This window comes from Lissotriton helveticus, chromosome 7 (genome assembly GCF_964261635.1).
Source record: "Lissotriton helveticus chromosome 7, aLisHel1.1, whole genome shotgun sequence".
Lineage (NCBI taxonomy): Eukaryota > Metazoa > Chordata > Amphibia > Caudata > Salamandridae > Lissotriton > Lissotriton helveticus.
The window spans coordinates 1,616,335,575-1,616,479,753 of record NC_136068.1 but is presented as its reverse complement, the minus strand read 5'-3'; the positions used below and the strand labels follow the sequence as shown (position 1 = coordinate 1,616,479,753).

Genomic DNA, 144,179 nt, shown 5'->3' with positions numbered 1-144,179 from the left:
CGGGTCTAGCAATCAGCCAGCCTATCACTATTTGCCATTTAGCTACTATAAGCCCCAACATCACAAAGTGCCTACTTCGTTTTTAGGTCTCGCCTGGCATTGCAGCGCAAAGCGCTGCTCGCGAGATTTTGTAGGATAGTAGATTTGAGATGGGGACTTGAAGCCCCGCCCCTAATTTTCATTGGTTGGCGTCACCGTTTATGCTAAACGGTGGCCTGCCATTGGAAATGAGGGGTTTTTGATGATGCCCTTTTGCCTCCAATCCGGACTGGGTCGCCTGCTTTGCTGCGTTCACAAAGCACTTTCTTATCTTTATGGGGTTAAGTGTTCCTAATTAGAGTGGAGGACCGCACTGCCCCGACCTGTCAAAGGAAAAAAAATCTTGGTTTCGTCAAGATTTTTTTTCCTTTGAGAGGTTGGGGGCACTGCGTGCCTCCATGCTAGTTAGAAACACATGGCCCCATAAAGCTAAGAGATCGAGACTTGTTATTAGGGGCTCGCTCAGAGCACGGTTTCCATTAGATGGTGGTGTGTGCACATGCAGGCCGGACTAATCGGCGCAGGGTTTGATTGCAGAGCTCTGATCCTCGGTTTCCTCACCTGGGATGAGGTTACACTGTTTTCCAGGCACACACGCAGACTGTCGAGCTGCCATATTCGCACATGTGCGCGAGGGTAGTGCAGAGGAGCCAGAGCGGTGTTGAGGCATATGTTGCTTTGTGTTTGATGTTAAAACGTCCGCAGGGTGTTTTATTGTAGTGTACTTTACTATTTTTAGTACGTATTGCCAACACTTCTTAAACACTTCTTACGTTCTTAAACACTTGTAATCAGAGAGTTACATTACATGCACTCAAAGCTAAGACCTTCACATTACACTCGGACCTCCCAGTGGCATCTGCATTAACCCGTCGGCCTTCCATATTGCAATTTGAGCTGCATGTCGCTTTGATTTTCCCTCGGTGTATTACTCCACTGTACTACCATAACCGTAGAACTGGAGCCGCTAACCTCGGGTCGCTGCCCCAGGTGCATAACCCCACTGATCTAGCTTCCCTGGAGTCGAGCCTGTGACCCGCTGGCTGCACATGGATCTCCGCCGCAGGGGCCCGAACCCCCTGAAGATGCTGCCCGGCTCCATCCAAATCTCCGGGGAGAGCCTGTCCAGCGCCACGGTGAAGGACATGGTCGAGATCCTGCAGGAGAACTTGTTGCGCCTTTAGGGCGCGTCTCCTGGGGCCTGGCTGAGTCCCACTCCCTGGCCCAGCTCAAACTCAACCTGGGGGTGATGGGCAGCCTGAAGTGGGTGCGGCTGCAGGCTAAGGCCCTGCAGACCAACCGCTCGGTGCGTACTTGTGAGTATGAATGACTCTCTGATTTAAACTACAACAGATGTGTGTGTGTAGGCCTAGTGCCACCAGCCGCATTCATTATAACAGGTTTGTAGATTGTGCCAACCAACCGCTCGGTGCAGTCCCTCTTGTGAGCGTGACTCTCTGCTACTACTGACTATAACTGTAATGACAACATGTGTGTATGTATGTATAGCGCCTAGTGCCGCAGACTGCACTATGTAAAGCAGGTTTGTACATATGTGCAGACCAACCACTCGTGCAGTCCCTCTTGTGAGTATCACTCTCGGATTACAACCGCTTTATTTTCATTTAAAAAATATATTTTTTCTTCATTCGCGCAATGGCGACATCTTGGTTTTTATATTGAAAGGAGTAGGAGCATTGTGTGGCGGGCCCAGGGGCTGCAGCCGAGTTTCAGTGTGGAGGCTGCTCCCTTCGAAGCTCCATGGCCTAATTATTATCACAAATGTCGATCTTGATGGTCCTTAAAGCCTTTGTGTAATTATGTATAATCCGTATCCACGTATCTGATGTTATTAAATAATTGCAATGACGTGAGGGTCAGGCAGTAACCAGGCACGTGTGCCTGTGTCACCCATCGTGGAGGCCGAAGGAGTTACTTTACACCAGCCCTGGCCAGGGCCGGACTGGCCATAGCGGGCACCGGGCAATCCCCGGTGCACCGCACAGGTGGGGGACGGTTTTGGGCCCCTGGGGGACGGTTTTGGGCCCCTGGGGGGCGTTTTTGTCACAGGGCCGTGCAAAATCGGCCCAGCGTCAAAAACGGCCGAAAAACGGCCCCGGCAAAGCGCTCGGCGGCACCTCCAACCCCCCCCCCTCCCCCCCCCCCCCCCAGTGGGGAGGGGGTTGGGCAGGCCGAGCACTTTGCCAGGGCCGGTTGTGGTTCCCAGTCCGGCCCTGGCCTTTCGGGATCAGGGGTCTTCGGGGTCCACCCCATATGATGCACAAGGCAACCTGAGCGTTTTCATCAACAGCGGGGTAACGCCTCGGGCTGCTACTCACACATTGCTGCCTCCCACCCTTTCCTAAATCATCCCAGGGTGGGCGGGGGGGGGCTTAATTTACTAAAGGGTGGGATTGAATGGGGTGCACAGAGCGAGGCTTCCTATTTAGAAGCGGTGGGCAAGTGTGAGCAAGTGATCCGATGGAGGCGAAGCTGAAACAAAAACCTGTTAGTCTCTAAGTAACAAAGCTTCACCCTTGAAGCTAGGAAATCCCTTCCGAGAGACTCTTAGAAGCAAACAGGCCATCCATGTCGAACGAGGAAGAGGATGCAGGTTTTGCAGCAGGGGGATTTAGTTTTGAATCTCGGCGCCGGCTCAACAGCCTGTGATTCTGGGCAAATCACTTAATCTCCCTTTGCCTACATATAACAAATGTTGATGGTCTTGTTTAATGTAACTGGCGCTCACGTAAAGCGCTACAATACCGTTCGGTCGAGTTCACACTATGTAAAACTACATTTTTTTTTTGTTTTTATTCAGCGTTTTCAAAATCAAATACCTGCACGGAAAACACGTTCATGTTACAGGTGCTAAGGCAAAAACAACAGGTGATGGACTGAATGCAGAACAATGTCACACATTCACCCCAGTACAGAGATCTGGGCCTAAATCCATCGTTTTTTTGCTCACCATGCCTTTCCAGTTTGAACCCAGCCATATGCAAATCAGTCTTGACCCTGTGCCCCATGGGAACAGTTCAGCCCGAACTGCCAAGCCAGGACCTCCCTGGACCAGAAACAAGCATCCAAGGACCGGTTTCGGGCCCTCAGCCCTCATCAGCCTGGATAGCTCGACTCCAGTGGCATGGAGAGCACGGGACTCAGGTCTGAGCATACCCGTCCCCCTCGGGGTGACAAATGCAAAAACAACAGGTGATGGACAGAATGCAGAACAATGACACACATTCACCCCAGTACAGAGATCTGGGCCTAAATCCATCGTTTTTTTGCTCACCATGCCTTCCCAGTTTGAACCCAGCCATATGCAAATCAGTCTTGACCCTGTGCCCCATGGGAACAGTCCAGCCCGAACTGCCAAGCCAGGTCCTCCCTGGACCGGAAGCAAGCATCCAAGGACCGGTTTCGGCCCTCAGCCCTCATCAGCCTGGATAGCTCGACTCCAGTTGGATGGAGAGCACGGGACTCACGTCTGAGCATACCCGTCCCACTCGGGGTGACAAATGCAAAAACAACAGGTGATGGACAGAATGCAGAACAATGTCACACATTCACCCCAGTACAGAGATCTGGGCCTAAATCCATCGTTTTTTTGCTCACCGTGTCATTCCATTTTGTGCTAAGGCAGCATCCGGGCGGGATTTCTCCGGATTGTTGCCAGAATTAACAAGCATTAATAATGCAATATGTCTCGCCTTTCAATAAGTTAAAGCCATTTGCTTTGCTATACAATACCATTAGCAAAGCAAATGGCTTTAACTTAATCGAAGGCAAGACCTATTGCATTTTCAATGCTTGTTCTCTGGGTTATCTGGGAGCAGTCCCAGCACGCACTGCTTGATTGTGCACTGCACCTCCCAGCCCATGGCATGTTTTAACACCTTGAACGCTATGGGGATTTTTCCCCTGTGCTGGAAAAGCAGCAGATGCACTTTACATGACGAGCTGGGCTCGTCATGAGCGTAGCAGGAGGCTACTGCATGACGAGCCCAGCTCGTCATGAGCGTCGAAGGGGTTAAATGATGCAGTATTGCCCTCCAATATATCGCAATATCCAGGCAGTGCTGCACCACATGCAGGAATTCTACCGCAGTTGCACTGCACCTGGCACAACTCTGGGACATGTTGCGATACTATATATATATATCCCAAACGCACCGCTCCGATTCCTGGAGAAGTAAGAGGCCACATGGGGGTCCGGTTGGAAGCCTTTATTGGGACACCACAGGCATAATGCATTTCGGCGCTCCAGCGCCTTCCTCAGATGCCTCTGGAAACATGACTCTATTCCACCCACACTTTAAAATTGCCTCCTGCTGTGCTCCCATTGGTTAAGGAGCCTCACCCCCCAGTCACCTGTTACCACGCCCACTGTAGTTCGTCGCCACATACTACAGCTCCCAGAGTACATCGGGATGGGCCGTGTTGGGGGAGGAAAAAATGAGGAACGGCTGAAATAGTCTGGATAATAGGGGCAAAGTGTGCGATATCCAGGTGGGAGGCTGTGTTTTGTAAAAAGTGTCCAAATGCCTCCTTAGGACCCCACTGACGTTCTAGCCCCTTGTGGAGACTGCAGGCGGGCCACAGGACAGGATACAATGATTCCTGCCACCTCGTGAAGTCACGAGCTGCTCCTTGCAGAAGCCCAGCACTTATATAGTATGTAAATGTAGCCTCTTAGGGGAGAGATACGCCATGTGCACCAATAGTGACGTGTATTTATAGTGCTGCGAGGTCCAGCGTGTAACAGTGAATAAGCAAGTTAATATTTAAAAATGAAATATACAAGGTATAATGCTGCTGCATAATGATTTGGTGTTTAAGATAAAAACAAGTGCTTTCAAAGTATATATTTTAGTAATAGTTAATCAGACTGTGCTTAGTTCCAAGAACTCATCTGCTAACCGGTTACATTTCATTTAAAAAAGAACACATCTTAATCCCTATGAAGCCTCAAATGACTCCCATCAACAAAAACCTATATTGGCTGTGAAGCAGACTTTACATTTGGTGATTAATCAGTTTAACACATTTACATTTCATTTTGGTAGTAGGCACCTGGGTAAGAAGGCCTATTTGTTCTTTAGCTCTCTGTCCCTCCCTATACTTTACAGCACAAGAGAATCCACCCACTCATCAAGCCCCTCCCCCATGTTTTCAAAACAAAAAATATGGGAACTGTTTTTGTAAGATAAAAAAGCATGGGCATGTCGGTCTACCTCTGGTTACATGCAGATGTCCTAAAATATTATATAAAGGGTACTCCCAAATATCCTTGTTAGGTCTAGAGGGGGAGAAATGAACCGCAAATACATATAAGAAACCTCTATACTGACCTATAATTCTTTCAAAGTAGAATTTATCTAGACATTTCTCAGAGATGCAACTTTGATTAGAAATATTCAAATAAACATATTGTTCTTTAGTTTTTCATTTATTTTCATTTTCATGATTTGCAAGAGAAAGACATTTTTTAACATTTTATAGTTTTTTTATAAATATCATAAAGTAAGAAAAAATAATTTGATTGAATAATGAATAGACAATATTTACAATGACAAATACATTTTTGAACCCCACATTAAAACTTCACAGTATTGACAATCTTTCTATCATTCACTCTACATCACTCATTCTAACTAGCAGATTTCCACACATACTCTTACCAGTGACAAAATACAATAAAAAACAACAACAAAAGACATCAATACATCTGAGAGTCCAATTTGTTCTATTATGAGTGAATTCCCATGATTTTTCACTCTGTTGGATTCTATCTTGTATATTATTTCTTCTGTATTTCTTTGTCCGGGTGTCCCAGATGTATAGGGCCTACGTACGTTTCGGTGAATTATCTAGTTTGCATCACCTTCATCAGGGCCAAACAGATACGTAACACACATATATTAAAATAAGGGGGTTCTTTAAATCTGAAAAGAGAAATATAATATACCGCATATTAATTTGTCAGTATATGTTGCATCTTGATTCTCTGAAGCCAGACTATGTGCTTATACTTAGTTTATACGTGCTGTAGGCCCATAATATGATGCCTCTATCAGATACAGATTCATTACAGTGACCAAAGAGATGAGAGACCCAAGAGATTTATAGCTTGTGGCAGATTTTAGAAAAGTTGCGATGGTTATATACTCAGAAGAGTAGTGAAAAAGTCTGAGAGTGAAGACAGCTGAAAGAGGTATCTCACCAGTGTATCTAAGTTCTGAAAGATACATTGTAGTGTCAAAACCTTCACCTAGTAAGATCATATTTAGAAGTACCTACTATTAAGGAGAGGAAAAGAAAACCGCTTGGTAGAACTGCAGTTACTGATATACTTTCAGGTATTGATCTCTAATACTGAAAGAGGGAGAAAATATTTACAGAGGTTAGACTGACGTTTCTCTTTATTAAATTCTAAGAGAGTATCTTGTTACTTAAAAAAGAGATTCTACCTTGTAGCCATTGTCGGGCACAAACAATATGTATATCTAGCAGATTTCAGAAGTTTATTCGGATATAGATGACAGTCTTGGTGGATCTTATGTCCTTCTTTTGTCTTTTTGGGGGCTGAGTCCTATTAAAGGAGACAAATGCATCTACTGTGAGGGTAAATATATCTACTAGTATTTAAAGTGTGTCATCCGCTCTACGCATGAGAGTCAAAATTGGGCGAAATGTCTATCTTACCTTATATATCTAACCACCCATTATCGGCATGAGTGCTTTTTCTTCATTTAATGCTGGTACGTCTTGGACCGGCTCTTTTTAACTTGTGTATTCCTGTTTGAAGAAACCAAGGAGGGATATTGATGGTGTTACCCATGGGTAACGCCATCAATATCCCTCCTGAAGAATATCCCTGAAGAAACCAACGAGGGATATTGATGGCGTTACCCATGGGTAACGCCATCAATATCCATCCTGAAGAATATCCCTGAAGAAACCAACGAGGGATATTCATTAGTTCAGCAGGTGCAGTGGCCAGGGTTGTGAGGGGTCACTGCACCCCAGGTTTGGCAGTCTTATTAGCTAAGGGGGTGTGGGAGCCTTTTTCTTTGCTGGCTTTAGAGCTGAGATCACACTTGTGCACAGGGAACAGGGCAAGCAACAGTGGACTTTTCCCCCCATTTTTAAAAATTTTATTTTTACGTAAAGAGGGGCTCAGGCCTAGGTGTGATGGCCCAGTGAAGTGGGCAGGAGACAGTGTGATTTACAAGGCTGGAGGTATCATTAATGCTGCAGGTACAGTGGTGCCGAGGCCTGGGGAGTAAAAGGCCAACTAAATCCCAACTATGGCTGTTTTATTATATTTCCTTGCATGTATTAGGGCCCAGTACTGCCTTGCTGTGCCAGGTTTGCTTTGGGCATTGAACTAATGGCCCAAGGGATGGGGAAATTGAAGCAGAGGAGATATTTTAGCAGGGCCTCAGCGAATTGGCAGAGAGGTAAAGTGGCTAGATAGGGGGGTTCCATGTTTTTGACAGGGCTGAAGTGAATGCCCACTTCGCAAGGCAGTTGCTATCATTAGTGAAGCCTGTGCCTGTGTGAAGGCAGTGGGGCCCAGGACTGTGAGGGCCCCACTGCATCACAGATAGGCCTGTCAGCTTGTCGTGGGGTCTAATTTTTTTCCTTGCTAGTGTTAGGGCAGAGAGCAGCCTTGCTGCAAAGAGTGGGCAAAAGAGGGGAGCTCATTTTCTTCTGAAAATGACAAAGTATGTTTCAAGATAGAAATGAAGGCCAGGTATGGTGGAGAAGGGGTGGAAGAGGCCGAGGAGTTAGCCTGCTACTCAGAGTCTCAACAAACATTAGTGCAGCAGGTGCAGTTGCATTGTGACCTCGGAGCTTGAGGGGAACACAACAACCCAATTATGAGCATAGTGTTTTTTGGTCAAATGAGTGTTGTATTGTTACTTTAAGTGTTGCTAGGTAACTAGCAATGTTCCATATTAGAATTGTTATGATGTGAAGAGGAATGTACTGTTCACTAGAAGTGACCAGTGCAGAGGAGTTGGAAGGACATCTATTAGCTCCAGGCAATAAACTAGTACAAAAACTTCTGGCCTCTGTAAATTTGTACTTAACAAATTGGCGACAATTTGTCTGGAGTAGAATCCACACGATTACTGGATCCACATGATTACTGTCAAGAATTTTTTTTTCTGATTTTTACTGGAATTTTTGAGAAGTTCTTTCTACTTCTTCTTCTACTAATTGAACTTCCCGCTACCCTTCCACATTCGGATGGACTGCCTGGTCGCGCAAAGGTTGGTAACCAAAGAAAACATTGTTTTTCCATACGTCGTTCCTTCAAGGCATCTCATCTACATGCTGTCAGTCTTGCCACTACGATATCTACGATATTAAGTTGTGCTGATTATCATGGTTTAAGTGACGGTAAGATGAGAAATATCCCTTGAGAACAAAAAATCATCGAGTGGTGTTTACCTTTGAACAACGTAGACTTCAACCGCCGCTGCTGTTGCTGCTCGAGCCCTCGAAGCGCGCGTCTTGGAAACCTTCGTGACTCTTTGCTGGAACTTCCATTGAGGAGTTATTTGACGCTCATAAACATTGTTTGACCTTTGCCCAGAGGTCGTGTTTTCCTGCCCCTGTCTTCTGCCCTGCTGCTGTGCCTTACGAGTCCTCCCGCTGCCGCTTTTGCTCTTCTTGCGGTCGCCGAGCGGAGGACTCGCATTCCCACCACCCCCAGCGGCGGCGCAGCCAGGAAATCGTCATTCATGCGCCTGGAGGCGCTACAAATGCAGTGAGACCCCGGCAGAGCGTGTGACGCTCATAAACATTGTTTGACCTTTGCCCAGAGGTCGTGTTTTCCTGCCCCTGTCTTCTGCCCTGCTGCTGTGCCTTACGAGTCCTCCCGCTGCCGCTTTTGCTCTTCTTGCGGCCGCCGAGCGGAGGACACGCATTCCCACCACCCCCAGCGGCGGCGCAGCCAGAAAATCGTCATTCATGCGCCTGGAGGCGCTACAAATGCAGTGAGACCCTCGCCTCGCGTGAGCGAGCGCGGAGCGAGCCGGGCCCTCTGTGGCCCTCGGTGACTGAGGTAGGCTGGGCTGGGCCCGGTTATTTACATTTTTTCAAATACCATCATACTGGTGGATAACGAAGTGTCAGTTGAGAAGGTAAAGCAAACTTCTATGTTCCCATAGACATTGTCTTGAGGTTAACTGATCTCGCCTCTCCACTTTCTACACCATTTTACGGTTCATTTATCATTTTTATACTATTATAACATCAGTGGAGATACCCTCTTTTTACGGCGACAACCCTTTGGAAAACTGAGAGGATGACTAAGAAACTCCGCTCTGGGAGATTAGTGGGGGGAAGGACTTGTGCAAAAACAAAATCTAACCCCTTAAGAAATAAATCAGTGAATAACTACTCGCTAAAGGGACAATGTCAGCTCTTCGACCTGTGGGAAAAACCAGTGGATAAGAAATTATCGGTGCATGCAAATGATGGTTTTCTATCTATCGCACAGGTTGGTCCATCTCAAGCGGTTGATAATATGGTCTCTCCTCCAACATTGACAGACCCATCTCAAATTGAAATCACTGCAGGGATTAGCCCTGCACATGTCATTGGTAATGGTCCCACTGGGTCCTATGTTCACTCTATGGAAGGAAAACAAATTAAAAACTCTCCGGCGCCACAGGTTTTTACTGAGTGTGTTAGGTCAGGCGGAGATCTTTCTCTGTCATCCATTGACCTCGAACTATGTGGCCGATATGTGAGCGCAGGAAGTCCGAAATCCTCAGAAGTCCCTAAGCCATCAGTGGGTGCTACTCCATCCGGCCTATTGTTATATAGCAGTACTCCTTCCATAAATGCGCAGGATATGTCCGCGTTGTTAAATGTTTCGATGACCCCTGAGCTCAATCTATCTGGAATCTGTCCTCCTGTTGCTACTGGCGAAAAACCTATATCGGAGTCTTTGATTGCCCTTGAACATTTGCTCGCTTCTATACTCTGTCTTTTGGGCAAATTTGTGGGCAGTTCGGACTGTATCTTGGATTCAGTTACTAAAATATTGAATGCAATGCTGCACAAGGTGCCTGAAGTGAGGAGTGCTTCTTTGAGCGTGACTGATACCAACCAGGTAACGGGGAATACAAATGCGCCTTCAGAGAAGCTTGATATAAAGCCGTCAGCTATGGTTCTAGAAAATAACGTCACGGCCCCGTCAGTTTCAGCAGCATCTAATTGTGTAAAAAGTGCTTCTTTGAGCGTGACTGATTCCAACCAGGTAACGGGGAATACAAATGCGCCTTCAGAGAAGCTTGATATAAAGCCGTCAGCTATGGTTCTAGAAAATAACATCACGGCCCCGTCAGTTTCAGCAGCATCTAATTGTGTAAAAAACTCTGATCTTGAAATAGACGAAGAAATGCAGTCTGGTTTACTATGTTCAGCAGAACAGGAATTATTCCCGATCTTTAATATCGGAAAAATAGGGCAACAAGAAGATGATGATCAGGAAATAACCAAAAAAAGCCGGAAACATAGAAACGACAAAGGGAAAAAAAGGAAACCTTTGCGCAAATACAGGAAGAAAAGACAAAGGCGGATAATTTTTCAAGACTCTATTGTTTTAATTGATAATGAGGAGAATGCCATTGATTCTAACTTGGTGATCACTAAAATGGCAAGTGAATCCTGCCATGTTCATTATGGTCCAGAGTCTAACGGTAATACTCTGCCTGTGTCTTTGGAAGATTTGCCTCAGAGGGGCGGTCATGGTCCGACTGCCCCGCATATGGTTGAGACAGGGAGCATCACCCCGGTTGCACTGGGGGACCTTAATCCTTCGGCTCCTTCTTTTGCCCCAACGGTTGGGGCCGGTAAAGGCCCACTTCGATCTCCCCAGGCAAAAAAATCAATGATTTATGTGGACACTTTTGTTTTGGACTTTGTTCCTTTATTTGATGTAAATCTGCCCCTAAATAGATCATGGTTGCTTAAATGTCTCAGTGATCAGGAAAGTCTTCACCTTATTCAATCTAGGGATATTGAGTTAGTTTCCCTGTTAGGTGTAGATAGTGTAACCAGTATAAGAGTAAAATTCTATTCCAAATTCATTGTAAATTTGATATTACAGCAAGTGGAGAGTTTTCAATGCAGAGGTATTGATGTTCTGCCTATTTTCGGTTCTGATAGGACCTCTTCTCCCCACGGGATGACCCAAAAGGGTGATAAGTTAGATGGGGCCTCCTCTTCGTTTGAGGATCTAAAGATCTGGGTCTCTAAGGGGAAACGGTCAGTCTCTAAGGCACTGCTCCTTCCACCAATCCAGAACTCCGCGCCATTAGATGAGAATCACCGGTGGAATTGGCTGCATAGTGCCCTTGCAACTAAGAGCACAGATAATTCCAAATTATTCCATCATCTTTAATAATCAATTAAAAATTATCTCTTGGAATGCAGCCGGGATACATAGTAGTCCTGAGAAGCTTGATTTTTTTATTCTCGCTAGGAGCAAATGTGATCTGCATCCAAGAAACATGGTGCATCGATAATATTTATGGAGGGAAGGAATACTATGTGTTGGAAGCACCTGCCGCCCCATCAAGGAAAGGTCATGCTAAAGGGGGAATAGTTTGCTTGTTAACTAATAAACTGTGCTGGAGATTCTCGCATTACATTGATCCTAGTAATCTCTTTCAAGCTATTAGAATTTCGAATCTCCCCAGCTTTCCAAATAAATCGGGTGTCGTAATTATTAATGTGTATATCCCCCCTGAAGAGCGTTATATTATTTTATTAAAGCGAGTATTTCAGTATATTGGACAGATCAAGAATGTTTCTTCTCCACCTGATATTATTTTAGTTGGAGATTTGAATTGTAAAATCTCTAATGCTAGCTTAAATTTATTTAGAAATATACCCAAAGAAGAGGCTCATTTTATCCCACAATCGCTTTTCCCTGACAAAATAATAACAAATAAAAGAGGGAAGATTCTCCTGGAGGAACTATCCGCTGTTGAGGGGCTCATTTTAAATGGGAGATTTCCCTCTGATGTGCCTGCGAAGTTTACTCACAAGTCTCCTTTCAGTGCCTCTATCCTTGACTATGTGATCTCTGACTTTGATATTTTCCCATATGTTCAGGACCTAATGATAGCCCCTACCTCTTTTAGTGATCACAGCATAATTACCATAACTCTCTCTTTTAAACCTCCTTCCACTGAGTCTTGGTCTCTTGGTAACAAAGACGTCTCCTTCCAGGGATCTTCGGGTAGGTGTTGTTGGAACAGCACTACTATAAGAGGTCTGCATGATATTTTATGCAAAACTATATTAGAACTAAATGGCTGGTATGGTTCTGAAATTGCTAATTTTGAAAAATTTATGAGAAAGATCACCCTAGATGTAAAAAAGGTCAGTGGTTTGGGGAAAAAGCCATTTGTTCCTAGTGCATTGCGCATCCTGAATAAGGAAATAAATAAATTAGTGTGAATGCAATATCTTGGCAGATCAAGTGAACTAGCTAAAGAAATATCGAGGTTAAAAAGAAGGAGAACCAGACTAAAAGCGAGTCTAAAAAAGGAGAAGGAAGACTTAGTATGGATTAGCCTGCGGGAGGCAGTTGCGCATGGCAAAACTAGAGAATTTTGGTCCATAGTCGGGAGGGGATGCGGCACTAGAAGCAGTCCTCTTCCCATACCCATCTCTGAAGAGGTATGGTCCTCTTATGTTAGGAAGTTGTATGCAGGGAACGAAGCCACGACTTTAGATAGTGTCCCTGAACTCACATCTGAGGATCCGATCGACTATCCAACAGAGAAATCAATAGAATTGGCCATAAAGAACATGCGTTTGTCTGGCGCAATGGGACCTGATGAACTCCCCATGACGGTCTTAAAGCAGGAACCTTTACTCTGGAGTAAGATTCTTTACCCATTGTTCAAATCCTGCTTTGATACTAAAACTGTCCCAGCCTCTTGGAAGGGAAGTATATTGGTCCCTATTTTTAAGAAGGGATCTAGGGATTGCCCCATGAACTACCGTTTGATCGCTCTCCTCGACTCAGTTGGAAAGGTTTTTGCTAAATGTATTTTAAGTTTGCTTGAAAATTGGGTCGAGGAGAATAATATTTTACCATGTGAACAAACTGGTTTCCGTAGGGGACACGGTACATTGGACAATCTTACCACCCTTCATGTGATCTCTGATAAATATTCACGTGTAAGAGGAGGAGTGGTGTTCGCGGCGTTTATTGATTTCTCCACGGCGTTCGATAAAGTCGATCGTCGAACGCTGTGGAGAAAATTAGCTGCCCTTGGTTTACCACTATATCTACTGGAGCTGTTACGAGCTCTTCATTCAGAAACGTGGTGTAGTGTTCTCCAGGGGGGTGAGAGGGGACTTTCGCATAAGATTCCCTCCCAGAACGGCCTTAAACAAGGCTGTCTTCTGGCACCACTATTGTTCTCACTATACACCGCAGATCTTCCTGCCTCTTTGTCAGCTTGTGTGGGTATAGCCCCGGTGGTAGGTGGGACCCCTATCTCGTGTCTCATGTACGCTGATGATATTCTTGTTTTAGATTTAACCCCCAAAGGTCTCGCTAATAGGCTGCAAGCTTTACACGTTTTTGCTGATGCACATTGTATGAAGATTAATATATCTAAAAGCAAAATTATGTGCATCGCTGGAAAAAAGAAATGCCGTTCTGTAAATTTTGGATGGTCTATTGGTGGTCAAAAACTAGAAGTTGTTAAAACCTATACCTTTTTGGGTAAAATTATTGCGGCCAATTTGAGTGAGAGGCCCCATATCGAGCATAGCTCACGCAAAGCACTTGCGCATGGCAAAGGCTTAAATTCCCTTTATTCTGCTACTGGAAAGAGACACTTTGCTTGTCTCCTTGAAGTGTTTAGGGCTAAGATTCCCCCTACGTTACTATACGGCATAGAACTTATAGAGTTGAAGCATTGGGATTTTTGTAACAAAATCGAGGGGAAACTCTTAAGATCCCTATCCACCCTTAATACCTCGTGCTCTTTGGCAGCATGTAGGCTTGACTTTGGCCTTAGGAGCAGCTGGGTTCAGGGACTATGTGCCCTGGTAAGATGGGTGGCCTGCTTGGCTAGAGCCGAATTAGGGTCGATGAGGGCCCTCCTTAAAAAGGAATTGCTGGGCAACTTTAAAGAGTTCTCACGATTAGTAAGGAATTTCAGAAGAGCTGTGTCACTTTTAAAGTTAGATGAAAGTGTGTTATTCTTATATTCATCGTCACAGCTAAAACTTGTGCTAAAACAGGCATCGTGGGAGCTATGCTATCAAATAGATAAGAATACAATACAAGAAAAAGGGGGTTGTGATCTTCTCCTTAATTCTTATACTATGAAGTTGGCCCAACCCTATGCCACATGGAATATACCCCATGGTATTCGTAGATTATGGTTTCTTTTAAGATATGATTTACTGCCCTTAAATTCACTTCTTTCTAAATGGTATGGAACCTCTCCCATGTGCAACTTCTGTAACTTGAGTATTCAGGATCGTATCCATGTTATGTTGATTTGTCCTGCACTCCGTCCATTGCGTTCTAAATGGTTAAAATCGATATGTCTCCAATTGGGTATTTTTGATGTGAATACTTTTCTACGATCTTTACACTGTCCTCCAAATGAAATGTTTTGCTTCTATATTTTTAATTTTTTTAAAGGCTTTTTAGCTATTTATTAATGAAATCTGGAGAGGTCTGATATTGCTTTCTCATGTCGATGATTCTATGGATGTAATCAGTTTTGTATGTATGATGCAGTGTATTCATTTATTTTTTGTCTTTTTTGTCTGTACTTGTTTCTTGAATTTTATGCGGCCCTTACCGAGAGCCAAACATAATAAATAAATTGATTGATTGATTGAGGAGTTATTTGAGCGTCTTGTCAAGAGTTGCACATCACTTCGCGCTACGCAAGGTCAGAGGAGCATGACCTTACATGACGCGTACGTGCATCCATTTTGTGTTACCTTGCCAACGTCGCTGAGAACTCTCCCGTCAGCTATTCATTGTAATCGCATTTGCGGGTGGATTTGTGATTTTTATTTTGCAGCCTACGGTCGCAATAACGCTGCAGCAACGTTCATTATTTAGGAACTTATTAGCAGTATTTAAGGTACTTTGACTCGTGTTATTACAACAATTTCTTTTCCTTCTTTCAATTGCAGGACAAACGATTTTTCTCTTCTTCTTGTACCTTGTATTCTGTATTTTTTTTCAGAAGTGTAAAACTCTACAGTACCTCAGTCATATACAGAACCTTATCATCAAATGGCTACTCAGAATGTTTCAATTTCTACTCCCCATGCATTTTGGCCCTCTGGTGCGGAACCCACCCTTAAGTGGAGTGAGGGGAAAGATTATTTTTTAAATTACATAGAGGCTATTGATGAATCTAGAAAAATGCACCCAGCCCAAAAGAAACGTATTTTATTACACTCACTTGGTCCTTATGGGTTAAAAGTCTATAACTAAATGTCTAAGACAACTGTTGTTGGTGATACTAATGTTTTTCTTGCAGCTTTGAAAGACCGTGATACTTATTTCGCTCCGAAGGTATGCATTGGAATTATTAGGTATACGTTTTTTCAACGCAAACAATTGTCTGGGGAGACTATTGATCAATATGTTTCTGAGTTAAAAAAACTGGCCATGGATTGTAACTTTGGCAACCATTTTGACGATTTTATTCGCGATCAGATCGTCATGCATTCAAATAACCAATCTATCCAAGATCGCTTATGGATTAATGGGGACTCTCCCCTGGATGCTATTATTAATATTGCTCGCAAGGGTGAGATGTCTGGCAGGTGTGCTAAAGAATTAATGGATAAAAGTAATAACCCAACCATTGTGGCCAAGATCAACAGTAAAACTTTTCAAAAGTCTCAAAGGCAGTATAAACCACAAAATAAAACCAATATTGTTAGTAAATGTAGGTGTTTTTAGATGTGACAGCAGGGACTATTTAGCTCACAGCAAGTCCTGTCCTGCCTTAAAAAACAAATGTTCTAACTGTGGTATTGTAGGCCATTATACAAAAGTTTGTAACAAGAAAAAAGTTGGTGTTAAATGTGTTCTAGAGGAAAACCTGCCAGACGAGTATGACAGAGCGTCAGATGACAATGATATTGGCAATGTCTTAAATCTATCTGATAAATTGGTTCTCAACATTGATGCTAATGTGATCATGAACAAACCAGAGTGTTTACTTTACATAGGTGGTGTTGAGACAAAAATGTTGCTGATTCAGGATCACCATACACTATTATTAACGAAGATTTGTGGAATAACAAATTTGTACATAGAGTTGGTGATACCTTACTTGAATCTGATATTCACCCTCAAGGGTATTCTGGCGAGAAAATTGATGTTATAGGTGGGTCACATTCAAATTTAAAAAAAGATCAGCCACCAGTACTTGGGTGGTTAGACCAAGGCAAACTACATATTGTATTGGATCCTAATAGTGAGGATCAGGTCAAAGTAATTGATGATGGAACTAGAGTAGCTGATACTATGTCAACATTGTTTCCAGAAGTCTTTAGCAATGTGTTAGGCAAATTAAAACATTTTGAACATTGCATTGTTTTAAAGGAGAATTCTACTCCTAATATTCACAAGTGTAGAAACATTCCCATCTTACTTAGGGAACAAGTAACCAATGAGCTAAATAAATTGGTGGCAGCTGATGTCATTGAACCTATTAATGGTTCTGAATGGATTGCTTCCTTAGAAGTTGCACGACGTAGCAACGGTAAAATTAGTTTGGGTGTCGATCTTCGCTATCTTAATGAGAACATTGTAATCAATCGCTTTCCCTTACCAACGATCAATGAGATGGTAAGCAGTTTAAAGAGTGCTAAGGTTTTTTCAACCATCGATTTAATGTCTGCTTATCACCAGATTCCCTTAGCACCAGAGTCTAGGAAACTTACTGCTTTTATTACCCCTATTGCCTGTTTTCAATTTAAAAGAATGTCTTTTGGGTTAGCATCTGGGGCCACGGTCTTTCAAAGACTAATGTTTAATTTATTCAACAAGACCGTAGGCACCAGATTCTTCCAAGACAACATTCTTGTCTTTGGGGAAAATAGAACTTACCATCATGAGACACTTAGAAATATCATGAACACCTTAAAAGTTAACAGGCTCACTGTGGAGTTGTCCAAATGCAAATTTACAGAAGGGAAGGTTTCCTATTTAGGACATGAAATCGGTATTGATGGTGTCAAACCCAAAGCTACTCTAGGTAATGCTATTAAAGAAGCTCCTGTTCCGAGAAATAAGGATGAGTTAAGGTCCTTTTTTAGGATTGGTTGAATATTGCTCAAAGTTCATTCCTCATTTGGCCTCAAAATGTTTTAATATAAGACAGTTATTAAAATGTAAAGTTAAGTTTGTATGATCACAGGAATGTCAGGAAGAATTTTAATCCCTAACATCAACCATTGACAACGTTCATGCGCTGGATGGTTTTGACCCGAATTTGGACAGTTACATTTCCACAGATGCCAGTGGAAACGGACTTGGAGCGGTTTTGTTTCAAAAGGATATTAATGGCAAATAATTCATTATTTAATTTGCAACAAGAGCTTTAACACCTGCTGAGACCAGATATCCTGCAATAGAGAGAGAAGCTTTAGCCTGTGCTTGGGCTCTCAATCACTTCAGAGCATTTGTTTGGGGGAAAACCTGTTACCATATTTTGTGACCATAAACCCCTTGTCAAACTTTTGACAACTGAAGGTACAGTGAGTGCATCAGCTAGGATTGCTAGATTGTCTATGCATATAAAAGATTTCATTCACAAAGTAGTGTATATTCCTGGCAAAGACAATCTATTGGCCGACTGCTTATCTAGATTGCCGGTCAAATTATGATAATTTTCAGGTGTCTTTTGTTCATGATGAAGGTGGTTGTGCGGTGACAAAGAGGAATGGTTGTCTGAATGCAGAAAGGATGTAATTCTCAAACGAGTGATTGAGTGCATTCATAATAATTGGTCTGATTATTCAAAGAGTGATAGGACATTAAGACCATTTTGGGAAATAAGGTCTCAATTGAGCATGGAAAATGATACCGTTTTCAGAGGTGAGAGGATTGTTGCACCTTGAGGATTACATAAGGTAATCATACAGTTATGAAGAAAAACCAAAGGAAATGATAGACGGCGCGTTGACAATACAAGCACTCACCCCCAGTCAACTGATCTGGGTGTAATCCATCACCGTTCTTTAGCCCACTCTGCCACCCCAGTTCAGACATGGCCATATGCAAATCAGTCTGACCCTGTGCCTCATGGGAACAGTCCAGCCCGAACTGCCAAGCCATGCCTTCCCTGGACCGGAAACAAGCTACCGAGGACCGGTTTCTGGCATTTCAGCCTTCTTCAGCCCGGCTTGCTTGAATCCAGTGGCAAAGTGAGCAAGGGACTCACGTCTGAGCATACCCTGCCAACTAAAGCGAACAAAGAAAAACCAAAGGAAATGATGGACGGAGCGTTGACAATACAAGCACTCACCCCCAGTCAACTGATCTGGGTTTAATCCCTTACCGTTCTTTAGCCCACTCTGCCATCCCAGTTCAGACATGGCCATATGCAAATCAGTCTGACCCTGTGCCTCATGGGAACAGTCCAGCCCGAACTGCCAAGCCATGCCTTCCCTGGACCGGAAACAAGCTACCGAGGACCGGTTTCTGGCATTTCAGCCTTCTTCAGCTTGGCTTGCTTGAATCCAGTGGCAAAGTGAGCAAGGGACTCACGTCTGAGCATACGCTGCCAACTTATGGCGAACAAAGAAAACCCAAAGGAAATGATGGACGGAGCGTTGACAATACAAGCACTCACCCCCAGTCAACTGATCTGGGTGTAATCCATCACCGTTCTTTAGCCCACTCTGCCACCCCAGTTCAGACATGGCCATATGCAAATCAGTCTGACCCTGTGCCTCATGGAAACAGTCCAGCCCGAACTGCCAAGCCATGCCTTCCCTGGACCGGAAACAAGCTACCGAGGACCGGTTTCTGGCATTTCAGGCTTCTTCAGCCCGGCTTGCTTGAATCCAGTGGCAAAATGAGCAAGGGACTCACGTCTGAGCATACCCTGCCAACTTATGGCAGTTCGGGCTGGACTGTTCCCATGAGGCACAGGGTCAGACTGATTTGCATATGGCCATGTCTGAACTGGGGTGGCAGAGTGGGCTAAAGAATGGTGATGGATTAAACCCAGATCAGTTGACTGGGGCTGAGTGCTTGTATTGTCAACGCTCCGTCCATCATTTCCTTTGCTTTTTCTTTGTTCGCCATAAGTTGGCAGGGTATGCTCAGACGTGAGTCCCTTGCTCACTTTGCCACTGGATTCAAGCAAGCCAGGCTGAAGAAGGCTGAAATGCCAGAAACCGGTCCTCAGTAGCTTGTTTCCGGTCCAGGGAAGGCATGGCTTGGCAGTTCGGGCTGGACTGTTCCCATGAGGCACAGGGTCAGACTGATTTGCATATGGCTATGTCTGAACTGGGGTGGCAGAGTGGGATAAAGAATGGTGATGGATTAAACCCAGATCAGTTGACTGGGGGCGAGTGCTTGTATTGTCAACGCTCCGTCCATCATTTCCTTTGGTTTTTCTTTGTTCGCCATAAGTTGGCAGGGTATGCCCAGACGTGAGTCCCTTGCTCACTTTGCCACTGGATTCAAGCAAGCCGGGCTGAAGAAGGCTGAAATGCCAGAAACCGGTCCTCGGTAGCTTGTTTCCGGTCCAGGGAAGGCATGGCTTGGCAGTTCGGGCTGGACTGTTCCCATGAGGCACAGGGTCAGACTGATTTGCATATGGCCATGTCTGAACTGGGGTGGCAGAGAGGGCTAAAGAACGGTGATGGATTAAACCCAGATCAGTTGACATGGGGTTAGTGCTTGTATGGTCAACGCTCCGTCCATCATTTCCTTTGGTTTTTCTTTGTTCGCCCCAAGTTGGCAGGGTATGCTCAGATGTGAGTCCCTTGCTCATTTTGCCACTGGATTCAAGCAAGCCGGGCTGAAGAAGCCTGAAATGCCAGAAACCGGTCCTCGGTAGCTTGTTTCCGGTCCAGGGAAGGCATGGCTTGGCAGTTCGGGCTGGACTGTTCCCATGAGGCACAGGGTCAGACTGATTTGCATATGGCCATGTCTGAACTGGGGTGGCAGAGTGGGCTAAAGAATGGTGATGGATTAAACCCAGATCAGTTGACTGGGGGCGAGTGCTTGTATTGTCAATGCTCCGTCCATCATTTCCTTTGGTTTTTCTTTGTTCACCATAAGTTGGCAGGGTATGCTCAGACGTGAGTCCCTTGCTCACTTTGCCACTGGATTCAAGCAAGCCGGGCTGAAGAAGGCTGAAATGCCAGAAACCGGTCCTTGGTAGCTTGTTTCCGGTCCAGGGAAGGCATGGCTTGGCAGTTCGGGCTGGACTGTTTCCATGAGGCACAGGGTCAGACTGATTTGCATATGGCCATGTCTGAACTGGGGTGGCAGAGAGGGCTAAAGAACGGTGATGGATTAAACCCAGATCAGTTGACATGGGGTTAGTGCTTGTATTGTCAACGCTCCGTCCATCATTTCCTTTGGTTTTTCTTTGTTCGCCATAAGTTGGCAGGGTATGCTCAGACGTGAGTCCCTTGCTCACTTTGCCACTGGATTCAAGCAAGCCGGGCTGAAGAAGGCTGAAATGCCAGAAACCGGTCCTCGGTAGATTGTTTCCGGTCCAGGGAAGGCATGGATTGGCAGTTCGGGCTGGACTGTTCCCATGAGGCACAGGGTCAGACTGATTTGCAAATGGCCATGTCTGAACTGGGGTGGCAGAGTGGGCTAAAGAATGGTGATGGATTAAACTCAGATCAGTTGACTGGGGGTGAGTGCTTGTATTGTCAACGCTCCGTCCATCATTTCCTTTGGTTTTTCTTTGTTCGCCATAAGTTGGCAGGGTATGCTCAGACGTGAGTCCCTTGCTCACTTTGCCACTGGATTCAAGCAAGCCGGGCAGAAGAAGGCTGAAATGCCAGAAACCTGTCCTCGGTAGCTTGTTTCCGGTCCAGGGAAGGCATGGCTTGGCAGTTCGGGCTGGACTGTTCCCATGAGGCACAGGGTCAGACTGATTTGCATATGGCTATGTCTGAACTGGGGTGGCAGAGTGGGATAAAGAATGGGATGGATTAAACCCAGATCAGTTGACTGGGGGTGAGTGCTTGTATTGTCAACGCTCCGTCCATCATTTCCTTTGGGTTTTTTGTTCGCCATGAGTTGGAAGGGTATGCTCAGACGTGAGTCCCTTGCTCACTTTGCCACTGGATTCATGCAAGCTGGGCTGAAGAAGGCTGAAATGCCAGAAACCAGTCCTCTGTAGCTTGTTTCCGGTCCAGGGAAGGCATGGCTTGGCAGTTCGGGCTGGACTGTTCCCATGAGGCACCGGGTCAGACTGATTTGCATATGGCCATGTCTGAACTGGGGTGGCAGAGTGGGCTAAATAATGGTGATGGATTAAACCCAGATCAGTTGACTGGGGGTGAGTGCTTGTATTGTCAACGCTCCATCCATCATTTCCTTTGGTTTTTCTTTGTTCGCCATAAGTTGGCAGGGTATGCTCAGACGTGAGTCCCTTGCTCACTTTGCCACTGGATTCAAGCAAGCCGGGCTGAAGAAGGCTGAAATGCCAGAAAGCGGTGCTCGGTAGCTTGTTTCCGGTCCAGGGAAGGCATGGCTTGGCAGTTCGGGCTGGACTGTTCCCATGAGGCACAGGGTCAGACTGATTTGCATATGGCCATGTCTGAACTGGGGTGGCAGAGTGGGTTAAAGAATGGTGATGGATTAAACCCAGATCAGTTGACTGGGGGTGAGTGCTTGTATTGTCAACGCTCCGTCCATCATTTCCTTTGGTTTTTCTTTGTTAATCATAGAGTTATGTTATGATGGCCATTTTGGCATTGTACGAACTAAAAGTGTGGTGAGATTTGTTTTGGTGGCCCGGAGTAGACAAGGTGGTGGAAAAGTATGTGAGGAATTGTATTAATTGTTCTTCAGCTGATAAAACCCTGCAAACCTTATGCCCTCCTATGTTGGAATATGTACTACCTCTATGTCCTTGGGACTCCGTTGCTATTGATTTATTTGGACCTGTGGGTAATGATCAAAAGTATGTTATTGTTTTACTTGATCTTTTTTCAAAATGGCCAGTTGTGGAAGTGGTTGAAACAATTTATACCTCTGTGATTTTAACGTGTTTGGATAAAACATTCATATCTGAAGTATTATCTAGAACGATTTTAAGTGATAATGGCGTTCAGTTTTTATCTAATGCGGCCAAGAATTATTTTGAGAAGGTTGCTGTTTTTCATAAAACTACTTCGTTATACAATCCAAGTAGAATTGCGCTGTAGATAAATGTAATCGTGTGATCAAGGGTGTTGTTCAGTCGGCGTGTAATGCTAGGATTGATTGGGAAACTCAATTATTCAAAGCAGTGTGGGCTTACAGAGTGACAAAAAATGAGTGCACTGGTCTTTCGCCATTTGTGATGATGAGAGCATGTAAACCAAGGTCCAAGTGCAATCCTATTTGGTGTTATGATTCAACAGTGTGCCATTGGTCTCCTTCTGTAGTTTGTGATAAATTAGTGTGAAGAAGTGTGGCTCACTAGTTAGAAGCGGCCGACCCTGAAGCAGAGATCGGCCCGGGACCAGGGTTCAATTCCCGACGCGGCAGGGTCTTGGGTCAATGTCCGCGGACTCGATAATTCTCGCCGAGGTGCCTACGCTAACCATGGGTCCCACTCTGCAACTCTGGGCAATAGCTTGCTTAATCTCCACAACGGCCCCATCAACGCCGGGGATGCCTGGCTTCACCTTGGAGGTGCCCTGGAGGGACCATCTCACAGGGAAAGCTAGGACGGGTTCCCCAGCGGTATACAGCGCCAGGACACCCCGAGATGGGGTAACAGTGCGCTTTACAAGTATACTTACCTAGTAGAACGTCACGAGAAGGTTAAGGCGTAGAGTGATAACAAATGTGGAGCCAAACCTGTACGTGTAAATATTGGTGATTGGGTCTGTATTAAAAAACCTTGGAAGGCAAGAAAAAGGGTGAGAGCCAATTCTTTGAGCCAATAGAAGTGGTGGAAGTACTTAACAATGCTGTGGGAGTTAGGAGTGGAAAGGTGTGGAACATGCACAGCATTGCCTTAACTTCCAAGTTGTTTGCAGATGTAATGTCACAAACCAAAATTCCTGGCAATTTTCATTGGTTGGATGATGACCTGGATTATAGTAATGTGGGTATGGATGGTGCCATCATGAATACTCCCGGTGATGAAGTAGTGGAATATTCTAGAGTTCCTTCTCAGTTAGATGGTCATGATAGTTCTGTGAATGTGGATGGTGCAATTGCTTCTTCGTCTGCAGATTCACTGCTAGACAGAGTAGTGAATTGTGAAGAATCTAACCCTTCAACATCTGAGGTTATTGACCACAAGATTGGAAGATCCAGTAGACCTCCTATATGGTTGGAAGATTATGTAGTGGAAGGAGTCAAGGCTCAGGAACCACAATGACTGTGTAATGCAATGTAATTACTCCTGATTGTTTTTTTTAAAGGTAATTAATGTATTTTTCTTTATTCTTTATTAATATTTATTGTTATTTTATTATAAGATCGGGGATGTGTTGTATTGTTACTTCAAGTATAGCTAGGTAACTCGCAATGTTCCATATTAGAATTGTTATGATGTGAAGAGGAATGTACTGTTCACTTGATGAAGTGACTGATGCAGAGGAGTTGGAAGGACATCTATTAGCTCCAGACAATAAACTAGTACAAATACTTCTTGCCTCAGTGAATTTGTATTTAACAGTGAGCCATAGAAACGTACCCAAGAAGGGGGGCGGAGCTTGCCAGCGGCAATGGCGCACGTGTGATCTCTCGGCTCCGCGTCGCTGCCCCAAAAACTATCCTCAAAACATCCTGAATCGGCCCGCACCTGGCCCCCACAGTGTCATTGCTGCTTCCTGCTGCACCCTTGCCGCTAGCGGTGATCTGCGTGGCGCTCGCGCGCCCCGACCTGGGACTCGGAGACGGGGAGGAGTCCGGCGGCGGAGAGGGCCGCAAGCCGCGGCCTCGCGTACCTTGCTGGCCGGACGGCGTGCTGCTACGTGCGGCCTTGGGGGAGCGCCAGAGGTCGGCGGAGGTCGCGCCCCGATCGCGGGGAGCGCCGAGCCCTGGACACTGCGAGGGGGAGGCTTATACCATCCAACCTCCCTCCACACGAGCCTTTACATCTGGTTGGCTGCTGAGAGCGGTGGGCGCTGCCCTCTCAGGCCCGGTCTTGCAGCCTGCTGGGACACAGAACATTTTGGCCTCGGCGGCCGGACGACTCGAGGGGGACCCACAGGAGTAGGACTGGGAGCCGGGAAGTCCTCGCATGACGGCGGGGGCACAGCTGTGATACTGGTGGTGAAGGCCTCTGGATTTCCGGGGGAGACGGTGCGCTCCCCCCCTCCCCTCGCGGACCTGGTGGCACAACACGCCTAGACTAAACAGACTTGTTGTCTTCGTCTACGCGGCCAGACCGCCCTGGGACCCCTCTGCAACTTTGTGCTGGTGTACCGGCACGCCAGACGCCCGTGGCACCGGGTAAAGCTCAAAGCAAACTCCCATTTGAGCAGCGGCGCACTAAACCCACGGACCCCCAGGAGACTGACACAGCTGGCCTAGCGAGCGGAACGGGGCCTACAGACTATTCAGACATCAAAAACATGCTACTGGCTATGGAAAAAGGCCTACAAGACAGCATGGCGTCGATTGGCTCCAAAATAGACTCACTCACCTACCGGATGGACCGCATGGCGGAGCTTGTAGACAAGCACGGGGAGCGCCTGGACATGTCCGAACGTCGCCTCACGGAAGTCGAGAAGGTGCAAACTGAACTGGACTCCGACCACAAGAAAATTGGGAAACTCATGCAAACGCTCCAAGAGAAAGCGGAAGATTTGGAAGCGCGCCTGAGACGGTCCAACATACGCATCACAGGAGTGCCCGAAACGACGCAAACTGGTGTCATGGAAAAATTTGTGGAAAAGCTCCTCGTCACACTGTTGGGTGAGAACATTTTTTCTCCTACGTTCATAGTGGAACGTGCGCATCGCTTCCTTGGCCCACGACCCCGTCCTGGGGCTCCGCCGCGATGATTATCGCCAAACTCCTTAATTACAGGGACAGGGACGCTGCGCTCCGGACGGCTAGGGACAAGAAGACACTACAGTTTGAGGGCTCGGAAATCTCCCTATATCCGGACTTCACTGCGAGAGTGCAGGAGGCACGCAAACACTTTGCCCCATACAAGAAACAACTTCGGGAACTGGGGCTGGATTACGCCATGCTATACCCGGCAAAGCTGCGAGTTAACCGGCAGGGGCATTCCCACTTCTTCACGGACCCTAAAGGGCTTCAACAGGCGGTAAAAGGATGGTCCAGGGCCCGTCGTGCGGACCCCAACGGTCAGGCGGATTGCGAGGACCGACACAGCCAGCTAGATGAGCAAGAATAGGACACCCTTTTTTTTTTTCTTTTATATTTTATTGAACAAAAGCAGAGTAGTATCAAGCAGTCAGTCATAAAGTACATATTTGACATAGAATACGTATGTTACAGCAATGTATCGCCAGCACGATTGCGAGGGGAACCAGGTGTAGCCAGTGCCATTTCAGTTGAGGGGGAAGTGCACAGTTCACCTCTATAAACGTTCCATTGCCCCCATTTCTTATCCCAAACACCAGGGCATCCCCTGACCTTGTAGACCGTCTTTTCAGACAACATACACATATCCATAGCAGCAACCCACCTTATCAAAAGCGGTTTAGATGGTGAGCCCCATTGCATTGCTATTTCCCTTTTCAGTAAGAGGAAGCCCAGACCGCCCACTGTTGCTCCGGGGCAGTTAGGTCTGTGGGATCCCATATATTGAGGAGTTCGCACTTGGGAGTCAGAGGGACGGGCTTCCCTAGAGCATCAGTCATTTTGCGAACAGCCCACTCCCATAGGTCTTGAATCACCGGGCATTCCCAGAGAATGTGGTACAAGGTACCAATCAGACCGCAGTTACGGAGACAGAGGTCAGATGTGCGTCTACCAATCCTGGCCAGTAGGGGAGCGGACATGTATGTTCTGCGTAGTATCTTTAATTGTATGAGTCGAAATCTATGGTTAATAGCTGATTCGCGGGGACATCAACGCCGCCTGCCATTCTGCCTCATCGAAGTCTCCGATGTCGCTTTGCCATTTGTCTCGTAAAAGTTGGAAGGCATTGGGCATGTTATTACATAGTTTGCGGTAGGTGTATGATATTGCTTTGGTCTGGAGGGGTTCTGACAAGAGTCTATCCTCAAGGGGCGAGGATTGTGGAAGAGAAGAAAGATGAGGGACGTTGGCGAGTATGGCGTGTTTGATTTGGAGATAGCAGAAAGCCTCAGATTGGGCTAAGTCATGTGTCTTCTGGAGCTCCTCGAACGTCAGTAGTTTGCCCTTGTGAAGCATGTCACCTAAGGTAGAGATGCCAATTGTGTCCCATTTGTCAAAGCCCTGATAGTGGCAGAGAGAGCCTAGTTTATGTGAGGTCCAAAGTGGGGTGGATAGCGTAAGAGTGTTAGCCCACCCGAGTCGTTTGTTAGCGCGGTGCCAGACTGTGATTGTGTGGGACATCGGGCCTATATATTGGGCTCGAGAGTGTTTACCATACAAGGCCTCAAGATAGCCCCCGCGGCCCGTCTGGTATCGTTCTAGGTGAAAAGCCGGGTTCGTGGGTGAACCATAGATCCATGTGTTAGTGGCAGTTAGTTGGGTAGCCCAATAGTAGAGTCGGATGTTCGGTAGGGCAATACCTCCATCGTACCACCCCTGTGTAAGTGAAAGGAGAGCAATGCGGGGAGAACCGCCATCCCATAGGAGGAGTCGGAGGTCTCCTTCAAGCGTGTTGAAATAAGAATCGGCTATGGGAAATGGACAATTCTGCAAGGCATATAAGAATCGAGGGAGTGCGAGCATTTTAAAGAGAGCTGCTCTGCCAGGGAGGGAGAGAGGGAGTGATCTCCAATGAGAGATGTCATCATGAAGTCTTTGTAGTGGGCCTTTAAGGTTGCGTTCGTAAAATATTTTTGGGTCCGGAGTGACAATTTCCCGAGGTATTTGAATCCATCCTGGACAACTTCAATTGAGTATCCTCGTGGGAGGGGAGGTGGTGGGCCGTGTAATACGTGTAGTATCGATTTGGACCAATTAATGGAAAAACCTGAGTATTTGCCAAAGTTAGTGATGACGTGCAGTAGACTATTGAGAGAGGATTTGGGGGAGGAGACGTAGACGAGGATGTCGTCCGCGTAGAGCGAGATCTTGTCAATCGTGTTGTCATTCCGGAGGCCACGGATGGAATTGTCAGTCCTGACCCAGTGAGCCAAAGGTTCAAGAGTGAGTGCGAACAACAGAGGGGACAGAGGGCACCCCTGTCTCGTGCCTCTGTGTAGGGGAAATCGCCTAGATGTATGTCAATTAACATAGACTTGACTCCAGAGATCAGTGTAGAGCAGTCTGATCCACTGGATGAATTTGGGACCAAAACCATAGCGCAGTAGGACCTCGAAAAGGTATGACCATTCTATAGAATCAAAGGCAAGTGAAGCGTCTAGGGAGAGGATAGCTGCGTCTTCCTGAAGATATGGTATCCTACTCATTACGTTATGAACCCGTCGGAGGTTGAGCGCTGTATTCCGGCCTGGCAGGAAGCCCGACTGATCTTCATGGATCAAGGCGGGGAGGACTGTCATGAGTCTGGTAGCGAGGAGCTTCGCCAGGATCTTCGCCTCAGAGTTGATGAGGGAGATTGGTCGGTAGGAGCCGCAATCATTAGTTGGTTTAATAGGTTTACGAATGACCACTATTGACGCCAACCATTGGTCTAGCGGCAGGCATCCAACCTCTCGGCTCTCTTCAAACATTGCCTTAAGGTGCGGGAGGATCTCGCCCGCCATGCCCTTTAGGAACTCAATAGGGACACCGTTGGGGCCCATAGCTTTACCTGATTGAACGGCAAACAAGGCATTTCCAACCTCCTCTGTGGTGAGGTCTGCCTCTAATTCCTGCACATCAGAGTCGGAGAGGGTGGGAAGTCTCATCTCGTCCAGGAGCAGTTTAGAGTCTTCGGCGCTATATAGTGCCTTGACCGTGTAGGTTCTCTCAAAGGGGGCGGCCAAGGCCTCTGCTATTTCACCTGGGTCTGTTATAGGGGATTGGTCTACTATGGTCAACTCTGGGATCCATCGGGATCCCTGGTCGCGTTTTTCTAGCCATGTCAGCAGTTTACCTGCCCTGTCCCCCAGTTCGTAGACACGATGGCGAGTCTTCAGGAGCTTGGCCTGCGCTTTCTCAGAGGCAAGCGCTTTATATTCCATTAGTTTCGCGCGGATACGAGCCGCCGTTTCGTCCGTGGGATTTGCGTTGTGGAGTGATTCTAGGTGGGTAAGGTCTGTTTCCACCTGAGTCAGGTGCTCGCTTTTTTGAGAGATACTGCCTTACCCTTAAGTACCGCCTTGTAGGCCTCCCATATAGTTATAGCCGATTTCACAGAGCCGACATTTTCCGCGAAGTAGTATTCTGTGTGTTCTAGTAGGTTGTCTTTCATGTCAGGGATTTTTAGGATCCAGGTTGTTATGATTATAGGGCCGCGGGGTCTCTGGTAGTGATGCGTGACTTCCACTGTGAGCGGGGAATGATCCGAGATTCCCCTGGGAAGCCCTTTCGGGTTACGAAAAAACTCTAGGTCAGTGGTAGGAGAGAACAGATAGTCTATGCGAGAGCTGCTGTTGTGGGCATTGGAATAGTGTGTGAAATAAGAAGTAGTCGGGTGAGATGAACGCCATAGGTCCTCAAGCCCCATTGTCTGTGCCAAGTCAAATAGATCAGAGCCCAGTCGGTGTGACAGGCGCTGGCGGTGCCGGTCCTGGGCATCATTCGTTGTCATGTTGAAGTCGCCCCCAATAATTAGGGGTCCATGTGGGAGGTCTAACATAATGCGTTGTAGGGCCTGCAGTGCAGCTGTGCCTAGGGCTGGAGGGATGTAGACTGAGATGACATTGAGTGGTTTGCCTTCCCAGGTAGCCTCTATTACTGCGAAACGACCCAGAGGGTCAGCCCACGTCTTTGTACATGTCAGTGCAACATTTTTCCGAACCAAAATCCCAGTCCCTCTAGATCCAGAGGTGAAGCCTGCGTGTACGAGTAGTTTATAGCCTCTCCGGTGTAATGCTTGGCAGGCATTGCCCATCAAGTGTGTTTCTTGGAGGAGAACCAAGTCTGGAGCGTGGCGTTTAAGATATTGCAGGACTATCCCTCTTTTAATTCTATTGCCTAGGCAGTTGACATTCCACGTCATGAGTGAGAAAGACGTCGGTGATGGGGGTGTCATGGTGGCTCAAGGGACGGAGGGTGTGCGCGGATTAATGGTTTTGGGGGCACCAATTGCACCCCGTTGAAAATGACGGTCCCGGATAGGCCCATAGCGGATTTAGGGAGAGACCTTGTATGGCCGACTACTGGGTATTGGGCACTTTGTAAATGCGTTGAGTGTTGTGTAGGTAGGCCCGTGCCTGAGATATCAGTGTGGCGAGGAAACAGGAAATGAGTCAGAAATAACGGCAACGTCAGAGCTAGTTTCTCAGACATTCCTCTCCCTCTGAGGAGGGAGCCGGTATTGTCTGATAGTGAGTGTGGATTGTGTCGTGAAGGCGTGTATCGCTGTGTAGTACGTTCCATGTTCATAAATTCTCTGGCAGTGCGTAAACGAAAACAAAGCCAAAAACCATAGCAATGTCGTGTCAAACTTCCCAACAACCCCTGTCTCCCCCCGACCCTCCCCCCTTCTCTTTCCCCCCCACTCCGCCCCCCTCCCTGCCCCCCTGCCCGTGGACTTGAAACTATCCACTCCCCAACTAGGCAGAGTGCCTGTCGCCCTCCCGAACATTGATGGGGTGCGTGGAGAGCCGTGAGTGCCCCCGCTAGCTATTGAACGGATGATATCGTCTGGCGCGATTAAAACATCTTAGAACAGTAATAGCATTCACATAGTAGAAATTATTAACAGTATAGGCCCAGGTCGGCCCACGTCAGAGGCCTCTCCCATTTCAGTGTAGGCAATCTGACAGCGTCCAGATGCGCTTCCCTGTGTATACAAACAGTATGCAACTACCAATAGGATGAGGAAGGTCCGAGTCTGTAGCGTTGCTTCCCGCAATTAGGCATGGTGTTCATCTCCCTCCGACTCTTTAATAATGCACCCATGGGGCCAACAGTTGCCTTTACTCAGGAGTGCTAGGTGAGTTAGTTTGTCATGTCCCAAGGTAACCCGCTAAGTAAATATCGTTCACCGGGCCACTGAGAAACAGTCAGATCAAAATGTAAAGATACATTAGGACCAGTAAAAGGATATGTGTGGATCCGGATGGGCTGCAGACTGCAGGATGGAGTCTTCTCCGGAGAAGAGGATCACCGAGTCACGAGGTTGGGTTCATATCGGTGACCTGGAGGAACATCCGGAGGCTTGAGGTTTGAAAGAGATCACGTCTGTGAGGTTTAGATATAGTAGTGAAGTGTGGCCCTGATCAGTGCAGACATCTTCAGCGGTGTAGGCATTGGGGTGGACCAATGCGTGGGCGGAGCTCCCTTCAATGGGCCAGCATGGGGTCTCGGGACAATTAGGAGCAACACAACTGGCGTTGGTTGCGAATGCAGACGGTTAAGAACAAGAGTGCTCCATCTGTTCGTGAAGTACTACTCTTATAGGTCACTGTTCACCCTGCGTGTTATCTACAAACAGGTCTTGACTTCCAGGTTGCACCTCTGCGTCGGAGCGATCTGCAGATTTCCTGCGACGATTCTGGGTGGTCGCGGACTGACGCCACCCCTCAAGCCAGTCCCATACTTCAGCAGGGGATTCAAAGAACAAGGTCTTGCCTTCCGATTCAATCCGCAGTTTCGCTGGATACAGCATGGAGTACTTGATGGACTGCGCACGGAGTGTCTTCTTCACTTCCAGGAAGCTGCGTCAACGAGCTTGCACTTTCACGGTGAAATCCGGGAAGAACATGATCTGTGCGTTGTCGATACGCAGTGGTGGTCCCGCTCGTGCCGTCTGGAGGATGACATCCCGGTCACGAAAATTAAACACCCGGGCAACGATAGGGCCGGGGGGAGCCCCAGGTTTCGGCCTGCCCCCGGGAACCCTATGTGCCCTTTCTATGGAGAAATAATTGGAGAGTTGTTTTGGCTGGAGGTGTTGGAGCACCAGTTTCTCCACAAAGAGGTCGGCGGCCGGCTCCTCAAGGCGCTCCGGAACACCTAGGATGTGGAGATTGTTGCGTCTTGCGCGCCCTTCATAATCATCGAGGAGTGTCTCCATTTGTTGTTGTTGCTTCTGAAGTTGGGTGACTTGCTGTTGTAACGTGGAGGTGTCGTCGACGAGCGCCAGGGTCTTGATTTCTATATTTTTTACTTTGGTATCCATTTTGCGAAGATCCGCGCGCAGCAGCGTCACCTCTATATTCACTGAGTCAATGCGGGTCTCCAATGAGGAGCGGACTCCAGCGATCGCCTCCTTGACATCGTCGAGAGTGGGGGGCCTCGTTGGCGGAGGGGGAGACGCTGTCTTGGGTAGTGCATCAGGGGGAGTGTCTTTAGACTCTCCCTTGGAGCCCCACGATAGTTTGTTAATTTGTCTTTGGGTGGGGGGCCGATTTCCCCTGTCAGAGGCCATCGTGGAGTGCAGGTCTATTAGGAGGTTGTAGTGGCACAGATCTGAGAGGCGCACTGTTTCGAGGGGGAGTCCCTCGCCGACCGCAGAAGGGGGGGAAGTGATCCCCGCGTCGTTCGAGATCTGCGTCTCAGGAGAGATCGTGGGTCCACTGGGCTTCAGGAGGCGAGGACAAGCAGTTGCATATGGATAGAAAATGGGGATCAGGAACACTTCTTGCAGCACTGTCAGCCTCACCTTCAAGTAGGACTCAGGGTAATGTGTGGTCCGCCTCTGGTTGGATCCCCGGTGCAGCACTAGCAATTCTGGAAGGGCTGGGCACCTCTGTGTGAGAGCTTATCGCCGTCCAGGCGACACCTGCAGTCTGGGTGGGCTTCAGGACCAGGACCAGGACCAGCATGCCCAAACCACTCCGTGGGTCTCTTCAAAGCCCTGCCACTCCCTGAGCGACAGTCACATACTAGGGGCACAGGCAGGCTTACAGGGTCCCAGGTGTACAGCGAGGAACAATGTGAGCCACCAGGGCAGCAGAGTAACGAAGGAGGTGCCAGTCACGACACCTCACACCAGGGGGAAACCTCTGGGGAGCGCCGTGATGGGGTCCGGATAGCCCAGGAATTGGTACTAGAGGCAGTGGTGTTTATGCCATTCGGCGCATCCAGTAGGGAGTAACGGAGAGAGTATGTCCACACAGGTTTCCGGAGCCAGGGTGGGAGAAGTGTCTTGCACTCACCAAAGGCCGGTGGTCCGTAGGTCATAATCTTTTAGCCTCTGCCTGCAAGTTGGCGACGCTCCCCACCGTGAGGGCCAGAGGAGTGTCCTTGTAGATCTTTGATGGCGCCACCCACAGCCCCCAGGGGGAGGCTCCAGCAGGAGCGGGGGCCGTATGTTCAGCCGCCGCGTCGCCAAGCGGAGGAAAGGCGAGTGTCACCGACAGTTAGGAGGCGGTCCCCAGCAGTAGGCCCAAGCCGGGGACTCGCGTAGGCGTTGACGCCGAGCGGCTGGGGGGGGGCCCGCTAGTCGTCGCACCGCTTGTCACCTGGAGGGGCCAGCAAGGCGTGGGTGGGTGGCGAAAACAGGGGTTCGCCTCCGGAAGGCTCGGCTAGGCTGTCCGCCTGGAATTAGGGTCCTACAGCGTCTGGAGCTTGCTCCGGTCTCGGAGGCAGCACATCAAGGGTTCGCGGCCGCCATCTTGGGCCGCGAGAAGGTCATTCTCCGGAATCAAGCGCCATCGCTCAAGGGGACTCAGCGGGTGTTAGAGCTCGAGCGGGTGTTAGAGCTCGAGCGAGGGCACCTAGAGGATTCACCGTCGATCGTCTGGCAAACCTGGGCAGTTTGGGAGCACCAGTGCAGGATTATTGGGCAGTTAGGCAGCGAGGGCTGAGGAGCCGCTTCAGTGTGCGGCTATTCCCCTCGGCTGCAAGCCACGCCCCCAAGATAGGACACCCTTGAACCCGGAGTGCGGAGATACCGGTCTCGGCGAGACCGCACGACTGCGCGCTCTGAGCCTGCCTCGAAGGGGACATTGAACCTGACCGCTGCCCCCTCCTGGAGGCGCGGAGCCGGCTGGACGCTCCTGATGGAGCCTAGACACTTTGAAGGCCCTGCTTACTGGTGAGATCCGACTGAACTGCGAGTCTGGCAGCGAAGTGCCCAGTGGGGCACTCATTTGTTAGCTTGCCTGGACGAGCGCTGGAGGCGCGCAGTGGGCGCGAGGCGGCTGCTATGGGGCGACCCAAGGCTGCGACATAGACATGTTATAATCAATGTTGATAATTGAGTGTGGGCTGATGTTATGGCATGGTGCAGCGGCGACTTAGAGCTGGGTGGTTTGCGGGCACTGACATCGCCATACTAGATAACTGCCTAGCAACCTTGGCCCCCGCGCGTAATGCACCTAGAATGCCCGCAAGGGGATTCTACAGTTGAGAACCTAGTTGGGGATAGGGGGGAGGGGGATATTCATGCAAGGCCTTGTTGGAGTTGGTCTGCTGTGGGAGGGGGGATGTGGGATTCTTGGGTAAGGGAAGTTCGGGGTATGCTGGGGGGCACGGTTTCTGACACTGGACAAATCAAAGACTTCGGGCATAGGAGCGACAAACACTCGTAACATGTACTTACACTACCTAAATGACTGACACGGCCAACGCGAGCAACAATGCGCACGCACCCAAGCTCAAAACCCTAACTTGGAATGTGCGAGGTCTGAATGACCACCGCAAGGTCAGGAAGGTCCTCAGCTGTCTCCAGCGCCAGCACATTGACGTCGCTTTACTGCAGGAGACCCACCTTCCCATGGCGGGCAAAATGCTACATTGCAGAGGGTTTAAAGATAATATAACGGCGGCTGGTTTCACGTCGCAAGCCAGGGGGGTGCTCACCTGGGTAAACCCGAAGTCTGGCCTCACTTTACACTTGTTGAGAGCAGACATGGAGGGAAGATTTGTCATCTCCAGATGCACGGGACCCAACATAGACGTGGTGATTATCAACTCCTATGGCCCTAACTATGATTCCCCCGACTTTTTCCAAACCTTGGCTGCCGTCGCCAAACAATATGACACTGACCGTATTCTGTGGGGTGTGGACTTCAACCTGGTCCTTGACCCCACGCTCGACAGATCGGCGGGCCCTCCCCGCCGTCCCTCGATGGCAGCCCTAACCTTGAGAAGCATCAACACGAGTCTAGGTCTTGAGGACGTGTGGCAGTGTAGACACCTGGAGAGAGGAGGGTATACCCACTACTCTGCATACCACGACATTCACACCAGAATAGATTACTGGCTGGTTTCAGCCTCCATGTTAGAGCGGGTTAGGGACTGCAGGACTCTTCCCAGGACCCTGTCAGATCACTCACCAGTGCTTTTAGTGCTGGATATCCCAGGTAAAGCCATCCCGCCCTTCACATGGAGATTCCCTCCCTACTCTCTCCTGGACCCGGTCTTTAGGGGGGAATTGGCAGAGGCTATTGACGTGTTCTTTGACACTAATGTGGGTTCTGTAGATAGCTTCCAGGTAGTCTGGGAAACGTTCAAAGTATACATCAGAGGCATAGCAATGTCCAAGCACTCAGGAGTGCTTAAGTCCATTAGACAGAGACTGACGGACCTTTAGCGACAGCTAGCCGCTCTAGAAGATGGACAGAGTAGACTGACTCACAGCACGGTAGGGGAGGAGATCAAGACACTCCTTGCAGGGTACCATGAGGAAGCGGACAGGGAAGTGAAGCACATGGGAAAGTACGCAACAGCGAGAACGTATGGGGAAGGTGAGAGACCCAGTTCGGTCCTGGCCAGGATTATTGGTGGGAAAAGGGAGAGGCAACATATCTCAGAGATTAAATCGGAAACCAGAGAGGTACTGACGGAGGAAGTAGAAATAGCACGAACCTTTAAGGCCTTTTATGCAACAAAAAAAAAAAAACGTACCCAAGAAATTATTTTATAAGTGTTCAGTCCTCCCCTATTCTTGACATACGTTTTTTTTTGAAGGGGTGACTTCAAATAATTTTACTTAGGAAGGCAGAGCACTTTATAATGTACATACAACTAAATATTATACTCAATATTATAAATATTAACAGGATTTAAGATGGAATTACGAAATGAGGACCTCCCTTGTTAAAGGCTTCACAGATCCAATAAGTGGCAAGTCACATACCCCAAAGAAATATCACTAGGGGAGGCTAACCACCTAAATATAGACTTATCAGCGAGGTAGCTTGTGGCAATTTGTGCACTGGCAGGTTTTAATCTAAAAAACTAGCAATGCTCCTATATGGGCCTTTTGGAAAATGTTAGTCTTTTCATCTTCAAAAACGGTTACGCCTATAGAAATTATCTGGTCTGCAAAATGTAGAAGGAGAGGGCAACTACTTTTGTCACCACATTTAATAATCAATAAAACATGAAAATAAATAAACATGACCATGTGGTCTCTGCTTTAGATAGACCTATCAAACATTTAGGAGAGACTCAAAGAATACATTGACATGAACATGAACCTTAAATCTGCGTTAGAGATATCAATCATTTTCTGGTGCTAGATCAAGAAAAGAGACAGATGTTATAATTAAGCCTTTCATGGTGCATTTGTCAGAGAGTTCACAATGTAAAATAATTTCCTACAGCAGTTCTCAGAAACCTCACATTATAAACCCCCTTTCTATTTTATTTGTGATAGTTGATATGCCCTCTTCATTGTATGTACCAGAGTACACAATTTAAAAACCTTTCTTGGCTGTATTTGTTACAGAATTCAGAACAAAAATCTCCTTCCTATGAAAAGGCAATAGGCAATATAGATGGCGAGGGCTTTGGAGGCATTGGTGGTATTATTAAAAATACCGGACACAAGCTCTGATCGGGACTCGGACGCACCGGCACTAGATGGGTCTCCTTGAAGATGGGCCCCATTCTGGGGAGGTGGGCACTCTAGTATTTTATTTGGGGGCTACCTCTCGCAGACGAAAACTGAGTCATTGCTTGATGCTATATTTTTTATTAATGTCCATGCGGCTGACTCATGTAATCACGAATAAGTGACTGTAGTTACGCCAATAGGGTGGGGGGAGGGATACAGAGGAGTTTGCATTTGAGCAATACCAGGTTCATGACAGGAGGGCGCATATATTTCCCTTTTGACAAGAGATATTATTGTGATTAAATCGACATGATGAGCGGCAGGGACATGTAGATAGCTGTTTCTGGGGATGGCGAGCTATAGCGATACGAACATTTAACTGCTGTTCGTAATTGTCCTAGTTCATGCTACGCCTCGTTGCATGCTAACCTGATCGCATAATTATTTGCATATTGTATATGTATGTGTTGTTTGTATTAAAACAATAAAAATATATTTTAAAAAAAATAAATCTCCTTCCTAAGGTGTTTGACAAGGAGTTCAAAGCGTCAAATCTCTTCCTTTTGTATTTATCGGAGAGTTCACTATGCAAAACCCCTTATTATTATATCTGGTTTGATGTGCCAGAGCAGTCAGTTGTTATTAGTTCCAATTGTGTCACGGGGGTCTTTCTCCTTTGGGGTTTATACTTAGTCCCTCAAACAAAGTATCCATTTTAGCATTTGAATCAAAGGATAATGTTGCAAAGCTGTCCAAGGCTGATGCAGGAAGGAGAAGTGGCTGGAAAAATCAAAACTTAGCAATGCACAAAAAAATAAAATACATTTTCAGGCAAACATTCTTTAACAAAGTATTGAAATGAACACACAACTACATAAAAGCCCACAGAGTAAAGTCCCTTACTATGGTGTTGGCAAGGGGATTTCAATGCAAACTCCCTTCCTATTGTATTTGTTAGAGTGCACAATGTAAAAAGCATTTGAAATGCAATAGGTCTCACATTAGGAAAGTTTGAGCTATTGGTATTGTAAATGAGAAATGTTGGTTTTGATAATAGCGAAATTAATAGCTTTGTCATTTACAATGCCAATAGTTATAACTTTCGCAAATGTGACACCTATAGTATTTGAGATGCAATATGCATTGTATTTACGTGACTTAGATTTATTGATATTACAAATAACAATGGCTTTTAATTTTTTTAAATAATTAATACTTAAATAAAAGTTATTGTAATTTATAATGGCAATAGCTTAAACTTTTGTAAATAACTTTTGTGAAGATTATGTTCAGTGTATTTTATTGTGACGAAAATCCAAGAACAGAAGTGAAATATTAACATCTTTTTGTGACATTTGTAATAAAGCTTGAAACATTGATAGAACATATTTGAACTAGTTGTTGTGGAATGGTTTCACAGATTGATGCTGTGGTGGCGCTGAGTGATGTGGTGGCGATGAGTGATGTGGTGGCGACGAGTGATGCTGTGGCGGCGACGAGTGATGCTGTGGCGTTCAGTGATGCTGTGGTAGCGCATAGTGATGTTGTGGTGCCCCTGAGTGATGCTATGGTGGTGCCGAGTGATGCTGTGTTGGTGCTGAGTGATGCTATGGTGGTGCGATAGATAGATAGAGTGAGTGCGATAGATGGATAGAGTGAGGGCGATAGATAGAGGGAGGGCGATAGATGGAGGGCGATAGATAGATAGAGTGAGTGCGATAGATGGATAGAGTGAGGGCGATAGATAGAGGGAGGGCGATAGATAGAGGGAGGGCGATAGATAGATAGAGTGAGGGCGATAGATAGACAGATAGAGTGAGGGCGATAGATAGAGTGAGGGCGATAGATAGAGTGAGGGCGATAGATAGAGTGAGGGCGATAGATAGACAGATAGAGGGCGATAGAGTGAGGGCGATAGAGTGAGGGTTATAGATAGATAGATAGAGTGAGGGCGATAGATAGATAGAGTGAGGGTTCTAGACAGATAGAGTGAGGGCGGTGTGTTTGTGGAGTTGCGGCGCTCCTCGGGGGGCGTTAGTGTGCCGGCGTGTCATCTTGCCGTGCTGTTGGGTGCCGGGACTGTTGCGGTGCCTTCCGAACGGGCTGCTGTTTTTGGTGCGGTTCCCCGCTTCGGCTCTCCTGCTGTGTTTGGGGGCGTGGCCTGAGTCCTGTGGAGTGCTACGGCGGACCGGCTGGCTCGCGGCAGTATCAGCGCGTTTGCTGCTCATCCTAGCTTCAGCGCTGCTGTCAATCTGGAGCTGCGGGCTTGCTCTGGGTGCGGGGAAGAGCGTGGTCCCGGAGTGTCTAATGGCAGGAGCGCTCTGAGGGACATTTGGAGCGGACTTTGCGGCATCATAGGGTGCTGATAATAGCATTTGGCCCTGACATGTTGATATTAGTGCCAGAAGTGGACTGGTCCTGCCATTAAGTAATGAGCACTGCCTTAAGGCCATTGAGGGTAATCGTGGTTGCTGTGGATGTTGAGGCTGCTGAAGCTGCTGAAGGGAGGCCTCTGAATTTCTGCAGCTGACCTGTTACGTGGCATTGGTACAGTGATATTCTTACATCACTATGACAACCATACCCCCAGTAGAGCACTTCCTGTTGGATGGTCCTCCGTCTGTCCAGGTGGCCCGCTAGAGGGAGTGGGTGGACCGTTTGGAGAATTATTTTGTGGCCATTGATCTGGTGGAGGAACGGAGGCGTCCGATGTTGTTGCATCTTGGAGGTGCAGCGAGTCATCGTTTGGGACGGTCAGTGGTGGAAGATACTCCTCATACCTATGACACCTTGAAACACGCCCTGACTGCCCATTTTGAGCCTCTAGCAAACCCCGATTATGAAAGGTTCCTATTACGCCAGGCTAGGCAGTTACCAGATGAATCCGTGGACATTTTCTTTGCTCGTCTACGCACTTTGGCCAGTACTTGTCGTTTGCCTGATGCCGCAGACGAAATTAGGGCCCAATTTATACAAGGCTGTCATTCTAGTAAACCTCGTGAAGCAATACTCCAGGTGCCGAATATGCACATGGCTGACATGTTGACTCGTGGAAGATCCAAGAAGCTTTAGAAGGTTAGAGCGGCTCATATGGATGCTGCCCTTCAACATGCCGTGAAGACGGAGCCGGTGAATGTTGTTTCAGTCAAACAGAAGATCTTGCAACGTGGTAAAGTAGAACGACCCCGGACTTGTTATGGTTGTGGGGGTTTGTTTCCTCATAAAGGGCCTTGTCCTGCAGTCGGGAAACGGTGCTCTAATTGCAATAAAGTAAATCACTTTGCAAAGGTGTGCCGATCTGCTCTTGCCCGAGGCTCTGTTCCTTCATCATCCTTCATCAGTTGGCGGAGGGAGATATGGATGACGATGAGGAGACTATACATGTTCTACATGCCTTGCAACCTGGGGGTGCTGTGCGGAGATGTCTACCCAAATGCTGTGTACTGGTGAATGGCCATTCGGTGCCTGCTCTAATCGATAAGCGCGTCCATTAATGTGATGGCTGAGTCTATGATGATGGAACTGCCAACTATTCCTGTGTTAAGTGGAACTTCTACTAAAGTATTTGCTTTTGGAGCTCGTGAACCCCTTCCATTGGCTGGTGTTTTTACTGCTGAAATTTTACATGGTTCTCATGTTGTGAAAACACTGGTTTATGTTACAAGGAGTGGTCAAGGAATGTTGCTGAGTTGCCAGACAGCCGAACGACTGCAATTGATTGTTTTTGCATTGGCAATCCATCAATGGACTGTTGATGACTTGCTGGTTCAGTTTTCGCCATTATTCAATGGTATTGGCTGTCTGAAAAACAGGATGATTAAGCTGCACATTGATGAGTCCATCCAACCAGTGGCGTTACGTTATAGAAGGGTGGCTTTTCATCTTCGGCCAAAGGTGGAGGCTGAATAGGCAAAGCTCGTGGAAGCTGATATCATCGAAAGAGTAAAAGGCCCGACTCCCTGGGTGTCACCCATAGTAATTGCCCGTAAGCCTAAGCAACCTGGTGAAGTCCGTATTTGTGTGGACATGCGCTTGCCCAACGTGGCGATTAAGCGCGAGCGGCACATCACCCCTACTATTGATGATATCATGGTGGAAGTAAGCAGGTCTAGGTGGTTTTCCAAGATGGATCTCCGTGCTGGTTACCACCAGTTGATGCTTGACCCTGCTTCCAGAGTGATCACCACGTTTTCTACACATGTAGGTTTTACGACGATATAAACGTTTGAGCTTTGGCATTTCCAGCGCTGCGGAGGTGTTCCAGGATACGATTTGTGGGGTGTTGTCTGGACTGGATGGCGTAATAAATGTCAGCGATGACATTCTGGTCCATGCCCCTACCTTGGATGGACATCTTAGCCGCCTCAAGGGTGTGTTTCAGAGGTTGTTAGATCATGGACTAACTTTACATAAGGAGAAATGCGAGTTCTTGAAGACAGACATTTCGTTCTTTGGGTATCGTTTTTCACAAGATGTTGTATCCCCTGATCCTCTAAAGGTGTGTGACATTCGGACTGCCTCTGCTCCTGTTAACGTGTCTGGTGTAAGGAGCTTTATGGGAATGGTCAACTACTGCGGCCGTTTCCTTAGTGGTTTATCTGATTTAACGGCTCCTTTACGAGAACTCACTAAATCTAATGTTACCTGGGACTGGGGTCCCGAGCAGGAATCTGCCTATCAAGCTACCAAACAGGCCCTGTCCGCCGATACTACTCTGGTGTACTTTAATCCATTGCTGCCATTGATGCAAGTCCAGGTGGCCTGGATGCTGTGCTTTCACAGCGGCAGATGAATGGTGAATTGGCCCCAGTGGCGTATGCTAGTTGTGCTTTGACTGCCACTGAACAGCGATATTCTCACATCGAGAAGGAGGCCATTGCAGTACATTGGTGATGCCGTCATTTTCATTTATATTTGTATGGCCAGCCTTTTGTTGTATATACTGACCATAAACCCCTCATTCCTTTGTTTATGGGTTCATCTTCCAAACCACCTCCCCGCATTGAGAAGTGGATTTTACAACTACAGGATTACTGTTTTACAGTAGTTTTTCGTCCTGGGGTTTTGAATCCAGCTGATTTCCTTTCCCGGCATTTTTGTCCTGCTACTGTTGCTGAGGAAAATGATGCAGATGAAGTTGAGGAGTATGTGCGACTGGTGGTGAAGTGTTCCAGGCGTCTCCCTATTTCCGTGGAGGAGATTGTGGATTCCACGGCTAAGGATGGGTGTCTTCAACTCTGCCGGTCTGCTGTTGGTACTGGGAGGTGGAACGAGATCATGAGTCCTGCAAAAAGCCATACTGAGGATGCTAGATCTACCTTGGCGTCTCTCGTTCAGGTGCGGGATGAATTGGCCTGTTCCCCGGAGGGGTGTCTTATGAGAGGTCCACGGCTGGTGGTTCCTGCCTGCCTTCAGCAGCGGGTAGTGGATTTGGCTCATTTGGTCCATCAAGGGGTTGTGAAAACCAAGTTCCGTTTGAGGTCTAAGGTATGATCTCCCGGATTGGACGCTCTGGTGGAGAATACGGTGTTGGGTTGTGCGCCGTGTCAAACTGCTGGGAGTGGGGATGCTCCAGCTCGCATCATCACAGAAGGTATCCCCTCATTCCCTTGGCAAAGGGCAAGTGCTGAATTTGGATGTTTACCTGATGGGAGACACATGTTGGTGGTGATTGATGACTTTTCTAAATATCCTTAGGTCGAAATAATGGACACCACCACTGCATGTCGTACTGTACCGCGGTTTGATAAAATCATGGCGACACATGGTTTGATTTCTGAATTGCGTACTGATAACTGACCTCCTTTTTCTAGCCATGAGTTTTTGACTTATCTGCAAAGTAGGGGGATTGTCCATCGTAAAATTACCCCTTTGTGGCCTCAGGCCAATGGAGAGGCAGAACGTTTTATGCGTACCCTTAACAAGGCTATCAGAATCGCAGTCACTGATCGCCAGGACCTGGATTGTGCTATCTTTCTGTTTCTAAAGGAATATCGGATGACTCCTCATTCCACCACGAAAGTCAGTCCGATGTCCCTATGCATGAATCGTCCTATAGGTGACTTTGTGCCTTTGATGGAGACAGTACCTGCAAGCTATGCGGTTGTGGCTGGCGAACTGCGCAACCGGCAAGCGAAGAACGATAAAATAGCATTTAGGCGTGGGGCTAAGCCCAGGACATTTTCTGTTGGTGACATTGCAATGGTGAAGAATCGGCACCGAAAAGGGAAATTCAGTTTACCTTTTGACCCTGAGCCTTGGGTTGTGCAATCTGTTCATGGGACAAAGGTTACTGCTGTGAGGAATGGGGTGATTATTTCTCGGAATGTGTCTTTCTTTAAATCTTACAGTGCTCCTGTTTTTGGTAAAGGGTATGGACCTGTGGTTCTAGCCAAACATAGTTTGTGTTGCAGTAGTTACAGGTACTTTGGTATACATGTTTAGCTAATCCCCTCTACTTTGAGTTGGTGGGAAATTAGGCAAACAAAGGATGATAGAAAGAGAGAGACTAGGAAGAAAGATTGGAGATAGGATAAAAGAAGGGTTCTATAGCAGTGAGCCTAGTCTGGGTCTGTAGCCCTCTGCTCGTGAGGCCACTCTGGCTCCCTAGGGGGGGGGGTCGGTTTTGACATGGAGCAGAAAGACCTAAGAAATCCACTGTTCAGTTCAGTTCAAGTTTATTTGTTTGATTAATTAAAATCTTACAAAAGTACATTTTTTAAAAGAATATCATCGGCAGTAAAAAGTTTAAAACACCATACACATAATTATTCTAGCATTATATAATTTAAAAAGGAGAAACCTAAATAATGCTGTCCTTAATATTTTTGCCAATCACAGATAAAAATTTTACAAATGCAGAATTCATTAATACATCATTCGGATTTAGACATGCCATTAACGCTTGTCTGCATGTTCTTATTCCTCGAGCATTAAATAATCTCTTAAGGATAACTTTCCTTTCCGACTCTATTGCAGGGCACAGACATAGCAGATGTAAAATTTCTTCTTGACCACATTTACACAACCTACATATCGTATTGTCCTCAATAGTCTTCCATAGTGGCCGATGACACAAACCAGGCCAAACAACAAAACGTACTCTTATAAAAGTTTGTTTGCTTTGCTGTGACCAAGGAGTTTCTAGATAATTTTGGATTTGCTTTTTTTTGTATCCATTGATAATTGGCCATGCGTGCCTTCTTTTTACCAATAATTCTTTGTCTTTTATCAATGAGAGATGGATAGTCAATTTATTAATTGTTCTTTTAAAACTTTCCTGGGTAATTGTGTTTTCCCAAATTGATATTATCCCGAATTCTTCTTTTGCTTCTTTTAAATATGCCCAAGCTTGTAGTTTCCGGTTGTCTTTTACTTCTTGCCATAATGTTCGAGATAATTGATTGTCAAGGTCATTTTTTATACGATACCAGGCTTTCAGAATTTGACCTTTCCGGGCATAATGCGGATTGTTTATCCCAAACTCCAACCTCACCTGTGCTTGTGAGGCATTACCCGGTAGGTGGAATAATATCTTGTAGGTTTTCGCCACTGCGTTGTTAATTATCTGTGCATCTTTTCCATTTAAGACTTCGGAGCCATATGTCAGAGTTGGTAATAATTTAGCAGATATGATCTTTAATAAGTGACCATATGATAGTGTAGTTAACTTCTTTTGTATGGTTCTAAATGCAATCACCAAACTATTTGCTTTCCTAGTGATATCTTTCCTCTGTGGTAGAAAACTTCCACTATCATTAAATAACACGCCGAGATACCGATAGTTATCAACCTGCTCTAGCTGAGTTTGTTCCAACATCCATTTGGTTTTCTTTTTTCTGTTCTTTGTAACTACCATTATTTTTGTCTTTGACTCATTTATTACCCTGATTGTCTGTTGCGTATCTCGATGTTCGATCAATTAGTCTTTGCAGCCCCACTTTAGTTTGGCTTAGCAGCACAACATCATCCGCGTACAGCAAATTTGATATATGTTTTCCTGCTAGCCTCGGTGGATGTGAGTTAACTTCATTTAGTGCAATGGTGAGATCGGCTATAAATAGGTTAAAAAGTAGTGGGGCAAGGACACAACCCTGCTTTAATCCTCATGTCACCCGTATTTTTTGGGATAATGCTCGGCCATCACCAATCCTCACCCTGACCAAGTTCTCAGAATATAATAATTGGATAAGGTTTAGAAGTGAGTCCGGAATTCCATAGACCTCAAGTTTTTTCCATAAAAGATTCCTATTTACTAGATCGAAAGCCGATTTGAAATCGATAAACAAAAATATAGGGACTGTTTTGCTAGAAGGGCTTTATCCATTAATACAGATAGGGTTAAAATATTTGTTGTCGTTCCTAATCCTTTGATGAACCCGGTTTGGTTTGGAGGTAGTATTTGCTTTCTTTCGACCCAACCTGATAAATTTGCTAATAAAATACCTGCAAATAGTTTTGCGTCCGTGTCCTGAAGAGTAATCAAGCGGTAGTTCTCTGGTAGTTGCCAATTGCCCTTTTTGTAAATGGGTGATATTAAAGATCCTCTCCAGGATTCTGGTATTTGCCTTGTTCTGACAACTACGTTATATACCTTTGTCAGATAGGTCGCCCATAAATCAGGATCCTCCTTATAGAGTGCAAATGGAATCCCATTAGGTCCTGGTGCTCCATCCTTTTGTCTCTTTATTAAATTGGCTACTTCAGTGTTCGAGAAAGCATTTACCAGTTCAATTTCTTGGTTTTTATCGAGCTTCATTGTCTGTTTGTCACCCTGAGGCTTAGGTTGCGATTCAGCGTCTAGGGTCTTTTTGAGGAAATGTATCCAGTCCTCTTCCGTTATTGGCGAAGCTACCACAAGTTTATTAGATCTATTCAAGCCATTGATAATTTTCCAAAATTCCCTGGAATTTGCTTGATTACTTGCATGGAAGATTTATGTCCATAACTCCTGCCGGATTTTATTTTTTTCATTCCACAATAATTTCCTCAAGGTGCTGTTGGTATTTTTAAGTTGTTTTCGAATTTCTTCGTTGTTCGGGACCCTTGTTAACTCCTTCCTCAGTTTATTACGAATCCGCCTGACTTTTTTTATCGTATATGGAAGGTTAATACTAGTGTCTCTTCTTTTCATTGTAATCTGTTGATTTTTCCTATTTCTTGAAGTAACCTCATTCAATTGGACTACTTTCTTTGTAAATTGTTCCCATTGCTGAAGTGCTGACTGAGTAGACCGTTCTTTAAAGCACTCTTGAACTAATTTTTGGGCCTTTCTTTCCATGTCATCTTTATTGTCCGGTTTCCAAATAATTTTCTTATGGTTGATCGTATCGATCTGACCATATGTAGTTAAGTACGTTTGGTGTTTTGTAAATGCCATTTCCATTTCTAATATTTGTTGGCTATGGTCGCTCTCATTCACTTTTTTTAATCTATAGGAGACAATCCACTGTAGCTCTGCTCTCCTTAAACTATGCAGGGCTGAGTCTACTATTTCGTCATTGCTCTTTCTAAGCAGTCACTTGTGTCGAAGCCACAGCAGATGGCAAATTTCACAGCATCGAGCCATCTTGAATAGCCTATGCAACGGACGTACGAAGGTTGTCTGGAATAGACAGTAAAAGCTGTGCCTCTGTATTCCAAAGAGCAGGAGCTTAGTGGCCTAAAAAGCAGCTGGAATTCACTGACCTTCACAATCAGGTGCAGTGGAAGGAAAAGTGCTGGGATTTCCTTTGCCTGTACCACCAAACTTTCTGGTGTTGGAAGTTGTGTAAGAAAGGCAGCATCGCCTGGTGCAGGACGATGGTGATGCGCGACCTGACTATTAACCAGCGGACCTGAATTAATGGACAAGTGCCAAAAAGTGTGCCAGTGAAGGCCTCATCAAATGGAAACAGGAACTCTGTAATGGTCTGACCTGGTTTAAGAACCTCAGTTAACATATTAGTCTTCACCTCTATAATGGGTAGCCCTCCTCATAATAACTGCAAAGAAGGTACTTTCCTCCATGGCAGAACCAGGGGCATACACAGGGCCAGTGTCTAAAACGTAACCAGACCACTGGCACTTAAATTTCCTCATAACAGTTTTCCGCATTGTTAGAAATATGGGTCTCTAGTTGGCAATGGTCTGCACCTTTGTCCAAGTAGGGACCCCTGCTACTAGTCAGGGTAAGGGAATTACGCCCTTCGATTACCCCTGCTCACCTCCTTGGTAGCGTGGCACAAGCAAACAGGCTTATCTCAGAGGCAGTGTGTAAGGAATGTGTGCACACATACAGTAATCTAGTGAAAACACTACTGACCACCACATGAGTTTAGAAAAATAAGTAGTCTTTATCTAAACCTAGCAATACCAAAATGACAAAAATCCACATTACATATATTCAGATTTCACCCAAAATAGTTATTCACACAAATAAAGCTTGTAGCAACACATGACTCCACCTGGAGCTATTATAATGTCATGACAGGTGAAAATCCCAAAGTATGGCGTCGGGCCCAGAGTCATGGACACCAAAGAACAGTACCTTGGTAAACAATGAAAACAAACACAGTGCTCGGGATTGGGGAGGTGATGCTTCGTTGGCACCTGGCGACTTCAGCTCCTTACGACCACAGGGGAGGTGAGGCGTTGGTTCCTTACTGTGATGCAGGGGAGGTGAGTCGTTGGTTCCTTTCTGTTGCTGGGGAGGTGACGTCATGTGGCGACGAGGCGTCGGTTCCGTCCGATGATGCAGAGGCGATGGATTCGGGAGGTCACCAACATCAGGTATTGCCTCAGCGATGATGAAGCACCGGTGTTTGTAAAGTCCGGGCTGCGGTGCGAGCGGGGTGGTGCGTCGTGAGCATCATGAACGGTTCCCTCTGCTCCGGTGCAGACAGCAGCCTCCAGCCTCGGCGTTGAAGTCAATAAGGTGTGGTGTCGGCAAGCGTTGGGCTGCAGTGTGGGGGTCAGGACCAGTGGTGACCAGTTGCTGAATGCAGTAAGTGGCCTGGGGATGCTCACAAAGGCAGCAAACCTTTGAAGCTTCTCATTCGTGAACCCTGCCCATCCTGGGGGAGGAAGCTTGGCACCTCGTCCCAGGATGTGCATTGTTTCAGGCCACAGAGAGCAGCAGGCGGTCAACCCAGGGGTCCAGGAACATGTCTGGTGGTGGCAGCTGAAAGTAGCCACTCAGCCTGGACACTAGTGGTAGGTTAGTTTTCAGGGGACATCTCTAAGATGCCCTCTGTGCATTTTTCATTAAATCCCACACTGGCATCAGTGTGGGTTTAATGTGCTGAGAAGTTTGATACCAAACTTCTCAGTTTTCAGTGTAGCCATTATGGTGCTGTGGAGTTCATAATGACAAACTCCCAGCACCATATGCTCCTAATGGCAGCACTGCACTTACAATGTCTAAGAATGTAATTAGACACAGTAGGGGTACACAGCTGATGCACCTGTACCCGCACCACTGGTATAGTGCACCCAGCTAGAGGGGTGACTGATATATGCCAGGGCAGTGGGTTGTAGGCATGGCACACATAGATCTGTTTTCATTTAAACAAGACACACTCGCCTCGGCACGCTGGAGAAGAGGAAAGAGAGGTTACAGATTTTAAATAGGATAAAGTTATATTTGGAATCGTTTATGGAGGTTCATAGATCATTCAGCATGTCATGATGCCCCTAATGACAGGAATTCATTCCCGAAATGCATTGGGTTTGCGACAACAAAATAAATCATGACATGGAACCCACGTTATGCTTCTGAGCCTTTTTGAACACTAACGTTGAACATGGATTGAATAAAATAAATTGAACAAAAGCAGGGTGAAAATGAATGAAAATGAAGTTTAAAACGGATTAATTTAATTCATTGGATTCAGGGAGTGACGAGGCTGTGCAGCTTGGTGGAACCTAGGATGGTTCCTTTGTTGTTTACACATAGATGTCTGCCATTCATGCAAAGGAAGTGTGTGAGTGTAAGGGTGCAGGGCCTCTAAGGGTGGCACAATAAGTGCTATTATTTATTATTTTTATTTGTTAAGCTTATAAGGCGCACAGCTACCCAAGAAGGGTTTCCCGGCGCCAAGACGGAGCATTCAGCAGAGCAGGACCTTCCGTAGATGTTACTGATCGAACAACCAGGTTTTGAGGTTTTTTCGGAAACACGTATAGTTAGTTTCTTTTCGGATGGAAATAGGAAGAGTATTCCAGATGGAGGGGCCTAGATAGGAGAACGGTAGGTAATAACGACCTCCCACCCACTCTTGAAAGTTTAAACCTGGGCACACAAAAGTTTGCTGCGGTTTGAGATCGTAAATGACGAGCAGGTACATAGGGACGCACTAGCGCTTGAAGATATTTGGGAGCAGTGCCAGCTTTTATCCTAAACATATAGCTATGGGCTTTGAATTTAATACGATTCTCCACCCTGAGCCAATGTAGGATACGCAGGTAACCAGAGATGCTGGCAGTTTTGGAACCCTACAAAGCAGCTTGGCGGCAGAGTTCTGGATTAGCTGCGGTCTACGTACCACTGCCTTATTTGACCCGAGATAAAGAATGTTGCAGTAGTCAAGTCGCGATGTAATAAGAGCATTGACTACGGTCTTTAGGGTGGGAACAGGCAGCATCCATAAGATTTTCTTGAGCCATTTTAAAATAGTGAAACATAGAGCAGCTACTTTACCAGTTTGTTGGTTAATAGACAAAGTACTGTCTACAATGACACCCAGGTTACGAACATGGCTGGTCCGGACAGGGAGATTGCCCATTTGAGTAGGCCAGTGGGAGGACTTCCAAAGATCTTTATGTTGTCCTAGGATGAGAACCTCCGTCTTATCGCCGTCTTACCGTCTTATCGCCATTTAGTTTTAACTGGTTGTTGGTCATCCAGTTAGAAATATCGGTAAGGCCCTGTTTGAGATGGGAAGGAGCTAGTGGACTGGAGTCAGAGAGGGAGAAGATGATTTGGGAATCATCTGCATAAGTCATAAGAGTGAATCCAGCTTGGTCTGCTATATCCGCTAAAGGTTTAACATACAGATTACATAGCTACAGCCCTTAGAGGCCTTCTCTGGTCACAGTGCCCAGGGTACCTGTGGTACCATTTACCAGGGGGTGACCTGTGGCCAGAGATGCCAATTGGGTTTAGGCTTCAATGCCGTTTTAGGAAAAGAACATAGGCCCTGGGTACCTGATTAGCAGGAGCCCAGGGCACACTCAGTCAAAGTACATAAGCAATTAGCAAAAAGTGGGGGCAACCACGCAGAAAGAGATCACTTACTCAAATAGTACACTAGACTTTGTCACCCCAGACATTATGGGACCACAACAGGGAGGAAGGAAATTATGGACCCATCTGGGGGAGGAGGGGACAAAACTCCAGATGTTTCCTCCACTTCAAAGCTGGAACCAAGTACAAAAATAGGACCCTCAGACCCACTCTTCATTACAGTCCTGGACCAACCCTTCGCGCTACAGCGACCGGCAACACAAGATCTGCAACAGCAACGACTGTCTGCGATGCCCGACAGGATCTTCCTGCTCCAGCGTCAATCATCTGCAATGTCCAACATGCTCTTCACATTAGAGATGAACATCCATAATTCTCTCCCTGCTCCTCGCGTTCTCCTCCACTGTTAACTGGAAGTTCTCGCTGGACTTAAAGAAGGTAACGTTTTCAGCAAGACTAACCTGATCCCTATATCCGACATGCACTCAATCGCGGTCAGCACAGGTTAATTTAGAGACTATTTGTGGTTCACCCAGACAGGGGTTGTGGTTGTTGTTTGAGATGGATATTCACCAACCCCCCCCCCACCCCCACAACCAAAAGGAAAACGTTACTTACTCTGTAAGCATCTGTTGGTGGCATGCAGTGTTGTAGATTCACATGCTCTGCATCCTTATGCGATCTAGTGTTGGGTTTGGATGTGTGCAACTTGTTTTTCTTTGAAGAAGCCTTTCGATTCACAAGGTACAGTGGCTCATGCTATGGCTGATAATTTGCATGGGCATTGGCTCCATTGTTAGATTGAAAAAAAGCTCTTCCAGCAGGAGAGCCTGAATCTCGCTCAACCATCCGAGGAAAGTAATCATGATTAAAAAAACAAGAATTTCCAACAAGACAAAAACTGGAGGGGGCAAGTGTAGAGGGGCTCAAAACAGGGCCCTGTGAGCTTAGCAATGACTACATTGAGGTTTCAGAAGAAGAGTAAGGGGTTATGGAGTAGAGGTGGTGAAAACTATCTTAAGCCCTTCCATAAGGGCTTTAATGACTGGGACTCTGAATAATAAAGGGCGTTCTCCGTTTTGTAGGTATGTTGCTACCGTAGCCAAACGCAAGCCAATAGAAGTGTAAGCCAGGCCTGAGTGTTGTAAGGAAAGCAGATAGCAGACAATGTTTTGCACTGCTGGCTTGAGTGGATTGATGTATTTGGGGAGGCAATAGTGGACAAACCTTTTCCACTTTCCTGCATAGCAGGCTCGGGTAGTGGAATGGAGAGTCTCTTTGAGGATGGATATGCACTCAACTGGTAAATTGAGATAGCCAAACTCATAGACCACAGGAGACAAATCGTTAGATGGGCTGCCTGGAGATTGGATGCAGACTATGCCCTGGTGTAGAGGGAGAAGGTCCGGCCGGTTGGGGAGCTTTTCATGAGTGACTATGGACAACTCTAGGATGGTTGTGAACCACGGCTGCCTGGACCACGTGGGAGCCACTAGGATGAGGGCGAGGGAGGTCTGCCATAGCCTCTGGACCATGTAAGGAAGGAGTGGGAGAGGTGAAAAAGGGAAGGCAAATGTGCCTGACTAGTTCATCCTTAGTACATTGCCCATGGACTGTAGGTGTGGAAATCTGGACACAAAGCTTAAGCATTTGGCGTGTTGGGCATTTGCAAACAAATCTACATCAGGAAACCCCCAATGTTGGAAGTATGGAAGCGAGGCTTGGGGATGGAGTTTTCCTTTGTAGGCTTGTTGCCACATCCTGCTGAGTAGGTCTGCAAAGTCGTCATCTGCTCCTGAAAGGTACTTCACTTGCAGATGTACTCTGTGGTGGATTGCCCAATGGGAAATGCACTGTGCTAGCGGCGAGAGCTGGAGAGAGGAATTACCCTCTGTTTCCAAAGTTAATTCATAACAGTCATGTTGTCTGTTTGACCAGGACTGTTTTATGATGCATCTGGCAGAAGAAAGCCTTCAGAGTCAACTGAATTGAGAACAACGAATATCTGCACGTGCAATGGAGATTGGAGAGATCTTATTGCTTTGGCCAGGTCTGTCTCTTTTTTGAAACATCTGATCAACTTGAGGCCCAAAGAGGTGTTCCCCATCAAAGGACACGTTGATCAGATACTGTTGGACTTCTGGCTTAAAGCCAGAGACAGAGTCAAGCATACCTGCAAATTAAGGCACTAGAGTTAATGACTCTGATGTAACATGCCTTGTACTGACACGCTCACATCGCTCCTCACAGCTCAGCCTCCACAACAAAATCATGAAGCAGAAAGCAGTACGTCGATGACACGCTTCTCCAATAACAGCAAGCACAAGCAGGATGTATTGCAACTTTGACACAATCGCCGGTATTTCTTGGTACGGTCTCAGAATGTCAACGCATACAACCTGCACATTCAATACCATGCAGCATGGCTCATGCCGCTTCAGCACCGGTGTAGCCTCTCGTGGCCCAGGGCAAAAAGACTGCATGGATGACACTGCTTGTGTCTGATTTCCAAGTAGATAGCAAAGTGCCTCGTGCTCCACCCGTAGTGTGTGGGAAATGCGTGGCTCCTACTTCAGTGCGGTCTTAAAATGTCCACCTCTTTACCTCCACCACTCCACACTCCTAAAGCACTTGGAGAGTGACCTTCTGGACAGGCAGGAGAACAAGAGAGTCAGAAGATAAGCACGTCTATAACGGGTTCCGATGAGCGGACTTCCTATAATTTGGTCGCCAATTCATGTTACTTAGTTGAAAGGAAACAGCCATCAACAAATGTAGAGTGAAATTAGTTGTATATTCATCAGACGAAAATAAGTCCGCACCGGTGTCTCTCTGCAACTACTCCAGGCTCGACCCTAAACAAATGCCTCACCTAGAACACTACCAAGCGACCCCAAGGGACATTAACATAGAATGTAGAAAACACTGCAACCAGAACAACACACTTAAAGGTACAACTGCATATTTCCATAAATACAACACCAACCCAACAGCATTTTCTATTAACTTTTCACACTGAGCAATGTTCCTGTTGTGTCGCCACAGAAGCACTGCACCAGTTAAAAAACAAGCATTGGCAAAGCCAATAGGACTTGCCTATCCGAGATCTATTGGCTTGGCCAGTGATTTTTTTGGCCATTTTGTACAACAGCACGGCTGCTGTGCAACATATTTGAACGGGATTTTTTTTTTTTAAACGCTATGAAACTTACCACTGGCTGTGTCCTAGCTCTTTTTTTATTTTCTACTTTTAACCATGCTCCTGTGTAACATGGCTAGAGAAAAACACTGACAAAGTCAATAGATCTTGCGTAGGTGAGCCTATTGGCTTTACCAATGCTTGTTATTCTAATGTGTCCTCCTTCGCACAAGGCCTCAGCATCTTAAAAAAATTGTAGGTTTGGACACTGCATACAAGCTCTTAGCTAGGCATTTTGGCAATCGCTCTGGGGCACGAGTGCCAAGAGTGTTGAAAGAGCAGTAGCAATTGCGGCCCAGGAGTTTGAGAGGTACTCAGCACCCCAACATTGATCCGATCTTTAAAGGTCAGCTTATTACCAATGATAATTCCCAGATTACGAAATTTAATTTACAGGTGAGGTAAGCGCACCCATGTCCTTGGGCCACCAAATGGGTGGTCAAAAAAAGGTATAGTTTCCCAGGGGAAGAACTTCTGTCTTGCCAGAATTTAACTTTAGGCAGTCAAGCAGCATCCAGTTGTTGATCTGGCTCATACAGATATTAAAGAGTTCAGATATTTCACGCAAATTGCTAGGCTCTGATACAATAATCTGAGCCCATCTGCGTAGGATACAGCTGAAAAGCCATTAGATCGAATGACTTCGTGTGGCTAAGTATAGATTGAATAAGGTAGTTCTCAATGATGAGCCCTGCGGTACCCCACAAGGTAGCTTTAAACTAACCCAGGTGAATTGGCCTAATGCCACATGTTGTTCCTTTTTGAGATGAAAGATTTTAGAAAGTCCGGTTAGTTAGTATATGATGATCAACCGTATCGAAGAGGTCCAATCAGATCAGGGCTGCCTTCCCTCCTTCGCCTAGAAGATCAAGATCTTTGGTTGCTGCAATCAAATCGGGCTAAGTACTATGGGCGTCCCGAAAGCCGAATAACAAATGTGTGCTTGTTTATGCATGTATGTACAAGTATCTGTGTGTGGTTGTTTCTATTTTTGTGTGTGAATTATTGTGTTTACAGTATGTCGGAGATTGTCTTGAATTCTGTATTTCTGTGTGCGCTAACATGCACCTATCCCAATATTTGAATTTGGGTCCGTTTGATCTTGTTTATATATGCAGGTTTGTGTTCATGGGAAATGACATGTCCACTTGTTGCCTGATCACAGAATAGAACAGTAGGCTCATGTTATGCCATAGGTGCTTTTTGAAAGACTTCAGTTCCATGCTGGGATGACAGTATTGGGGTAAGGTGGGACGAGGAAAAGGGTGCACAGATATTTAGTGAGTGAGAAGCTATAAACCAGCAATTACCAGGCTCTGTGACTAAATTAAAACATGCTTTTAAATAATCTTACAAACAGCACTTTTACAATTTCTAAGAATTTTACACATTTTTAAATATGGAAACAAGGATGCCTCGTATTGGCTAATGATATTTTATTAGTTAAGTTGTTATTGTTATTGGTATTTGTATAGAGCATGGCTACCCGGAAGCATCCCAGCGCTGTGTAGAGTGGGTGGGAAGGGCTCTAGATGAACAGCCAGGTCTTCAGTTGTTTGCGGAATTTCAGGTAGTTGGGTTCACTACATAGCTGCAGCGGGAGAGTGTTCCATAGTCTGGAGGCATTGAGTGAAAAGAGCCTGCCAGCGCTTCTGGCCTTCTTAGTCCTGGGAATAGTCGCTAGATGGAGCTCATTCGAGCAGAGTGCCCTATTTACTCTATATGGTCGGATCATCGCACTGTTGATTGGTGGCCCATGATCGTTGATGCTTGAAGTGTTTGTGTCAGAGTTTTCTTGAGGCAAGTGTTTGAGGATGTTCTGGATTTTAGTGGAGAAAAAGTTGGCTAATTCGTTGCAACAGTGACTGGTGGCGTCGGGGGGGGGGGGGGCAAGGGACCAGGATTCTTCATAAGTTTAGTGGCAATATGGAAAATTTCTCTGGGGGAGTTACTGGCTGCTAAGATTTTTCCTTCGTAGAAGGAGGCCTTGGCTGCTCTAATTTCATTTTTATAATGGCGTATGGATGCCCTATGCTCTAGCTTTTTTGTGGGGGAAAAGTCTCTCCTCCATCTTCTCTCTGCTTTTTTGTACTGTTGCCTTAAAGTGCGGACTTTGGGGGTGTACCATTGGGAGCGTGTGCGGCCCGTTTTCTTATGGGTCGAGACTTTTGGGAGCACCAGGTTGAGGGACCCCTCGATCCGGTCATGAAAGGTCTTGTTGTTGATCACAGGGTCCGTTGCGGGGCTAGGTTGCAATTTATTCAGTTCTGTTGTCCATCTCTCTGAGGAAAGTTTGGACCAGGGTCGGATTAGTGTGCGCGGCGGGTGGGGGTGTGAGGTTTTTTTTGGAGGTGTGTCCAAAGAAGGGGTATTAAGAAATGGTCTGACCATGGAAGGGGAATGGGATTATTGCCTACTAGATTTCCTAAGTTGGAGAAAATGGGGTCCAGGAGATGGCCTTTTTCGTGGGTGGGGAGAGAAACCTTTTGAAGACGTCGGTATATTGCTAGGTCCTGGGCTAGTTCGACGTAGGGTAATTAAAATGTACGTTAAAATCCCCCAAAAGAGTAAAATTGGACGCGAGACTCGCGAGGGTCCCTGCTGGTTCTAACAGTGTTTTCGCGAACTGTCCTGTTGCTCCGGACGGACGATAGATAAGGATACCGGAGAGTGTGAGGGAGGGGGTAAAATCAATCACAAAGTGTGTGTTCTCACAATCTGAGAGCGGGCTGCCAAGCAAGAGGCAAGTTAGATGGTCCTTATTTTTGATGGCAATTCCCCAACCCTTTCCGACCCCTCTGTCCACTCTCTGGATTAGATATCCTGGAGGTAAGGTTTGGACGATGTCTGGCTCAGAGCTATCATTAAGCCAGGTTTCTGTCAAGAATAGAACTTCAGGGGCCTTGTCAATTAAGAGGATGGAGATTTCGCTAGGGGCTTTGGGTAGGGATCTGCAGTTGAGCAGAAGAAGTTTGGATGCTGTCTTGCGGCAAGGAGGGGCGACCGAGGGTGAGAGGATCTCGAACTGACACTGAGGGCATCTATTTTGGGAGTTCTGGATTGAGTGTGTGCAGTGTTGCTCCAGGGGCCTGTTCAGGTCTTTTAAGTAGTCTTCTAAGTAGTCATGTTATAGCCATCCCTGGTAACACGGAAAGTGACAAGACGAAAAGATTGTGGCATTTATTAACTTTTTTCGCTTCCCTTTTAAATGATCAAACATTTGGTGTCTGGCTTCCTTTCCACTTCATTTACAGGTTATCCTTTGTAATACTAATTTTATTTACATGTACCCATATTTGCTAAGTTTTATCATTTTATAAGCCAGGCATATTACCCATCACACAGAGAATTAAATCTTAGATTTTTCAAAATTTCAAAACACAATAAAATATGCATCTGAAACTCTCCAGTAATGTATACTTCCCACTAAAAAAAAATACAGGAGATGAAATACGCTTTACAAAATTATGCTGGATGATACACTATGAATGTGATTGTTACAAGCTAAGGAAACTGAATAGATGTTTTGGTGTTTTTTTTTTGTTTTTTGCACTACTTCCCTGGAAGTAGCCAAATGTGACCCCAACCGTCATTTTTTCATTGTAGGCTATAGTGCTCTACGAACTTGCACCAGAGCTGTTCTCAGCTCCATATTATAGCATTTGTTAAATGTACAAAATGGTATTTTATTAATCTCAAAATTCTCGCCAGAGCCCGATAATGAAAAGCAGGGAAGTGAGACATTGCAGCTCCAGGGCGGTGCCTAGCACCATGGTGAAAAGCCAGACCCATTCTTCCTGCAGCTAACTTCATGTCCTACGAAGGAAGACAAAATGTTTTGTGCAGCTTGCGAACAAATTAGTCATCTCAAAAGGTGTGTGGTACAAGCAGGCTCCCTGGAGAGAGCAAGTTGCATTCCTCTTTCCTATAAACACTCTCACTTGGAAGTCAGCTGAAAGCAAAATAAACATCAGGCTCCTTCAAAGACACAGCTTGACATCTGACCTTGGTCTTGGAATGCCCAGCAAACGTGACACAGTAAGAACAAGATTTAAAGGCCTGTTTACGTTTGTGGAAGAATATCCAAAACACAGCTTTGGCAATGAGAGAGACAAACTGAACCGGCACAGTCCAAACTTTAGACTCTAAAGCAAATAACACCAGCAAATGGAAAGCAAGAGTTACAAACCACAAAGCCAATAGCAAGCAACATGCAGAAGGCATTCCTAGGTCAACTTTCTGAAAATGTATCTTTAGCAAACCAGGTAGGCTAACAACCTAAAAAAGACTGCTAGAGCAAATGAGTTAACTCATCTTAATGCTTGATGCTTCCACCCCTCTCTGATCAGCATGGTCTCCTGGAAGATCCAGTGCAGGGAGTCCAACAAGAGAAGCACAGAGTGATCCATAACAAAGTTGAAAGTGAAATGTGCTGTCAGACAGAAAAATGGGTCTTTTTATATTCTTCTGATCCAATAGATTACCTCATAGATATGCTCATTGCTCCCGGCCCTTTCAGACCAGCCACTAATTATGAAAAGCTCTGTGTGGAGAGCCTCTAAGTGAGATAATACAGGAAGGGACTTAAACTGAAAAGTGAGGTCTGCACAGAATGTTCAATAGCAAATTTAAAGTTAATCATGCCACTAGACAGACAAATGTAAAATTATGGTTTTAATCACCTACCTGCCGAATTAATTATTTGAGAAACCCTACCTACGTAGCTCCTTACCCTACTTGTGAGTCACCACTGCCAGCTAAAGAAACGGCATGTGCCTGGGCCTTACTCTATTGTAAATGGAATATACTATACATGCTGTGGTCCAACATGGGGTTAATTTGAGAACAAGTGTTCTGAGATTTTACACGGGGCAGATATTTAGTGCATATCGATACTATCTTTTACTCAGTCACCAATAAAGTCAGTCCTTAATGTGTGCACAGCACTCCACAGGTTTTATCACCAAAAAACTAAAGCTTTTTTCCTGGTAAGAGTGTTCATATCAATCCAACAGACCATCTCTTCTGCTCCTGTGGTCCTGGCTCACGGAAACTATATTCTCTGTGCAGCTGAATTCACACTTAGCAGTTTATTAGAACCAGCACTTCAAGCATAGAAGGAAGATGTAAGAAGCAAAAAAGATCCAACTTTCTCCTAAAAGGGAAGAGCGACAACAGAAAAACCCAAGACTTAATCATGGAGAACAGCATTGGGTGCGACATCAGACAGAGCCACACACCTCAGATAAGTCATTTTGCCGGTGGCACAGTCTGGGTACAATGTTCATTTATGTTTCTCTCTGCCTCACGGTAGCTGTAACACATAGCAACCATGACTTGAAATCTTCTTGTCTAGGTAGAAGCAGGATACCAAGCCCAGCTATTTTAGAAAAAATATTTGTCTACGTGCTCCAAGGATCTGAGGTGTAAAAGAATCAGCAAACACCCGTAGTCATCCCTATACACTCAGGGTCATTGGAAAGACACACACTCCAACTAAGTCTGAACTGAAAGCTTTCTGTGACTTAGGTGCACCACAACCAAGCCACAAAAGCCTATTGTAGTGTAATTTAAGAGGAGTACAATGCAAATCCTATCTTCAAATAGCAAAGTTTATCCAGGAAGCTGCCATCTCTACAGAGGTATGGCAAGGTCAACACCCCCCTGCAGACATACTTGTGCACATCCTGAACTTTGTCTCAAAACAATAGTCCTGTAATGCAAGGCCACAATGCAAACAATAATAACCTACTCTTTCCTTTTCAGAATGTTCATGTGCACTTCAATGTGTTGCTGCAACAACACAGTATGGTAACTGGTGAAATATTGAATGGCCACAGATCCAACTTTCCGAAAATTCTGCAAAGCAGGCTCCTTCTGCGTTTATCATCATAGGATTGTAAATTCATGATGGTCCAATATGAAAGGTTTTTAATGGAGAGTACAAAAATAAAATAAAAACAAAGTGATGTTGTTGTATATGTATGTAGCCACATCTATGCCATTAATTTGGACAGATGTTTGATTGGGGTGAATGTTAGATTACGATGCTATAAATTTCTGAGATTTCAACAAAGATCATTGTTGGACCTGGGGTTACCAGTCTACATAGGGTAGCTTGGCACAAAGTAGGAAGTCTTATCCCAAAGGTAAATGTGTTAAGTTTGCGTCACACCCTTCAGTAACATCACGTCCATCCACTAGAAAAGAAAGACACCACACCAATCGTTCGAGAAATACGGGCTGTTTTATAAAATCTCTTTGCTGTTTTTCTCTTTCTGTTACTTAGCAGAATTTAGTTTCAGTTCATAAAATTACTCTACTTTTGATTGTTACCATCTACACATTCACATTTAACATTTTTTTACACAATATTTCACCCCAATGAAAGGAGCTTCAACAATATTACCCGTATTGAGACAGTGTAGAGTACTCAGCTTAAGTTGGAAACTCAGCAATATCCAAACCCCCTCTACAATAAGGCAAGACTATACATTACCCTTAGGGTCTCAATGTTACTATTGACATGCAGTAACATGTCTCTTCAACAGATTCATTAATAGCACCGTAGCTCCATTGTTCCAGCAGCTGTTTGTCTAAATGAAGACAGGCAGGTTAATTCTTTACCTTTTATCGCTTTCTGGTTCACCCTATGGCCACAAAAGTTTAACAGTACAACACAGAAAATCTACCAGGCTCCAGATAACCCTACTCAAAATATTCCCGACACTTAATCTGTTGGAGGCTTCCCCAGCTGTATCCTGAGGATTTCTTATCAAGGGAAGACTCTTCCCAGGCAGTAGATTCGTCTCAGAACAAGTCCAGTATTCAAGAAGACCTGTTCAGGACGTAGTTCGTTAAGCTCGAGTCACCCCACCGCCTGCGCTGGATTAGGTATACAAGGGGGGTAGGGCTTCCGGCAGCTTTCCCTCCCCTCCTGTCAATGTTCCCAGCTTACTTCTTTGTATCGGCAGTTACGCCAGACCCACCGGCCCCGAGTTGAGTCTCCTCAGCCTGGCCCCGTTCTTCAGCTGGTGCGGGTTCCCGAGGTATGACGGCCTCACTCTGAAGTCGGATCCCGTCTGTCTACCTGACAGGATCCGATGCTACCTCTCTTCGGCGCTTCCGTCAACTCCTCCTCACGCCGGCTCCTCCCTTGACGAGCTCCGCCTTCACCCGGCCTCTCTCAGCACCTCCACGCCTTCCGACGTCACCGCCGAACCGCCTCCAGAGCTTCCGGAACCTCCGGAGTCCTCCGGCGGTGCCTGCTGTCTCTCGCTTCCACCCGGCAACGCAAGGAATCCGCGGCCGGGAAGCGGGAAGGATGGGGGACTTCAATACCGATGGGTCGTCAGCTGGCACGACGAGACCTACACACAGTGAGTCCCACTTCTCCTTCACCGGGACCGTTCTCCGCCTTCCTCACCCAGCGTGACAGCAAGGACTTGGTCTGACAGCGCTGCTAGTTAAGTTTCTTCCGGCACTGCCGAGTAGGGGAAATCTGGGTTCTCCGCTGCGATTAGTATCGCTGTAAAGTCAGTTTCCTTTCCGTTCTCTTATCAGCAGCAACAGGTCAGTTTACTGGCCAATCGGGGTCAAAAGGAGGGAATAATTTCGAACTAGGGATGGAATCACGATGGCCGGGCTTGGTCAACCGGAAAGGGGTCACAACAGTAGAAAAGAGCAGCTGACCCGTAGGTCAGTCTAACCCCTCTCAGTGCGCCTTCCTCCTTACTAAGTCAACTCACTCCTCACCAGTTCATACCACCCTCTCTCTGGTCACACCTAAAATGGCCGCCCAGGTTCTGACCCTATATAGGCTGACCTCAGACTTCCAGAACCAGCTGGAAGGTTCTGGAGTGTCCCTATGTTAACCTATGGGTCCGTTCTCTGAGAAGGCAGTTGTGGCAGTTACTGGCCACCATTTTATGTAGCTAAACTTGCCCTAGAAAAGGAGGGATTTCAAGGCCTATGAGGAGCTATAGGGTCAAGGAGTACCTAACCCCTCAGGACAGCACCTAAAAAAAAATTCCAGTGGGCATCAAAATGAAGATTGAGGGCAAAAAGGGGACAAAAATAAATAAATAATTAGGAGGGACCACCCCAAGGGCGGACAGGTCTAACACGCGTCCCCCCCCCAGCTGAAAGTGGGGAGAGCTACCCAACCCCTTGGGAGTCCTCATCACTAAGGCGGAAATACCTTGAGAGACCGTCTGCATTGGCGTGGTCCACTCCAGGCCGATGTTCCACCCGGAAGTCCATTCCCTGTAGGGAGATGGACCATCCCAACAACTTGGGATTTTCTCCCTTCATTTGCATCAGCCAACGAAGGGGTCGGTGGTCGGTCTGAACCAGGAAGTGCGAGCCAAAAAGGTATGGCCGCAACTTCTTCAGAGCCCATACCACCGCAAAGGTCTCCCGCTCTATTGCACTCCACTTCTGTTCCCGGGGAAGCAGTGTCCTGGACAGGAAGACAACAGGCTGATCCAGACCCTCTTCATTGAGTTGCGATAACACTGCCTCAATGCCATGCTCTGATGCGTCTGTCTGAACAATGAACTCCCTGGAGAAATCCGGGGCCCTCAGGACCAGTGCTGCACACATGGCTTGTTTCAGCTTCTCAAAGGCTTGCTGACAAGCCTCCGCCCAGACTACCCGTCAAGGTTGTTTCTTGGATGTGAGCTCAGTGAGGGGTGCTACAATAGTGCCATACCCCTTCACAAAGTGACGGTAGTAACCTGTGAGGCCCAGGAAAGCTCGGACCTCAGTTTGGGTCTTGGGGGGCTCCCAGGCCATGATTGCCTCAATCTTTGCCTGGAGGGCCTGCACCCAGTGGCCTAGGTACACAACCGACCCCTGCCCGATCTGACATTTACTGGCCTTGATTGTCAAGCCAGCCTGTTTCAGGGCCTGGAGAACAGCTTGCAAGTGACACAAATGTTCCTCCCAACTGCTGCTGAAGACGGCAATGTCATCCAGATAAGCGGCAGAGAAAGCCTCCATTCCAGAGAGGACCTGGTTCACCAGCCGCTGAAAAGTGGCAGGGGCGTTCTTGAGCCCAAAGGGCATCACACAGAACTGGTAGTGGCCCTCAGGCGTGGAGAAGGCTGACCTTTCCTTTGCTCCATCTGTAAGGGAGATCTGCCAGTACCCTGAAGTAAGGTCAAAGGTACTCAGGTATTGAGCAGCTCCCAGCCGGTCAATACGTTCATCCGCCCTAGGGATCGGATGTGCATCAGTCTTGGTCACTGAGTTCAGTCCCCGGTAATCCACACAGAACCCCAGTTCTGGAGTGGTGCCCGGTGGGGCAGCTTTTGGTACTAGAACCACCGGACTGGACCAGGGGCTACTAGAAGGTTCAATGACTCCTAGCTCCAGCATCTTGGTAACCTCACCGTGGATGCTAGCCTTCACCTTGTCGGACAGCCGGTAGGTCTTAGACTTCACTGGTGGGCTGTATCCTGTGTCCACATCATGGGTACACAGGTGGGTCCTTCCCGGGACAAGGGAGAACAACGAGGAGTACTGCTCCAATACCTGGCGGCAGTCCTCTCGCTGCTCAGGAGTTCGGGATGGGGAGAGAATCACCGACCCATCCTTTTCTTGAGACGAAAAGAGATCAGGGAGAGGCTCGCTTTCCGCTTCCTCTGCACCATCATCAAGATGACCTCGGGCCTCTCATGGTGGGGTTTGAGGCGATTGGCATGCAGCACCAGTAGGGGCTGTCGAGGGGTCTTAAGATCCACCAGGTAGGTGGCCTTACCCTTCTTCTCCAACACCTCAAAGGGGCCTGTCCAGCGATCCTGAAGGGCACTTAGCTCCCCAGGTTCCATCACCCATACTTTCTGGCCAGGCTCCAACTCCGCCGGGTGAGCGTTGTGGTCATACCACTCTTTCATCACTGCTTGGCTGGCTTCCAAGTTGTCAGAAGCTTGCTTCCATAACTTAGCCATTTGGCTCCGGAAAGCCAGCATGTAGCTCACCACATCCTGGGGAAGCTTCCTGGGAGACTTTTCCCATCCATCTTTCACCAGGCTGAGAGGTCCACGCACAGGGTGCCCATACAGAAGCTCGAAGGGGCTGAAGCCCACTCCCTTCTGTGGAACTTCCCTGTAGGAAAACAACAAACAGGGTAGGAGGACGTCCCATTTCCTCCGCAGGCTCTCAGGCAGACTTCTTATCATGCCTTTCAAGGTCTTATTGAACCTTTCCACCAGACCATTGGTCTGGGGGTGATAAGGAGTGGTGAACCGGTAGGTAACTCCACACTCCTTCCACATAGCCCGCATGTACGCTGACATGAAGTTGGTCCCCCTCTCTGGCACAACTTCCTTGGGGAAACCCACTCGGGTAAAGATCCCCATCAGGGCCCTAGCCACTACAGGTGCAGTGACAGTCCTCAGAGGAATTGCCTCTGGGTACCGTGTGGCGTGATCCACCAGAACCAGGATAAACCTGTGACCAGCTGTAGTTGGTGGATCCAATGGCCCCACAATGTCGATGCCCACCCTTTCAAAGGGGGTGCTAACGACAGGAAGTGGTTCAAGGGGAGCTTTCAGCTTCACCCCTGTCTTCCCACTGGCTTGGCAGGATACACACGTCCGACAGTATGTGTCGGATGCCACTTTCATCTGAGGCCAGTAAAAGTGGGGAACAAGCGGGGCAAAGGTCTTGTCCTGTCCTAAGTGTCCTGCCAAGGGACTTTCATGAGCCAGCTCTAAAAGAAAGGCTCAGTACCGTTGAGGGACTACCAAGGCCCGTGATGAACCGGGCAAAGGTACCTTCGGTTCACTGTAGAGGAGTCCGTCCTCCCAGTAAATATGGTAGTTCCCAGCAACGTTCCCTGCTGCCTGGGTTTCGGCCTGTCGCCTCAGTCCCTCAAGGGTAGGGCACTCCTTCTGGCCCTTACACAACTCCTCCCTGGTAGGCCCTCCTTCCACATGCCACTCAGCAGGGATAGGTAAGTCCTCCAGGGAGACTACTTCCCCCTCCACGGACTCCTGGTCCACCACCGCAGGTGACCGATCGGTCTCATGGGGCGTGGAAGCCGAAGCAGGCTTCTCCTGTCTTCGGTTCTTTCCCTTTTTGGCAGCGGGCTGGGCCATTGTTCCAGGCTCCAGCCCAAGCGATCTCCCCCTCCGGGTAGTCGCGGACCTTGTGCTAGCACAGGCCCAGTCAGGTGTACCCAGCATCTCCGAATGAGTCCGGTATTCCACCTCCTTCCACGCATTGTGCTCCATGTCATTACCCAACAGACAATCGACTGGCACGGCAGGGCTTTCGGCAACTCGAAGTGAACCTGCAACCCCTTCCCACTCAGAGGGAACCTCGGCCACAGGGTAGTGGCCCAATCTGCCGTCAGCCATCGCGGCGGGGTGGAGTACATGTGGAATCACCTTCTCTGGAGACACCAGTTGACTCCTTACCATAGTCATACTGGCTCCTGTGTCTCTCAGAGCCTCCCCTCTTTGGCCATTGATGGTGACCCACTGCCCATACTTTACAGTATTTGAGGGCACCTGGATCTTCGGAACCATCTCCCGAACTCCCAGGGACACTAAGGTGACACCTGCCCACTCACCCCCCTTATTTAAGGGCAACTCCTCCCCGAGCACTACACTAGCTACTCCCGGGGCTTTTCCTCCGGTGGGAGGGGGTGGTCTCTTTGGGCACTTGACATCTCCCTTATAATGTCCAACACCACCACACTCAAAGCAGTGGACAACCCTTGGCTGCTGACTTTGGCCAGGATGAGGGTTTCTGGGCGGGTTAGCCTTAGGGGTGAATCCTGTTCCCTTTCCCTGAAACTGTTTTGGGGGCCTTTTGAGAACTCCCTCTTTATCTCCCCCCTCTTTCTTCTGGGGGTGCGCCCTCTCCGGCCCTTTGGGAATCCCCTCCAGTCCCCTTTGAGGACACCCGGGTACTTGCCCAGATGTCCGCCTCCTCTGCAAGATTCCGGGGGTTGGTCAGCTTGCTGTCCACCAGGTGTTGACGCAGCTCGGGAAAGCATTTCTCGAGTAGGTGCTCCTTGAGTATAAGGTCATACAACCCCTCATAGTCCCTCACCTCGCTGCCTTGTACCCAACCCTCTAATGCCTTCTTTGCGTAGTCCAAGAAATCCACCCAATTCTGTGTGCCTAATTTGTGACTACCCCTGAACTTCTGCCGATACTTCTCTGGGGTCAGTACAAACTTCTTGATCAGCGCCACTTTCCTGGTGGGGTAGTGGGTCCAGTCTTCCTGCTCTAGGGCCAAAAGTGTATCCCTTCCTGCAGGAGGCATGTATTTGTACAAGCCACCCCCCCCCAGTGTTTCTCCAATATCCCATGGGCTCTTAAGGAGACCTCATAGGCGGCCAGCCACTTGGCGATGTCATCCCCTGTACTGTAGCTGGCGACTACGTCCTTAGGTAGATAAGGTCTGGGTTCCCTGGTCACATCCTTAGATTCGCTGCCACCATTTGGAGAACTGGGAGTCCCTGCCTGTAGGGCCTTGAGATCTAACTCTCTGAGTTTCAACTCGTGAGCCATCCTCTGCTCCTCCCTCTCCTTTTCTAAACTGGCTAACTCCCACTTTAGCTGTCTTTTTTCCCTCCTGTCCGCCAGTTCGGCTTCAGTCAAGCTTCTCGCGGAGACACTGCTGCCCTCTCTTGAGAGTGTTCTGGGACCTGTCAGTAAGTTCTCCCTCTCAGATTGGTACAACACATCTACCCCGATGACAGTGTCCCTGTCTGCCTCCTCTTCCTCCTTCCCATTTGGGTGTGCTGCCACCCACGCCCTCAAGCTGGTTTGAAGTTCCCCCTTTTTAGCACCACGCTTGAAGAACACTCCCATATTTTGATAAAATTCCCGGAGTTGAGCCACAGTATAGGTTTCTAACTCCTCCAGTGCGAATTCCATCTTGCCACTGAGAGTTCGGGACAGCCACTTGGAAGGAATTAATTTAGAGGGTATTTAAAAGCTACCTCCACCCACCACCAGGAGTACATTTGGAAAAACAAAAATATAATTAGGGAGTCCGCAAGGAGAAAACTCCAGGTGTAGGCCTGTGGAGTACACTAGGTTACTATAGAGTGGACGCAAGCACAGTTCTCATCCCACCGCTGGACACCAATTATGTTGGACCTGGGGTTACCAGTCTACATAGGGTAGCTTGGCACCAAGTAGGAAGGCTTATCCCAAAAGGTACATGTGTTAAGTTTGCATCACACCCTTCAGTAACATAACGTCCATCCACTAGAAAAGAAAGACACCACACCAATCGTTCGAGAAATACGGGCTGTTTTATAAAATCTCTTTGCTGTTTTTCTCTTTCTGTTACTTAGCAGAATTTAGTTTCAGTTCATAAAATTACTCTACTTTTGATCGTTACCATCTACACATTCACATTTAACATTTTTTTACACAATATTTCACCCCAATGAAAGGAGCTTCAACAATATTACCCGTATTGAGACAGTGTAGAGTACTCAGCTTAAGTTGGAAACTCAGCAATATCCAAACCCCCTCTACAATAAGGCAAGACTATACATTACCCTTAGGGTCTCAATGTTACTATTGACATGCAGTTACAGGTCTCTTCAACAGATTCATTAATAGCACCTTAGTTCCATTGTTCCAGCAGCTGTTTGTCTAAATGAAGACAGGCAGGTTAATTCTTCACCTTTTATCGCTTTCTGGTTCACCCTATGGCCACAAAAGCTTAACAGTATAACACAGAAAATCTACCAGGCTCCAGATAACCCTACTCAAAACATTTCCCACACTTAATCTGTTGGAGGCTTCCCCAGCTGTATCCTGAGGATTTCTTATCAAGGGAAGACTCTTCCCAGGCAGTAGATTCGTCTCAGAACAAGTCCAGTATTCAGGAAGACCTGTTCAGGACGTAGTTCGTTAAGCTCGAGTCACCCCACCGCCTGCGCTGGATTAGGTATACAAGGGGGGTAGGGTTTCCGGCAGCTTTCCCTCCCCTCCTGTCAATGTTCCCAGCTTACTTCTTTGTATCGGCAGTTACGCCAGACCCACCGGCCCCGAGTTGAGTCTCCTCAGCCTGGCCCCGTTCTTCAGCTGGTGCGGGTTCCCGAGGGATGACGGCCTCACTCTGAAGTCGGATCCAGTCTGTCTACCTGACAGGATCCGATGCGACCTCTCTTCGGCGCTTCCGTCAACTCCTCCTCACGCCGGCTCCTCCCTTGACGAGCTTCACCTTCACCCGGCCTCTCTCAGCACCACCACGCCTTCCGACGTCACCGCCGAACCGCCTCCAGAGCTTCTGGAACCTCCGGAGTCCTCCGGCGGTGCCTGCTGTCTCTCGCTTCCACCCGGCAACGCAAGGAATCCGCGGCCGGGAAGCGGGAAGGAAGGGGCACTTCAATACCGATGGGTCGTCAGCTGGCACGACGAGACCTACACACAGTGAAGTCCCACTTATCCTTCACCGGGACCGTTCTCCGCCTTCCTCACCCAGCGTGACAGCAAGGACTTGGTCTGACAGCGCTGCTAGTTAAGTTTCTTCCGGCACTGCCGAGTAGGGGAAATCAGGGTTCTCCGCTGCGATTAGTATCGCTGTAAAGTCAGTTTCCTTTCCGTTCTCTTATCAGCAGCAACAGCTCAGTTTACTGGCCAATCGGGGTCAAAAGGAGGGAATAATTTCGAGCTAGGGATGGAATCACGATGGCCGGGCTTGGTCAACCGGAAAGGGGTCACGACAGTAGAAAAGAGCAGCTGACCCGCAGGTCAGTCTAACCCCTCTCCGTGCGCCTTCCTCCTTACTAAGTCGCCTCACTCCTCACCAGTTCATACCACCCTCTCTCTGGTCACACCTAAAATGGCCTCCCAGGTTCTGACCCTTATATAGGCTGACCTCAGACTTCCAGAACCAGCTGGAAGGTTCTGGAGTGTCCCTATGTTAACCTATGGGTCCGTTCTCTGAGGTGGCAGTTGTGGCAGTTACTGGCCACCATTTTATGTAGCTAAACTTGCCCTAGAAAAGGAGGGATGTCAAGGCCTATGAGGAGCTATAGGGTCAAGGAGTACCTAACCCCTCAGGACAGCACCTAAAAAAAAATTCCAGTGGGCATCAAAATGAAAAGATTGAGGGCAAAAAGGGGACAAAAAAAATAAATAATTAGGAGGGACCACCCCAAGGGCGGACAGGTCTAACAATCATGTATTCATTTTTGATACCAAACTAATTTCCCAGATCTCACTCTTCCTCTTTTAAACGTACCTTCAGCAATCTGTCAGGATTTGTATGTGTCTTTCACATGAATACAAATTATGCCAAGGTCTACTCAAGTGCGTGGGACAAATCTAATTAGCTATGATATTGGTGGGTCTCTGTACTTGTGATCTTCAGGGGTCAAGATACAAACTCCTGGTTTATCTTTGGCTGATAAGTCAAGTAACTGACTACACTATAATACTAAGCACCAATTAGTGTCTCAACAAAAAATAAAACTCCCTTGCTTCCTATGTCTCGGCAGGATCAATGTACTTGATGTTTTCACTTTGCTTTATTTTGTCCTTACATAAAATAAAAATATACCTTTTCGGGCTAGAAGTTCCAAAGGAATGCCCAACCATACGTCCATATTCGACTGGCACCAGAAAGATGGAGGGTATACTGACTTTTGTAGACTTCACTGCCTGAAGATTTACAACTAAAAACACAAATTTGCACACAGGATGGGTCAGTAACAGACTATGAAACATTCGACGTCCATGGACTCCTGCGAGGGTACAGATTCAGTTCAAAGAAATGGCCTGGATAGCAACACAGCCAACGATCCATACAGCCTGCAGGACAGTTCAGTCCTTCACCCCTTGACCGTTTGAAACTGAGGCTAAATTTACACGTTCTCAGGCTCTTTCAACCGTACTTACGAGAGTTTGGGGAAGAAAGGACATTTTTGTAAGTGATTTGGAACCAAAACAATAAAGGCCACAAATGTATCAGGTGTTACTTATGCTTGTTCTGTCGCTCTGGCCTGCTTTATCTTGCAAATATAGAAAGAAAACAAATATTTAAATTATACCTGTATATTTACACAAAGACTTTATTTAATGTGATAAAATACATCCCTTTTAGAAACACAAAAGAGTCATTTACTCAGCGTAGAACAGTTTTTACATTATCCTCTGGTCCTTGTTGAAACAGGTGCACCGGCCTAACCTTGCTGCAGACAAAACCAGCATCTGCACAGAAAGCGGGTGTATGTGTAAACTTAGCAGGTCCTGCTGCAGCACAACAGAGATGATGGGATCAGAGCAAAAGCACAGACCTTCTTATGCCTGCATGACTGGGCGCGATTCCTTCGCCTCTAGCTGCACACCAGACCCTGCAAAACCTGTGCCGCCCTGGAAAAAATCAAAAAGAAGTATGAATGCCTAGGATGTGGAATATTCTCAACAGTCCTTAGGCAAGATAAAGAGGACCCTTCCTGTAAATTGCCAATTAGTGTTGCCAAGAATGTTGTTTTAGGGTTGTGATAGCTGCTGACAAAATAGCTCCTAACTACAAGCGCACAAACTGCAATTAATAATGCACTCATGGGAGTAACACTAACAAGGATGCCTCTTGTTAAAAGTATCGCTGGTTGGCAATATGAAGCAATACTAAAAACAGCTTTAAGAGCCAAATCGTTAATACAGCACTTTTCCAAAAAGTCGGAATTCTGCTGAGAAAACACAAGTTAGTGACAACACTGCAGCACTAGCAGTCGTGTTAAGTTATTCTTACAAAATGGTGGCACTTGACATGGGGTGTATCTCTGTGTGCACTTTAGAGCATCCTTCCTTACAGCCGAGCTGCTGATCTTCGCCACTTGTAGACTTACCCTCTGGATGACTATGATGTCTTTCTCACTGAGACTCTCTCCATTGATTGGATCCTGCATGTCTTTCTTAATGAGCTTCTCCACACACTCTAAAGTCACAACCGCACCTCTAGGAAAGTAACACAAACTTCAATATTAGAACCAAAGAGAAAGTAGATTTAAAATGCACAACGGGTTGAAGTACTGTACAGTGAAAGACAGCACCAAGGATGTGGCATTAAAATCAAACTGCGAGTTGAGCACAATATGCGTTTTTCCAGTGATCAGCTTGAATGGAACTGAAGAGGTGCAGCCCCACATGGCACAGAGTGTACATGCAAACTGTAGGCGAGATGTCCGTAAAGGAAGACTGACAGTTTTACACACAGGGAATTTGGAATATACGCATAAGTGCTTTAAGAGAACAACTGTCAGTATGCAGAAGCAAAAAAGTTAATCATCAGAGAATGGAAATAAGAAAAGTCAAACAAGTTTGCAGCCATTACAATTACAGTATGATTCAGAATATATTATATTTATCTTAAAGCAAAGTACTTAAATAGTTTGTGATGTTAAGTAAAGCCTAAGTATAGTAGAAGAGTCTACCTATCAAAAAATACAATTTGAACACAAATCAAGTGAGAGAATTGCTGAGAAAGAACATTCAAGCTGAGATGGAAAACAGAAACAAGCAAAGGATGGATATCATGGAAGCAAAGAGCGAGAGAAAAGAACAAGAAATACAGAGAAACAGACTGAAGAAGACAATGTCTTGTGGTAGTACTCAAAGATGTGTATGGTAGTCTCAGTTAGGCCAATCCTAGGATATAAGACTAAGAGAAGGCCCATCTTACCTAGGCTAAACTAGAACAACCTCAACATTGCTAAACAATATGCTATAAACCAGCAACAGGCAGAAGGACAATAATTCTGGAGTTCAACTGTGCATGAGGAACAAAGTCAAAAGAGGCCTTAAGAACCATTCTCTGGCACCGTGAAACCCTCACTTCCTTATTCAGTAATGGGGTCTAGTCTCAGAGCTACAGTAACAATGCCCATATTCTAACGGATCGAGATGAATCAGCAGAAGTAACAAGTTAACTGCCAGTTTGTCTTAAAATGGTTAATATAGTAAACAAAATATGTTTAATATATTTATATAATATATTTATATAATATATTTATTTGAAACATCTGGGGATAATCTCTCATGTGCCGCCAGCAGGTGGGGTGAATAACCTAAAAGCGATCATTGGCACACACTATACTATGCACCTTTACTTCAGCAAGGTATTAAAATGGGGTCTTCCTCACCATTTTTTCACTGCAAAAAATAATACACTGCATTCTTACTACATATGACTAGTGTAGACTGGCACCCAAATCAATTACAGGCTAACTATGCTGATATGCGACATGTGGCTATGGAAAACGGGCTACTATCTATGCTGCGAATACTCAGAAGGTAGAGGCCAGGTGCCCAAAATATTGATAAATTCGCTCCCGTATGTAATGGGGCAAGGTACAAATTATATTGACTAAGGGTTAAAGTGTGTTTTAATCCTCTGTTAATTGCTTAATGATTCCAGTTCCATTTTTTCTTACATCAATGGAAGGGTACAAATTTTCCAGCCCATGGGGCTCTCTATGGAATTTGATTCCTGACAATCGATTTTGAACAAATTTAAAGCAGGCCTGAAAACCAGCAAGCTGTTGCTAACTGATAATCCACGACTAACAAGCTAGAAAGGTTGTAATGGGGAACCACGCATGCCATTAACAAGCATGCCTTTGCAACACTGTCATTACAATGCATGCGTCTTTACCACAAAACTTTTTACCTTGCATGACTTTACAAGGAAAATGTATGTTTTTTACAGGTAATATAAAATCTAGATAGATAGATAGATATACATATATATATATATATACACACCAAACAATTCCCACCACTTCCGGCTCCCCGGCGAAGAAGGAACTCAGACCGCAACAGCAGCTCAGGCAAGAAATGCGTTTATCCGCACAGCCTGCGATATATATATATATATATATATACACCGAGACCGAGGAAGGCTTAAAGCCGAAACGCGTCTGTTAACTCTGTACTAATAAACACGAGTCCGAGCATCAGTTGGTTTACGAGTGCTGTTTTCCTGTTCAAACTACAAGGAATTGGAGCTGCATATATATATATTACCTACTGGCGGTCGCCAGTAGGTATATATAGTTAGGATTTTTTCTCTATGGGTTTTTTGAAAATTCTATGTCTAATAACTTTGGCGTTTGTGGACGGAATTGGCTGAAATTTTCAGGAAAATGGCACATTTTGTTTCTGAGCAGCCCTTGAAAATTTGGGGGGGGTTCGTCCAGTGGGGGCCGAGAAAAAAGGGGGGTCCCAAAACGTGTTTTTAACATTGAGTTTTCCATAGGGCGGTTGGCCTCACTTTTAGCCCGAACGGCTGAATGGATTTGCACGAAACTTGGCAAAATTGTAGGGACTGGTAGCCCGATGTGCCTTTTGTAGGTCTCAATATATGTGCTCCAGTGGATTTTGAGAAATTAACGTTTAAAAAAAAGATATATATCTGTAACAGCGGACCGGTTAGCGCTCTGGTTCGTGGACTTTTCGCGCAACGGAGCTTTGTGAAGCGAAGCTGATTGGTTCTCCGGCGTCTGTCAACATTCCAAACAGTCCGTAGCGGCCGCCATCTTGTCTCTCGGTAGGATCGAGAGACAAGAGGAGGTCAAAACAAAGGGGGAAATAACTATAAGGGGGCATAGTAGATCCTCGCTGACCCCCTAGGTTTGATGTGGAGGTTTTAAAAGGGCCCCGCGGGGCAAAAAAAAATTATAATAATAATAATTGAACGGCTGAATGGATTTGCACGAAACTTGGGAAAATATTAGGGACTGGTAGCCCGATGTGCCTTTGCTAGGTCTCAATATATGTGCTCCAGTGGATTTTGAGAAATTAACGTTCAAAAAAAGATATATATCTGTAACAGCGCTCCGCTTCGCGTAACGGAGGTTTGCGAAGCTGATTGGTCATTCTGTCACTGGGCTATAGTTGGGCTACATCTGGCTGATATTTGGGCTACATTTGTTTTTTTGTGTGTCTGGCGGCCATCTTTGGGCTACATTGGGCTACATTGGGCTTCATTGGGCTACATTCGGCTAATTAGCAAATAGCTCATCGCAAACTAGGAATGGTAAAGAATCGCTATTTATTCCTTAAAGTTCGCTATTTAGGAAATGCAAAAAACTTTGATGATATATATGGCGGTTCATCTCTAACAAGATAAGAAGCATAGGGATACATTTATGATGACTGGCGCATCACCAGGGATGTGTTAGTCATTCTGTGCCGCTGTTCCGTCACCTATGGTGTGCTGCATTTACAATGCGGCGCATCATGGGGCAAAAACAGCACAGATGCGTGATGTATCTGTGCCGTAAAGGTGGCGCATTGCTGGAGTTGTATCGCAAGTGTGATGAAGCTCCAGCAAGGGTCGGGGGTGCCCCTGTCGCAGGGTTTCTGTGATGAAGCTCCAGCAAGGGTCGGGGGTGCCCCTGTCGCAGGGTTTCTGTTCTCACACAGAACTGTGGACAGAGGATTGGAACCTCGGCGAATGCATTGCTGGAGTTGTATCGCAAGTGTGATGAAGCTCCAGCAAGGGTCGGGGGTGCCCCTGTCGCAGGGTTTCTGTTGTCACACAGAACTGTGGACAGAGGATTGGAACCTCGGCGAATTAGGGTGTCCCAAAACTCACGTTAGTAATCAAAAACTCCTTAGCAAGCTAGGTACAGTGTCACATTGGATATAACAAACTCTCAATGTTTAGACAATCCAGAATATGAACTTATAGTACCTCAGGATACGTGGAACTCATGAACAGTCGGTCGTTATAGATTTCTTAGAAACCAGAACATGGAGTTAAGAAGAACAGATGTGTATTTGAAATGTTTATTTACTAATGCCGTCTTCTCAGGCGTAGTACCTTAGATAATAAAAGTACACATATTATCAGTAGCAAAATTACCAGCATAGTTACTAGTACATAAAAAGTGAATGGTGATAGTATGTTAACATGCTGTAAATGAATAAGAGTTAGCAACACTTATAAGCAGCCGCGGGCCGTGGAGGGAGTTACGGTGAGGCAGGGAGGCGGGGAGGGGGAGAAGCAGGGTGGAGAATACAAGTACACATATTATCAGTAGCAAAATTACCAGCATAGTTACTAGTACATAAAAAGCGAATGGTGACAGTATGTTAACATGCTGTAAATGAATAAGAGTTAGCAACACTTATAAGCAGCCGCGGGCCGTGGAGGGAGTTACGGTGGGGCAGGGAGGCGGGGAGGGGGAGGGGCAAGGTAGAGAGGGCTCCACCCTGCTTCTCCCCCTCCCCGCCTCCCTGCCCCATCGTAACTCCCTCCACGGCCCGCGGCTGCTTATATCTCACCCTCCCTAATACACATATTATATTATTTGCTAAGAAGGTCTCTTTGTGTTGGTTTAGGGCGTGCCCATACTTTAGTGTCTTAGATTTGAAGGAATCACATCACCATACACCAGCTCTCTCTTCATGTGAACCGCATCAACTGTTGTGTATGTGTGTTCGGCAAAGCAATATAAAACCCGCCTCATGCCCAGAATTGGCAGAAGTTGCACTTATGTTATGAGTATGAAGTCGTGGAGATCAGACCTCATAACAATTCTGTATCGTGTTGTTCTTGAAACTTTAGCACTCGCTGTACAGATATAGTTTAACAAGTAAAGCAGATAGTAGACCAATAACATATTATTCTCATGTAAACCACGATGAACTACTAGGTGGAAAGCTAAAGCAACAACTAAGTGTCGTGTGCAGAAGTTGCAAAAAAGGAAAAATGGCGTTTAAACCGGTAATGAGCCCATGCTAACTTAACACGGTGTAAAGATATCCAGGACCTAGATGACACCTCCTCATGATCCGGAAACGAACTGAATAAGATAATAGAAGTGCCATCTCATGAGAGCAGATTGCAAGTTTATATGTGGACGGTCCGCAAGGTAAAGCATTAAAAACTAGGAAAATTTAATGCTAAAGAAAAATAAAACAGCCAAGTACTTTATCGAGTCTTAAGCCAATAGGCAAGGTAAATAATAAAAACTTGACAAATAAGTCAATGAATTGTCAATGAAATGCTAGTACTCAGCATATCAAACATGAAAAAGGTCTATGACATAACTGTGTATGCAAAATAAGCTGCAACAGCCTCCAATAGGAAGTCACCGTCTTCATCCGAAAACAGTTCAGCCATCCAATTTAAAAGCGGAAAAGAACATACGTGCTCTCCCAGCACCGGATCCTCTATCACCATCAGAGGACAGCTCGGTGGGTTTTCAAGAAAGCTCTCTTCCAAGAAAGACTGTGCTGCCGCCAGTAAATTCCAGGGACCAAGTAGTCCATGCATCAATGCCACAGCCATAATCCTTTCGCCAGGACAAACCAACTCGTGAGTAATGATAGGAGTCATCAGCTGATTAAAGTCGACGTCAGGAGAAACCGGTCCGCAGAGACACAAATCAATGGCCCAATCGAAATCACAGGTCAGGCAGTGAAATACAGGCTGGACACAGGTGAAGTAGGAGAACCGAAAAGATAATCCATATGCCGTGCTTAATATCGCCAACGGCATTGTGCCATAATATTCTAGCATGCGATTGCGGAACAGTGTCAGCAGCTGCAGGGTCGGAGGTTGCATAGGAGGGACATCCATATTTAAAAATGTAAAAAAGCACAAGAGCGTCCGCTGGTAATGCAAGTAAAAATGCCAATCCACGAACCAGAGTGCAGAAAATACAATGAAAGGAAGCAGGGATGACTCCAAAGATTTTCTCAAATGAAGTCACGAGACCACTGGTAACAACTTTAAAAAAGTGTGTCAGGGACTTTGTGGAGGATGCGTTAAAGATAGTCGGAAACATGTTGCTGAAATTGAAAGGCAAATCTTAATTGAAAAGGGTGTGCACCTCTGTACGGGTGTTCGCTATGTGAAGTACGAAAGTTTCACGGGCCGAACTCAAGGCCACCTCTCTCTGAGACAAAAGAGCTCTTATTCTTGCCATGCCGTTGAAACGTGTCCCAAGGTTGGTATTTGTGGCCAGATTGAAAACTCCCTATGTTCATGTGTGGGAGGAAATAGAACATTTCTGCAGCAAATAACCCGTTCACTTACTGTTACGATAAAAGGAATACTTTTAATTAACTCAGAACAATCTTCATTATTGAGCATCAAATAACTACCATTTTCCAACAACTTGAACGTGGGGATGATAGCAGGAACTGGCGTGCCTTGCAACACGCAAGCCATATTTGGTCGGTGTTTGTTGCATGAACCGTGTAACTATGTGCCTACACATTAGTGAATGATCTGGCGTCTCAGTGCATTCCTCTCCATTCAGATAAACTTCTTGATCATCTTTGAAACATCTGTATGTGTATGGAAGCGACCAGACCTCATGAAGAAAAGCACTACCTAAAGGTTCATAACGACCTATTGGTATATATTTCATACAATTTGAAAACTTATATAAAGCAAAAGGCAGCGTTATTAAACCGTGGATAAGGCATGTTGTCAAAAAACCCGCAATCCTCTGCTGATGATGTCACTGAGCATGTCATGAATGATGTAATATGTGACATCATCAGCAGTGGATTACGGGTAATAGTATCTCTAGTTTACTCCCCTATAGCTGTCTTTATTTTAACATAAGTGTGTGTTTCCCTCCCTTATACTTACTGTTTTTGGTTCGCTTCCAGTTCGCGTACCGGCGAGCGAACTAGGAAGCGAACTAAGAGAAATAGAGGTTGGCACAGTTCCAAATATTGTACCAATTTTTTAATAACGGGGAGGTAGTTCTGAAAATAACTTTTTTTTTTATTTTTCTGAACATTTTTTTACTGTTTTTGAATTTTTCGGAACAGTTTTATATTTTTTTGGGTTTTTCTTGGAGGGGGCAATGAAAACGATTCATTGTAAAGGGCTCAACAGGAGCAACAAAACAAAAAAAAGAAGTATTTATTATTTTGGGCATTTCGGACAAACTTGCATATGATAGTCAATAGCTCTGTTGATCAGAGTGATGCTTCTTTCTCCGTAGGAAATGAATCCATCGCAAAATACGCAGGTGTGTTTTACTTCACCAAATCTCATTTGTATATTTGGCACCATCTCCCTGCCCTCTGGTCCCGTTACTTCCGGTACAACAGATCTTCTGGCCATAATAGGGAGATTATCTAGGTCGTTCCGAAACTGTGCAGCACTGTAGTTGTTAGGATGCCACCTAGTCATATGGCGATGCATTGTGTAGTTTCCGAAACTGTATTTTTTGTCGGTCCCTCTGGACAGTCTATCTTGACATATAAGGCAAGTTACGTATCTTGCATTTACTTTTTTCTGACCTTTGGGAATTTTAAAAAATTGCCAAATGAAGTTTTCTTTCCGGTGAGACGTCCTGGGCTGCTCAGGCAAAAACTGCCTCTCTTCGTGCTCGTCCTCCTGTTCCTCTTCTTCTTCTTCTTGTTGAATTATAACTTGAGCAGGTGGTCCACTCTTCCTTGGATGTGGTGGAGGTGGTGGGGAAGCACCAGCTGAAGCTACTAAAGAAGCCATTGCTCAGTGATCACAAAGGGTCTTTCTCTCACAATGATGAAAGTCAGAGTGAGGAAAGAAGGAGGGATTTTCATCATTTGGGAAAAACAAGAGTTCTCAACCAATCAAAAGTGTTCATTTTAGATTATATGACCTAGTCTTACATCATTAGGAAACCAAAAGTGAAATGAACCAATGAAAAGTGTTATTACCAAGTCACATGACTTGCTGTGTTTACGTTAAGCGCTTTGCAGGGCCTCCCGGTTTGCTTCCAGAAACCTGCGCTTTGCGACTCGCTTCGCGTACCAGTTCGCTAACGTAGTACGTCATATGACGTATCACGCGACAACGTGAAACGTCATGCGGACGGGAGGCGTCACGATGTTGTTTTGTAACGCGGCACTTGCGGTAAAGAAACGTTTACCGGCTCGCGGTCTATTTCGCGGCATCAAGGTCAGCTAACGGGAAGCTTCCCGATTTGCGAAGCGGGAACGAAGAAAAAAAAATATTAAAAAAAAAAATTATTCATAAACATATAAAATATATTTTTGGATTTAAAGAAGAATACATTTTACAGCTACAGATATTAGCTGTTAAAAAACCAATGAAATTCACAGAAAAAACCATAGGTTATGGACCATATATAGTTAGGAATTAGCATTTACAAAACCTTGAAAATTCACTGAAAAAACCATAGGTTATAGACCATATATAGTTAGGAATTAGCATTTACAAAACCTTGAAAATTCACTGAAAAAACCATAGGTTATAGACCATATATAGTTAGGAATTAGCATTTAAAAAACCTTGAAAATTCACTGAAAAAACCATAGGTTATAGACCATATATAGTTAGGAATTAGCATTTAAAAAAACTTATTTTACTCACACAAAACCATTGAAATTCCATATATAGTTAGTTGCACTAACTATATATCGCGCACCCGCAATCCACTGCTGATCATGTCACATATTACATCATTCATGACATGGTCAGTGACATCACTGATGACATCACTGATGACATCTCAAATGACATCACTGATGACATCTCATTTGACATCATTCTTGTGCTAATACGATAAACCTCTTCAGACTCTAATATAACCTTAGATACACTCAGTGTATACAGACACTCACACACTGCCACTCATCCATGGAGTTACTCACACACCCAGTCAGTCATGCAAAGAAACAATCTCACCTCCATTTCTTCAACTATACAGTTAAACACACCTTACTTATTGAAACATATACTAACACATATTTACTCTCTTATACAATCCCTGATACAAGTTCACAATGATCGATACAACCACTCACTCATTCAGTGGCTCTCATGCACAGTTATTAATATATGCCAACTCTCACATGTACTGTGTTTTACATATGTACTTACTATGACATGTAGCATTGAGATATCCATTCACTCATCAATACACTCATGCACACAGTCAACTGCCCATGTAGCTGTTTCCACATGCACTCTTGAACTCATACACCTAGTGAATAAACTGCTCACACATCTATGCATAGAGTCTCACACCTTCCAGCCACCCCCACACAAACTCAATCTCCCATAGAAATACTTGGGCAACCAATTAATAACACATATAGCCTCTCGTATAGCTAATGATCAACACATGCAGCAGTTTACAGAACAACAGACATAATGATGCACAAATTAAGACAGTTTAGTCACTAACCCATGCATTCAGTGAGACACATTTAATCACTCACTCATACAGTCAGTCATGCACCTACTAAATCCTTCATCCAGACACTTATACATCCACTCAAGACATATTTTAACTTTACAGAAAAATACAGTCACTGGATGTTGTCATCAGTGATGTCATCAGTGATGTCATTTGAGATGTCATCAGTGATGTCATCAGTGATGTCACTGACCATGTCATGAATGATGTAATATGTGACATGATCAGCAGTGGATTGCGGGTGCGCGATATATAGTTAGTGCAACTAACTATATATGGAATTTCAATGGTTTTGTGTGAGTAAAATAAGGTTTTTTAAATGCTAATTCCTAACTATATATGGTCTATAACCTATGGTTTTTTCAGTGAATTTTCAAGGTTTTGTAAATGCTAATTCCTAACTATATATGGTCTATAACCTATGGTTTTTTCAGTGAATATATATATATATATATATATATATATATATATATATATATATATATATATTCACTGAAAAAACCATAGGTTTCAGGTACGTTATAGCTGGAAATTAGCATTTAAAAAACCTTAGAAAATCACTGAAAAAACCATAGGTTTCAGGGACGTTATAGTTAGCTGGACATTTCACTCTTACAAAACCAAAGAAATTCCACTGTTACAGTTAGTTCACCTAACTATAACTCGCAGCCCCACAATGCGCTGCTGATGACGTCACATATTACATCATTCATGACATGGTCAGTGACATCACTGATGACATCTCAAATGACATCACTGATGCACGAGTTATAGTTCGCGAATAATTAATAAAAGCCCCAGGGGGTGGCGGCCCCTGGGGCTCGGGGGGGGGCCCCCACACATTAAAAAAGAAGCCCCAGGGGTGGCGGTCCCCGAGCATGCGGGAGGGCCGAGTGCCCTCCCGCACATAATTTTAAGCAAGCTCCGGGGTTTGGTGGTCCCCAAAGCTGCGGGGGCCCCCGCATATATTTCCTAGCAATGCCCCCGGGACCTGGCCCACCCCGGGCCTCAATTAAGTGAAGCACGGGACTCCGCGCTTCATTTTTTTAAAAAACATTTCGGCGGGATTTGCGACACCAGTGCGAATTTCGCCGAAATTAAAAATAAAAAAAATGCTTTTTTTGGCCATGTGGGACCCCCTGAGCAGGCCTAGGGGGTCAGGGTGTTTCTACCCTGCCCCCTTTTCTTGTTTTATATCTTTGTTTCACTGTTTTCTTGTCACTCTGTTCTACCGAGTCACAAGATGGCTGCCAACACTTCCTGGTTTGGAGTGTTGACAGCCAATTAGAATAAAGCACGTGGTCGGGAGGGGTCGCAACTTCACCGTGGCCAGAGATATCGAAAATTTTATTTTTGGAATTTCTCAGCAACTACTGAACGGATTTACACCATTAAAAAAAAAAAAGTCGCTTTCTGAACCAAGCACCACCTTTATGTCAAATCTGGGGTGATTCCGTTCAGCAGTTCGGGCTGTAGCCGGTCTCAAAATTTCCGATGGAAATTAACATGGGGAAAACATGTTTTGGGACCCCCCTTTTTTCTCAGACCCCACTTGACGAATCACCCCCAAACTTTTAGGATAGGAGCTGACCTGGATAGACTTTTTGGGGGGGAGAATTTCGCGAAGATTCGTCAAACGACGCCAAAGTTATTAGCAAATCAAAAAATGCTTTTCCTATGGAAACTAGGTTCTAACTATACATACATATATATATACTTCTGTCTGTTTGTTGGAAAAAGCCGATAAATAAATCAATTGAGCATCTATACCCCCGTGAGTGCGTGATCGTTTTCCTTGGATTGAGGGACGGTTGGAGCTGGAATATATACATATATATATATATATATATACATACACACACACATATATATATATATATATATATATATATATATATATATATATATATATATATATATACACACACATACACATATATATATATATATACACATATATATATATATATATTTAGTGAAAAAATCATAGGTTTCATGAGTGTTCTAGTTAGCTGGACATTTCACTCATACAAAACCATAGAAATTCCTCTGTTATAGTTAGTTGTGCTAACTATAACTCGCGCGCCCGCAATGCACTGCGGATGATGTCACATATTACATCATTCATGACATGGTCAGTGACATCACTGATGACATCATCCAGTGAATGTGTTTTGTTTGAAATTGAAATATCTATTATATATACATACCAATCTGTATTGAAGATTGAGTGAATATATAACTGTCTGGATGGAGGATTTAGTAGCTGTCTGACTGTTTAAGTGAGTAATTAAATGTGTCTCACTAAATATATGGGTTAGTAACCAAACTATGTGAATGTGTGTATCACTGTCTCTGTTGTTGTATAACCTGCTGCATCAATTGGTCACCAACTACATGAGTGTCTATATTCGTTATTGATTAGCTGGATGAGTATTTGTAAGGGAGACTGAGTGTATCTGTGGTTGGGTGGGGGAGTTGTAACGCATAGATGTGCGATTGGTTGATTGTCTAGGCATATGGGTATAGGAGTGTTTATGGAAACAGTTGTTTGGGTGTCTGAGTGTGTTTATTTGTGTGTTGGTAAGTGAATATATGTGTCAGTGGTACATCTCCAATAAAGTAGAAAAATAAAAGGCATTATATATGAGAGTTGGTGTATATAAATATAAGTCAGTGATTGTGCGAGTAACTGTATGAATGAGTGTATAATTGTAATAGTGATTTTTTTAACATAGTAACTATGATTTACTATGTGTATGTATAAATCAGGTGTGCATATAACTGTAGGTGAGTAAATGTAAGTGTGATTGATTCTTTTCATGAGTGAGTAGCATCACTGCATAACCGATTAGGATGACTGCTGATGTGTCAATGTAGGTGTATGAGTACATTTGATAGTCTTACCATTGATCAATGAATGCATGTATAAGTGATACTGTGGGTGAATGGACAGTTGTGTGTGTAGACTTAGGAATCAGTAAGTGTGTATGTAGTAACTGGTATGTGTGTGTCAATGCTTTCAAATATGGTACTCTGTATTTTACAGTGAGTGATCAAAGGTTATTCAAGTGTGTGATGAGGTGTATCAGATTGTCACGTGGATGATGTCATCAGTGATGTCATCTGAGACCTTCCAGGTCAGTCACCCACCCCGCTAGCTCCACCAGCGCTTGTGCCCTTCCTCACTGGTTCTTGCTGCCCATTCCTGGGCGCCATTTCCCTCCCCACCCCCCACCCACTGCTCAGTTTCCCGCCGCTGCTGCCCCTGCGGCCCGCGCCCACTCGCTATCCTCTGCCTCTCGCCTCCCGCCTCCCAGCTGCTCCTCCCCCCAGCTCCCCTTAAATGGCGGCAGCTGCGCGGCCGCGACACTGGCGTGCCGAAGGCGTGCCTAAGGCAAGCCCGTCTGCGCCCGTCCGCGTCCAGCGCCAGAACCCCTGGACCCCGCGAACGCCACAACACCAGACTCCACTACGACGCCAGCAGCCTCCACGCCGGCCAAAACCACACCTGCCAGGCAACCCTGAAACGGACCCACGGACCCTTCTCCTGCCGCACCTGCAGCTTCACCTGCGACAGAACTACCAAACCTCCAGGACTGGACCCAACCATCTCCGCTGCATACTCATCAACACCCGCTCCGCACGCAAACACGCCATCGAGCTCTGGGATCTGCTCGATACCTCCGCCCCAGACGTGGCATTCCTGACCGAGACCTGGTGGAACGGCTCCTCGGCACCCGAAATCGCCATAGCCATCCCGGATGGCTACAAGATCACCCACAGGGATCGCGCCAACGGAATAGGAGGAGGAATAGCCATCGTCCACAAGTCCACCCTCAAGGTCGCCACCCATGCAGACGACACCCTCGACACCGCCGAACACCTGAACTTCCGGATCCACACTGACCCCAACACCACCCTCAGAGGAACACTCATCTACAGACCCCCCGGAACCCCGGCTCAGTTCAGCGACTCCATCGCCGACCTCGCCAGCACCCACGCACTCGCCTCCATGGACTACATCCTCCTCGGGGACCTGAACTTACACTTCAAGAACAACAACAACGCCAACTCCGCCACCCTATTCAACAACCTCGGCCTCAAACAACTCGTTACAGCACCCACCCACGCCGCCGGCCACACGCTTGACCCAGTCTTCTCCACAGGCACCCACGTCGCCTTCGACCACACCACCGAACTCCACTGGACCGACCACCATTGCATTCATTTCACCTTCAAGAAACCAACCACGCACCACCGCACCCAACAGCTGCCTCGCCGCTGCTGGAGCAAAGTTACCAAAGACCGGCTGATCACCACCCTCGTCCAGAACCCACCCACCGACCGACCCCACCAACCCAGACGCCGCAGCCCGCAACCTCAGACAGTGGATCGACGACTGCGCCAACACCCTCGCCCCGCTCGAGAAACCCTCCAACAACCACGCCAGCAAGAGAGCCACGTGGTTCACCGAACAGCTCCAGACCTCCAAACGCGCATGCCGGAAACTGGAGAAAATATGGTTCCACGAACGCACACCGGACAACCACGCAGCCCACAAGGACGCCACCCGCAGACATCACCACCTCATCAGATTAGCCAAGAGATCCTCCTTCAAAGACCGCTTGGACAACAATGCACACGGCACCAAATAACTCTTCAGCATCACAAACCCCTGCGCCAACGACATCCCACCCTCACAAGAACTGTGCGACTCACCACAACCGCCCCGACTACGCCAGACTCCACCTCCCCTGGGAACACCACCAGCGCCATCCGCCTGACCTCCAGGTCCAACGTCAGCAATGACGAGACACGCAAGGTCATGAACTCCATCCACTCAGGATCTCCGTCAGACCCGTGCCCACACCACGTATTCAACAAAGCAGATGCAGCCATCGCAACCCAACTACGGAAGGTCATCAATATCTCCTTCGAAACAGCAACATTCCCGGAAAGCTGGAAGCACGCTGAAATCAACGCCCTCCTCAAGAATCCCAAGGCGGACCCCAAGGACCTCAAGAACTTCTGGCCCATCTCCCTGCTCCCGTTCCCGGCAAAGGTCATCGAGAAAATCGTCAACAGGCAACTGACCCGCCACCTGGAAGACCACAACATCTTGGACCCATCCCAGTCTGGATTCAGACGAAACCACAGCACCGAGACAGCCCTCATCGCTGCTACAGACGACATCAGGTGCAAACTAGACAACGGCGAAACATCAGCCCTCATCCTCCTGGAACTGTCGGCCGCCTCTGACACGGTCTGCCATCGCACTCTAAAGACATGCCTCCTAGAAGCCGGAATCCAAGAGAAGGCCCTTGACTGGACCACATCCTTCCTCTCCGGCAGAACCCAGAGCGTCCGCCTCCCACCTTTCCGATCCTAAGCCACCAACATCTTCTGCGGCGTCCCCCAGGGCTCATCCATCAGCCCGACGCTGTTCAATATCTACATGGCACCCCCACGCACAAGTGGCCCGCCAGCACGACCTCAACATCATATCCTACGCCGACGACACCCAGTTCATCCTCTCCCTCACCAAGGACCCACACACCGCCAAAACCAACCTCCAAGAGGGAATGAAGGCCGTCGCCGACTGGATGAGGAGAAACCGTCTGAAGCTGAACTAGGACAAGACGGAGGTACTCATCCTCGGACCCACCCCCTCAGCCTGGGATGACTCCTCGTGGCTGACCACACTGGGAACAGCACCAACACCCACCGACCATGCAGGCAACCTAGGATTCATCCTCGACTCCTCCCTCTCCATGGCTAAACAGGTCAACGCCGTCTACTCCTCCTGCTACAACACCCTCCGCATGCTCCGCAGGATCTACAAGTGGATCCCGACCAAAACAAGAAGAACGGTGACACAGGCCCTCGTCAGCAGCAGACTGGACTACGGCAACGCACTCTATGCAGGAACCCCAGCCAAACACCTACGACGACTACAACGCATCCAAAATGCCTCCACCCGACTGATCGTCAACGTCCCCCGCCACAGCCACATCACCCACCACCTGAGAGACCTACACTGGCTCCCCGTTGACAAGAGGATCACCTTGAATCTCCTCGCCCACGCACACAAAGCACTCCACAACGCCGCTGTCCCCCGCATCCAACGAACGACCTCCAGCGGCAGATCCTGCTCCTACCTCACCGCCAAAACTTGGAACACCCTCCCTACCCACATACGGCAGACCCAAGACCTACTCGCCTTCAGAAGACTCCTCAAGACCTGGCTCTTCGAGCAGTAGCAGCACCCCCACCCCCTCCCCTCAGCGCCTTGAGACCCTCACGGGTAAGTAGCGCGCTCTACAAGTACTCTGATTGATTGAGTGAAGTCACTGACCAGGTCATGAATGATGTAATATGTGACATTATCAGCAGTGCATTGCATGCACGCGAGTTATAGTTAGCACAACTAACTATAACGGAGGAATTTCTATGGTTTTGTACGAGTGAAATGTCCAGCTAACTATAACACTCATGAAACCTATGGTTTTTTCAGTAAATTTCAAAGGTTTTTTAAATGCCTATTCCAAACTATAACGTCTCTGAAATTTATCGTTTTTTCAGTGAATTTCAAAGGTTTTTTAAATGCTAATTTCTAACTAGAATGTCTCTGAAACCTATGGTTTTTTAAGTGAATTTCAAAGGTTTTTTAAATGCTAATTTTCAAGTGCAATAGTAGTAATACCTATTTTTTTGTACTGAATTTCTAGTTTAACTGTTTATTTATAAATATTTTATTTATTAAACAACATTATATATTTCTGAAAATTGCAAAAAAATGTATACATTTAAAACTGAAATATTTTTCATTATTTTGTTTTTTTGTATTTTAATACATTTATATAATTTTGTTTTGAAATTTTTTGGGGGAAATTTTTGGGGAGTCGCGCACCCACAGCGTACCTACTGCAGCAGGTCCGCGTATTCTAGCTGCCATTTTGGAAAAGTTGTGAAGGATCTGCGTATGAGGAAACAACCTCAATACCGAATCCCTAACAACGAGTGGGCTTAAAAACGACTCTCAAACAACGACTTGAACCTGAACCACAACCTCCTTAACAACTACTGTATCTGAACCCCGACTTCCCAAACCAGAAGTGTCAATAATTAAATAAAAAATGTACAAGTATTATTTTTTTGAATTTATTTATACATTTACTTATTTTAATTACGCTGTTGTTATATGTTTTGTATAAATTAACCTTGTTTGGCCAGTAGATGGCACTAAAGGTTTGTTTTTCAATGATGCTATTCTGTACTGTGCTCGATGCGACTTTTCACAGTTCAAATTCGATTTCAATAAATTCAGTGTTCATTTCACAGTTGAAGTGGTCAGAAAAGGGTGGTTGGACTTTTTTATTTGCTTTATTCGAGTGCATTCTTTTTAAAAAAATGAAAATGTTATAGAGTCCGTTTTTTTAATGTCTGAGAAAAAAGATGACGACCTTATGTTAAATCGTTTTTTTACGTACATAACTCTCCCTATAAATTTATCTGTATTCCTTAAAAATCATTATTTGATAGTAAATTAAAAGTTTTAGTATAATTAGTTTTCAATAGAAGTGTTGATTAATTTAAATACATGTTTTTCTTGTTTCAATCTTGCATTGTTTTAAACGTAGTAGTAGATTCGGGTTATATGAGAATACATACATTTTCGTGGTTTAGTAAGTCGTTGTACAATATGTAGTGGTTGGGCTGTGGTCGGTGTTTAGCCTTCGTGGTTTATGCACTCATAGTTTAAATGGTAGTTGTTTATTCATACATCCCTGCGCATGGTGAGTGACGAGTCATATACGTGCAATGTTACGTGGTGTGCGCAACCGGTCCACGACTCCTGCTTCCGCGCATTCGCAACACATGCGTATTACGGTACGAGATGCTTGCGCGGTGGCGGGCCCCACGTGACTTCTTATACGTGCTGGGTGCGCGACTCCCGTGACTTTTTTTATGTTCTAAAATGATATGTACGTCTCTTTAATGTACATATTAGGGCAAAAGATTATCTAAGGTATTCATTAGCATAATATTTTTCTACTTGTTATAAACTTTCATTATTTTTAAATTTATTTTTGCGAAGTCACGTCGGGTGTGCGCTTCTTGAGATTTGATTAGTTCATAACATTTCCCACTGTAACTAATGAAGGTCCCCATCCATTTTAATTATTCTGTTTGGAGCAGTTGATGGGAGACATCTCTTCTTCTTCCAGAGCTGATTTTGGAATTTCTTTGGTGTTTTTAAAAAATTGCATTGGAGAAATGGCATCTGGGTCGCAAGCTCCTCATCATTGTTCAGATGAAGATATCTTGGAGGAAGATCCACCCAAGCAGAGGCCTGAATCAGTGGTATGGAAATTTTTCACCTTTCCTGCCGGAGAAAAAAAGGTCAACGCAAGAAAAGTCACATGCTTGCTGTGTGACAGGGTCCGGTCGCGAGGCAGTGACAAGAAATACTCCTGTGGAACAGAGAGTATGTATAAACATCTGCGGACCATTCACCTGAAGAATCTGGCACGAGAAGAAATGAGGCGTGCAGCAAAAAATCCACCTACCGGCATTGCTAGCACCTCCGGAGCGTCCGCTTCAGCACCACCAGTAGACATTCGCCCAGAATTTGCTTTTCTGCAGCAGCACGGCACTAAATGCAAAACCATCATCTGTTATGGTGAACAGTCAGTGGACACTATTTGTGCAGCTCAACGGAACCACTAATGCAAATTTTTTTGTTTGTTTTGTTTTTAGAATGATGTTGAATTCCAAAAGCCAACTGTTTACTTAGTTCCTTTTTTGTTCAATTTTTAAAAAATACCAAAAAAGTACAAAATTGTTTAAAAAAAACTACAAAAATATAGAAAACAAAAAACAGAAGGGAAAAAAAAGTTCAGAACTCCCTAATCTGGTTTAAAAAAAGAACTATAAATCGCATAGTAATGTCTGAAAGTTTGGTTGAATGTATGTGTAGAGCATGATTGACTGAAAGAATGCATTAGTACTGTATGGTGAATTTATAGGGGCAGATCTATGAGGAACTGCTGCATCCCTTTAGCTGCACAGCGCTGCGGCACTTCTGAAGCACAGGGATGTGACATATTTACATGAATATGTCGCAATTCTGTGCTCCCTCTGCACTAGCACACAAACTGCAGCCATCTAGAGACGCAGGCACCCTTGCACCATGGTGCAAGGATATCTGTGTCGTGGGGAGATTGTTTTTGTGCAGGAAGTAGTCCCTTCCTGCACAAAAACAATCACTAAAGGCATTTTCCTCCTTCACTGTGTGCTGTGGAATGCAGCATGCATTGAAAGGGGAAAAATCGAGGAGAAATGTAAACATTTCTCCTTGTTGTGCCTCGCTACACCACCTCTAGGGTGGTCCACCATTCACACGTATCTACAGATTTACACTTTCCTGTAAGTCTTGAGATGTGTTATTCCATGGGTGTTGTGTGGGAACAGACACAGCAACACCCATTGAACGCCCCTTCAACGCAAAGTGCTGCATTTGAATAGGTCGTATTTTCAAGGAGAGGATAAGCCACGCAGGATGGCTTTTCCTCCCCTTGTAAATATGGAGGAGTCCCTAGCGCCATCACTACGTTACAAAAAATGACGTACTGGTGGCGCAGGGGGCTTGTAAATAAGCACCATAAGTACTTAGGTATTGGCAGAGTGATACAATAAGAACATAGTGCTGGATGGCTGATTGACAAACTGCATGAGACTGACAGGAGGTATCATAGACTGTATGAGTACTACTTCAGTATTTAGTGGAGCGTACCAATAGTTTGTATCTGCTTAGAGGTTTGTAGTGATTGTGCACAGAATATTGTACGTGTACTTGTGTTGGTGCCTAGGTCATTCTATAAGAACATCACTAGTAACTAGAATGATGACAGTACTGTAAACAGAGTGCTCAGTTAATTTGTAAGTGCTTAGGTATTGTCTCAATGCCGGAGTCATTCTGCAAGTGCATAGACAGTGACTGGGTTCCTAGATTGCTAGTAGTTGACAGCAGGATAAGTTTATAAGCACTTATGTTTCAGAAGAGAGTTTAGATAAGGATATGCTTCTGTCAGGATGATTGTAGGAGTGGACACAGACTCAAAGTGTGATTCCAGACAAGCATGACTATTACCTGGACTTTTGCAGGACTGACTCAGTAGTCTGCAAGGGGTTAAGGGGCCGCATAAATTGTGCACATTTGACTGTAACACTGCTTGTCTCAATTCCCGATTCATTCTGCAAGTGCATAGACAGTGAATAGGTTCCTAGAGTGCTAGTAGTTGACAGCAGGATACGTTTATAAGGACTTATGTTTCAGCAGAGTGATTAGATAAGGACATGCTTCTGTTGGGATGATTGTAGGAGTGGACACAGACTCACAGTGTGACTCCAGACAAGCATGACTATTACCTGGACTTTTGCAGGATTGACTCAGTAGTCTGAAAGGGGTTAAAGGGACCGAATATATTGTGCACATTTGACTGTACCACTGCTTGTCACAATGCCGGAGTCATTCTGCAAGTGCATAGACAGTGACTGGGTTCCTAGAGTGCTAGTAGTTGACAAAAGGATACGTTTATAAGCAGTTATGTTTCAGCAGAGTGATTAGATAAGGACACGCTTCTGTCAGGATGATTGTAGGAGTGGACAGAGCTGCTTTAGAGCCAGAGAACAGGTCAGCAGAGCCGTTGTAGAGCCAGAGAACCTAGGTCAGCAGAGCCGTTGTAGAGCCAGAGACCTAGGTCAGCAGAGCTGCTTTAGAGCCAGAGAACCAGGTCAGCAGAGCTGCTCTAGAGGCAGAGAACCAGATCAGCAGAGCTGCTCTAGAGGCAGAGAACCAGATCAGCAGAGCTGCTCTAGAGGCAGAGAACCAGATCAGCAGAGCTGCACTAGAGCCAGAGAACCAGGTCAGCAGAGCTGCTCTAGAGCCAGAGAACCAGGTCAGCAGAGCGGCTCTAGAGCCAGAGAACCAGGTCAGCAGAGCTGCTTTAGAGCCAGAGAACTAGGTCAGCAGAGCGGCTTAGAGCCAGAGAACCAGGTCAGCAGAGCTGCTCTAGAGCCTAAGAACCAAGTCAGCAGAGCTGCTCTAGAGCCAGAGAACCAGGTCACCAGAGCTGCTTTAGAGGGAGAGAACCAGGTCAGCAGAGCTGCTCTAGAGGGAGAGAACCAGGTCAGCAGAGCTGCTCTATAGCCAGAGAACCATGTCAGCAGACCTGATTTAGAGCCATAGAACCGGGTCAGCAGAGATGGTTTAGAGCCAGAGAACCAGGCCAGCAGAGCTGTTGTAGAGCCAGAGAACCTAGGTCAGCAGAGCCGTTGTAGAGCCAGAGAACCAGATCAGCAGAGATGCTCTATAGCCTACGAACGAGGTCAGCACAGCTGCTCTAGAGCCAGAGAAACCAGGCCAGCAGAGCTGCTATAAAGCCAGAGAACCAGGCCAGCAGAGCTGTTGTAGAGCCAGAGAACCAGATCAGCAGAGCTGCTCTATAGCCTACGAACGAGGTCAGCAGAGCTGCTCTAGAGCCAGAGAAACCAGGCCAGCAGAGCTGCTATAAAGCCAGAGAACCAGGTCAGCAGAGCTGCTTTTGAGCCAGAGAACCGGGTCAGCAGAGCTGCTTTTGAGCCAGAGAAGCAGGTCAGCAGAGCTGCTCTAGCTGACACTGACTGACTGACTGATTGACACTGACTGATTGACACTGACTGACTGACTGATTGACACTGACTGATTGACACTGACTGATTGACACTGACTGACTGACTGATTGACACTGACTGATTGACACTGACTGATTGACACTGACTGACTGACTGATTGACACTGACTGACTGACTGACACTGACTGACTGACTGACACTGACTGACTGACTGACACTGACTGACTGACACTGACTGACTGACTGACACTGACTGACTGACCGACACTGACTGACCGACACTGACTGACCGACACTGACTGACCGACACTGACTGACCGACACTGACTGACCGACACTGACTGACCGACACTGACTGACCGACACTGACTGACCCCGACTGACACCGACTGACACCATCTGACTACTCTCTACTACTCACTCTTCTAATACTCACTCTTCTAATACTCACTCTTCTAATACTCACTCTTCTAATACTCACTCTTCTAATACTCACTCTTCTAATACTCACTCTTCTAATACTCACTCTTCTAACACTCACTCTTCTAACACTCACTCTTCTAACACTCACTCTTCTAACACTCACTCTTCTAACACTCACTCTTCTAACACTCACTCTTCTAATACTCACTCTTCTAATACTCACTCTTCTAATACTCACTCTTCTACCACTCACTCTTCTACCACTCACTCTTCTACCACTCACTCTTCTACCACTCACTCTTCTACCACTCACTCTTCTACCACTCACTCTTCTACCACTCACTCTTCTACCACTCACTCTTCTACCACTCATTCTTCTACCACTCATTCTTCTACCACTCATTCTTCTACCACTCACTCTCTAGCACTCTCTAGCACTCTCTACTACTCGCTCTCTTCTACTACATCTGGGTGATATGTGTGCTACTTTTGTCTCTAGTGGCCATCTTGGGAGACTTATTTGTTATGAAGTTTCCTAATTTCCTTATTTACTACAGTCTCCTCAGTATAAAATACTTTCAGTGTTTTACTTTGGTTCCATCAAGAAGGCATTCAGATGTGTCACACATTTGCCATAAATTCTGAATGTTAGCACTCTAGTTGCACATTAGATCACTGTAGTAAAGCTACTGCTCACCAGGGATAGTCTGCTGCTGGAATTGAAAGTACATGTTTCAGTCTGCATGTCAGACCTTTTTTTAATGAAATAGAAGAGGATTTGAGAAGTCACTCCAAATGTGCCCAAATTTTTCTTTCTGCAGCACTAATTATACTTTCTATGGCAAAATGAACCCCCTCATTTTGTTCCTTTTTAAATTACATGTTTTAAGAGTTACCACTTTATTCCATTATTCCAATCAAGATGGCTTCAGGTGTGCTATACTTTTGTCATAAGTAAGGCTGTTAGCACTCTAGTTGTTCTTTAGAACACTCTGGGAAGCTGCAGTAGAATACAAAGCAATCAACTGACAGTCTCTGCCCTTGTTGGATGTACATGTTTTACTGAGAATGTCAGACTTCATTCTCACATGACTGAGAAAGATAATGTGAATTTACAGAAAATATGCTCTTAGTTTAGCTTATAGATCACCTTCTAAACCTCTGTGGGAAAAGCATGAGAAATTAGTTTTCTCTCAAACATGATTCATGATATCCCAGCAGAAGGCTTTTTCACATGGTAAAATCACCTTAGAACACACCACAATTCCTAAAATGAGTATGGTACCATCAACAAATGATTTATAATGCAACTAAAGTCTTAAAACCTTCTATTAACTGCAATGCTTTTTAATGAGGTGCCATCATGTATATTGGTCCTAAGATGGCTGCCAACACTTCTTGGATGAAGTGCTGACAGCCAATCAGATCTCACGATGAGATGTGCTGTTAGGCTCCGCCCAGATATATATGTATTTTTTTTCTTTAATATCTAAACAACTACTGAACAGATTTACACCATTTGACCAAAAGGCACGAGTGTTTACCAAGGACTACCTCTTTGCCAAATTTGGTGTAATTCCATTCAGCAGTTTGGGCTGTAGCTGCGATTAAAGGTTCCTATGGAAAATTGCATGGGGAAAACACGTTTTGGGGCCCCAATTATTCTCAGCCCCCACTAGACGAATCACCCCCAAACTTTCAGATGGGAGTGGACCGGAGCGCCCCACGAGTTTTGAAAATTTCGCGAAGATTCGTCAACCGGCGGCAAAGTTATTGCAAATAGAATGTTGCGGATTTCCTATGGAAAATAGGTCCTGAATATAATTACCTACTGACAACCGCCAGTAGGATATCGATTATATATATATATATATATATATATATATATACACATACACATCCATATACATCCATCAGCCCGGTTTAAACAAGACTAAGATGCGGCAGTCTGAGACCAGGAATCCACCACTATTAACAGCAATCTTCCGCTCGTATTTAGAAGGATACTCAGATACAGTAGCATTTGAGTATCCTTCTAAATACGAGTGGAAGTTGCTGTTAACACTTACGTTATTAACTCACAACCACTAAACCCATACCAGACCAAAACCCTAAAAATACCCTTGCCACCCAAAAACCAATACCCACCCTAAAAATACCCTTGACGCCCAAAATCCCACACTCCCCCTAAACTACCCTTGCCACCCAAAACCTCACATATATATATATATATATATCTTCACTGAAAAAAAACAAAGGTTACAGGGATGTTGTACTTAAGCTGATATTACACTCTTACAAAACCAGAGAAATTCAGCAGTTTTAGTTACTGAGCTAACTATAAATTACGCTGCGCAATGAACAGCTTTTGACCCCACATATTACTTCACTCAAGACATTTCAAATGACATCACCGATGACATCATCCAGTGAGTTTAAGTATTTTCTAAGAGTTTATGATTTTTAAACATATATACTAACCTATTACAAAAGTAAAATTAGCATACTAGGTGCACTACTACGGAGTGATACTGCTAACATTGAGTGGCTGTGTTGTGACTTGTGTATATGGGTGCGCGAGTAGCTGTGTGGTTAAGTGAGTTGCTTTGTGAGTGGCTGTATTAGTGAATGAGTTGGTGTCAGTGGCTGTATGGGTGAGTTGTGGTGACAGTGGTGGTATGGGCGAGTAAGAGGGTGTTTGGTTAAGTGATTTGGTGTGTGAGACTGATTGAAGAGTGTGTCCGTGTGAATGGCTGTGTGGGTGAGTGAGCAGATGTGTGAATGCTTGTATAGATGTGTGAATGTGTACAAGTGGTTCTGTGGATATGTGAGTGAGAGCTTGTATGGGTGTGTGAGTGGATGTTTTCATAGGCTGTGCGAGTAGCTGTATGGGTGGATGAATGGTTTTATGAGTGGCTGTAAGGGTGAATGAATGGTTGTGTTAGTGTCTGTATGAGTGAGTGTGAGTCACTTTATGGAAGAGTGAGTGGGTGTGTGATTACTGGTATGGGTCTGTGAATGGGTATTTGAGTGATTGTGTGGTTGAGTGTGGGGGTACAAGAGGTTCTGTGAGTGGGTGTGCCTGTGGATGATGTAATCAGTGATGTCAATACGGATGTCACTGACCATGCCATGAGTGATGTAATAAGTGAGGTCATAAGCAGTGCACTGCGGGAGCGTAAGTTATAGTTATTTCAGGTAACTATAACTGCTGAATTACTCTAGTTTTGCATGATTGAAATGTCAGCTTAGTTGTGAAAATATAGAATATCAATTATAGTTGTTTTTTTTAAAATAAAAGATGGTTTTTTTGTATATCTTTTTTAAAACTAATTAAAAAAATCATATTTATAATACATTGTTTTTTTTGTAAATCTTTTTTTAAAACTAATTTAAAAAATCATATTTAAATTTTTACCTAAAAATGATTTGTAATATTTTGTTATTCAAAATATGTTAATATATTTTTTCTAGAAATTTTCTTTTTTAGTTCTGCAGTACTTCTTTGGTGAGACAGGCTAGTCAGCCAGAACTCTATGGCTTTGTATTCCGATCATGTGATCACAACGGAACTGCGGTGTGGATGTGAGAGTCTCTGGATGGGTTTGTGAATGGGTACGACAGCGTCTGCATGGGTTTAAGAGTGGATGCAAGAGTGGATGTGAGAGTGTCTATATGGGTATGTGAGAGTGTCTGTATGGGTATGTGAGTGGCTGTGAAAGTCTCTGTATTGATTTAAGTGTGGGTGTCAGAGTCTCTGTATAGGTTTATGAATGGGTGTAACAGTGTCTGTACAATATCTGAATTGGTGAGAGTGTTGGTATAGGTATGTGAGTGGGTGTAAAAGTGTCAATATAGGTGTAACAGTCTCTGTATGGGTTTGCGAATGAATGCGCGAGTCTCTATATGGGGTTGTGAATGGGTGTGACAGTGTCTGTATGGGTATATGACTTGTTCCGACAGGAAGCAAGAGTATAAAAAAAAACATATTTTTTTCCGTTGCGCTAAATTTGCGAATCCCACATGGAGTTACACGGGGGCCGGTGCTGAGCCCCACGAGGGATACCTAGATTCCAGAGTGGCAAAAAGAAAAGTATTTTCTCATTTCTGAGCCCAGGATACATGCTCCAACCTCCCTTACTACATGTACAAGAGGTCAGGAAACATCTCACCTGACCCCTTTATTCAATTTGCAAACACATTTTCAACCCAGCGACCGTTTCCATGGCAAACAAAATGGTGGCTGCAACTTTTCTGTGAAGGTGCGGCCAGCCAATCAGCACTTTGCTGTAGCGCGTGACCACAGATCCTCCGCTGGTGGATCCACGTCCCTATATATACAAATCTGTTTTCCGGTTAAGATCTCTAAAATGACTGAATGGATTAACACCAAATAAGTGAAAGTGTGATCTGCTTAACCAAAATCTACCTTTCTGCTAAATTTGGTGTAATTCCGTCCAGCAGTTTGGGCTGTAGGCTTGTTCAAAGGTCCTATGGAAATTAACGTGGGGAAAGCGTGTTTTGTGACCCCTCCTCCCCCTTTTTCTCAGCGCCCACTTGACGGGCCAACCCAAAAAACTTTCCAGACAAAAGCTGGCATGAGTGTCGATTTTTCGGGGAAACTTTTTGAAGATTCGTCTACCGGCACTAAAGATATAGACAACTGAAAGGACTGGATTTCTATTAAAATGCAGTTTAACTAGAACTACACACTGGCGACTGCCGGTAGGATAGATATATTTTTAATACAATTACCTGTGAAATACTTACATTTTCGTTGTAAAGACTTGTGTGATAAAAGCATATATTTGTTGTAAGAGTTGGTGTGGTAAAGGCATGCAAGGTATAGGCACATGCCTTGTAAAGCCTGCGTGGTTCCAACTGCATTGTAAAGGCTGCTTCCCAGCTGGTAACACTGCACATCTCTGTGCCGTGCACAGACATGTAAAAGTAACACACTGTACATGTGTGTTCACATTTTTTTCCTCTCGCCAACCTGTTAGCCAGAGTCTAAGAATAATCAACAAGTAAACACATCCACAGCAGAGTATTTTGGTTCCAACTTTTTAGCTCCCAAGTTCATGAAAAATTTGTTTTATTTCTAGCCCACTGATTTCCCCCCCCCCCGGCGCAATACTAATCAGTTGATATCTCTACAATTATTCAGTGACAGTTTTTCTGCTTACAATGCTTATCACCACAAAATACTTCGTAGTTTTTCTTCCAAAGCAGGAAGGTAGGCAGCCAAAATAACATTATGGCAGTAAAGGTGAACTTAACCACTTTTACTTACGATGGTCGGAGTACCGCACATGGAACAGAATTGCCAAGCATGTCACGGGTCACAGCGCAGATGTAGCGGTCCTGCCTATTTATGAGGCCAACTCGGTCCAATGTCTCATCCACAGGTGTGAACTTCACAGGGATGAGATCCTTCATCTTCAATGGTTTGTCGCTCATGGGGCAGTAGACAGTTTTATCCTACAAGAGCGGATTACCAGATTAATATAGATGTTATGAAAATGATGGGTCATCAAATGTGTAGCAAGAGTAATAGGAAACCTGGATGATGAAGGGGAAGCCTCTTATGTTTTCAGTAGGGAGGATTGCGGTGTCACGTGCAAGTAAGAGGAAAGGTGAGGTGGTATCCTCATTGAACCAGAGATAATTAGGGCTGTTCCCTATAGACATCTGGAGAGTCAGGAATTATTTTCAAAAGTGAGAGTGGTTTCTTCCAAACACAAAAGAGCACAGGCAAAGTGTAACAAAAAAATTTTTTTTTAAATTTAAAGTCCGTTAGGAAAGAATTTTAATGGGTGACTTCGTTCTTTTCTCGTGGAATGTGCATGAGGTTCGATTTTTCGAGTTTGATTAACAAAGTGAAGTTGACCTACAACATCTGAGAAGATGAACTGGACGGAGTGGTTTTCACTAGAGGTCACAGGTACATTGTGCTGCAAAATCTGAACAGAACCTGAAGGGGGGTTTAATACATTGAATTTGTTTTCTGCGAAAATGGTTGATCATCAAATTTCTTGGGTTCAGTATCAGCACAGAAACTGATATCTCATTCAACAATATCTTGAGAAAACTGCATGTAGGAAGATGCAAGAGTAAGAATTAGCTGTTTCCTCAACGCACTGTCTAATGAATGCATGATGGTATTTGATGGGTCCCACAAAAGAACAAGCATTTACAATGCAATGGTTTTGCCTTTGTTAAAGTTAGAGCTATTGGCATTGCTCTTGACATTATTTTTATTTATGTTTTTTTTAACATAAATAAATGGCATTGTCATTTACAATCCTACTAGCTTTATCTCTCGCAAATGACACACACAAACACACACAGAGCCCCCCACACACACAGCCACACAGAGCCCCCCACACACACAGCCACACAGAGCCCTCCACACACCCACACAGAGCCTTCCACACACACCCACACAGCACAAGCAGGCAACAGGGGCACACGGAGGCACAAGCAGGCAACAGGGGCACACGGAGGCACAAGCAGGCAACAGGGGCACACGGAGGCACAAGCAGGCAACAGGGGCACACGGAGGCACATGCAGGCGACAGGGGCACACGGATGCACAAGCAGGCGACAGGGGCACGAAAACTGAGGCACAAGCAGGCGACAGGGGCACGAAAAAGGAGGCGCAAGCAGGCAACAGGGGCACACGGAGGCACAAGCAGGCAACAGGGGCACACGGAGGCACAAGCAGGCAACAGGGGCACACGGAGGCACAAGCAGGCAACAGGGTCACGAAAACAAGCACAAGCAGGCAAAAGGGTCACAAGCAGGAATTGTAATTTAGACGGGGCTGAAGTGGAGAACGGTCAGTAGGGAAGTAGTGCGGCTGGTGCAGTGGTACCAGGCCGAAAGGTGAGAGGGGCTGTCTGCACCCCAGTTTGGACAGTTTCCACTACCTAACAGGGATTGGTGGGAGGGGGGCGTACTTCTTGAGGCTGCAGTGCTGTATTAAGCAGTCGCTGCTGTTTATAGTAGCTGAAATGTCACACAGATCCTTCGCAATTTTGCTAAAATGTCAGATACGTTTTTTGGTTTCATCAGTACCCGTGTACGTGCTTTGAAATGACAGTCAAGCTGTAAGAGTGATGCAAAAAGACCCCAAAATGACACAATACACAAAAATGATTTCTTGAAGCTAAACTCAAAGTGATGCTTGCTAATTGAAAATCATGCCATATGCTTACCCACAAGAAACACATTATTTTAATGGAACATCTCGGTCTACTAAACCGTTTTCAATCAAGTGTGTTGGGTGGTTATTTCTCTGAAGGGAGTTTTAGGCTTTAATTCGTTGTTGCATAGGACTGTTCCGCGCTGAATTTATGGACCAATATAATTCGTTGACATGTGCTACTGGTTGTCTGTGCCACTGGGAATATTTGATGCTGTACGTTTGACTTGCGATTCCGTTGAAAAGCCATTTGGGTGTTAGCACAGGTTTGTGCACACACTTCTGTGTAAGGGGTTTCACGAGCAGAGTATTGGTTGTGAGTAGATTATATTTTCTTTTTAGCTGATTGTGATGTTTTGTGGTTGTATTTGATCTGCAAATGTTTAATTTGATATCCACTGCCTATTGCTGTGAGGCTGGAGGGAGCCTGTCGGCATAAATCTGAGCATCCATAATACAGCAGAAAAGAGGGATTGGACAAAGGAAGAAAAAAAAAATCCCATGGGAAACCAGAATAGAGCCAGAGTCTCCCAATCTCACAGGCAGCAACTAAACTACCAGAGCACGTGCCCTATTTGAGAGTTTGCTAGTGGTTGCTGTAGGTTGGTGCACTTTGTACTTGTGTCAGTAAAAAGTGCGGTTGGGAGGGAGTTTATGTTTAGCTTGTTTGATGGGGCAATACTGCTCTATCTCCATTTACATTTATGTTTGGGGTGGTTTATTTCACACTGCCTCATTAATTGTGGGTGCTCCTGTGTCTCTGGTGGTTTTTGCCTGAAAACATGTTTTGTTATCTGTAGATTTTGCACTTGTCTAATGCCTTGGGGCTCTTCTGTGAGTGTACAATGGACTGTTGTGTTAAAACCCGTCTCACACTTCTTTAAAGTCTTTATTTATAGTGTTGATAGACTTGATATTTGTGGATTTATGCATTTGTCTTTGTAAATGCCTCTGTGGCGATGATTGGAGGTGTTCATCTGGCTAATGTTCGAAAACTGCAGTGGTCTGTGGCGGTGTATGCGTGACTGTTTCTATGAATGAATTGTTCCCGTGTCGTGGAGCTCCTAATGGGTTTGTTTTGTTCGCTTGGCAACGGAGTTGTACCTGTTTCCGCGTTTGTCTTTAGACACAGTAATATGTACATAATTTATGGATGCTGTATTTGTATCTGTGCAGCTAGATGTTTCTACACTTGCATTGATAATATTTCCTTTCATGAAAAAGACTATGCTGGTGGCTACTGTCAGTCTTGCTTTGAGAATGTACAGGTGTCTGTGGCTAGGTTCGGTTTGTTTTGTGGTAGGTGCTGGAGCATGCACATGTCCTGTGATGGTGTACATTTGTGCATAAACATCCGGTCAGCAGCCTGCTCGCCTTTTTAATATCTAGATTACGTTTGCAAGTGTGTTCCCTTTTCAGTAGGTGAGACTCTCGTCACTGAGATGTATATAGTTCAGGGCTAGTGTACCTCTTACGTGTCTGTGTATATGTGTGCAGGGGAGGAGTTGTGCTCGCTTCATTTAGGATTCATCTCCTCTCCACCGAAGGAGCATACCTTCCTCTCCACTTAACATCCTCTGGAGCGATTGCCTTTTTTCACCCTCGGGAGGTGTATGTGTTTCTCCAGAAAGTGGAGCGCTCATCTGATGTCATCAATATGCTTTGATCTGGGTAGAAGGAATAGCCGTGTGACACGTGCTCTTTTAGGCTGTCATTTCCATTCATTCCCAGGTAGTCTAAGATTTCTGAGCGGCCTGTCAGCTCGCCCACCTTCTGCGTGTGTGTAAGATTATCCGGAAGTTACGCGTGTCTATGGTCTGCTGCGTATTGTTTTCGTTGTCAGATTAAACATGCTTTTGAGATGGGGTCACCGGCACATGCGAGCGCTGTGACCTGTGTTCTCGAGACCTGTCCCGGGGTATCATGCGTGTGGCTGTGCGCCGTCTGCATGTGTCGAGGGCGAGGCCAGGACACGGACTGCACCCTGGGAGAGGCCAGACGCCGGCACATTCTCGCGCCTGCCAGCTGTATCTGAGTCGGGCTGATGCGCTGTGTGAGGGCAGACACCATCAGCAGGGGTGTAGGCAGAAAGTAATCTGCCAACTATACCACAGTAATCTAACACACACTGCACAATTGAAGGGAAAGCAGCCTCCGCGGCCACAAACAGCAGCACTGGTGTAAACTGCGGCATGGACCGGGCGCGCACAGCAGCACAGCGACTCTGCAATGATGCCATTTAATAAGCGCTCATCGTGCAGTAGCAGGCACACGCATGACGACTGGCTGCCTTTTAATGAAGTGCTTTAGAGCAGTAAACGCGCGGCGCTGCAGAACCACAGCTGCTGGCCGCGTGCACACCAATCACTGACCAGAACATCTGGCAAAATTGAAAGGCGCGCTCATGGTGTCCCCTCGGCTGCAGCCTGGTCCAACTCTGCCCCACATAGATGCCCCAATCCGCAGGCGCTGCCCTGCGCCTGGGTCTCAGCAGACCTGCTCACCCGTCGGACAAACAAACATTGGAACGAGCAAGCAGCGCCTTACCTTAGCGCGGGCTCCTGTCGCGGCAGCTCCTTCCTCTAAATATTGGCTCCGTTACTCCAGCCACCGCCGGTACGGTGCTGTAGTCTCCTCAGACGGTGGCCGCGGGGAGGGAGGGGGCAGTCCCTGGAAGTTTGGTGCTCCGATAGCGAGGGGAGGCTGCGGACTCGGCGAGGCAGGGAGCAAGCGTCTCCTTCTGGTGTCTCCATCTGCGTGATTCATTCAGCCCCATCTCCCTGCCTGTCAATACTGCAGCGAGGTGACGGATGGGTGGTGGGGGGCTGTAAGGGAGGGCTCCGGACGGCTGGGCGCGAGCAGTAAGGAGGGAAGGTGGAAAGAGTAAATCGGCAAGGGACGGTATTGAGGGCGGGTGCCGTCAATGCCGGACCAGATTCGGGGGCGTTCCCGGCTGTTGGCTGACGTCGCGTGACGTAGCCAAAAGGGAAAAATTCTCGGGAACGCCCCCGAATCTGGTCTGGGATTGACAGACAGAGCCCTCTACCAATGGCTAGCCTCCATTTATGGAGCTAGCCAATGGGAGGAGGGGGCGGATACCCGACCCCACATAGAGAGATATCGAGATATCATTAGATTTTGCTAGCGCATGCGTACTTCGTACGCATTGCGTAGGCAAAACCTAAAAACCCATCTACTTGTAATCAAAGTTTATGGATCTTCATTAAAGTCATAAACGCTGGCTATTGATGCCTAAAGGAATAATCTAAGAATACTTAAAAGAAGGAAACCTATCTGAACTTATATGGATGTTCAAACTAACAAACCTACACACAGCAACCAACATCTCCAGTGCCTCGAGACCCTGCTTTATAAATGTTTGATTGGATTTTGGCAGCCCGTTATACATGCATGTGGTGTATAGCCTCAAACTGCAAAAAGCCTCTTAGAGCCTTCATGAAAGGATTGGGCCTTAAAGTTAACATCAGTAAAACTATTATGTATTGCAGTCCCAAAGTTGCAGTTAAATAAAAACAAATTCTGCTTCTAAACCCATCCAAACTATGAATAATTTCAGTTATCTGGGTCTGGTCTTTAATCACTCTGGGCATTGGCACAAGCAATTGGAAACCAGAAACAGTGAGTCTGGAAAGAGTATTAACACCCTCTTTCGATCTGCCGTCAAATGAGGAAGGAGACCAGTACATGACTTGCTAGCGATATAGCTGGCAAAATGCCTAAGCATGACTAGCTATGAGACGGGATCTGGGGCTTCAATAAAGTAACTGGGTAACAGATAACCAAAAATAGGTGTGCCGGTCACTTGCTCTCCCTCGCTCAATGCACTGCAATTTTATTTGTCTCAAAGAGATGGGGCTAATCCCCTGAAGGACAAAATACAGACCCGCCATATTATGTTGTGGTGACGAGTTTGGACCAATAAGTCTCTAGTACTAATCAAGCGATCATTGAAAATTGCCTGTCATTGGACCCGGGCCTTGATATTCCTTGGCGGAGGGAGATTAGGGACTGGTCTCTGGCCTCCCCAGACCAGGGCAATTTGAAAATCCCTCAACCCTTTTCACCTTCACCAAAAGGTCATTGAGGGAGTTGTGTTATGCAAAGTACCAGGCCACAAGGTCTGCCAAGATTAGAAACAGTATTTAACAACAAGGGGTGGTGATGGACAGAGTTTCTGAATTAAGCAGAATACTCTCACCCAGTCAAGAGATCAGGGCTACATCCAACACCGTTTTTTAGCTCACTGCACCATCCCAGTTCAGAACCTGGCTATATGCAAATTAGTCTGTTCCTGTCCCAGTGCATGATGGGAACAGGGCAAACCAAACTACCAAGCCAATTCTTACACTGGGAAGGAAACAAGCTACCGGGGACCGGTTTCTGGCATTTCAGCCGTCGTCGGCCCGGCTTGCTTGAATCCTGATGGTGCAATGAGCAAGGGACTCACATCTGAGTATACCCTTCCACGCTTAGGGTGGACAAAATATTTAACAACAAGGGGTGGTGATGGACAGAGTTTCTGAATTAAGCAGAATACTCTCACCCAGTCAAGAGATCAGGGCTACATCCAACACCGTTTTTTAGCTCACTGCACCATCCCAGTTCAGAACCTGGCTATATGCAAATTAGTCTGTTCCTGTCCCAGTGCATGATGGGAACAGTGCAAACCAAACTACCAAGCCAATTCTTACACTGGGAAGGAAACAAGCTACCGGGGACCGGTTTCTGGCATTTCAGCCGTCGTCGGCCCGGCTTGCTTGAATCCTGATGGTGCAATGAGCAAGGGACTTACATCTGAGTATACCCTTCCACGCTTAGGGTGGACAAAATATTTAACAACAAGGGGTGGTGATGGACAGAGTTTCTGAATTAAGCAGAATACTCTCACCCAGTCAAGAGATCAGGGCTAGATCCAACACCGTTTTTTTGCTCACTGCACCATCCCAGTTCAGAACCTGGCTATATGCAAATTAGTCTGTTCCTGTCCCAGTGCATGATGGGAACAGGGCAAACCAAACTACCAAGCCAATTCTTACACTGGGAAGGAAACAAGCTACCGGGGACCGGTTTCTGGCATTTCAGCCGTCGTCGGCCCGGCTTGCTTGAATCCTGATGGTGCAATGAGCAAGGGACTCACATCTGAGTATGCCCTTCCACGCTTAGGGTGGACAAAATATTTACATATACTCAGACATGAGTCCCTTGCTCACTGCTCCATCAGGATTCAAGCAAGCCAGGCCGACGACGGCTGAAATGCCAGAAACCGGTCCCCGGAAGCTTGTCTCCTTTCTGGTGAAGAATTGGCTTGGTAGTTTGGTCTGCCCTGTTCCCATGATGCACTGGGCCTGGGACAGATTAATTTGCATATAGCCAGGTTCTGAGCTGGGATGGGGCAGTGAGCTAAATAACGGTGATGGATCAAGCCCTGATCTTTGGACTGGGTAAGAGTGGTCTGCTTAATTCAGACACTCTGTTCATCACCACCCCCTTTTCTGAATCGTTTTTGGCCACTATAGGTGTGGCAGGGTATACTCAGACATGAGTCCCTTGCTCACTGCTCCATCAGGATTCAAGCAAGCCGGGCCGACGACGGCTGAAATGCCAGAAACCGGTCCCCGGAAGCTTGTCTCCTTTCTGGTGAAGAATTGGCTTGGTAGTTTGGTCTGCCCTGTTCCCATGATGCACTGGGCCAGGGACAGACTAATTTGCATATAGCCAGGTTCTGAGCTGGGATGGGGCAGTGAGCTAAATAACGGTGATGGATCAAGCCCTGATCTTTGGACTGGGTAAGAGTGGTCTGCTTAATTCAGACACTCTGTTCATCACCACCCCCTTTTCTGAATCAAGATTAGAAACAGGTCCTCTGTCATATCTTATATTTCGCTGAGCCCTTCTGAAAGTACACAACCATATTTGCTACTTAATGCCCACCACCATCAGAATTTCCTCATTTCGAGGTTTAGAACCAATTAATTCAACTATTACCGTGATCCTTGCCCCTGGGATTCAATCTCTCCACAAAGTACTTTAAATGTTACTTTATTTTGTATGTTTTACTCTACACCCAGATCATGTACTGTTAAAGCTCTTTTGAACAAATTCTCCATAAGACATTGTACGCAGGCACTTTACTTCCTTCAAAGCTTCAATTCTGAGGATATTATAATAACTGTTAATACCCATTTCAGATTGGTAACAAAGATTAGAAGGTCCCAGGGAATTAGTGGGGAAGTTACCGCTGGGCCCCTCAATGACCAACAACCCATGACAATATGATGTTGCAGCTCTCTGTTGGCCCACTATATGGATTTCCCTCTCTTTTGTTCGGTTTACATTACAGTGCCGGAGTGTAGGTTTTTGCACAAGGAGGAGGGCCTGATTGTGAATCTGCACTTTATAATATAATTAATTTATTTAGACTTGCACTCTGACAAGTGATGATTGTTTTCAAGTTTTATTTAATTCCTGTATTGAACTACCAACACCTTAATTAGTGGACTCCTCGTGGCCCTTTTAGCCTCTCACACATCTCAGGGCTGTGGCCCCTTGGTATTTGTTTTCATGTCCTGAGGTGTGAGAATATGGTTTTGTACTCCAGTGATGTGGTCCCCATATTGAGCCAGCTAATTAAGCACATCTTAGACATTCAGAAGTGACAATTGTGTTGGTGAGAGCGCATAGCAGATGCCTAGTTGAGGCTTATAATTCCCTTCCATTCCTTTTACACTAAATTCAAATATGTAATGTCGTTATTCTTATTCGGGTTTTTCATGGATCGGTGATGGTCAAGGCATGATAGAGCGTCGTCAGGAATCGCTTCTATTACGTACTGCATAAGACATGGTTGGATATTAATTGTATTTTAATGTATTTTCTTTTATTGTACCTTTATGATCCATTTATTTAGAGTTAATAAAGTTTCTTCTGACTCTAGAACATCCTCCTATAACAAGCATTCTTCTAGAGGGCTTGGTGCGTTAATCTATATTAACAACCACCACTAGACCAAAGAGAACATTCTTCACTAGAAAGCACCCCCCCTACAGTTCTCCTAGTGCAGCCTTTGGGAAATTATCCTCTATAGTTAGGCTTGTACAGCCATCAGCTTAACCATGAACAACTTACGGGTTTCTTCAAGGTGGCTGCCTTGGCCTCAGGAGTGAGTGAGGGGATCCAGAAGCTGGGCAGCTGTTTATCCTGTTCTTCACGACTGAGCTTGTTACTTGTGCTGGGCTGGGTCCCTCCTGTAAATCTCCAAAACACCACAACAGTTAGCAATATTTCCAAATGCTTGAACATAGTGATGAAGACTGCTACACTGAAACATACACAGTGAAAGCAGTGTGAACATTTCCACACTATTCCTAGACCATGGGGAGACATAACAATAATGTTACTACTACTATTTATAAGAGCTAAAAATCCACCAGAGAAATGTAGTGCAAGTAAAGTTTTGAAGATGTCACATCCAGATCTAGGGGCCTTCAGATGTTCTACAAGTCACCACTGGCTTAGACACACACTGCAATAACTCTCCCTTCAGGATTCAACATATGATCGTGGTAGCCCTATAATGCAGGAGCCAGTCTATAATATGTCAGAGCTGTACTCCAAGCTGATTTGGTGGTAAACCCCTCCTTGGTCCTCCCTAACCACATAACATTTGGTACCAAGTATTTCCAATTTTTCAGCCACTCATCCTGGTCCCTCCTATATGTACTTCTAAGTAGTAAACTTACATGTTTGAGGATCCCTCCACAGAAAAGACAGGAGACATGGAGGTGGAGTTTTACCCCTGCAGGTTTGTGAATTGTATTTTGTTATAAGTAGTACTACAGTTGTACTACTTTGCATACTATATAATGTAGTTTGTTAATTCATGCCCAATATGGATGCCAGTTGTCTGACATCCTCACAGAAAATTTGACAACCGGCTCACTCGAATAATTTTAACTGGTTATTTTTGGGGCTCTGCCCGAGCTACTCTGCTTGTGGTCCAGCTCAACTGAGAGGGTCTTTCTACTTTAGTAGGTGCATATGCCGAAAAGTCGCGCTCCGAATATAGGGCCTGGATAGGTAATCTCTTCAATCATTTATTTATAAAAATCAGCTCCATTAATAATAAAGTGTTCAAGACAGAGATGGCTCAAGCTCCGAAAAAAATAATTAAAGAAGAAAACGATGTAATTACAGGAGAAGGAAACATTGTGCCCTTTGGGATCCTTTATAATGAAGGTCGCCTACCCAGTTACATAAAACCTAGTCTGGACTAACATTTTTAAAAAGCCCTCCCTCAATGGAAAGCACAGGTTTCTCCCCCACAAGGTAGCCCGGTATCTTTACGGTAAGAAGCATAAAACTGTTCTAGCAGATGCTAATTTCTAATCAGGCCTTACTTTGAATGCCAAGTACTAGAAATAGGAAGCTCTGGACAGTTACTAGTAAGGAAAATTATGAATTTCAAAACTGAGATGTTAAAGAGGGCAAAGGGGTGTAAATGCCTGTCTGGCATCTAGAAAAACATCTGGAAAAATGCTTGAAAATGGATAACTGTCTTAGTGTATGAGTATTGCTGCACTGTATTTCATTGCAATTGAAGTATGATATAGTACTGTAATGATGACTGTGCTTTCAACTGTAATAAAATTGTTTACTTTTTTTAATGGATAACTGTGTGAGGTCCCCGATTATCTGTGTGCAGGTTTTATCTAATTTCTTCATAAGTGGAAAACTACAATGATATGACAAGCCCTTCACTCACACAAACATCTCCTGTAGTGTGCATTTCTCAACTCTCCCTCATTTTTGATTCTCTTTCTCCACACATCTCTCCATGAGATCACCTTCCACACTCTGAATTTTACTCACCCATGAAAGGATTCAGGGGTTTGCTGATGATCGATGTTTCTTTTTCCAGAAATCCTTTAACTTTAGATTCTTTTGCTGCTTTCTGCAACTCCTGCACTTCTGCTTTTCTTTGGGTCTTCTGCTTTTCATAAGCCTGAAGCGAAAAAAGAAATCCATAGTCGCTCTTTACAGAGGCTCTTCCATGGAGAAAACACACAGGATCTCATGTACGAAGGGTTTTAGCATTTGCAAACCATCTGAACCGGTAAATCAGAGGGTTTGCAAAAGTTAAAACCCTTTTTTCTATATACTAACCCCAATTAGTGATCCAGAAACTAGTTTCTGAATCACTAAATGTGTTTAGAAATCGATAATGATTTGTTATTTGGAACAGACATGTTGTAGGTGACCATTCCAGATGACAAAATCAGTATGCTGTGTATCAAGGTTTTGTGAACAAAATTCAGTTCCAAACTTACTGACAGCTCAAATGAGGTAGTAACCCATTTGCAAAAGGAAATCGGTCCCACCTTGGGAACCCTTCCCCTTTATCAACATTGAAAAAACAGTTTGTTGGGGAGTAAGCAAGGGTCTATGGGACCACTGCAAACTCGCAAACAGGTAAAAAGTATTTTTCTTTTGAAATGCAGCTCTGTCTCCTTTAAGTAAAACGGACTGCAAAAAAAAAAACTTTGCTTTATTTAAAATGCATTACAGACATGGTGGTCTGCTTACCCCAGAGCCCCAGCATCCCTGTGACGGCCTCCAATCACAGCGAGTGGCAATTTGTGACCTACCTCATTCAAAATCATGAAGTAGGTCGGATTGTGAACCACTCGGATTCCTTACTTTGCGACTCAACTTTTTCCATACATAGGTTGGTTTGTAAAATAATTTTTGGGTCGCAAAATGGAACTTGGTTCGAGTCTCGGTAACGACGCCAAAAAACCCCTGTGATTCTGGGCAAATCACTTAATCTCCCCGTGCCTAAAAAAAAAAAAAAAATGAAAGTAACTGGTGCTATGTAAAGCGCTCTGATAACTGATTCGGTTCGGTTCAAGTTCGCGCTATATAAAACTCTCTTAAAAAAAAAAAAAAAAAAAAAAAAAAAAAAAAAAAATTGTAGTACACAAGCTCTCTAGGCTCTACCCCTTACATCAGCCAGCAAAAAACCATGCAGTGACCTCCTTCTCAGAGATTCCTATGAAGAGAAAAGCAGCCCATGAAAACATACCTTCTGTAGCCTCAGCCAGGGTAAAAGCACCCTCCAAGTTCTTGTCTCTTATGCCCTTTTGCAGACAGGAAACACTACCAGTGATTCACACCAATCACAGCTTCTGACCCTTTCAAAATCTCTAAAGGTCTTGCAATACATGTTTTTCTGCTAGGTGAAGGCACACTAAGACCAATTTTCACCCCCTCTTCTGCAGGGAGAAAGCATACTCTCCTGCATGGGACCTTAACATATAATGCAAATCCTCGCTAGCACTACCTAGGACGATTTAGGTACTGTGAGCGTGTGTGTTTCCGGGACCTGCATACTATTAATAACCCAATACACATAATATGTGGTACCTTCATCTGACGAGCAATTTCCTTCTTCTGATGCAAAATATATTCCAAGATTGCTTCTTTCTCAAAGATATACCCATCCGGGCTGTAAAAAAAAAAAAAAAAAAAAAAAAAAAGCAAAGGAGAGACAAATTACAGAAGTGTGAGAAACACAACATTCAAACATGCCCTCAACAAAAATACACCGGAGGGTTCCAAGAAGTGAATTTTCAAAGAGACACATCACTGCTTTTCATAAAATGATGCAATTAATCTTTTTAATCTACTGTGGGAGTCCTCAATGTCGTGAAGATGCCTACCTGGTACGGTTTCTCTCAGACATGCCCAACAACTATTGGGGTGTAGCGTGAAGAGTCATCGGGTCCGTATCCCACTATGGAGGTTTAAACCTGAGGCTCTGGGGGACCCGGGATATGCCATTTACTAGCAGGATGCGCTCCAGAGTTTTTTCACCATGAATTGGCACACTGCAAGCTCTTGTGGTGCACAATGGGGGCACTGAAGGAAGTTGTGAGGGGTGGGAGTCTTCGTAAGAAATAAGGTATCAGGAGGAAGCTAGAACGGGAGTTGGGTGAAAGGGAACAACAACTCTTGAGCTGCAAAGTCGAATGAAGGGGTGGGAGTTGAGCAAGGCATCACTGGCAGAGGCACATAGGATGGTTGCTACAATCTGGGACAGACCGGACTGCCATGTCCAGAAATATTATAGGCAATGACTTCATAGAAAAGGCCATAGATCAGGATGAATGTTGGCTTGGGTACTCAAGAGAAAACGCCCTCTACCAATAATTCTGCCCTTCGTGGTGCAAAGGGTTCGATGGTAATGGTTCAGGTAGCCATTACCAGACTACTACATGATCAACTCGCTGTGGTATATACTGCTCTGGCACCAGTGGAGGCTCCAGGGGTGGAGAGGGTTCCTGAATCAGCTGGCTGTTCCCTAACTGATAGCAGGCCAGGCAGAGGGTAAAAGTGGTGGAGGTGGAACTCTCCATACGCTACTGCCTGCTGTTACCTCTTCCCAAGGAGGGGAGAAAGATGCGGAACAAATTTGGGCCTCCTGCTGGCGAGATGCAGCGTAGCCATAAGGGGGCCAGAACTACCTCACCAGCTCTCTCTGAGTGGAGGACTGATTTTCTGGAGTGGGCAGTAGCAGAGGAATGTCCACTCCGGAGGGTAAACACTGACATACGGAAAGGGATCTCCAAGTCTGGTGCTGCATGCTGGACACACTGGGTGGACATAGGGCGAAGTGGATCCGGTCATTGGGGGGGGTGGAGGGAGTGGGTAGTAGAGTGACACTGCTCCCACCGGGGAGCTAGACTTAAGGTCTGAACCGGATGAGCACATGTTATTGGAGAACGGGCACTCGCTAGCTCCTCATGAACCCAGTGGATCCACTTCGGCATAGTGTCCAATTTCGTGCTATTGCAGGAATCAATGGTTCCTGGACTGGTTCAAACAAGGGTATGCAAGAGGGCACCAAATGTGCCCTTCAAAGCAGTCTGCTGGTGCTGGCAAGCGCCCCCACCGCGGGCCTATACACTAAGTCCTGTCTGAGAGGTGGTCAGACCTCCCTGTGACAAGAAACCTATTGTTCTACCTTTCCCTGCTCGAGCTGAGCAGCAGGAGGGCAGAATCTGGTCTGTGGTCGGCAGCAGCACTAGCTTGCTGTCAGACCCGGAAAGGCAGTTACCGCGAGTAAAGGGGGTGCGCAAGGGGGTCCTCAGTACATGGGATCATACTTCCAGCACCGGATTCAGTTTAGGGTACGATTTCAACATGTTTGTTACCAAACATGACCAGGTTCAGTGTAGCCATTATATAGTTGCTGGGGTCCTGATTAGCAGTCTACAGTACAAAACACATACACCAGGCAAAAAGTGGGTGGAACCATGAAAGCAGATTCCACTTTCCTACAATTTGGTTTTATGCTTAACTTTCACGGACCCAAAGGTTAGAATTTATGGAATTCTGATTATCGACTGAATGATTGATTGTTCTGTCTTCTACCTATCCTTTCACCTTCTCGAGACTCTCCTGTTTCCGCTTAGTCACTCATCGCACTTTGACAATATGTATGTACATGATTATACTATGCTGCAATGTGGTCTTATTTCTTTGAAAATTTAATATACAAATTAACAACAACAACTAAAAATCTTTTTAATCTACTGGGATCCTGGCTTAGGATTAGTCACAACAAGCAAGTTGGAAAAAGCTATATGGGCAGTCTCAGGGGGTGGCACCTCCGACAAAGAGCAAGTCACCGTGACCAGCCAGGACCAGGGGTACAGTTACCTGTCGATCTTAGCAGTCTCCAGTTCAGTTCTGAATCCTATGATTGAAAAGAGATCAAACACCATCCTAAGGTCCAACAGAGAAGCACTGCTCCTACAGTCACCCTCCCAGAGTTTTGTTACAGGGACAGTGCTTGCCAAGGACACCTCACGTATACTGGTCACAGAAACCTCTCAGAAGACAAAGCCATGTGAGAAGAGGCTGTGGCAGCTAAGTTACATAACATAACATGCATATTTGTAGTGTACAACATTCACTTACGAGGCAGTGTAATGGCACTGCTGAGAGATAGTAGATGTTTATTGTTATCCAACTAAATGCTACTTATTGAATCAACCCTGGGAGGATGAACGATTGAGTGGACTTGCCCGAATTCAAATGTGACCATCGGAACAGACACAGATCTGTTAAGTAAATCTATTAGTCCCTTACGTTCACAGACAAACCCAGTGTGGAAATAGACCAGGGAAAGCATGAGACGCAAGAGACAGGGGACTACAATATCCAAGGGTTTCCATGTGAAAAGTACAGGGCCTCCTAAGTGAGCAGATACATTTTAAGGCCTGGGCAAAGAGGACAACTGCCCAGGTCCCCCACCTTATAAGGCTCCCCCAGTACAGTGATTAGGACAATCCACCGTATTACTAGAATAACAGTCTGTTAAAAAACAGATTATTTTATTCTTAAAACTGGCCATGCAAGCTTCCATTTGCCAACTAGAACCATTGCACTCTCATGCAATTGTTGGCTTTTAAATTGAATGAGAATCTCCCTCTCTCTCCTTACTTTCTCTCACCTGTACCTCGCCCTTTTCTCTTGCTTTCTCTCTCTAAACCTATGTACATACCGTCCTCTGCATCTCTTGTTACCTCACCAATGGCTAATTTGTATTTTCCCCAATACACCTCTATCAACTCCACCTCACTGCTAGGATTTCACTTCGCTCTTGATCATTGTGTCTACCTCTACAGTATTTCTCCCCCATTTTTTTCATCTTTCTCTGTACTTATCCAACTCTCAGTCCTCTCTCTATAGCACCTCTCTAACTTATTTCTCTCTCTACCACACATCTCTCTCACTTCCTTTCTCTACCCAGTCTATCGTTACCTGAACTCTGAATTTATTTCATCATGATTGTTACATCACCTCTCCACCTCCTTTCATTCTACTTGTTTATTTATACTGCTCACTACTTTATTCCTTTTGTCTACCAATACCTTATCTCATCATTTCTGTCAACCCCCTGTGCACACCCTTCTCTATTTCAACTTAGGCTTTTTCTCTCATCTATCTCTCTACTTGCTTCCCTTTATATATCTAGCTACCCCTCCGTTGTCTCTACCTCACAACTGTACACTCTTTCACTCTACCTCTCCATCAACCTCACCTTATTCTCTCTACACCTTATTTCTTCGTCTCCTACTCACCTACCTCTTTCTCTCTGTCTCACTACTCTTTTCTGACCTGTTGTTGTAGGTCTCTTCGCAGTTTGCCCTTCCCTCTACATCAGTCTCTATTTACATTGCATGTCTCTATTCTTCTCTGCCTCATCCCTCCACCTCCCATCTTTCTATTTTACCTACCTTTTTATCTTATCTCACTGTGTCCCAATACTACCCCTCTAAATTGTATTCTCCTTATTTCTAGCTCTCTGTACCTCACTCTAAAACTGTATCCATCTTGCTCTTTTCTGTGCCTACCTCTTGCTTGTTCCACTGCTCTGTATCGATCTTTATAGCTATCTCACCTTCCCCCACCTTATTGCTATCCCCAACTCAACCATCTCTTTGCCTTATTTCGACCCCTACCTTCCTTCTCCTCCTACTTCACTTTGTAATAATATTCTTTATACCGCCATTTTTTTCTCTCGCTCCTACTTCTTTTAGTACTAGTATGAGCGAGAGCAGGGTGATAGGAAGGAGTTATGCCTTATTTACTCCATACCTGATGCGCTCTGCATTTCCTGTCCAAAATCCTCCTTCCCAACACAGACATTCAAGATGTCCCCGAGAGGCACACAAGCTCCAGACCATGATACTCACGTCACAACTGGGTCTTTGCAGGGCTGCAGGGACAGGCAGCAGCAGTCAAAGTCCTTAACAGCATCTTTACTCAGGCGGACGGTCTGCGTTCCATAGCCAGATGCAGCTGTGGAAAGAAAGGAAGGTATGGCTTTAGAACACTCAAACTGAGCAGGTAAGCTAGCAGGGACTACAACACTGCCGGAAAGTCACCACCTAGTAGGCAACACAACCTGAAAAGCTCCCGTGTCTTGGGCAGGCATTAGAATGTAACAAAGTGAATATAAAAGCATAGTCGACCCTCAAAGCCAAAAAGCAGACCATTGTTATTGGAACACTGCACTGACATGATTTGATGTTGGATCATCTACGATCCCATAGAGTAATTACCCTATGTGGGTCCTGCTCAGATTTACCCACTCATGACTCTAGATGAGACTCGCTGGACCAATCCCAGCATGACCCTACACAGGACCTGCACAATGAGGATCCAATGTGAAATCTGCAATCTAATAAAGATACGATTTGAGACATAGTGAGATCTACTGGAGGACTAGCTGGGATCAGAATCAGATCTTATCTATTGTGGGAGCTGTTAGGATTCTGTCCTGTTATGACCGAATGCGATCCACAGAGTTAGGATTTCAAGCAAACAAGTCCTATATTATGATGTAACATGGGGCTGTTGGAATAGGATCACACAAATCCAATGGTGTGCCTTCACATGATCAAACTTGGCCGCTACTGGGAACGACTCTGCTTGGATATTTTGTGGAAACGAATAGCATCCGAGCTCCAAAATAATATAACCTGAGACTTGCCACTATCTGCTGTTGTCATTATATTTGAGAGCTGCTAGAATCCACCACGTCACACAATAGGGGACTTTCTTTGTGCGTACCTGCTGCCCGTTTGCTGGTGGAACAGCTTCCTTCTTGTGGACCCAGGCTACCCCTCGCCGGACCCGCTCCGCGGGTCCCGCTTCGTGTCTGGGAGCAGAGGAACTTCGGGAGTGCGTGCAGACGCCAAGGGTGCCGGTAAGCCTTGCAGGGCTGCGAGCAGCGTGGTCAGGGACTCCATATCCCAGGAGTCCCTGATAGCCCGCCTGCAATCACCTGGGCCGCTCTCCCTGCAAGCCCCGCCCCTTCACCAATCACACCATCTATTTACAGACGCTTGCTCTACCGCTACGCGGGAGCGAGCGGGAGCGCGCCGGGAGAAGCCCGGGACAAGGGCGGGACCGTCTGTGGCCGTCCGGGGCCAGAGGAGGCCGGGCTGGGCCACATCCCTTGGCCCCACAAAGCGGACTTCCAGCCACCAGGAATATGGCTTCAGGAACCCGGTCTTGTAAGACAAAGAAATCTGCTGGAGACGTTGTTATAGGCACTATGGACCAGTTCATAACCCGTGCTGTTTCCATAGTTGAGAAGGAGATAATCTTGGCTGAGCGAAGGTTGTCTCGGGACTCCTTTAGCACGTCTAATAAGCGCTCTTCTTTGGGCGCCATTGCCCTAGCTGATAGCCCTGGTCATATTCCATCAACTCCCTTAGTAATAGTTGATTCCCCCACCATTGATGAGAGAGTGAGTCGGATTAGGGCTAGCCTAGAAAGGGTAACCACCACAGCTCCAAGTATTGTGCTCGACCCGACACACTCCACTTCCTCTCTTTTTAGTGTTCCATCACCAGAGAGGCAGATTCCAGATTGCACTCTCAATACCCCTGATGATTCGAGCCCCCATGTGTTTGTTAATACAGCTGTGAATTCCCCATCCACTGCAGGCCATTCTGATACTAACACTCCTAGAGTGGTAGTCCCCGAAACTGTACCTGTAGGGAATCTAACCCTAGGCATCGTCCCTCGAAAGAAGAGAAAGCGCCCCATTAGTCCCCGTAGGGGAGGCTCTCTAAAACCTCATAGTAAGGTTAGTAGGAACATCACACCAAAAGGGGGTATTACCCCGAATCAGGTTCTTCGCTCAAAACCCCAAGCGCCCCATATTGGAGACGCTGCTGTCGAGGGCACTCCTGGGCAACTGGCCCCTATAGATGCTAGCATATTCCTCCAAGTTGAGAGCATCATTAAGTCTGTGGTGATGCCACTCGTAGATAAGATCGATGGCCTCACACGCAAACTAGCCTCACTCGAGCAGTCAATGCTGGACAATTTTTATGCAGTGAAATCGTTAGTTAAATTTCACGCTAAAACTCAGGCTGAAGAAAACGGTGGGCTAAGGAGCGGTGCCGCTCCAACAGTTCCGTCTAATCCGACAGCCCTCCCTGATCCCTCACCTAGTTCAAAAACGCCTGCCTCGGCTAAGGCTCCCAAACCTATTACTGGAACCATACCCCCCCCACCGACCCCTACCCCTGAGCCTAGTTTGGCATGTCCAATGAACAAATCCAGCACCCATGTACCAAAGGCACCCAAGGTCAAATTTGCTGCAAATCCCAAGCCTATTACTTCCCAAACTAAGGCAACTGGAGATATAGTGACCGTAAGCAAGGGCGCCGCAATTATAATCACATCCCCTTCTACTTCTGCTTCGCATGTAGCGCCCAAATCCCCAGCAAAAACTACAAGAAAATCCCCAGCCAAAGACAGGATAAAACGGCGTACGCCAAATGCTAGCCTTCCGCCTGGCTGCAAGCCCTATGTGGTTATTCTAACAGGGGTACCTGAGCTTGACGAGGGCTCTTGTGAGTCCTATTCTGAACTCAAACACAAGACGCTCTCCTGGCTAAAAGCTAATAGACCCCTCCCAGGGCACATTGATGGTAGAATAGCCTTCGTCCGAAGGGTGGGTTGGATCGGTAACAGACGCAAGGCTATTACCGGGGACTGTGTGTTGATTAATTTCAATGATCCCAGAGCTGCTGGTATGATTTGTAACCAACAGTCGCAGCACAACTTTTGCGACATACAAACTAGGGATTTGGGGTATTTTTATCACCCTCCCCCCTTAATGGGGCTCAATAATAATAATAATAAGTTCTTTCAAGATGGGGGTAGAGGTGTATGGTTCTCTCATTACCCGACCTTGGATCCTAGAGCAAGGGCATGGACCCCCTCCCAACCAACCACTCCACAGGGTTGGGGCTGGTGACTTAACACCTTAGAGGTAACAAATGTCTCCCCCCAAAGGGCTGACACAACTTCTCTGGTAGGGGAGGTACCGCTGACCAACATTGTTGTGCCCGATCCCTCGCCTATCCCAATCCTACCCTTTCCTTCAGGTGATGGGACAGATAAACTTGAACTAGGGGATAGTCCTCAAACTTCGGGTCCTCAGGGTGGGAATAGCGGTTATAATGAGCCCCAGCATCCTGCCCCTTTGAAAATCATTAGTTGGAATGTGGCAGGCTTAAGCAGCAAGCTAGATGTCCCAGACTGGGTGGCGCTCGTTGAACCCCACTCAGTTTGCGCATTTCAAGAGACATGGTGCGTAGAACCAAGGCACCGAGTAGGTAATGCCACCTTTTTTGTCCCGGCAGAAATTCCAGCCTCGGGAAGAGGTCGCCCCTTCGGAGGTCTCTTGGTTTGGATAAACATTACTTTGGGATGGAGGGTACACCATCACCCCCCAAAAACTCCAGATTTGATGCATCTCACTGTAACTTGCCCAAGGAGAGCAGAAAAACTGGAGATTTTTAATATCTATACACGAGGGGCCACCGGGAGAGCTTTGTCACCAACGCTCTTGGACCTGGAGGTAGCCCTGGGTGAGTGCTGTAGCGATTCCCTAATTTTGGTCATGGGGGACTTCAATTGCACATTTGAGCCTTTGTTACCCGATGAATCCCTGGATCTAAATGATGAAGATTCTAGGAGAGGTGTCCCGTCACTTGACTTGCCCATCATAAATAGTTGGACACCCAGAATCATCCAACTAAATTCCCTCACTTTAGAGCATGGTCTAAGGGCAGTCAATGGGAGGACACCATCAGACCTAGTGGGGGCTCATACATATAATAGGGTCGGCCATTCTTCCCGGATCGATTATATCCTTCTAAACTTTTCTTTGTGGGCTCACATGAAGGATATGGTAGTCCTACCCTCCCTGGACAGTGACCATAACGCCCTTTCTTTGACACTATCAACCTGGTGGAAAGAGAACTTCCCTGGAAATGGAAACCATGACGCTCTCGCAACAGGGCCACTGGGAGGAGTGGTCCCAACAAACTGCTTAAGACGCTTGAAATGGGACAAAGTGGCAATAGATGAGGAGAAAATGGCATGTATCAGAACTGTTACTTCCACAGCCTGTGCCATTTTAAAAAGTCAGCCTATTTGCCCTAATCAGATTACAGCATTGTTCTGTGAGGTCTCACTCTCAATTGGGGACCTTTTCAAGGCCAAAGTAAAAAATGGGAACCCTAATCGTAAAAACCAACAAGGCAAGTCAGGATGGTACACGAAGGAGTGTCGTGCCAAGAAGAGAGCCCTGATACTGGCGGTGAAAAGTGGTAATGCCACCCTAATATCCACTGAACGGAAGGGCTATAAATTGGAGCTCAAAACAGCAAAGAGAGACTGGGAAGACAAGTTTTGGCAGGATCTCCGAGCTGCCAGCGGCGGAAAAAACGCAAAAGCTTTCTGGGACTTAGTTCACAAGAAGAACAGACCCCTTGATACAGTTATCACCTGTAATATAAGCGAGGACTTATGGTTTACACATTTTTCGAAATTGTATACGGCATCCGCAGTTGAAGCGTTGGATTTTGTTTTCCCACAGCCCCTAAGAGTGATGGAAAGATTCGAGGAATGTCTGTTTACTAAGATAGAAGCGGAAAGTGCAATAAAATCTTTGGTTCCACGCAAGGCGGCTGGCCCCGATGGTCTTCCGGGTGACTTGCTCCGAGCTGACATAGATGATTGGAGCACACTGATCTCTTCGGTTTTGAATGCTGCTTTGGAAGGCGCACCTTTGCCTGCCTCTTGGATGGCCGCTGAAGTGGTTCCCCTTCACAAAAAAGGCTCGAGAGATGACCCAGGGAACTACAGGCCAATCAGCCTGATCGACTGCTCACAAAAAGTTGCAGGCAAGGTTCTTTTAACAAGAATACAGCAATGGGCAGATGAGAACAGGATCCTTTCGGATTTTCAGGCAGGGTTCCGTGCTGGCACTGGAACAATTGAACAATCGCTAAGGCTTCTTATGATCCACTGGAAGGTCGTCACAATTGGGAAGGGTACATTATATCTGGCCTTCATCGACCTCCGGACGGCCTTCGATTTGGTCCCCAGAAATAAACTCTGGAAGGTTCTTAACGATCTTGGCCTGCCACCTTACCTGCTCCACCTGGTCATGAAGTTCCATGAAACCAACTACGCCCAAATTCGCTGGGGTCCCAATGGCCAAAAAACCCGAAGAATAGATGTGAACAGAGGAGTGCGGCAAGGGTGCGTTCTTGCCCCAACACTCTTTTCGCTCTATGTTAATGGGGTGGTGGACCACTTGTCAAGGATTCCAGCAGATGCCCCTCGTCTGGCAGGTCGCTCCATCCCCACCCTGCTTTTTGCGGACGATACTTTGCTCCTTTCAAAATCGCCAATGGGCCTACAACAGCTTCTCTCAGGCTTTGACGATTTTTGTAAACAAAGAGGACTCTGTATAAATACAGATAAAACAAAGTACCTTATTTTGAACCCTCCGCAAAAACTGGGCCCTCCGCCAACATTGGGCTCCGTGGCATTGGACAGGACTAAAACCTTCGATTATCTGGGCATCAGGTTGGTGGATTCCATGAAATGGGACCAGCATCTGCTCAAAATGTTGCTAAACCTAAAAAGAATAACCGGGACCCTGCTTAAAGAGCAGAGAGCAGCCTCAACTAAACCTATAGCTGCAGTATTGGACATCTACGCGGCCAGAGGAGTAAGTGCTGCCTTGTATGGGGCGGAATTATGGGGAATGTCGAACTTGAAAGACCTTACTCGAGCTGAGAATTCCTTCTTGAGAAGCTTGATGTCCCTTGGCCCGTCTGTCCCCATCTTGCCTCTGCAATTGGACATGGGCTGTCGGGCTATAGAAGATCTAGCGAAGTTACGCCCTTTGCTTCTGTGGGCTCGCATCTGGAGAGTTCCTGAACTCTCAAGTTATGCGGATGGTCTACGGGAGTTACTAAGTTCGGCAGGGTGGGCGAAAATAAAGTGGCTAACGGATATCAAAGCCTTACTTACCAATCTGGGGCTGGAAGAAGCTTGGCACCAACAGTCAGCCCCCCCCAAATCCACAATAAAACAACTTTATTGGAATTGGGTGACAAACAGAAGGAATTCCTCCACCTCGATATGCAAATCGACTAGAAACTTCATGGAGTCCAAAGATACCCCCTATAGAGAACTGTATCTGGACACCATCTCAGCCTCTTGGGAAAGGTCCCTGTACTTTAAATTCAGAATTGGTCTTCTCCCCGTAATGGAATTTACTTGCCACTGGAAAATCCCATACCAGACTGCTCCGTGGTGTCCCTTTTGCCCACAGCGCAGAGAATCTGTCCCCCACTTTTTATTCGAGTGTCCTGCATATATAGTTCCACGGTCAAAATGGCTCAAACCCATGTGTCGTACTCTGGGCACTAGGCATTGCAACGTGGCCTTAAGAATTCTTTATTCGGACACTCGTACTTTTTACGCATGTGCCACCTCGAAGTACCTTGGGTGGGCATGGCGAATCCGGTCAAAAAGACTTAGGCAAATTGTTTAATTACACTTTTTACCATGGTCTGTTTTAAACTAAATGCTTATTTTTAAAACCTATAGATCCATTTTCTGATAGCAGAAAGTTACGGTTTATTTTAAATGTACTGAAAAGTATTTTTTTATTGATTGTATGCTTTTTAAGATATTGTTATATGTCGAAATAAAGCCTTTTTGACTGACTGACTGACAATAAGGGACCAAGTGGTATGTTATGGTATCTGGACTTGTAAAGCGCTGCTCATCACCCAAAGGGTATCTAGGCTCTAGAGCAGGCGTGTCGGTCATCTGCTTCTTGTGGAATTCCAGAAGAGAGGAGGTGGCTTTGATGTGTCGGAGGTCATTTCAAGTTTTGGGTGGAAAAGGCCTCCTGTTTTGCAGATGCGAGGGGTGTGTGCGAGAGAGAGTGTGAGGCAGAGCGTAGGTGTCTGGTGTGATGGTGGGAGTGGAGGTGGCAGTTGAGATAATCTGTTCCTATGTTGTACAGTGCCTTGTATGCATGTGTGAAAAGTTTCAATTGGCAACGTTTGTGTATCGAAACCCAATAGAGTTCAGAGGTGAGGCATGATGTGGGTGTGCCATGGGAGGTCCAAGATGAGTCTGGCTGTGGTGTTCTGGAGTTACTCGAGAAGGTGGTTGTGGATTCTTGCATAGAGTGCATTGAGGTAGTTTATTCTTCTGGTGACAAGGACTTGAGTGATGGTACGCTTTGTGGTCTTGGGGATCCATGTGAAGATTTTTCTGATAATGCGTAGTATACAGGAGGAGCCAACTGTGTTCACCTAGTAGGCCATGTCAAATTTATAATCTAAGATGATTCCCAGATTTGCTGCATGGTTAGTTGACGATAGTGTTGGGCCAGGCTCTGATGGACACCAGGTGGAGTACCAGGAGGAGTTCTTGTTCCCTAAGATCAGCACTTCTATCTTGTCCGAGGTGAGTTTCAAGCAATTGTTTTTCATCCATTCTGCTAAGCAGATCATGCAATTGGTGAAGCTGGATCAGGCCTTTGGGGACTTGTCTGACATTGGGAGAATGAGATCGGCGTAGGAGATGATGCAGATGCTTTGAGACCGATGATGTTGGCAAGTGGGGTCAAGTACAAGTTGAATAGGGTGGAGCGGAGAGATGATCCTCCAGGTACTCCGCAGGGTTTGATGTGTAGGGAGGGAGTCTGACTCACTGTGAGGATGGAGCATATTTGTTAGAGAGCTGGACCTTCGATGTCTTTTGCGTGTAGTCTTTTGATGAGGGTGGGGTGCGACTTTGCATTGAACGCAGCCGAGAGGTCCAGCAGTATAAGGAAGACAGTTTATTCTTGGTCTAGATGGATCCGGATCTTATCTGTGGGGGCGACAAGGGCTGTCCCTGTACTGTGATTGCTTTGGAAGCCAGATTAGGAGTGGTCGAGAAGGTTGTGGAGCTCCCAATGGTTTCAGAGTTGCAGGTTGACGGCCTTATTATCACCATAGCTGGGTATGGTAGTAGGGAGATGGGGCGGAAATTACTCAGTTTGTTGTGGTTTGCTGACACTTTCTAAAGGAGCCCATGACTGTAGCATGCTTTCAGTTCCCAGGGAACGTTGTGGACTTCATAGAGGAGTTGATGTGAAAGAGGAATTTGCTGATCACAGGTCCTCCTAAGTTGTAAATGTGATGTGAATATGGGTTTGTGGGTGCCCCAGAGTCGACATTTTGTATGATAGTAGTGGTATCTTCCTCTGTGCATGTTCACAAGTTAGTAAGTTGTCCAACCGAGTGGTCGGTATGCAGCTTGCCGATGATGTCCTCAGGGTTTTGTTGTTTTTCAGAATTATAGGTCTTTTCAATTTTGCTGTTGAAGCAGTTTGGGAGGTTGTCACAGCGTTCCTAAGAAGGGGTGATGGAGTTGGCGGAGGCTTCTGGGGTGGTGAGTTTCTTGATGATGGAAAAAATCTTTGTTGTTGTTGGAGCTGGCTTCCATCTGATTTGTGATGGATCTTCTCTTGGCTTCTTTCAGGAGGTGGTAGTGTCGAAAGGCGGACTTGTAGGTTGCTCTGGCATCAGTCGTGGTTGGCTCTCCATTTCCTTTCTAGCGGTTTGCAGTATTTTTGGAGTCTTGGAGTTATTCTGTGTACCAGGAGAACGGTTTGTTGGTTCTGCATTGTTTGTGGGTTTTGATGGGTTCCAGTGTGTTAGCCCACTAAGAGATCCACTGGTTGAAGAGGGTGGTGTCCTCGGGTAGGTTGTTGGAGGTGTTGGGTTGGCAAGTTGAGAGTGCAGGGCAAGTCAGTCTCCATTATTCTATTCCAGTTGGGTTGGTTTGTGTGGATGGGAGCTTTGGCTTGTGACGTGGAGATTTTGAAATGGATGATGTAATGTTCGGTTCATGCGCGTGGTGAGGCGGAGTGGTAGCTGACACTGTTGTCGGAGGCGAAGATTGCCTCTAATATGTGTAGCGCGTGTCCTGCATTGTGTGTGGGGTCCATGATGAGCTGGGAAAGTCCTATGTTTTGTAGACTCTCAAAGAGGTCGATGAAGCAGTGGTCTGAGGGGTCTTCCCGGTGGAAGTTGAAATTGCCTAGAAGTAGGAAGTCCTTAGATTTCATGGTGATGGGGCAACGAAGTCTGAGATGAGGATGCTTCGAGCACCAGTTGGTAAATAAACCAGGGTGCCCTTCAGGGTGGGGCTGTCCTTTGTAGTTTAAAACACACGTGTTCCAAGAAGGGGCGTCAGGGTCTGTGGTACTTGTGCATTTGAGTGTGTCTTGGTAAATGATGGCTAGTCCCCCACCTGGTTAGTGGGGGAGGTCCTGGAATACAAGTTTGTTTTACGAAGAGGAGGTCAGGTGTGCTGTTGCTGAGGAGGTCCCACATTTTGATTGGAAGTTTTTTTAGTTAAAGGATGTTTAGAAGAATGCATGTGAGAGTTTGCTGAAAGTCAGGTGTGGTGGGTGTTTGGTGAGAGGATAACGTGGGAGTCAGAGTATGGGGAGTGTGAGAGGGGGAGTTGCTGCAGGTAACGTGACAGTAGGAGCAAGAGAAACGTCCTGCCATGCTGTAAGGCACTGTCCGGCAGCAGCAGGTGGATGAGCGTCCTGGGTTGAGCAAGTGGAGAGACGCAGCGGAGCAGCTGCGGTGGGTGATTGGACCAGGGAGAGGCACTGGTGGGCTCTGCATGGAGTACGTCCCGGGAGGAGGAAGGGACGCAGGGTGCAGTCGGTGGGGATAAGGAGAGGCAGGAAAAAGACATTGAAAGAAGCAGAATGACACGGGGGAGCAGGTAAGGAGTGGGGGTAGGCAGGTGAAGGAAATAGCGCAAGAGGGGGTGTGGTGTATGTGGGGGAAGATGGAAAAGTTACAAAAGAAAGGCACAGACTTACGAGAATAAAGTGGCACAGAATAAAGGGACAAGAGTGGGCAAAAGATATGAAGAAAATTGGAGAAAAGGCGCAAAAAGTGTGAAAGAGAAAGAAAAAGGGAACAAAGGTGCGAGAAAGGAGATGCACAGAAGTGACAAACTGTGCAAGAGCGAGGTAGAAAGAACAAGAGAAGAGAGCACACAAGAGAGGCAGGAGGAGAGTGTGGAGAGAAGCAGCTGTGGAAAGAGCGTGGCTTTTGCCATGGGAGGGTTTAAAGAACAGGCAGGTAATGAACTGCCAGAACTGGTCCTTGCTTAGGTAACCACAGACTTTTGAAACCAAGGAATAAAATAGTGCATGATGAGGCAAGCAGATATAAATTGAAAACAGGCAGTGTTGACGGGCCTGAAGGCCTCAATTAACTTTTGACGTTTCTGGAGTGCTCGGCCTGTTTTAGTAATGGGCTAGGTATCCATGGCAAAAATGTTTTTTCTTACTGTGATCCCTATAGGTGCTTCATGGATCGGTCTCTGTGGTCCGCCAGAGTCTATTTTGCCTGGCTGGTTATAGCACTGTAAACAGACATGCAGGTGGGCATGGTGTACATTTTTTTGGTTAGAGGATTGTGCAGTGCACTATTCACAACGTATTTATTCCACAAAATAAATATCGATAAGCACAGATAAAATGTATGGAAATGGACAAACACAGACAAATGTAAAAAAATGGCTACCATAAAACAGTAAACCTGTATTATATTATACTGAAATACTGAACTAGGATTTGCTTTATTGGGGTATATTTGAGTTCAGAAAAACGGACCAACCGAATGGGGGTGTGAAATTGACACTTAGGCTCAGTCCCAGATCTAACCTTCAATTATCCAATAATACTGATGTCGTCTCTAGGTAGATAACCAAACAATGTGCTCGTGTCTGAAAGTAAATATTTTGAAAGCTTCTTTCTAATATTTGTATTTATATTTATATGAACACCAATATACAGTAAATAAAGAATTAATCCCGACCATGGCTTTGGTGTGGGTCGAAGCCCACTCTTGAGCTGCTGGAACCGCTACCAGCCATGGAGCTGAAGCACCTGGCCAGATTCATGAGTGTTTCTCACATCTCAGAGCTCCTATTCTCCAGCCACTTACCTGTATCCTTTTTCTTCTCGTGGTAAGTGTACACAGCCCCCGCAGTGCAGTTTTTCCCATGACGTGTCATTGTGCAGCAATTCTAGAAAAATGATCTGCAGGAAAAGGCCAAAGACTTGCACCTGTGTGAAGGAAATTTAAAAAGTCAACTGAGTTCCATAATTCTCAATCCATTGCAGGGACTGAACGGGGCAAACATGGAATGCATGCAAGTCTAAATTGCACCTTCTCTCTCAAAATCACGAGCTTTGGGCTGTGGTAATTCATAAGGACCGGACCCCTCTCATCTTAAGCTCAACGACTATAGCAAACTACTACTATAGTCATCGGAACATTCATTACAGATTTCCCTCATTAAGTTACAAACTCCCAAGTGATACAGCATGTTCAAGTGGACGGTAGAAAATACAGAATGGCATGACAGCTCTATACCTGGAATAGAAGAAATGTGCATTAGAAAGGAACATAGAGAGCCAGGGACACATCTAGGGTAAGTTGGTCCCCAAACCTCTTCTATTTACCAGGCTTGATTTAAAGGCTCTACCTCTTTTCCAGCACCTCCATTCAAGAACCTGGGTGCGGACTCAACGCGACTAGTCCATGAAGATTCACATTTCAAAGTGTTAAAATGTTGAAATTAATGTCCTTCGATGAGTAAGAACCTCACGCGGTTTACAGACACCCAAACAGAAAGAAACCTACGAAAGGGACCACCATGTCCCAATTAATTTATAACACCTCCATTCAAGAATCCACCTGATTACGACATTAGCAGACTGCAGCACATGCAACACAGCTACCTTTAGGTTTCCCTTGTGACAGGGCATCACTCTTGAGCAGAGGAAGCTGCAATTACAGCAGTCATCCACATACAACAAAAAAGCATTGGCATAGCCATTAGGTCTCGCCTTTGGGACCTTATAAGTATTTAGTCATACAGCAAATTAGCCTGGGTGCTGCAACACCTATCGCTTGCCACTGATGAACAATCACACACACACTCAAGGATGGGCTTCCTTCTGTGCTATTTAACGAAAAAGTGTATTTATTTAACATAGAAGCTATGACACCATCAGGCACAGCACCCTAGAGCAACCGAAATTTGGATAATTATGGGCAAGAAAAGAAGTGAGAACCAGCCTGGGTCTCAAATGATCAGGCATTCAAACCCTAACAGTAGCAATTGGCAGGAAAATCCAGTAGCATCTTCAACAAGGCCCATGCGCGCTGCCTAGCCGAGACCTAAAAATGCTATACAACAGTTTGAGATAGGATGTTGTTAAAGACAGGAAAGTGGGTGCACAGCAAGCACACCACGCCATGTCTTCTCAAGGTTTCCATATTTTCCCATAATGTAGTAGTCTGATGTTGGTTAAGTCACCAACGAGAGAAGTTCTACATTACATCTTTAAATATTGCAAAACAATACCATCAAACTGCTCCCCAGCGGACGTGTGGTTTTCCAGTGAACGACCAATGAGGAGAGTGGCGCATCGGCAGAACACAAAGCGCGTGCTGTGACTGGGCTCCTGGCAGCTTACTGGCACAGTTAGCAATTAACGATCATTAACACGAGCCTGACGTGAACTGCTCCAAATATTGTCATCAAGAACACCGATGGAAAAAGAGGGTGTAACCTAGTGGCCAGTGAGAGACTGCTTGAGGCAGCAATAACGTCGCGCGCCAGGAGTAATTTTACAATTAGATCAAGCACCACGATCTTCCTCTCCTCGAGTGGGGCGCGGAGCCGAGAATGCCGACAGTAATCAAGTTGGTGACGAGTTTCTACAGCTGTGTCCGCCCAAGGAGGCTGCCGACTTGGCTATTGAGGAATCTGTTGGCCTGCGAGCCAGCTGGAGCAGACCTGCGCCTACTATGCGGCAGGGGAGCTGGAAAGGGCAGTGTTTGAATTGTATTAATTAAATCAGGAACTCCATTGAGGAAGATACTGTTGGGACTATGGAAGACAACATTACGGTTGATACAATCACATATTCATCGGGCCACCTCATAATGGGTGTCTGTGTAGCACAAACATTGGACAAGAAAATGGCATCCGCTCAGTGCAGACGAGTTCTGCTGCTTTGTGTACAAGTACTATAGTATGGAGGCATTTGTTGTTATAAAAATCATGTGTAGCAGAAACAGCATATTGTAGACTCTAGGTGATATCCCCAAGTCTTTACCAGGAGGTGATGGATGAGAGCGCTATACCGCAAAGAGCACTCATGCTTGTGCTTGCATCCACGAGAGCGAGCAGCGGCGCGCGGGCAATCTGTTTCCAATTAGCACGAGCGCCTCTGCTCGCTCCCGCAAGGTAGATGCCAGCACAAGCACGAGTGTGAGTGCTTCAAAAGTCAAGACCCATCGCTAAAGGCCCTCTCCTAGAGCAGCGTTTGCGCGCTGCCTAGGCAACACCTAAAAATCCTGTGAATAGGGAACAGGGTCTTCAGGTGCAAAGGATAAGACTAATGCAGGGAACCTTCAGAAGATAACTTCTTGCCCACTTCTGTATATCAAACACCCAGGGTGGCCATATTAAAACAGAAGCAGTACTCCAGCAGTATGGGGGGGAGGGGGGACTATGGGGCAAATGCATCAAGGTAATCATTTGCGATTACCAAATAGCAAATTTAAGGATTCGCTATTTGGTAATCGCAAATGCCTATGCAAATTGCGATTAGCTATTAGGGAATGCATTCTCATTCATTACCATGGGCCTATAGGCCCATAGGAATGAATGTGAATGCATTCGCAATTTGCGAGTACCAAATTGGTAATCGCAAATTGCGCATGCAATTGCAAGGGTGCTAGGGGGCCTAAGGCTCCCCTGATGCACCCCAAAAACGGTAGGTGAGCACATGTGGTGCCCACACATGCCCTAAGGGCATGTATTCACCACATGCACTTTTATGCATTTTTAGGTCTTTGCCTGACGTAAGCAGCACATGCGCTGCTCTCGTCATACGAGACTTCTTGGAATCGATACGATTCCAGAAGCCTCGTCTCAGCTCCGCCTTAGGTTTTGATTTGTGCGCGTCGTTTTGCGTCATGAATTATGCCAAAGGCAGTGCAATGATTGCACTGAAGGCATGTCAATCCCAAATTGTTGCCACCTTGTCTCCTTTTAGCCACCCCCACCGGGATTGGATCTTTTACCCGCGGCGTTACACTATGGCGTTTAATTACTGGGGAAGCACTATTTTTTCCCCTTTCCTCTATCTCTCTCAGAGAGCGTTCTTGGTATTATTGTTATGTTTTACACATCATGCGTGGCGTAGAACAGGAGTCTCTAAACCTGAAATCTAGCCTAGTAATGGTTCATTTGAGCTGTGATTTATTTATTGACACGTTTGTTTGCATTTTACTTGTGGGTCTTTAATTTTACGTGAAGCAGGCAGTGAGCGACCCAAGCGCCCCGAAGCACCGATCGCCACTAAAGACAGGTTAGTGTCTGCCTGCTGACGCCAGACCCGACCCCGACTGGAATCCGCCGCTGAGCTCCAGACACAAGCGCTGTTGTGCTGAGCTACGTCCATCACATCTCAAATCCGAAGCAGATGTGGAGCTCGGGGCCGCGGGCCCCCAATGAAGCTCGCTTCCAGCACCGTAGAGCTGGGGAAGCGTTTAATAGAGCGGCCCGTGTGCATTATGCAGAGAAGGCGAGGGTGGAAAGGGCCTTCATTCCATATAGCGCCCGATGTACCCTATCCGGGGCCGGCCAGGAGCAATGCTCCAGATAGCGCCGACTGTGCACAATCAGGGGCTGATGAGGAGCTAAGTATGTTCCACATAGCACCGTATACTGGCCCGACGAGGAGTAATGTTCCGCATAGCGCATCCTACGCCCTATCCTGGGGGCCACAAGGCAATATGTACGACATATGTAAATGTAAATGTATTTCGATTTATATAGCGCACAAATCACCCAGGGGTCTCAAGGCGCTTGCTTAGGGAACCCGTCCTGGTATTCCCCTGTGAGATACCCCAGCAGGGTATTCACAAGGTGAAAGCCAGGCATCCCGCCGCGAGGGGCCGTAGTGGAGATTAAGCAAGCTATTGCCCAGAGTCGCAGAGTGTGACCCCGTGAGTCGAGTAGGCACCGGAGCGAGAATTGTCGAGTCCGTGGAATTTTTGAGCCCGAGACCCGCCGAGGCGGGGAATCGAACCCTGGTCCACGGCTGATCTCAGCTTCCGGGTCTGCCGCCTCTAACCACTGAGCCACGCTTCGCCATAGCACCTCACAAGGGCTGGGGAGGAGCAATGTTCCAAGAGCCATACGCCCAACCTCGGTCAGGTTCCTAATCAGGAAGCACAACATTATTAGCACTCAAATAGAACAGGGGTATGAATACCAGATTATATACTAAAAAATAAGTGAGTTACCACAGTATATATTAGACCAAAACAACAACAAAAAAACTGACAGCTACACCAACTACAGAGAGAGGAGCATATAAACAACGCGTCAGCAACCCCTCATTCATATTAGGTAAAGGGAATCCTATCCAAGTAAGAAACACTAAAAAGAAAAAGAGCTGCAAAGGCAGACAATTATTGAAGTCTGCAACATTGTTATATAAATGAAAAAACTGCAGAAAATTATGCAGACCGTAGACGAGAAAGGGAGCTATGCATAAGAGAATATAAAAGCAAGCACAACTGCACTATTATTTGAATAATCCGTAAGGTACCACAAGGAGACTCTGCATTTTAAACGTAATTACAAGTGAGCACGCACAGGCCAACCAGCTCACAATAAAAAAAAAGGATAAAATTCGGGGTTCTGAGAATATAAAAGGCATTATATATTACCTCGAAGGTCGGGTCGTCACTTCACATAAAAGATAAAGACGAGATGGGCATATTTTAAAGATCCCGGTAGGAAAACTGAGTTCGAACTTGCAACATGAAAGACGAGTGCCAAGTTAAATGTTACATTTATAACTGCAGAAAAAAGAGAACAGAACATCACATATGAAATCGGCTATTATGTTCCGACCCAAAAATCAATAAGCGCCAACAATTGCTATGAAGAAATATCGCAAAATCATTAAGCAAGATACCACAAAGACGGAAAGTGTAGCGTCTCAGCTACTATTATAAACACCAACCCGGAGGAAATGGTAAATACTAACACAAATTTAAGAAGAATTACTACAAATTATAACACAATGAAGCAGGGCAGTATAACTTACTAAAGTATCGTAAAGGCAACAATCACAAGCGAGTAGTGGTAAACGGCGTCTAGCACAGGCGCCATCTTGAAGTGCACTTTTATACGTACAATCGTCATCGAAACCGATGACGGATTTCAGTTCTAAACGAGTGCCATCTTAGAATGTGTATTATAACGTCCACTCGAGTATAAAACTGAACTTTGGAAATAAAATAACAAAATCTATATAGATAAAAGTAAAGCTACTTAAAGGCCTTATGAAGTACTCCTAGATCACAGTGCAACATAGCGCACATCTGTGATCTATGTCTGCCGTCAGCACACAAGATCATCGTTCAATCAGTATTGAAAAACGTAACGGGTAAAGCGCCATCATAAAATGGGTATTATAGAAGCACATCTGTGATCTATGTCTGCCGTCAGCACACAATATCATCGTTCAATCAGTATTGAAAAACGTAACGGGTAAAGCGCCATCATACAATGGGTATGTAGAAGCTATCGTAATCAACATTTGCCAAGTCTAGAACAACAATAATACCACGGTCGCCCGAAGAAAACTAAGACCAACGCAGCATAATAGCCGCTAATATATATAAAATAATAACGTCAGAGTAAATAGCTAGAGTTCACTAATATTAACACAAATCTAAAAATAAAATTATAGTAACACCCGCTTCACATGTCTACACCAAAATTGCTTATTAGTGTGTAATATTTAAGGCACAACTCCAATTTACGACAATCACATTAACAGTAACAAAAGGAAGTGCACCCCTTACAAAGTTTAGGGTGGCACAAACTATACCAAAGAACAGAAAAGAAGAAACCATCCCAGACCCTCACACCAAAAAACAGAAAAGGGACCAAGCATGTAGCAAAAGGGGAAAGAGGAGTAATAAAAAAAAAGGAAAGATATAGCAAAAACGACCAATTGGTGTACAAAATATGGCATACCATCGAGGTCATTATATACAATACAATCAAATATCAAATAAATCTAGTCCAGATTCCCAAGCAATGTACATAATCATAATTAAGTACTGCATTTTAAAAAGGCAGATACATTGTCCAGATGCAGTTTAAATCAAACTGGAGCACTTAAAAGTTACGTATAAGATCACATACATAAAATTATACAGTCACATTTGAATAGCTAACATCTCATATTAACATATCATCAATGCCACATGGATACAGGATAGTGTAATTCAGCCTATTAAACATGTTAGATCTATCACACATGGATATATTTAAAGGTACAGCTCTATTAAGATCATTCTTCATTCAGCTAATTGCCCAAGAGGTATTGTTCAGCTAGGGTTGGGAACAATCCACATCCGATTAGTTACCCAAAAAGTATTGTAATTCACTGTCAATGTTAATACCCCTCTCAACCGCATGCAATCTAATTATCCAGCGTGCCTCTGCCTGTCCAAGGGTCAACTCATGGTTGCCACCCCTGGCGTTAGCGCGTACACTTTCAAGGCCATGAAAAGTGAAAGTAAGTTGTTTTTGCACTTCGGGGCACTCAGTGGCATGTACACCAATTGGGTATCTACAGTCCATGTTTTTGAAGGCCCTGAAATGCTCAGAGATCCGTTCTTTCATACACCTAATAGTGCACTTTTCAGCAGATCAAGTATTCTTGTAGGATTTTAATGCATGTCTCCCTTGTTCTATGCTTACCTTCATTCCTCTCGGCAAAGAAAAAAACATTATCGCACTGAGGTATATGCTTGAATGCTAACAGAATATTTGAAAGCCGGGATGATTCCATTCCTTAGGCCGTCAGGAAGGAATGTCACAGAATGTTTAGTGGGGTAAGAAATTCCAGGGGGTGGTTTTAGTCACATAGCCACAACCTGCTCTCGCTATTGGATGGTGTTGGGGGTAGAAACAGCATTGGAAAATGCTAAACAAGCATTGAAAATGCAACAGGTCTTGCCTTTGATTAAGTTAGAGCCATTTGCTTTGCTAGTGGTATTGTATAGCAAAGCAAATGGCTTTAACTTAATAACAGGCGAGACCTATTGCATTTCTAATGATTGTTTTTAAAGGATTCACAAATTGCCATGAACTTGAAGTTGATAGAAATTTGCGATTCCTAAATGCAAAGTCGCATTTTGGGAACGCTACATGCATTGCATTTCGGTAAATCGCAAAAATTGTGATTACCTATTTTGCAAATGCAATGCCTTTGATGCATCGGAATCGGCCCGTTAGTGAGCAGTAAAATGCTTGATGCATGCGCCCCAATATTTCCAAACAGCATGGCCTTTCGTTACCTAGTGAACCTGCATTATATCCTCCTCTTTGTTCATAGTTAAAGGTCCAATGTCCTTAGTCTGCATGGGAGATGCATTTAGGTGTACAACAAAAAGGCACTGATAACAAACATACCAAGTATGATGCAATCTACTGCGTGCGAAAATTAAACAAAAACATGCATGTGGTGGAAAATGGTGGCTTTTGTTGGCTTTGCGATCTAGAAGAATATGGTGCTGCCTTGAGTGCGCCAAAGAGAAACAGTTGGTACAGATACTAAGTCTTACACATGTGGGATCGAATTTTCTAATTAATTATTCTGAGCTTCAAATTAACCCCTTCAGTGCTAATGACAAGGGTAACTCGTCATGTAGGGCCCATTGATTTCAATGGAAAGTCAATGGACCTACATGCACACCCCTTAGCAGCCAAGTGGTTAATATAAACTAGATGTCATGAAAACGTTTACACTGTATTTTATCATGATGAAACTTATGTTAGCGGAGCAGTTTTCAAATCCATTTGCACTGCACAGTTAAATGCATTCTAAAACTGTTGTGTCTTTCTCTTTTCCTGGTCTGTGCACTGAAAGCCTCAGATGAGAGCCTCAGAGGTGACCTTCATTAAATGCACGAAATCTAGTTAGCACTCCGTAATGTTCCTTAACACCTTCAATGCTACAGCAATTCCCCCCTGGTGCTGAACTCTGCAGATCCCCATTGAGCATGATGAGCTCAGCTCGTCATGAGCACACGAGCAGTGTACTGCATGACGAGCTGAGCTCGTCATGAGCATGGAAGGGGTTAAGGAAGGAAATGGTTTGAATGTGTACAACTGAAGGTCATTTCCTTTGGTCGAAAGAAGGTGTAGTTCATATTTTTGAACGTGGTGTTTATTTCGTTGCAAGGTAGATGCAGAGTAAAAGTCATTTTAACATATGATGAGTTTTCTCTCTTTCTTTTAGGTTATGTATTGCATCTTCCCTTCCTACCGTGGTGACTGTACTACTTCTCTGTGTGAGTGTTTAAGAACTCTTCATTTTGGAGGGGGGGGGTCTACCTTAGATGCAGACTTAATATCAAACCTCTTATTATATTGAGCACTAGATCATTAGACCCCCCCCACCTCCATCAGATCAGACTTCACGTTAGTCTGTTTACCGAACTGCACTTGGATTATTTACGGTCTTCTTCTCTCCTGGCCTATATTGAGCAGTCCTTAAGGCATAACACTCTTTGATTCATTATGTGTGTATTAGAACATAAGCAGATTCTGGCTATTGTTAGATTTGGGCTCAGCTTTCACTTCCAATAACATTCTGCATATATTTTGCATATTTTGAATTGACTGACCAACCATATACCTTTTTGCCTTTTGTAATGATTCTTCAATCTTAAAATAAACCGTCACGGTTTTACTTTGGATTTTGTCTCATGTGAGCTTCCCTGGTGGTTTCTCTGGGTTTACATGAAATATTGTATATATGTTTAAGGCTTTCATCTTTAATGACTCACACATGCCCCGGTCCATTAATTAGCCCTTTTAATATTGAATGTGCAGACACTCATTAGGAGAGACCCAGAGCCTAGGCCATGCTCTAGGCTCCATTGCTATGTTGGCAATAAAGCACACTACGAACAACAACAGTTGGATGTAGGTCAGAGGGCCGCTTTCAGGTCTCCTGAGTTTACCTAGCCCCATAGACACGGACAACATTAATATCACTTCCTTACACCAGAAGTTCTGGGATGTCTGGAGTCTCTGTATCCCAAAAAAGTGTTCACCTATATCTTTCTCTATTGGACATACTTTTATGCTGTTGATAAATTTACAAAACATTCAATGTCTTCCTCCTTAAAAGCTGTGCCAGTCGCACGCTTCAAGGTATTCCTCAAGGAAAGTTTAATGAATTCTAATTTTTTTTGTAGGTGGTGCTATTTGCACGAGTGCTGTTTGTTGTATGAAGGGTTCACTGTTAAATGGCAGCACATTTGTACAGTTGCCCATTGTATAAGCAGAAACATGCATAAAGACACAGACATGTGCCTACAAAATGACGTAGTGTCATTTTTTTACTTTTGGCCATGATGCATAGCATCGGTAAAAACAGTGAATTAAACAAACAAGCATTTGCAATGCAATTGGTCTCGTCTTTGGGACCTTATATGTATTTAGCTATGCAGCACATTAGCCTGGATGCTGAAACATCTACTATTCTTTAACATGGAGGGAAAGTAATCACCAAATTGCGTGCCGGTATGGGAACACAAGGAGAGAAATATTGCCTTTCGGCAGGAAATGGTATAGTCCAAAGCACTGGTTTTAATATAAAATCAGGGCATTCGGTGGTCAGATCACTAAAAAACACAAGATTTGAAAAAAATATTCATGTCTACGGGTGCGCGTGGTAGACAATGTCTATGGACTGGAATCTAGCAAATGCTAAAGTGATTTTGGTATTTTACTGACCTATGCTGGTCGTTTTCTATTGAGAAAGTTAAATAGAGGCAGCTGCCAGAAAAAATGTAAAAAAATAAAGTCCCTCAGCGGAAAGCAATTCTAGTATTTTACTGTCCTCTGCTGGTCGTTTTCTATCAAGACAGTTAAATAGAGGCAGTTGAAAAGAAAAAAAGTCCCTAAGCGGAAGCAGACCGGTCCTAGGGTTGACCTCAAGAGCCCACAAAGTATATACACATATAAGTATATACAAGAGGTCTCACATGCTCAACCTAAAAAGGAGAACGAAGCAAAGTCAAAACACCTTTTCTTTTTTAAGACGCGAGGCCTGCTACCCGGTCCTAAACAAGAAACAAATAATTTGAAAAAAGGTTGTGGGAAAGGTGGGGGGGGGGGTGGACGTAGTACATAAAAGAGAGCAACTTTGGGTTGAGAAGAAGTTCCCAAGAAGAAAGCAACATGGAGTACAGGAGAGGGAGGGATCTCCAGATTCGAGGTCGACCACCCTAGCCGTTACTAGGGAGGTCGACTTCGAATCTGGGGAACGGGGTTCAAGTCTCAGCAATGACGCTGAACATCTTATGATTTTGGGCAGATCACGTAATCTCCCCATGCCTAACAAAAAAAATTAATTGTCTTCATGTAATGCAACTGGTGCTATGTAAAGCGCTCTGATACCCGATTCGGGTCAAGTTCCCACTATATAAAACTGTAAAAATAAGATCGCGGGCACTTAACCCTAGAATGGGCACCTTGAAAAGTGGAGCCTCAATAGGCATGCATGGACTTGCCCTTTACATGCACTGAGCTTCATATAACTGGGACACCTAGCACCCACGCAGCAGATCCTTAGGTGACCCTTGCTTAAGAATCCAGATCATTCGACAATAGTTACAAAGATTCCACTCAGCGCCTACATTTACATATGGTGGGTGATCAAATATGTTGTTAATCGCTTCTTATGTCACTCAATTGCTGCTTCTTATTACTGTCTCAAATTACAGACCTAATGCTCAGCTGGCTTCAGGTCCTCTCCTTCTGGTGCTTACCCATCCTCCTTACTGGGCTACTCTTGCTCAATAGTCATGCTGGCACAACTTGCCATTGAATGTGATGTTGCGCAGCCCAGACTATTCCAGTCACTTCACAGGACCGCTCTACACTTTTAGACTCTTTATCAGGACCTACTGCCAAAGAGTCCAGCTGCATCGCCCCACTTTTGGCCCCAGAAGTTGTTGCCAAAATGTTGTAATTGGTCATAAAAGAGTCTGTACCCTGGTCAAACAGGATTACTTTAGAAGCCATCCCAGAGTCATTGGATGATCATCCAACTACCTTAGAAGTCATTTACACGTCATCAGACATCATCAAGCTCTTGAAGTCATCAGCAAGCTGCAGACGCTCAGCCTGAGGATGACTTGAAAATGAGTATCTGATGACTCTAGTAGGGGTCATTATTGGTGATGATTAAAGGATGACTTGAAAAGGAGTACCTGATGACTATAGTAGGTGTCATTATTCATGATGATTTAAGGAGGACGTGAAAATTAGTATCTGCTGACTTCAGAAGGTGTCATTATTCCTGATGATCTGAGGATGACTTGTAAATGACTCTCCGATAACTTTACAAGATGACATTGTTCCTGATGACTTTGGGGTGATTTGAAAATAAGCATCTGAATACTTCAAAGGTACTATTGTGTTTTCAATAAGATGTTTTTGCGTCTGGTGATTTTAACAAGAATTGTTTGTCTATTTAAAGAGCACGTCCACCACTTTGGTTTCAGTTTTCCAGAAAAATGCAAACTGTTGGATGATTGCACAATGAATTGCAGATAAACGTCTGACCTCCTGCAGCTGGGAGCCCCACAACCCAAACACACCCTGAACCCCCAAATTAACCCTTGCACCCCAAAACTCAAACACACCCTGAACCCCAATATTAACCCTTGCACCCCAAAACCCAAACACACCCTGAACCCCAATATTAACCCTGGCACCCCAAAACCCAAACACACCCTGAACTTCCAAATTAACCCTTGCACCCCAAAACCCAAACACACCCTGAACCCCAATATTAACCCTGGCACCCCAAAACCCAAACACACCCTGAACTTCCAAATTAACCCTTGCACCCCAAAACCCAAACACACCCTAAACCCTAAAATTAACCCGGGCACCCCAAAACCCAAACACACCCTAAACCCTAAAATTAACCCTGACACCCCAAAAGCCAAACACACCCTGAACCCCCAAATTAACCCTTGCACCCCAAACCCAAACACACCCTAAACCCTAAAATTAACCCTGGCACCCCAAAACCCAAACACACCCTGAACCCCCAAATTAACCCTTGCACCCCAAAACCCAAACACACCCTGAACCCCAATATTAACCCTTGCACCCCAAAACCCAAACACACCCTAAACCCTAAAATTAACCCTGGCACCCCAAAACCCAAACACACCCTGAACCCCCAAATTAACCCTTGCACCACAAACCCAAACACACCCTAAACCCTAAAATTAACCCTGGCACCCCAAAACCCAAACACACCCTGAACCCCCAAATTAACCCTTGCACCCCAAACCCAAACACACCCTAAACCCTAAAATTAACCCTGGCACCCCAAAACCCAAACACACCCTGAACCCCCAAATTAACCCTTGCACACCAAACCCAAACACACCCTAAACCCTAATATTAACCCTTGTACTCTAAAACCCAAACACACCCTAAACCCTAACACTAACCCTGGCACCCCAAAACCCAAACACAACCTGAACCCCCAAATTAACCCTTGCACCCCAAAACCCAAACACACCCTGAACCCCCAAATTAACCCTTGCACACCAAACACAAACACACCCTAAACCCTAATATTAACCCTTGTACCCTAAAACCCAAACACACCCTAAACCCTAAAATTAACCCTCGCACCCCAAACCTAAACATGCTCTAAACCCTTAAATTACACCTGGCCCCCCAAAACACAAACCCACCCTCAACCCTAAAATGACCATGTACGCCCTAAAATCCAAAAGCCCTACAAACCCCCAAACTTTTTATGAATGCGGAATGCCGGGAGGCGCTGCTGTGATATGATACTTTCTGTACCCCCAGGCTGCACTTCCTTCATAGAGTATTTCCATAAACACATAGTTTAGTGGAATCCGATTGTTAGATTCTTTAAACAACTGCGGACAGACCTGCTCATGGCCCGAGGAATAGGTCTTGCAAAGGAAAACAAGCGTTGTCGTCATGGTGACTGCCGAATTCACTCCATCACAATACTAAAATACATTTTTAAAAAACAGTTGCCACGAACACAATCCCAAAATCACCTACTGTAAACCATCAGTCTGCCGGCTGGTAGGGACTCCAACTGCAGATCATCAATGCAGAGCAGCTCTCTCACCTTTTCTTCCTCTAGCAAAAGCCTACGCACATCCGGGAGCGCCGGAAGTGACGTCATTGTTCTACGGCAAGAACGAAGACTGCCGAGTGCAATGGCCATTAAAGGGACAGATGGATTGGCATCGGTCTCTTTATTTTTCCAACTCCACTTCCTTCGTCGATTCCAGCGTATACTCAGGTAAGTGCTGCAGCTGTTAAAAAAGAGCAGCATCGATCCTCCGCTCTCGGTCCCCGCTGCTCAATTTCCGTCCCAGACCAGCTTCCTCATTTTTCGGAAAGCACGAGTTTTCATTAAGGGGGCAAATTCAGACGCAGCTCCCTGCATGTGTGTGCTTCGTACGTGTTATAATGAATACCTGCGTTGCAATGTGTATGTATTATGTGTGTTTAATGTTTGTCTGTATCAGCCTGCCTGCTTGTTTAATATGCACCTTTTGTGTTTGAGCATGTGTATTTTTGTGTATGTGTGACGTAGTGCGTGCCTGTGTAAGTTGTGGAAAATTGCAAAAAGCCTAAAAAATGTGTTTTACAGCAAGTTCTTCGCCGTAAGGAAAAATAAATTACTGCCCGGATATTGTAGGTCCCATGTTGGTTCCAAGTGCACCTGCGTGTATTCAAGATTCTCGACCAAATGGAACAGTTTTCGATCTACTGAAAAGTTGTCAATCAAAGAAGGCTTAACACACTTATTTATGTGAATATTGTATATTGTTGAGCATTACTTGTGTCCTTGCAACTTGTAGTGAGCCTTCATTACTAAATGAATGTGTGCTCTATTGTTGAATCCTGGTCACGTTCCCCAAGCTGTGTAGTGTGCAGAGCAGCACATCTTCTAAAACACTGGCAGTTTTCATGGATGCGTTTCAAAGCATAAGGATAAATGCTTCAAATAACTTAGCCGTTGTAATGCTGGTTCTTTATTTTGTTTGCTATTTGTGTAATTGAAAGGCCTGGTTGCCTGTGGCGATTGAGGTTTACGCCCTATTTAGGAAACGTAGTCCGACGCATTCCAACATCTTGCAATATCTACTTTCGCAAAAAAGGCTATAATTCTGGTTTCGTTCCATGTGCATGCATTGTTTTTAACTCGTTTGTATATATTATTGAGACAGGGCCAATTACGTATTCCCTGTTTGCGCTAATTTACCTTGACCGCTAAGATCTCTGTAAAAATGAAGCCGGTCTTGTTACATCTGCCACTATCGATCCCAGCCATATATTATCCAGTTACAACCTGACCTTCTCCCTCTCTCTCTCCTTCGCCCTCTCTCTCCTTCGCCCTCTCTCTCCTTCGCCCTCTCTCTCCTTCGCCCTCTCTCTCCTTCGCCCTCTCTCTCTCCTTCGCCCTCTCTCTCCTTCTCCTTCTCTCTCTCTCTCTCTCGCCTTCTCTCTCTCTCTCTCTCGCCCTCTCTCTCTTTCTCTCTCTCTCTCGCCTTCTCTCTTTCTCTCTCTCGCCTTCTCTCTTTCTCTCTCGCCTTCGCTTTCTCTCTCGCCTTCGCTTTCTCTCTCGCCTTCTCTCTTTCTCTCTCGCCTTCTCTCTTTCTCTCTTGCCTTCTCTTTCCCCCTCTCGCCTTCTCTCTTGCCTTCTCTTTCCCCCTCTCGCCTTCTCTCTTGCCTTCTCTTTCCCCCTCTCTCTCTCTCGCCTTCTCGCATTCAACTCCCTCGGATCATGTGTTAAATATCTATAAGGTGGAAGCACGCACAAGTTGCAGTAACGCGTGCCTTCCCCATTGATTGAGATCTTATAAGAGGTTTCCCCATGCCCTCTTCTCGTTTGAACTGCGGGTACTGCATGTGTCAACGAGGTATGGGATCCCTTTATGTTAAATTGCATCTCTTACCAAACTTCCAAACACCTCTGGCAAAACACTTATAAGGTCCCAGAGGGGAGACCTATTGGCTATGCCAATGCTTTTGCTTTATGTATTTGCCATTGTAATGCCTTTTGTTTCATTTATAAAGCCATTACATATTGCACAATTAACATACAATACTACTAGCAAAGCTAATATCTTTAGCTTAATAAAAGGTGAAACCTATTGCATTTTTAACGCTTGTCCTTTCATGTTGGGGGTGCCGGTGGGCAGAGGGTAGCAGGCATCTGACTCTCTATGCATCTGCGGGGATAGGTAACTTGATTTCCCGTCACAAACCCCAGTGTGAAAGTTCACTTATTGATAGTTCTTCTATTTATCTCATAATGCCTCTACTTTGCTATTACTATTTGTCCAGAGCAGCAAGACCTAAGCATACACTCTGGCTCTCCAAAAATAAAGTTGATATTAGGTAATTTCCTCAATGGCCTTCAGTGCATGCCCAAACACTTCTTTGTAGTCCACAATCTAGGCATGTTAGATAGAAATTGCACCAGATCAGTGTACTTTTTGGGGTGCTTTTCTCCAATTAAATCTGTTAATCAGTTTGATATGCTTTGTATTTTACCTTTTAAACCACACACAAACTAATTCCTGATTTTTATATCTAGCAGGACATAATCATGGCTTCATTCAACGTCCTGTTTTTCACTTGCGATCATTCTGTGTGTCTTCGAAAAGATGGTGACTTCCTGCTTTTGGACAATCCCGGGGAAGTTCTTTGTAGATGAAGCTGGTTGGCCAATCACCGAAGAGAGATTTTAAAGCTATGATTCTGTTCCAATCATCTGGTAAGCACAATAAGTAAACCTTTATAATAAATTTGCAACTGCAGGATAACGGTACAAATTACCAACCTGTTTCAGTAAAACCTACATTTGTGATTAATTAATCCAATAATGGACAGTAAAAATGAACATGCATGTCCCCCATATGCCTTGGATTGCTCTCCAGAGACAAATGTAACACTTATGAAAAGGACTGAAACGTTTAGCTTGTGGCACTACTATAAGGCAGCTATTTTTGGATAAACTATTTTCAGGAGGTTCAAGTTCAGGCTTACAATGTGTACTGTCTATTAAGGAAAACTTACTTACTTGGTTATGGATAGATTGTACATTGTCCTTTATTATCAATACCTCTTTATTTATATATTATGGCTAGAGCGTGAAGATATATTGCAAGTGGTCAATGTGTTCTTTTCTGTTTTGAAGTTTATATGTAAATATATAATTTTTTCTCTTGCTTTTTTTTTTAGTGAAGAAACAATGTCTAATGATTCAGGATATTTTTCAAGAGATAATTGCAAGCTATTCTGGCACAACAGAGGGTCTAAAACAGGTGTTGCTTCAAAGGGCACTGGAGAAAAAGCAGATGTTAATGGACTGTGGCAATCGGGGAAGCGCTGGTAGACTTAAGAGGGTGTTACGCGAACTACAAGAGGAAGAAATTGCAGAGAAAAGAGGCAAGGACAAAAAAGCCAAGCAGAGTGGACTGGATTATATAAGAGTTGATAACAAAGCTCATGCTGAAAGCACAACTTCTCAGCCTGGTGATGCAAGTTCGCGGATGAATTTGCAGAAACTTGAAAACCTGGCCCTTTTAGCAGGGATGGCTAGTGTCCTTCATCAAAAATCCACAACAAAAAATGACGCATCAGACCGTGAAAATGAACTTGTCTTGGAGTCCCCGCTTAAATCCAAATATCAAGGACAAAAACATGCCTCCCTTTCACCACGTCATCCTAGAGTAATCAACACTCATTCTGAAAATATAATGGGGCCATTCTGATGTAATCAATAGCCATCCCCTGAAGCTGTCATAGGATCATCCAGGAATAATCCACACTCATCCAGAAATTGTCATGGGATCATTCCAGAGTAATCCACGCGGTTATAGGATCATCCTGGAATAATTGACAGTCATCCTTAAATTAGCTAGAACCCATCCTGGAGTAATTCTCCCTCATCCTGAAGTTGTCAATTAGTATTCGTGGAGTTGTAAAAGGTAATCACTCCCTGCCAGTAGAAATCATCAGAACACCATCCTACTGTAGTTTTTGTGATGAGTCTAGGTTCGTCATCACATTTACATTTTTTGTCCTACAGGCATACTTCAGGATGGCTTGAGATGACTTCCCCAGATAATTGCAGGAATAGCCTGACTGTAATCATCAGATGAGTCCAGAATGACTCCAGGATGATCTTCCTTTTTGATGTGGGTAGCCAAGGAGTGAGGTGTGGCGCAGCGGCCAAGGTGGCTGACTCCAGTGTGTGGAGCTCAACTTTCGATCCCCGGCAGCAGCTCGGCATCATGTGACTCTGGTCAACAGTAGCTCACTTAATCTCCCCGACAGCCCCCAGCGCCTTGAGACCCTTAGCGCTTTACACATATCGTATTGATTGATTGATGTAGAGATAAGGTCTTTATTTCATGTCAAGTTAGGGGGCTCCCTCCAGATGTAAACAGCTTCCACATCACACACAATCATCAACATTCCATTATATCCTTCACTCTCAGCATTGCAGACGCGAGCTCACAGAAACAGGGAACGGGGAGACACAGGCTATATACACAATACTTCAGATAGCAAGTGTTTGTGCGTGGCCGGGGATATGGGCGCCCGAAGGGAGTGGAAGCCAGGCCTTGTAAGGAAGGCACTTGCTTGATTATTTAAATACTAATTACTGAATTCAAAACAACGCGAGTTTACTACATTCCTAACCACACCAACCGTGAATAAACATACAGTACATTAAATCTCGCAGTTGACAGACATCGATACACAGAAGACGGGTACTGGATGCAACAAGAGTAAGTAGAAGGGTTTAGAACTTACAGTGGACGTTTTTACTCAGCGCAAACCGGAAACTGTCAACAGGCAGTTCCCAAACATCCGGTGCTGGTAACCAGAACTACTTCCAGTGTTGTGGACAATTTGTATCCTCTAGTCTAGCTCCTCTGCTATCTTCGGAACTCTGCCCTATTGGACAGCTCGGTCTGACGCCCTATAGTAGCCCCGCCTACTCAAACAGAGACACGCCTTCCTCGGCCATGCCTCTTGAGTCAGGCAGTCAGAAGCAGCAACGCTCAGAGATGGCGATTTGTGTGGAGCAGTCATTACTTTTCTGATTATATCACACAGCCAGCATCTCTCTATCGCGTTTAAGGGATTTTGTTCGTTCAATTTGCTTTAAGCTCTGACTCCATGCTCTTATCTAGTGGCCTTTTGGCAGCAGCTCATAAAAACAGATAATGAAGTGTAAAATTAATGAGGAAAAGAAACTGAGTCGTGTGATAGAAGAGGGAAAGGAAGGAGTGTAACGAAATTTGCCGAAATTAACACAAGGGGTAGAGGACTGAAATTAACACGAAGGGTAGAGGACTGAGGGAGATGGATTTAAAACAATATCAGTGGTGGGGTAGGAAGGAAGACGTAACAAGAAGAGGAGAACAAATAAGAACGTGCGCGAGGTAAACAGATAAAGAAAAGATTTAGATTTTTAATAACAGGGTTTCAAAGCCACTGAACAGAGAATAGGACGCAGCATACACTTCCCTTATTTTCATTGAACAGTGATACTTGCCAGTCCAGATGGCCCTATGTCGGACGAGAACGTGCGCAAAAACGACCTCCATGCATATATTAAGGGGTAAAAGGCTGCTATAATAGAACAGATCTGGAAACTGTAATATTAGACACCTGGTAAAGAATGCCTTACAAAACTAACTAACCTCACTAATAAATTGTAATTTTTACAAATCCCACCTCCTAAAAACTCTAACCCACACTGAACTCACCCTTCCCACCCCAACATTGTGACACAATGGTTTGAATGTGTACAACTGAAGGTCATTTTCTTTGGTCGAAAGAAGGTGCAGTTCATATTTTTGAACGTGGTATTGTTTATTTCGGTGCAAGGTAGATGCAGAGTAAAAGTCATTTTAACATATGATGAGTTTTCTCTCTTTCTTTTAGGTTATGTATTGCATCTTCCCTTCCTACCGTCGTGACTGTACGACTTCTCTGTGTGAGTGTTTAAGAACTCTTCATTTTGGAGGGGGGGGTCTACCTTAGATGCAGACTTAATATCAAACCTCTTAATATATTGAGCACTAGATCATTAGACCCCACCACCCCCATCAGATCAGACTTCACGTTAGTCTGTTTACCGAACTGCACTTGGATTATTTACTGTCTTCTTCTCCCCTGGCCTATATTGAGCAGTCCTTAAGGCATAACACTCTTTGATTCATTATGTTTGTATTAGAACATAAGCTGATTCTGGCTATTGTTAGATTTGGGCTCAGCTTTCACTTCCAATAATATTCTGCATATATTTTACATATTTTGAATTGACTGACCAACCATATACCTTTTTGCCTTTTGTAATGATTCTTCAATTTTAAAATAAACCGTCGCGGTTTTACTTTGGATTTTGTCTCATGTGAGCTTCCCTGGTGGTTTCTCTGGGTTTACATGAAATATTGTATATATGTTTAAGGCTTTCATCTTTAATGACTCACACATGCCCCGGTCCATTAATTAGCCCTTTTAATATTGAATGTGCAGACACTCATTAGGAGAGACCCAGAGCTTGGAAAGCACCCCGAGCCTAGGCCATGCTCTAGGCTCCATTGCTATGTTGGCAATAAAGCACACTACGAACAACAACAGTTGGATGTAGGTCAGAGGGCCGCTTTCAGGTCTCCTCAGTTTACCTAGCCCCATAGACACCGACAACACTAATATTATCACTTCCTTACACCAGAAGATCTGGGATGTCTGGAGTCTCTGTATTACAAACAAGCATTGGCATTGCCAATAGGTCTCGCTTGTGGGACCTTATAGGGATTTAG

General features: G+C 45.5%; 2 protein-coding genes across 4 annotated transcripts; one reads left to right on the top strand and one right to left on the bottom strand.

Moving 5' to 3' along the window:
• Positions 1 to 68,723: 68,723 nt before the first annotated feature.
• On the bottom strand, positions 68,724 to 137,483 carry NOSIP (nitric oxide synthase interacting protein). 2 transcript variants are annotated; one of them, XM_078655286.1, is made up of 9 exons: positions 137,377 to 137,483; positions 124,125 to 124,246; positions 112,947 to 113,052; positions 108,607 to 108,688; positions 107,053 to 107,185; positions 105,310 to 105,428; positions 96,250 to 96,437; positions 69,522 to 69,630; positions 68,724 to 69,042 (listed from the first exon to the last, which is right to left on the bottom strand). In XM_078655286.1, the coding sequence occupies exons 2-9, from the start codon at positions 124,192 to 124,194 to the stop codon at positions 68,971 to 68,973; spliced, it is 879 nt and encodes a 292-aa protein (XP_078511412.1). In that variant the 5' UTR covers positions 124,195 to 124,246; positions 137,377 to 137,483; the 3' UTR covers positions 68,724 to 68,970. The 2 variants fall into 2 exon arrangements, with proteins under 2 accessions (XP_078511412.1, XP_078511413.1); XM_078655287.1 differs by having other exon boundaries at positions 137,373 to 137,459.
• A 6-nt stretch (positions 137,484 to 137,489) lies between these two features.
• Positions 137,490 to 143,754, top strand: LOC144770609 (uncharacterized). 2 transcript variants are annotated; one of them, XM_078655288.1, is made up of 3 exons: positions 137,490 to 137,623; positions 139,931 to 140,110; positions 140,578 to 143,754. In XM_078655288.1, exons 2-3 carry the CDS (start codon positions 140,047 to 140,049, stop codon positions 141,108 to 141,110), a joined length of 597 nt encoding a protein of 198 aa, XP_078511414.1. In that variant the 5' UTR covers positions 137,490 to 137,623; positions 139,931 to 140,046; the 3' UTR covers positions 141,111 to 143,754. The 2 variants fall into 2 exon arrangements, with proteins under 2 accessions (XP_078511414.1, XP_078511415.1); XM_078655289.1 differs by having other exon boundaries at positions 137,498 to 137,623; positions 139,934 to 140,110.
• The last annotated feature ends 425 nt before the right edge of the window (positions 143,755 to 144,179 follow it).

Excerpts from the sequence above, each read along its gene's own strand:
- NOSIP (XM_078655286.1), bottom strand. The coding sequence starts at position 124,194 with ATGACACGTCATGGGAAAAACTGCACTGCGGGGGCTGTGTACACTTAC. Across the intron at positions 108,689-112,946 it reads TGCAAAGACCCAGTTGTGAC|CCCGGATGGGTATATCTTTG; the intron begins GTGAGTATCATG and ends TTTTTTTTACAG. Across the intron at positions 69,631-96,249 it reads TGTGCGGTACTCCGACCATC|AGGTGCGGTTGTGACTTTAG; the intron begins GTAAGTAAAAGT and ends TTACTTTCCTAG.
- LOC144770609 (XM_078655288.1), top strand. The coding sequence starts at position 140,047 with ATGAAGCTGGTTGGCCAATCACCGAAGAGAGATTTTAAAGCTATGATT. Across the intron at positions 140,111-140,577 it reads GATTCTGTTCCAATCATCTG|TGAAGAAACAATGTCTAATG; the intron begins GTAAGCACAATA and ends TTTTTTTTTTAG.